At 40.0% G+C, this 144179-nt stretch overlaps 1 protein-coding gene across 1 annotated transcript; it reads right to left on the bottom strand.

The window, feature by feature from the left end:
- Window positions 1–23773: 23773 nt before the first annotated feature.
- Window positions 23774–117467, bottom strand: LOC126184949 (protein ERGIC-53). The gene is made up of 11 exons (XM_049927623.1): window positions 117263–117467; window positions 114638–114694; window positions 114466–114563; window positions 114125–114297; window positions 113530–113629; window positions 111755–111878; window positions 90216–90372; window positions 60577–60782; window positions 60239–60353; window positions 40802–41062; window positions 23774–26593 (listed from the first exon to the last, which is right to left on the bottom strand). The coding sequence occupies exons 1-11, from the start codon at window positions 117426–117428 to the stop codon at window positions 26557–26559; spliced, it is 1494 nt and encodes a 497-aa protein (XP_049783580.1). The 5' UTR covers window positions 117429–117467; the 3' UTR covers window positions 23774–26556.
- Window positions 117468–144179: the final 26712 nt, after the last annotated feature.

Here is a 144179-nt window from a genome sequence, read left to right as displayed (position 1 = left end):
TTTTGATAATTAATCTACAGAAAAAGAAGCAATCAGAATCATTGAAATTAAATGCACTTCAAAGTTCACTTTTTAGCTGCAGCAACCAAAAGACACCGGTTAAAGGTCAGTTTATGACAGATAAGTAATTTACAATTCATTTTCAAAACACGCAAGATTAATGATTGTTGATTCCCAGAAAGCAACAAATTTGCTGAGACTTCATCTCTTCAATACACTGGGCTTCACTATTAATGAAGGAGTGAATCAAATTCATTTTGATATACCAACTGAAAAGTTGCAAATGCTGTTGCAAAAATATGATAGTATTTTTTTTTTTTTGAAGCAATAAGTAGCATTCACAGATACAAGGGAAACATCACACTAAAGCTGAATGCTGTACCAAAATTTTGCAAAGCACACAAAATTCACTTTGCTTTAAAGGATAAAGTCAAACTGGAACTTGACTGCCTCCACCGCAATGGTATTATAGAATCCATAACCCATAGTCAGTAGGCAATGCCAGTCGTGGTTGTAAAGAAACCCAATGGCACATTATGGATTTGTGGAGATTTAAAAGCAACAGTAAATGCACAATCTGTCATTGGTTCTTATCCAATTATGAAACCAGAAGGATTGATGGCTAAATTAACTGGTTGTGACAGTGTCTACCTCTACAAAACTTGATGTCAAGTAGACCCATAACAAATAACTTTGTATGCTGACAGACAAAGGCTGACAGTCATAAATACTCCATCCAGTCAATACCAATAGCAGAGGCTATCATTTGGGATTGTCAGTGCTACAGGATTGTTCCATGGTTATTTACAACAATAAAGATCACTGCAAACCAGCCGGATGACATCATTGTCTCAGGAAAAACTTCAGATGAACTGTTGCATAATTTTGAGGCTGTTTTCAAGATTTTGCTTGTGGTAAATCTTAAACATAATAAAAATGAGTGCATATTCTTCCAGAGCAAAGTACAATATTTAGGACACACCCTGTCTGAAAATGGCATCAGACCAATGTTACAACAAATTGAAGCAATTAAAAACCTTCCAACTCCAAAAGACTACAAGTGATTACACATTTTATTAGGACAAATAAATTACTATAGCAAGTTTATCCTACATGCTACATCTGTAAGACAACTGCTTCACAAATTATTATACAAAAGCACAAAATGGAATTCAAATAATGAACGCTAATGTACATTCAACAAATTAAAACAAAATTTGTTAGATGCCAAAAGTCTAATGGCACATGACCAACATAAAATGTTGACAACTGCAGCTGATGTGTCAGAATATGGTATCAGCACCATATTATCACATGAATGGTCTATTGATACAATGGAACACAAGGAGGCGACTAGCGCGAGTTTTGGTGTTCTCGTAAAGATAAGTCATTTTAGATTATAAAACATATAGTTTAGCACTGATTACATGTTAAATAGGTGTATTAGTGTGCCTTTTAAGTGTACCATCAAAGTTTTCATTTTTATTTACGTAATATAGCAGAAAATGCGAAAAGATCGTACAGTCATATTTTCTGTTTACGTTTTGCCGTAACAAATCTATAGAATTTCGTTTAGTTGTTCTTTGCTCTCTCCAGCAATTTAACTTAGCGTACCTCTTCATTATTTAACTAGCATTTCCGGAAAGTAGTGTAAAGTTTAAGTTGTTGTTTCAGAAACTTTGCACTGTTGCTTTTGTTTACACACAGTTGCATGTAGGCCAAATTTGTGGAACCATATTTTCATGTTTATCTGTAATTTAACTGACTTATTCTTAATAAACTAGTACGTTTATCATGAGTGAAAAGTGCTTGACTTGCCATAGGATTGTTAGGTCGGGGCTTTGGTGTGATGGGTGCTGTAGTTTTTTCCATGTGGGTGACTGTAGTGGCATGGGAATAGGGGAAGTAAATGAGACGTATCAGTGGTTTTGTAGGATTTGTAGTAGAGATTGGAAGATACTAGAACAGGAGGGGAAAATTGCCGCCCTTCAGGCTGAGTCAGACAAGGCCAGGGGAGATCTTGACAGGTTAAGGAGGGAGAAGGGTAAAGAGAGGTGGGCAGTGGCTACAGGCAACAGGAGGAACAGGCCTAGAACTTCGTCTGACAGCTTCATGGTGAATGTGGAAAATAGATTTGGCCTGTTGCTTCAGTTACAAGCTGGTGAGCCTCAAGCAGTTGAAGGTGTAGACAGGGCACAACAAACTTTCAGCAGCAAATTGAAAAGTAAGAATGTAGGGAAATCAGTAAAGAGAAAGAAAGTGTTGTTTTTAGGTAGTTCCCATGGAAGAGGTGTTGGTCAACTTTTGCACGATGAACTAGGATCAGAATACCAGGTCACCAATTTTTTTAAACCTAGTGCTGGTCTGGAGCAGGTGACAGAGGATTTAGGATTACTTTGCAAATATTTCACTAAGGAAGACACTTTGGTTATAGTGGGTGGGGCAGGTAACAGTATTGACAGAGATCCCGGGTACAGTATAGTGTGTGACCTGGCAAATATTCCATTAGCATCGAAGCATACTAGTGTTGAGTTTGTATCTGTTCTTGGGCACCATGACTGATCTCATTTGAGCTCTTCTGTCAAGAGAGTTAATTTGGAGCTGGAACGGCTGCTTATGTCGGGTGCAGGGTCACACATTGGTGTGGTTCCTGTTGATTCTCTCAATAGGTGGGATTATACTAGGCATGGCCTTCACCTCAACAGGAAGGGGAAAGGTAAACTGGCTGGGAAAATAGCAGGAAAGTTAAAGGGGGTTGGCACTGTCATGATTGGTAAAATACCAGTGGTTATAGGGTTCAGAAAAGACCCTTTTTTAAGGTAGGGAGGACAGAAAGAAACCAAATTTTAAGAGAGGTTAGAACTAACCTTCAGTTTGAGAAAGGAACCAAAAAACATAATTCTAGCTTATTACATCAGCATAAACAGCTATTGGTTAAGAATTTTCAACAGTCAGCAGATATTTTAACTCTACCCACTTTTAACTTAGTCAATGTGAAATGTCAGCTATCTTTATTGCATCAAAATATTCGAGGACTGAGAAATAAAATTAATGAATTAACTATCTGCATAGATGAATTAGAGTCTTCAAACCCAGCTGACATAATCTGCCTCTCTGAACATCATATGACCACTGGTTCAGAACTTTTAAGTGTTACAGGGTTTAGGTTAGCATCTCACTTTAGTAGATCAGAAATGGAGAAAGGAGGAGGCCACATTCATCAAGAACTGTCATAAATTTAAGAACATAGACATTCATAAATTTTGCCTAGAACAGCGTATGGAAGCTTGTGCAACAGAAGTAGAATTTCACAAAAAATCCTTCATAATATTAAGTGTATAACGGGCACCTGCAGGTAACTTTAATCTGTTCGTAAACCACCTTGAAGATGTACTGGCCCATTTAACAACCAAAAACAAAGAAATAGTGGTTGCTGGTGATTTCAATGTAGATTTCCTTAAAGACTCTCCCAATAAGAACTTATTTGAGTTAGTAACACTATCATTCAACTTAATTCACACAGTAAAGTTCCCCACTATGGTAGCCAATTGCTCACAAACAGCCATTGATAATATCTTTATAGAAAAGTCCAATGAACAAAATTATATTACAAAACCAATAGTCAATGGCCTCTCAGACCATGACATGCAGTTCCTTCTGTTAAATGTTAATACTGAACAGGATATAAAATCTGTTAAATCTGAGCTCAAGAGGGTAATCAATAAGCCAAAAATTGATTATTTTAGGACACTCCTCAGAGACATTCACTGGACTGATGTTTACAGTGCTCATGGCATGAATGAAAAATATAACACTTTTGCTAATGAAGTGCTTACCTTATTCAAACAATGTTTTCCTCCAAAACTTATCAAGGTTAGAGCAAAGTCTACAAAGAAGCCATGGATTACTCAAGGAATAGGGGTATCTTGTAAAACAAAAAGAAATCTGTATCTGTCAATCCGAAACAGTTCCGATGTTGATGCTATAGCACATTACAAGAAATACTGCAAAATATGAAAGACTGTAATACAGACATCAAAGCAAATATATTACAAGGAAAAGATAGTCATATCAGATAACAAAATAAAGACAATATGGGATATAGTGAAGGAGGAGACTGGTAGAACCAGACATGAAGAGGAACAAATAGCATTAAGAGTAAATGATACATTGGTGACAGATGTGTATTGTGTTGCAGAACTTTTTAACAAACATTTTATAACTGTTGCTGAAAAGATGGGATTGTCAGGCTTGGTAGATGCTGCTATGGAATACCTCAGACCAGACATTTCAAGTAGCTTCCATAATATGAATTTGACCCTCACTACCCCAGCAGAAATAATGTCCATCATAAAATCCTTAAAATCAAAAACATCTAGTGGGTATGATGAAATATCAACAAAGTTAATTAAAGAATGTGATTCTGACCTAAGTAACATATTAAGCTATCTGTGTAACTAGTCGTTTATCAGTGGAATATTTCCTGAATGGTTGAAATATGCTGAAGTTAAGCCACTGTTTAAGAAGGTAGATAAAGAAATAGCATCAAATTTCCATCCAATTTCAGTCGCCAGCATTCTCAAAAATATTAGAAAAAGTAATGTGCAATCGGCTTTATATCCATCTTATCTCAGATAACATACTGTCAAAGTCACAGTTTGTATTTCTAAAGGGTTCTGATACTGAGAAGGCTATCTACACTTACAGTGAAAATGTGCTTAATTCATTAGACAAAAAACTGCAGGCAACTGGTATATTTTGTGATCTGTCAAAGGCATTTGACTGTGTAAATAACAATATCCTTTTAAATAAATTAAAATATTATAGTGTAACAGGAAATTCTGCAAGATGGTTTAAATCTTATATCTCTGGCAGGAAACAAAGGGTGTTACTAGGAAAGAGACATGTATCAAGCTATCAGGCATCATCCAACTGGGAACTGGTTACATGTGGTGTCCCACAACGTTCCATTTTGGGGCCCTTACTTTTTCTAGTGTATATAAATGACCTTTCATCAGTAAAATTACCAGATGCCAAGTTCATTTTATTTGCCGATGATACAAACATTGCAATAAATAGCAAATCAAGTGTAGTCTTAGAAAGATCAGCTAATAAAATATTTGTGGACATTAATCACTGGTTCCTAGCCAATTCTTTGTCACTAAACTTTGAAAAAACACACTACATGCAGTTCAGAACTTGTAAGGGGTGTCCCAGGAGTATATGCCTAACATACGATGACAAACAGATAAAAGAAGTGGACAGTGTTAAGTTCTTGAGATTACAGCTTGATAATAAATTCAACTGGGAGGAGCACACCACAGAACTGCTGAAGCATCTTAACAACTCTCTATTTGTGATGCGAATTGTGTCAGACACAGGGGATATAAAAATGAAAAAGCTGGCATACTATGCTTACTTTCATTCCATAATGTCATATGGGATTATTTTTTGGGGTAATTCATCAAGCCAAGCTAAAGTTTTCCGGGCACAAAAACGTGCAGTAAAAGTTATATGTGGTGTGAACTCAAGAACATCCTGCAGAAGCCTGTTTAGGGAACTAAGGATACTAACTACTGCTTCCCAATATATTTATTCCATAGTGAAATTTGTCATTAAAATACAATCACTTTTTCAAACCAACAGCTCAATTCATGGAATCAATACTAGAAATAAGAATAATCTTCACAAGGATTTAAAGTCACTTAGTCTTGTACAAAAAGGTGTGCATTATGCAGGAACACACATTTTCAATAACTTGCCTTATATATCAAAAACGCTGTAACTTACCAAATGAAAGCGTTGGTATGTCGATAGATACAATAAACACACAAACACACACACACAAATTTCAAGCTTTCACAACCCAAGGTTGCTTCTCAGGAAAGAGGGAAGGAGAGGGAAAGATGAAAGGATGGGGGTTTTAAGGGAGAGGGTGTGTTCATTGTAAATGAGTATTATAATATAATAGAGGGAAACATTCCACGTGGAAAAAATATATCTAAAAAGAAAGATGATGAGACTTACCAAACAAAAGCGCTGGCAGGTCGATAGACCACAAACAAACACAAACATACACACAAAATTCTAGCTTTCGCAACCAACGGTTGCCTCGTCAAGAACTCTTTGCCTTTACAAATGTCTGCTTATGTCTGTATATGTGTGGATGGATGTGTGTGTGTGTGCGAGTGTATACCCGTCCTTTTTTCCCCCTAAGGTAAGTCTTTCCACTCCCGGGATTGGAATGACTCCTTACCCTCTCCCTTAAAACCCAAATCCTTTCGTTTTTCCCTTTCCTGATGAGACAACCGTTGGTTGCAAAAGCTAGAATTTTGTGTGTATGTTTGTGTTTGTTTGTCTATCGACCTGCCAGCGCTTTTGTTTAGTAAGTCTCATCATCTTTCTTTTGAGTATTATAATAGTTGTATTACACATTTATTAGCTTATAAATAAATAAAAAACTTTTTTATTTCAAATTCAGTGCATTAGTATTTGTAAAATATAATATTAATTAAAAAATGCCGATCATTCCACATGGGACCTGTGAAATGGTACATTAGCTTATTTGTTTTAGTTGTAAATATTTGTCACGTATTGTTGTTTTTCTGACATGTTCTACATCCTGGAGTACCTCCTCACTATGGATCAATTGGAATGAAAGTAAATCTAATCTAATCTAACAACAGGTTTTGAATGGTCAATAGCACTCACATAAAAACATTGACAGTTGCTCAGAGGGACAACAGTTAAATTGACAAAGAAGCACTTGCCATTATTTTTGCTGTTAAGAAAGTTTGTGAACATATTTATGGCCATAGATTCATCCTGCTTGTGAAACACAAGCCTTTGGTGGCTGTCTTTGGACAAAATAATACTGATCCTTCCAGGACAGCTCAACAATTGCATCACTTGATGCTGCTCTTGTCCGTTATGACTATGAAAAAATTTTCAGTTCCACAGCAAAACATATGAACCCAGATTTGTTTTCATGGCTGCCAACAGGGTAGAATAAATATTTTGAGTCTTCAGTAGATAGATGTTTTTCTTCAATGATGACACTGTGGAAAATTTCTCACTGATCTGTAATTTAACTTCAAAGCATGTGCCAAAGGAACCAGTTTTATCTAAGATTAAACACTACATTCAGATGGAGTAGTCTAGAGATAAGAAGTTAATTCAGCAACCAGAAATTAGTTCTTGCCATTCTGGTACATTAAAAATCAGGAAAGACATGAGCAGTTATTCCCAGGGTACTTCAAGCCAAAGTACTTCCAGTGCTAGATCAATGACACTGAGACATAGTGAGTACCAAAGCCACCACCAGAAAACATTGCTACTAAAAAAATTTGGATAAAGACATAGAAGTGATGCTGGCCAAATGCCAATTATGTCAAAAATACACAGGGATCACAATCTTGGTCACATTTGTAAATCAACTTTGCTGGACCATTTTTTGGAAGCTACTGGTTCATTGTCATCAATGCATTTTTAATATTTCCTTTTGCGATCCAAATGTCATCAATTACTTCTGTGAAAACAAATAGGTTTTGTCAAGGATCTTCTCCAATGAAGAACTGCCAAAAACAATAGTTACTGACAACAGTTCTCAATTTTCTTCTCATGAATTCAAACTTCTTTGTGAAAGGAATGGCATTTCACACTTTAAAACTGCACATTACATCCAGAAGCCTGTGGATTTGCAGAGCAATATGTGTGGCTGTCCAAGTCACATACCGATGCAGCCAGCAGCAGTCTCTGACTTTGGCTCTGGCAGTGGGGTCCACCTGCAGCCAACCAGCAATGATCAGATGGATATGAATGTTCCACGTCACCCGATAGATGAGCCTTTGGACCTGGACTTGGCCAACTTTTAACCAAAAACTCCCTCACTGTGGTTCTAACTGTGGTTTTCCATGGTGTCATGTGCAAATGACAGATGGAGCAACATGTGTGCACCCATGACATTCATACATTGGCAAGTTGCTTGGTTGGTTTAAAGGGGGGGGGGGGGGGGGGGGGGGGAAGGGACCAAACTGCTAGGTCATCAGTCCCTTCCTCCTATTAAAATAATTCCACAAGAGAAAGAATAATAATAATAAAAAAATAAAAAAATGACACTCACAGCACAAAACTGGGAGACAGGAAAAAAACCACAAGAACGGCAGAAGGGCAACAAACACTACAGTGAACAAAATAGGGCATGAAAACCAGAGAGAGGTGTAAGAAACAGGTATAAGGAATTAAAACAAGAGAGCAGATGACCATGGCTGGCTGATCATGAGAATAAGTGAGGCAAGTGAGGAAGCATGCAGGTAATGAAGCCAACTTCATTGGCTGTGACTGTCTGCAAACTTATTCAAATAAACAAGAAATAAAAATGAAATTATCTGTGCACTCCCAGTAACAGACCATACTGAGTTTTGTTATTTTACTGTTGAGGGAGAGTATGAATGGACTGAGATTCAGTACAAACTTCTCTTCATTTTCTGTACAGTTCTTTATAGGTGCTATTTACATTTTTAGAAAAAGTCCAAGTTTTTTTAAAATCCAGATTATCTGATGTTATCCTTTCTTTAAAGGAAGTTATGCCTTTTGCTTCCTTGAAAAATATGTATTTGGGTCAAAGCGTAAATCATACTGCATATACTTGCATCTGTAAGTTAACTGTAATTGAGAAGGAGACCACATTTTTGAAATGGATGTCTGAAGGGTTACAGAAGGGCAACCAGCATACAACAGCATCCAAAATATGAAATTGTAAAAATACTGGAACAGAAAACACACAATTAGAAAAAGTAATGAAACTGTATATTCTCCTCCAGAATGAAATATTGAATGGTGTATATGGTTACGGATTGAAGTGGGAATTAGTGAAGTCTGGTGGCAGAAGGAACAGGACTTCTAATCATGCAAACATAGGGTTATAAATACGAAGTCAAATAACGGTAATGCAAGAATGATTTTAATAATGAATAAGAATATAGGAATGTGGGTAAGCTACTATGAACAGCACAGTGAATGCATTATCATAGCCAAGATAGACACACCACAGTAGCACACGTTTATAAGCCAACTAGCTCTGCAGTTGATGAAGAGACTGAAGGAATGTATGATGAGCTGAAAGAAATTATTCAGATAGTTAAGGGAGATGAAAATTTAATTGTGATGGAGGACTGGAATTCAATAGCAGGAAAAGAAAGAGGAGGAAAAGTAGTAGATGAACATGCATTGCAGGAAAGGAATGAAAGACGAAGGAAGCCACCTCGTAGAATTTTGCACAGTGCATAATTTAATCATCACTAACACTTTTTGTAAGTCATGAAAGAAAAGAAAGTACATGGAGACACCATAAGGTTTCAGACTGATTACATAAAATTTTAAACTGTAAGACATTTCCAGAGGCAGATGTGGACTCTGACCACAATTTATTGGTTATGAACTGAAGGTTAAAGCTAAAGAAATTGCAAAAAGATAGGAAATTAAGAAGATGAGACCTGAATAAGTTGAAAGAAGCAGATATTGCTGAGAGTTTCAGAGGGAGCGTTAGGCACTGGATGACTAGCACAGGGGAAAGGAGTGCAGTATAAGATGAATGAACAGCTTTAAGAGATGAAATAATGATGGCAGGAGAGGATCAAATAGATAAACAAGACAAGGCCTAATTGAAATCCTTGGGTAACACAGGAGATACTTAATTTAACTGATGAAAGGAGAAAATATAAGAATGCAACAAATGAATCAGGCAAAAGGGAATATAAAGACCCAAAAAGTGAGACTGACAGAGAGAGCAAAATGGTTAAGCAGGAATGGCTAGAGGAAAAATGTAAGGATTTAGAAGCATAGTTCACTAGGGGAAAGATAGATACTGCCTACAGGAAAATTAAAAAGGCCTTAGCAGAAAAGGGAAGCAGCTTTATGAAAATCAAGAGTTCAGATTGAAAGCCAACCCTAAGCAAAGAAGGGAAAGCTGAAAGGTAGGAGGAGTATATAGAGAGTCTATGCAAGAGAGATGAACTTGAATGAAATTTTATAGAAATGGAAGAGGACATAGATGAACATGAGATTCTGTGAGAAGAATGTGATAGAGCACTAATGAGAAGAATGTGATAGAGCACTGAGAGACCTAAGTTGAAACAAGATCCTGGGAGCAGAAGACATTCTGTGAGAACTGCAGATAGCCTTGTGAGAGCCAGCCAAGACAAAACTCTTCCATCTGATGTGCAAGATTTATGAGACAAGCAAAATGCCCTCAGACTTCAAGAAGAATGTAGTAATTTCAATTTGAAAGAAAGCAGTTGCTGACAGAAGTGAAAATTAATGAGCTATCAGTTTAAAAGTCATGATTGCAAAATATTAACACAAATTCTTTACAGAAGAATGAAGAAACTGATAGAGGCTGACCTTGGGTAAGATCAGTTTGGATTCCAGAGGAATGTAGAAACTTGCAAGGCAATACTGACACTGTGATTTGTCTTAGAAGATAAGTTAAGGAAAGGCAAACATACGTTTATGGCATTTTTAAACTTAGAGAAAGCTTTTGACAATGCTGAATGGAACACTCTCTTTGAAATTCTGAAGATAGTAGGGGTAAAAACAGGGAGCAAAAAACTATTTACAACTTGTACAGAAACCAGACAGTGGATATAAGAATCAAGGGGCATGAAAAGGAAGCTGTGGTTGAGAAGGGGTAAGAGACGGGGTTGTAGCCTACCCCTGATGTTATTCAATCTCTACACTGAGCGAGCAGTAAAGGAAACCAAACAAAAATCTGGAGTATAATTCTCTCTGAGACAGCAAAGGACGTGGAAGAGCAGTTGAATGGAATGGACAGCTACTTGGAAGGAGGATATATGAGGAACATTAACAGAAGCAAAACAAGGATAATGGAATGTAGTGAAATGAAATGAGGTGATGCTGAGGGAACTAGAATAGGAAACAAGACATTTACAGTAGCAGATGAGTTGTCACCTCAGTGTAAATGTATGTATAAGCAGAATAATTTCACTGCTAACCAATCAGTTGTTATATTGGAGAACAATTGGCTTCTGTCAATTAGGCATGTCAGCCATTTTGTGACATTTTGACTTGCGATGGCTATAAAGCTGAAATCATGACTGTGTAAAATAAATGAATAGTAATTTAGAGTTTAATGATAGAAATTTCTATCAAAATGCTTGCATATGTAGCATGAATGCTGCAAGTCTGTTGTCGTACTTGTGAATTTGTGTACTCACTCCCCTTTCAAGTCCACTTGTACCCAGCAACATGGTGACAAGTGGGCTTTGGCAAAAACTCTCACGAGATGAGTCTACAGGTACATTGAGATGCTGAGATTCAAGACGACATCACAGGGGTCACTGGTGAGTTTAAAGTGAGTATACAGAGGTCATTTCTCATCTCTAGTATATGGTATCTCAGTGCCCTTCACAGTGCTCACTCAACATCTGACACTGTTCACATCCCTCATACAACCCATCAAGCCAAGTAACAGCACTAAACATAAGCAATATTAATGCACTCTGGCCATTCTACTTGTCACAGAGGATTGCTGCTGATAGAGTGTATGTGCACAAAATTACATTGACATCCGATCATGTCTACTGGCCACTTCACGTTTTTTGTCAGGTCACGTATGTAGATTATTTATTTATTGAGACTTTCTTCGATAGACATCTCTCTGCAGTACGTTGATCTTGCATATATTCTTCTTCTGCCAAACCATCATCTTGTCATCTGCAAATTTTGGAGCCAAGGCGTCGTCGTCATCATCATCATCATCATCATCATCATCTTCTTCTTCTTCTTCCTTCTTCTTCCCTCAATTTCCTTTCTCCCCCAGTACCAGTTTTGGTAATTTTGTTCCCACTGTTTTTCTTACATGTCTGTATCACTGTAATTTTCTTCAATCCATCAACATCACATATTCCTCGTTCCACTTCCATTATCCTTGTCACTTCAGTGTTCCTTAGGTTTCCTTTCCTTTGTATTCTTGCTGATCTAGAAATCCATCTCTAATACTTTCAGCTTTTTTATATGTCTTGTCCAGATTTCTGCTCCATACAGGACTGTACTTTCTAATATTGACTATAATAGGTGTCTTTTTCTTCTACCCATCATTCTCCTGTTCCATAAAATTGAACTGAAAATCAAAATGACCTTGCTGCCACCACTAAAAATTCTTTTTTTTAATTTCTAAATTTGTATTTCCCCCTTTGTTGACTTTTTGATCTCACCCTCATGTGCAGTTCAATAGTAAGATAATCTGCTTTTTGATAATTAATCTGCAAACTTCAGTTTTTATATTCCATTGCTAGCATATATAATTTGAATCCCCCCATCTTGCACTGTGATAACTTTTTCATCAGCTAATAGCAAATGGTGCAGATATATTCAATCTTCAGTCTCTGACCCCATTCTCTTACATTTACAAGCCCATTTCCCAAGACTAATATCAAGACACATTTTGAATGGCGCTGGTGATGTGGCTGTCTTATAACAGGCCCTGCTTGCTCTAAACTTTTGTAAAAGTATATTACCTGTTTTTATTTGGTGTAAATTATCTTTACACATTTCTTGTGTTATTTTAAGAGATCCTATGTCTGCCATACATAATGCTTTCCGAACCAATTTCTTTGGAATGGTTATAATATGCCAAAACTAATCCCACAATTTTGATTTTTCTGTATGTTTTTTCAAAAACGTAATCTAGACATGATCTACCAGATGTGAAACTGCATTGTTCTTCTCGGCCCCTAAAATTAGTTTCCACTCTGTTTTTTATTACTTCCCTTAAAATTCTTATTAATGAGTTTGTAACTCAAATTTCTCAATCGTTTGAACAAATTTTGTGGTCTAGTAATATAACAAAGCTTCATTTCCTAGTGTACGTAGATGTAGATTAATTTTCTGAAAGTATTTTCTGCACACAGCATGTTCAGTTGCTTTCAAATAATAGAAGTGCTTCAACTGTAATCTTTCTCTTACATCTGAGATATTCTGCAATGCTGTAAAGGCATCTTGTGATAAAAACTGCTCAAAAAATGTTTTGCACTGCAATTATGACTTGTACAGTTTTCCAATCTATTTCTCAGTACTCTTCTGACCACAGCAAGTTATTACATTTGGCACATCTAATAACCACAACCTAAAAATTACGGCTGAGATGTCTGTCTGGATGCAACTATGACGGCCAAGTTGACCGTGGTAGTAAAAAAATATGTCCATGTGGTCAATTTAACCTATACAAATCCATTAAGATTAAGAACAGTAGTACACATTTTCCAGCAGTGTGGTATGGGAAGAAGGCAAGGGAGTGAACACCTGGAATTAAATTTGGAGTAATGGGATCATACTTTCTTCACTGATGAGTGCAGGATTTTTCTGATGTCTGATCACAGGAGAATGTGGAGATGGCCAGACACCAATGCATGTCTCAGGCACACAGTCCCACAAGTTTAGCAGTGATGTGTGTCGCTCGCATTTTGGGCCAGTATTGCTTACATTCGTCAAAAGCCTCTCTTTACTACCAATGGTAATTTGAGGGTTGTAGAGTACTTAGGCAGAATCTTCCAACTTACTGTCTAGTCCTACAGTCAACAATTTGATTATGGGTCCATCTTTCAAGACAATAATGCACAAGTACATTGAACTTACCTCAGACACCAACCTCCAGGAGGAAAGAGTCAACCGAATGGAACGGTCTGTGGTGTCTGCTGATATGAACATGGCTGAGCATGTATGAGACCAGTTGAAAATTATAGGGGATCAGCACAGGAAACCTGCTCACCCACTGGATAATCTCTGGAGTGAAACAGTCAAAGTGTGACACAGGCTTCAGCAGCAAAATCTTGACACACTTGTGGACAGCATGCCTAGGAGGATATAATCAAGTTGCAATACACTAGACTGAGTAATGCAGAACTCATATGTTACCCAACAGCAGATTTTGCTTTCACAGATGAGCACTTTTTAACAAACTACCTTTGTTTTGGATGTTGCTTGTTTTTATTTCACATAAATCACTTTCATAATTTCACAAGGCTTCTTTTCTCTTTTCCTGTTCACCTTGAAACTAAGCTTATACATGTTCACAGGCATGCAGGTGGTGCAAAACTTCTTTTGATCAGTGTATTTGCTAATCCTGTTCAATAAATCTTCCCACATTATGTGGCGTTCAGTTTTTTTACTCACTCTCTGCTTACAACAACATTCACTGCAAGCCAGAGTACAGTATATGTTGGAGGGTACATTGTGTTTATAATCTACTTTGTGCTATTCCACTAACATATCAAACATGGGAAAATCTAACATCCTTCATGCTTCTGAATGCACCTTGAAACATAGCAAGTTGAAACTATTCCAAGTGCTATTGTTCTACTCCCTTTATCAGCATTTTTTTCCCCCTTGTCTTTCAGCTTTAAAAGTAGGATATATGCTAAATATATACTCAAACTGATTGGTTTTTTATTTATGTAGCATTTTCATAATTTGTTTCATGATGTACTAACTAACTTAATTTCATTGGCAACCTTGTTAATTCAGAGAAATTACTAATCAAAGTCATTGCAACTACTTGCTGTATGAATATCACTGGGAATGAGTCAGTAGTTGTAAGAGAATTGACACCAGTCATTAGAAAGTCCTCATGTCATTCTTTCCAGTAATCTGTTTTTTTCATAAAATTAATTAACTTAAAAGGTATTTGTAATTAAATATTGGTCACACACAAATTAACTTTTGCTAATTGAGCCATTATGCTTCCAGGATTTGACTTTATATTTTTGTTGCCCTGTAACACCATTATCGATTGTGAGTAATTGGTACGGTGTAATTTTATTATGATGTGTTTATTCTGTATGAGTTAAGATCTTTGAATTGTTGGAGGAAAGTGGAAATTTGTGATGTATACTTTGCAAATATTTAATGGTGCATTTAAATAATGGAATTTGATAAAAATATGGCTGTTTGTAAAACCAAAATTGTATGTAGAAAACTGGTTCATACTTAGGGATCTTGTATTGTGAAATAGAAAAGACATAGGGAAGCCCCTCCGCTATGGAAGGGGCTTGGCACACAAGAAAAGGTGAAAGTGGCAGTCAATATGGGCAGCAAGAGAGAGAGCACGTTAGGCAGTCAGTGGCCAGCAGTCACATAGTCAACACCGCAGGTGCCAAGTGAGGCATTCTGAAACCAAATCTATGATGGAATGGCCTCGGATGTGGTTCTGGTTGTAAAATGGTGCTCTCAAATTTGGAAAGGCTCTAAAGATGATGAATACTTTGTCAAAAAGAATTACATAGAGATTAAAACTACCAGGAGGAGACCTGATAGCTACCACGTGCTTGCCACCGCTATTGCACCACTGCTTCACCTAATTTGGAAAACAGATATGTATGCCAATATGAACCATTGCGCTTGTGTGTGCTTTTGCAATAATAAATGAAGCATTGAAAAATTTGTGTTTGAACTTTGAAACTGTTCTCTTCATGATACCAAGCAGGCTCCTATCCTAAAAGTGCTAAAGACCGAGTATCCTGTTTATGAAGAAATGCAAATTTGTTTCTATTTAAATGTGCCTAAGTTTCAGTTTTAAAGAATATAAAAGTTGCTAGTTAAATCATTTGTCTCACAGATAAAGAGAGAGGCACATTATTTTAAACTTGTTAAAAAGATTTTTTTTTCCTTGAATTGCCACTACTTTGATTGTGTCAAAGGTTAGTGCTAAAGGGCATAATGTTGTTAGTTAAGACTACTTGCTTCTCAAGTAGTAAAAGAGGCACATAATCTTGAACCTACTGAAAACTTAACTTGAACTTCAATTTATTTCCGAAACTAAATGAGAATATTGCTAGTGTAAATTGTTCTACAGCATTGTGGGCTAAATAATCTTAAGTGGGGTTGTAGTTCAGTATTTATGAGATACAATTTGTTTCTGAAAATGCATGCATAGTTGCTTATAAAGGAAGCGACAGTTTAAGGGCCACCACTTATCTCTTGGGGCCTTTGAGAACATTTGGTGTTGAATTAATTAATGGTTGAGGTAGTAATTATAGTTAACAGGAGTAAAGTCTCTTTTTACATTTCTGTGATTGTTAACCTATGCTATTAATAGCTACTGCTATCCAGTGTGCATTTAACCTGGTGTGTGTTCATTGCGCTTTACTAAGACAGAATTTATTGAAGTCCCTTTTGCAAAAGTATATTTAAATCCACTAAAAGTAATGTTTTCACATTATTATGCCTAATTAGGCTGGCAACTGTTTATTGTTTCATTTAAGGGAACTTTAATTTTGTAAGCAAATAAAGCAATAAAGTCCTCCTGCTTTCTACTAATTGCCATAGTACGAAATTCAGGTTCGATACCCTCTGTCCATTACATTAACACATGGTCAATTTCAAAATTGTTCCCAGAGGGTAACACTATACTGTAGGTTTATGTCATATTTGGCATTTAACAGTCCGCGATTATGTTACAGCCCTAATTTTTATCAACTGGATAACACTCTTCATTATTGAACATAGTCTTTAATTCATAATTTATGTAAATTAACAAAATTTCAAACATGGCAATTTTACTTTTAAGTAGATAATAAACAATGTAGGAATACAGTATGGCAGTCAAATAGAACTGTGAACTTTTATAGTTTTCTAACGAGCTACATTTTAGTTAAACCAAATCATTCCTGGAACCTATAGATCACCTACTCTATTTAATTTCCCCCTTGTAATTTCAGGAACTACAATGTGGTTATTAAGGTTAAAAAATATCATTATTTCAGTCTTTATATCCTACCACACCCCAAAAAAATTCATTCCACAGCCCAAGAGCAGATGAGTCAACACCTTTGTCAAAGTTCAGTTCACATCATGTCATAAAATGTAGTAAAGTCTGCCACCAGAAGTCATACAATCAACATATCCGAGTTAAAAAGGCCGCACCTAGATACTACCGTCACCATCTCACTGTGAAATCACTTGTACAAGTTGAGCTTGGTGAACATCTTCATAAACTCTCCTTTGGCACTACTCATGTATGTGAACTGTATCTGCCAATCTGCACCTTATATTTGTGTTTTTACAGTTGCCATATGGAAAATCTGATAGCTTATTCTAAGAACTATGCATTATTAGGTATTGTCTGATGAACTGTAATCTGTCAGATTGATGTTGACAAAATTTTTTGTCACTGAAATTATGAAGAAAACTGCAAGTGTGGTGTTAACAGAATATAAACAGAAGTGAAGATAAACTGGTCATCACTCATATGAAAAGGTCTAATTTGAATAACTCTGGCATCAAGAAAAATTTCAGTCAAATATGTTTTGTTCATCACTGAACTGTATGACTATCAAAAAAACGAATTTCTGATGATGAGACTTCATATCAGGGTGCACTGCTGAGGAAATTTAATCTACAACCAGGTTAATACACTTACAACTCGTATCTGTTATTTTATTATAATGATCTCTACACGAGAAATAGAATGGAGAGACCAAAACTATTAACCTGTATAGCTCAGGCACTAGGTGTTTAAATTTAGAATTATTTGTGAGAATGCCACATTTCTTCCAGATATCCCCATTTCAGTTTCCTGAGAATCTCCACGAAGCTTTAGTACTGCTTGTCTACTGCTAATTTCACACATCTGTACCGTTTCATATTGCTTATTATCATTAGAATTACATATTTAGACAATATTACAGGCTACAGAAGTTGAGCACTAACATTCTCGTCAGGTACCAACTGGTTATTTCTGTATACTATAAACATTATCTTCCATTTATCCATGTGAGCGAGCTGCATTCAGTCACACTCATTCTGCGTGTCCTAATCATCTCTCAGTACAGCCCTGAATACATTGTGATTACAAAAAAAAGTTGTCTTCCCCACAGGGATTCCCATTCAAGTTTACATACATTTTCTATAATACTTGCATGTTAGCTGAATCTACCATAAAAAAAATCTAACAAAACACCTCTGGATTGCTTTTATGTCTTCTTTTAATATGAGCTGTCGGGGATACCAAGTACTTGAGCACAAGAATGGTTCGACAAGTGTCCTGTACATTGTCTTCCATATAGATGAGCTGCACTTTGCTAAAATTCCCTCAATAAAATGAAGTTGATCATTTTTACAATGTTATCCCTATATATTTAATTGATGTGACTGGGTCAAGCAGCAAACCATTAATATTGTATTTGAACTTCATAGGATTATTTTAAATTTTCCCACATTTAGAGCACTCTGCCATTCATCATGATGCATAGAAATTCTGTCCACCCTGTATACTCTTACAGTCACTTAAAGATGACAGAATTCTGTATGCTACAGCATCATCCATTAACATGTGTATATTCCTGCGCATCCTATCCATCAGACCATTCATGAAAGCAGGGACCAAGGGTGGTCCTAGAACACTTCCCTGGGGCACTCCTGATTATCCCTTTGTCTCTGATAAACATTCGCCAATCACAACACTGTGCTGGGTTTGATTACTTAAAAAGTCTTCACGTCACATATCTGATAACCTATTCCATATGCCTGGACTTTTCTTAACAGTCTGCAGTGTGGCACAGTGTTAAACACTTTCCAGAAATCTAGGAATGTGGAATTTGTCTGTTGCCCTCCATCCGTGGTTCACAGGGTATTGTTCAATGAACAGGCAAGTCGAGTTTTGCACAAGTGATTTTTTTTTCCCCCTATATCTGCATTGATTTGTGGATAGAAAACTTTCTCCACCGCAGAAACTTATAAAAATTACATTCTCAAGAATTCTGCAGCAAACTGACATTAAGGATACTGGTCTGTAAATGTATTACTTGATTCATATTATTAAACTACACTGTGTCTTTTCCATCCCCAACCTCCTTACTTGGCACATACTTCTCCAGAGGGCAATTTATTCAGTTTATACTTTGCCCATAATTAGTCTACATCAATCTCACTGAAACTAAATGATGTCCATTCATTGTCTATGTAGAATACTAATAACCGCTTATCTGTTCTTTCATCTATGTGATTACTCTGCTATTCACAATAAAGTGCCTGGCAGAAGGTTCAGTGAACCACCTACATGCTGTCTCTCTACCATTCCACTCTCTAACGGCACGCGGGAAAAACGAGCACTTAAATTTTTCTATGCAAGCCTCAATTTCTCTTATTTTATCGTGATGATCATTTCTCCATAAGTAGGTGGGTGCCAACAGAAGGTTTTCGCAATCGGAGGAAAAACTGGTGATTGAAATTACATGAGAAGATCCCAGTGCGATGAAAAATGCCTTTGTTTTAATGATTGCCACTCCAATTCACGTATCATGTCTATGACACTCTCCCCCCTATTTTGCGTTAATAAAAAATGAGCTGCCCTTCTTTGTACTTTTTCGATGTCATCTGTCAGTCTCACCTGATACGGATCCCACACTGCACAGCAATACTCCAGAATAGGGCAGACGAGCGTGGTGTAAGCAGTCTCTTTGGTAGATCTGTTGCACCTTCTAAGTGTTCTGCCAATGAAACGCAGTCTTTAGTTTGCTCTACCCACAATATTATCTACGTGATCGCTTCAATTTAGGTTATTTGTAATTGTAATCCCTAAATATTTAACTAAATTTACAGCCCTCAGATTTGTGCGACTTATCGTGTAATCAAAATTTAGCCAATTTCTTTTAGTACTCATGTGAATAACTTCACACTTTTCTTTATTCAGGGTCAGTTGCCACTTTCTGCCGCATACAGATGTCGTATCTAAATCATTTTGCAAGTCATTTGGATCATCTGATGACTTTACAAGACAGTAAATGACAGCATCATCTGCAAACAATCTAAGACGGCTACTCAGATTGTCCGATATGTCACTAATATAGATCAGGAACAATAGAGGGCCTATAACACTTCCTTTGGGAATGCAGGATATTACTTCGATGACTTTCTATCTATTACTACGAACTGTGACCTTTCTGACAGGAAATCACGAATCCCGTCGTACAACTGAGGTAATACTCCGTAGGCACGCAGTTTGGTTAGAAGACGCTTGTGAGGAACGGTGTCCAAAGCCTTCTGGAAATCTAAAAACATGGAATCAATTTGACACCTCCTGTCGATAGCACTTATTACTTCATGAGTATGAAGAGCTAGTTGTGTTTCACAAGAACAATATTTTACAAATCTGTGCTGACTATACGTCAATAAATCTTTTTCTTCGAGGTACTTCATAATGTTCGAATACAGTATATGTTCTAAAACCCTACTGCAAATCGATGTTAGTGGTATAGGCCTGTAATTCAGTGCATTACTCCTACTTCCCTTTTTGGGTATTGGTGTGACTTCAGCAATTTTCCAGTCTTTAGGTACGGATCTTTCTGTAAGCGAGCAGTTATATATATAAAAGCTAAATATGGAGCTATTTTATCAGCATACTCAGAGGAACATGACTGGTGTACAATCTGGACTGGAGGCCTTGCCCTTCCTAAGTGATTAAAGCTGCTTTGATACACCGAGGATATCTACTTCTATGTTTCTCATCTTGGCAGTTGCTCTTCATTGGAATTCAGGAATATTTACTTCATCTTCAGGAGTTTCAGAAAACCGTGTTTAATAACTCTGCTTTAGTGGCACTGTCATCACTCTTAACCATCTTGAAAGATTTATTAACGTTCGTAACCATTGCAGCTATGGTAACATCATGATCACTGATTCCTGTCTCCATACTGACATTGTTAATAAGGTCAGGCCTGTCTGTAGCTTTGAGGTCTAAAATATTTCCATCAGATGTTGGTTGTCCCACTAGTTGTTGAAGACAGGTTTCAGATAAAGTGTTCAGAATTTCTTTGCAAGACTGTCCACAACCTCTGCAACAAATTGACAGACATCCCAGTCTATACTGGATAGGTTAAAAGTCATGTCCAACTGATAGTGTATGATCTGGGTACTTCTACTCTACAAAGTGTAGGCTGTTTCAATGATTCCTCAATTGATACAGTGGAATTGGCTGGGTGATAAAAATATTTGTTGTTTAATTTAAGTTTACTTATACTAGTTATATGTATCTGGTTAGTTCACATTCAGATTAAATTTTGGCCTTGATGGACATAATACTTTTGTAGATTGCAATTTTGACCCGTCTTTGTGATATAAATTTCATGCCTTGTTAAATATTCTGGAGCTTTCTAATTGGGGTTCAACCACCTCTCAGCTCAGGGTATAATTTAAGGTATCTGCTTTCCTGTAGGGCAGTAAATTAGATGAGTTTGTTACAAATGCTTTGGCAATTTACCATTAAAATCTTGGTGACTTGAGTGTGTCTACTTCCTACATGATCAGGTTTTACTCTTCATCAAAGAATCAGTATTACGTTGTATCACCTAAAAATTCTCAGAGAGAATCGTGTATTTATGAAGATACTTCACATAACAAAAGTCTTCCAGAAATACAAGAATACTGAATCTGCATGTTCATTCAGGTACTTTTTGCAATATGTTGAGTGTGAGAAAATCATGTGTGTTTCACACAGTTGGTTTTTCCTGAACCTGTACTGCTCCACGGCCTGTAGCTTGACAATATTAAGCACCTCTGTGATACTGTAAAGGAAAACCAAAGTAAAATGCTTAAACACTGTAGGAACCCAAAGTGAGAAAAAGAGGGTGTCAGGACTTAAGCATACACTAAGTTTAATATGGCCCAAGGCTTTTTTTTTAACCGCTAGATTTGATTCACCTTTTGTAACTGTGCACTCCTTTTCAAACTCAGTTAGCACAATCTGAGCTTTTTTCAAGAGTACCACAACCAGCGCACTTTGAATAATATTTATGTTTACAATGTTCAATTAAGTGGTAACACCATTTTCCTTCTCTCTTATGGTCCGTTTAGAGAGATGAATTCATATGCAGTCTCCAAAAATCATTGAAGTATAAGCCTGATTTACTCAACTTTCAAGAGGAAGGCCAGAGGAAACCTCTCTCTATATGCCCACAATAGTTTTGTTTAATGAAGCAACCACAGCCAGCAACATTACCTGAATTTCGTAAATGTGTTCACAAGTAGGGATATCATTGGTACATTGGTAGAGAACAGTGTAATGAGTTGGCAACAGACTACGATGGAGAGGTGCTCAATAGAATTAGTACCAGATGGTCAGCCACAGGACGTCCATTGAACATGCTATGAAGATTAAGTGAAACATGAGTGTGGAAAGTGTTATGGCAACAAAATCAATAGGGGACACCACCTCCATAATGTGCTAGTACTGTGGTTCAAAATCTTTTTACTTTATATTACACAATCAGACTCAGAGTGTACAGGCTGACTGAATCTCTACACTAATTTAAGCTACCATGTTCAGTGTTTTGACTCCTAAAACTGCGGGTACAAGTATGTGTGCTGCAAGCATCTGTATAATCTGTAACCCACACATTACTTACCAAATAGTCTGAGAAAAGTATTCCTGCATTACAAATTGGCTATCACTGGGAATATTTCATAAACCTGAAGTGTGAATATCTGTGTTTACACACAGTGAATATAGGTCTCAGGAAGAATTGAAGTTACAAGAAAATAGATGCTACATATTACAGTCTGAATGACTATCCAACTACTAGAGCTACTGTGTGGTGCTTCATGTTAGATTATTTATAAATATTCTATATTCTTTACTATTCCAGTATATGTGACAGTGGTGGCTACACAGAGATTACGACACTCAGGTTTACTGTGAGGAGCAATAGAAAAAAAGAGAAAAAGAAAGAATGGATAGCAAGAATGAGAAATCTGTCCCAAGGATGAAACATCCAAGAAGAGATGTGAAGCAAAACTGATCAGAAGTGGAAATATGTTAACTGCTCATCATCTAAATTTGACTGTGGGAATGTGGGCATCCAAAAAACTATTAAATTCCACAGTAGAAACATTCCAAAGATTTTTAAATGGCACACTCATAGCACCACATGTATGCAAAAACAATGGGTGCTTCAGCTAGTTATACTCACATGCCGAATGGATCATCATCCTGCTCAACACTTCATAACAAAAAGGATGTTGTTACAGATTATTACGTAACTCCAAGATGTGTAACAATGCAGACTGTTTGAATGAGAGGGAGAGAGGAGGGGGTGGGGGAGGGGGGGATTAGAGAGGTTTGCAGAATCTAGTGTCCCAAAGAACTGATTCATCCCGGACAACAAGACATTCATAAAGCTTATTTCGCATTGGGAAGGAAGCATCTGAAACTTGGTGATTTGTGTATACTCCTTGAAAGGTATCAGATAGAGGAAACTATTTTTCTAAGCAGTATACTACATTTACATATGTGTTTCCCAACATGTGGACTGCTGCCTAAGTGAGTAAATTTAAGACTACGAACCTGAAGCTTTGAATTAAAAATTGTCATCAACAATATTTGTTTTTGTTATTTATCACTTCTTTCACCTCTTGTAACGGTTTGTTATGCGAAGCATACCAAGTTGCACCAATGTTAAGAATTCCTGTTAAATGGTACTTTTTCAATAACTAGCTGGGTAAATCACTTCAATAGTCACATCAAAGTAAGAGCATACCACCTTTAATAGGACAATACCTAGTCAAGTACTGTGGTGTTCAAATTTATCTTCGGGTTGAAGGCGGCTTTATCTTTAGAAAATAAGTCTCAAATGTGGAAAGGTATGGCCTAAATATTATGAATTTTTACACTGACACATAATAAGCAGAGAAATTTATTAATTGGGAAGTATCTAAATGCAGAAGTCTTGGAATGGAAGAAGGTGAGTGTAAATAAAAAAAGTCCTTTAACAAATATTGCACGCCAATTTTATTTGACTGTTTGTTCACTTCTGTTTACAACAGTCTACCTGAGACTCAATGAACAAATGGTGAGGTTCCAATGCCTACAGCACTGTTTACATAACATCACTTAATTTTTACTTTCATCTGTCCGACAGAAAAACTGCATTTACTGGAAATTTCTCTTTGTGGAAAGTAGCTACCTACAATGTATTTTGCCATAAGTAAAAGAGATACAATAAATGAGATATAAAATGAATACCACAAAATGAATTTTGTTAGACATGGTACTACTAAAAAAATTAAGATGTAATAACCCACAACACATTCATTTACAAACCACATTTGCTAATTTTGTGCAATACACAGCAGTCTTCATCAAACAATAATAAACACACATTTTTGACTATGTGGCAGTGTATGAATAGGTATGCCAGATGCTACCATCTTAATTTTTCTTTGGGTTAAAATAGTGTTCAGAAAATATAGTAATTCTGAGTAAGTACAAAAATTTTAGATCCTTACACACCAAAGCCCAAAAGATCATCATTTACCCCATAACTTTGTGACAACTATTCTAACACCCTTTGAAAACAAATTCACACTGTAGTAGTAACTCTGAACAAGGGCTACATTATAGATACATAACAAGTTTCTAGAATTGCCATGCATGTTAGTGTGTGTAAATTTCATGTTTTATTCATTTTTAGCTGCAGGATGAATAAATGGTCTTCAATGTGACAAGTAAATTATAACTAACAAAAAATTAGTATGAAATAATTTTCTAGTAGGAACAATCTGGTCCATATGAGAGTAACACCCAAAGCATTGCACTTTATCTCCCACTGCACAATAACCTAATTAACAGTGTTTATATGTAACTCCTTACAAGGAAATAAGAAGGAACAGAGACAGCATTTTAAAGATTGCCAAACAGGAAAAATTCATGCACAACATAACAGGGTAGGAGAGGATAACAGGTTGGAAATTGTTAAAGACAAAAGCTTCACTACGATTGCTGTGTATGTCACAAATTTGAAACACAAATTTTTTTACATGTATTGCTGCTTTCACATTTTCACATGACTTGCTGTGGAAACAATGTTCAAAAACAAACTGCCACATATCACAATCATTAATTAAACTCAGAAAACATTAAAGTTTTGGAATATTATCATAGGACTTACATACAAGACAACTAAATATCAGAAACATGAAGAGACAACCACAAGAAAAATGCAAAGAAAATTGTCACAACAAACAAATTCTACAACAGAAAAAACTAAGAACAAACAGAAAACGCAAAATGGATGGAAACAAATTCAAATGCATGTAATGGCACAGGAAGCAAACAATTTTGGTCAGAGGAAAAGTCACTTTTGAACCACAGAACACAAACTTACAGTAATGACGAAAGTAAGTTTCAAAAATAAATTACTGACCATACAGTTGCTGCTACCACTAATACCAAGACAATGTTCAAATGGTAACACACTGTTACCTTAAATTCATTTAGCCCTAATTAAGTGAAAAACAGACCAACTGTGCTCCAGTGCTTCCTCACCAAATAATGAGAAAAACCAACAAATTATTTTATGAACACACACACACACACACACACACACACACACACACACACAAATTTTTCAAACTGGAGAACAATATCCACTAACATACAATTCTGTTACACCTTTTAATAATTAAATTTATGTACACCAGGCCCTATGAAATGCATCTGTTAAAATATAATCACTCAGTACTACAACAGCATTACAAAATTTGCCACAGCTCAGAAAAATGCAAAAATATATGCATTTATTTATGTTGGAATGTCTGCAAAAACTTAAGGACTGCCCAAAGCAATGAAAGAATCTTATGATTACTCCCACTGATTACCTCTTTCCAATTCCAAAGCTTCTCTCAGTGGGCTATTACATGTCAATCATAAACACACACTGGTTCTTGAATTAAAAGTTCACACTCATTTATAATTCTTTTCCAGAACAACTATGTCAGAAGAGCACAAGTTTTCTTTGAAACACTAGAGCATCACAACCACAGAACTTAAGAGAGGTATGTCTTCCTGAATGTGGAGACCATGCACAAATCTGCATATACTGCCTGAAAATTGGCACCTTTTCTTGAATGTCCACATACTTAAAACTAAAAACTGTGATAATTGTGTCTTTTTCAGAAGCTTCCTCTGAGTGAGAAACATGGCCTTGGATTCTGTACTGTAACACATTTATGTTTTACAGCTCAAAACATATCTTTACAATGTGAACTTCGAAGAGTGCGCGCGCACATACACGATTATCTGTGATGACTACAGTCAGCCAATAATGTAAGTTTAATTTTGTCATGTAGAAGGCCTAAAGTAAATTTTACACACATTTACAGGGCTCATTCCATATTGCTCTGAGCAGTCTCAGTAACAGGTACAGTGTTCAGAGAACAAAGAATTCTTTATTACCAATGGTGTTTGAAATATTGATCTTATTTTGCCTCTTACGATATGGGAATTAAGATGAATTTGGGTAAAAAAAACAGTGGAAACAGAACTGTCTATTGTCTGTCATGGGATGAATTACAATCATTTAAAAAAAAGCTTCTGTCAATAATGGAACAAATGTAATACCCTAGATACTATTTAGTGTTCAAACTTAACAGCCTTTTACTCTTTATTATCACAGGTCCCATCCTCAGTTACTTCATGAACACAACATTGCCATTACTACAGTTTCTCCACTTCTTTGGAAGCCTTCTGTCGAGCACAAATCACAGAAGTTAAAAGAACTTCTTTGCCTGTGCTTCTTTGTTGTCCCTGAAAATAAATTTACAGAATCAAGGCAGGGAAATACATCAATTTAAACAATAAAGTCTTAACAGCTCTGATCGTATGGACATTGTCATTTAACAGAAATACTTGGTTACCACAAGAAACAAGATGTATGGCAATTTAACTGACATGAGAAAGGGGCAGATGATACACGGCAGTATGGGAAATAAAAATATTCTAGCTGAGTACCTAGTGTTGCCCACGAATGTATTTATTCCAATCTTCTATTAGAGTATCTCCTCTTTGACCTCCTCCTCCTTCCTCTGTCCATCCCCTTCTCCTCCTGCTCCTCTCTGCCCATCTCCTCCTCTTTCCTTTCTCTATATTTTCTCCTCTCCCCATTTCCTCCTCGCCCTCTCTCTGTCTACCTACCCCCTACACCCATGTCGTCGTCCTCACTCCCTGTCTGTCCATCTCCTCCTCCCCTCTTCTTTCTCCATGTTATCACATTTACCCCAATAGGAGGTTTCACAAAGGTTTAGAATGGGTGTTTTACCTGTGGCTTCACCTGTGTATGCACATGAAAGGTACATTTCACATATATCTAACAAATTTCACCTGTATTTGTAGGAAAGTTCACCCTTCAGTTTTCATTTTCATGCTGTTCAATATTTATGACTTATCTCCTGAACTATGTGTTTTAGAGTGATTCAACTTTTCTAGTACATTCAATGTTATTTGTGAATACTGTCTGCAATGTGTATCATGAATACATTTAGTAGTAAAGAAGTAATAACAAATTAAAACATTGTGCTTTACGTGGCAGTTTTACTGCATGAACAGTGGAAATGCGGTATGTGATAACCATTTTTCCTTTCAGCATTTTGTTGGGGCTGACAGAGAGAAAAAGTTTCACAAAGGTTTGAAATTATGTGTAAAATTTGTTGCAAGTCACTAAGTGCTCTGATTCTCAAATACTGGGTGACTAAATTATGGATATTTGCAGGTTGTGGGCTACACTGCTCTATCACCACCTCCCTTTTGATACATAGGTGTTTCTTAACCCTACAGCGATCCTTTCCAAAGAGTAAATGATAGGAGAACTAAGTTCGGTTGAAATCGGTCAAGTGGTTTAGGAGGAGATGTAGAACATACATACATATTTATATGTACATCATTTTTGTAAGATGTATGGATTCTTATGAGAAACTGTTTACCATGACACTTTATACATGTTTGCTAAATATTACTGATGAACACCACAACAACATGGAAACAGGAAAAACGTTTATTCGCATGACAGTATCAGGTTGATACAATTTTGAAACTGAGTTCATCTGTCACCAAAATAAAGTTAACTGTTGCACGAAATGATTCTTTCTTAGGAAAGTAAAGAAAGCAGGAAACATTAAGATAAAAGTTGTAATGAAATGCCAACAGCAGATGAGAACTGCAGAAGCCGCAAATTACAGGTAGCAGAATGGACAATCAACAAATGGCTACCACATTCAATAAATAAAAGACAGGGTTTATTGAACATATACAATGACATTGCCTTCACAAGTCATAATTAAGAAGGAAAGTGGGAAGTTTTACTTCACAAGCCAGTAATAATCAAACAGCACTTGCACCACAAGCGAACCCTGCAATGCTTTGCAACTGTTAAAAATATATGGGAACTGAATATATGTCCTAAACTACACTTTCCTCCCAATGTTTATTCACCCCCCCCCCCCCCCCCCAATCTGTACGCAAGTATGTATGCGAGAGTTCCACACTCGCAAACATCCCTAGGTCCACTGTGATAGTGAAGTGGAAGAGTGAAGGGACACGTACAGTACAAAAGCATACAGGCCGACATCATCTGTTAACAGACAGACAGCAGAATGTTGAAGAGGGTCGTAATGTGTAATAGCCAGGCATCTATCCAGACCATCACACAGGAACTCCAAACTGCATCAGGATTCATTGCCAGTACTATGACAGTTAGGCGAGAGGTGAGAAAACTTGGATTTCATGGTCGAGCGGCTGCTCATAAGCCACACATCACACCAGTAAATGCCAAATGATGCCTCACTTGGTGTCAGGAGCATAAACATTGGATGATTGAACAGTGGAAAAATGTTACGCAATGTGGTGATCCGTTGGCAGGGTGTGGGTATGGCAAATGCCTAGTGAAAGTCATCTGTCAGCATGTGTAGTGCCAACAGTAAAATTCAGAGGCGGTGATGTTATGGTGTGGTTATGTTTTTCATGAAGGGGGCTTGCATCCCTTATTCTTTTGCATGGCACTGTCCCAGCACAGGCCTACATTGATGTTTTAAGCACCTTCTTGCTTCCCACTGTTTAAGAGCGATTCAGGGATGGTGACTGCATCTCTCAACATGATCGAGCACCAGTTCATAACGCACGGGCTTCGTCCGAGTGGTTACACGACAATAACATCCCTGTAATGGACTGGCCTGCAGAGTCCTAACCTGAATCCTACAGAACACCTCTGGAGTGTTTTCGAACACAGACTTCGTGCCAGGCCTCACTGACCGACATCAGTACCTCTCCTCAGTGCAGCACTCCATGAAGAAAGGGCTGACATTCCCCAAGAAACCTTCCAGCACCTGACTGAACGTATGCCTGTGAGAGAGGAAGCTGTCATCAAGGCTAAGGGTGGGCCAACACCATACCGAATTCCAGCATTACCGATGGAGGGCGCCACAAACTTCGTCATTTTCATTTTCAGCCAGGTGTCCAGATACTTTTGATCACATGGTGTAGTTGGAGACATTTGAAAACGGAAACGCTGAGATGCATTTGATGGGCTTGTGCTACAATTTAGCGAATCATACTCATTTTTATTAATCGCAGTATTCTAACTGGTTGGATGATACTGTGAAGCCGTACATTAACTCTGAAGTTTGTCAAGGTTAATCTGATTGACTACTACAGCCCACATATGGAGACTTATCAAGCATATTCTGGAACTAACACTAATAAATATCCAAAAGAATAGCTTATAATTGTCACAAAAATCAATATAAGGTACTTAAAAAACGTTTCTATTTGGTGAAATAAACAATGCTTTGCAATGATAAAAAGGAAACACAGGAGTATGTCTATAAATTGCTATATGCTAAAGAGAGAAGCCTGTAGATGACACAGAATGGACTCTCAAGACCCTACTAACACTTTCCTGAAACAGGTCCCACTACAGAAGAAACAGGGCCTCGTTTACACAAACACAGTACTTGTGATTTCTGAACCATGAGGGACTTCAAAGTGATCAACTGAGAAATATAAGGAAGGGAAAGTGATACTTAAACAATGGATTGTTCACATGCAAGAGAGTCATGGTAGAATGTGTGCATTAAATACTTGTGCAGAATTTAGAATGGAGGTGATGGTCATGTTACTCACTCATGGAGTTAATGTTATGGACTGGTGTCACAGTATACTTTTTGACAACTGGCAAGTGTAAATAGTTAACTGTATTCATTGCAGAAGCATTTGAATAGAGTAGTGTAGCGAAGGCAACTAGTGACAGATATTGTAAGAACAATTAAAGGCCATTAATGAAAAAAAAACTCACATATTGTATGAAAGTTGTGAAAGAGGGAGTTTAAGGCAAAGAGCTGTTCAGCAAAGCAGTTCCTTTTCCTTGTTACTCTTCATTACACTGAACATGCCTGGGATAGATTGAAAATGGCTGTTCATGGATGACGTGATCCACCGACCGCTCTGAGGGATATACACCGAATGGCTGTTGAGAAGTGGGACAATCTGGACCAGCAGTACCTTGATGAATTTGAGGATAGTATGCCATTATGAATACAGGCATGCATCAATGAAAGAGGATGTGTTACTATGTATTAGAGGTACCAGTGTGTACAGCAACCTGGAACACCATCTCTGAAGGTGTCACTGTATGGTGCTACAACATAATCCAGTCTCTCTGAACCTCCATTTCCGTCTCTCCCCAAATGATATCATCTGCAAAAGCGAAAGTGTTGAGATCTAAATTGATTACTTTCTCGATCGAGAAAGACATCAAGAAAGACGGTCATGTGAAACCCAGCTCGCGCTATTCGTCCACGAGACTCAGAGGGCCATAGACACGGGTTCACAGGTAGATGCCGTGTTTCTTGACTTCCGCAAGGCGTTCGATACAGTTCCCCACAGTCGTTTAATGAACAAAGTAAGAGCATATGGACTATCAGACCAATTGTGTGATTGGATTGAGGAGTTCCTAGATAACAGGACGCAGCATGTTATTCTCAATGGAGAGAAGTCTTCCGAAGTAAGAGTGATTTCAGGTGTGCCGAAGGGGAGTGTCATAGGACCGTTGCTATTCACAATATACATAAATGACCTGGTGGATGACATCGGAAGTTCACTGAGGCTTTTTGCAGATGATGCTGTGGTGTATCGAGAGGTTGTAACAATGGAAAATTGTACTGAAATGCAGGAGTATCTGCAGCGAATTGACTCATGGTGCAGGGAATGGCAATTGAATCTCAATGTAGACAAGTGTAATGTGCTGCGAATACACAGAAAAGTAGATCCTTTATCATTTAGCTACAAAATAGCAGGTCAGCAACTGGGAGTACGCATTAGGAGTGATTTAAAATGGAATGATCATATAATGTTGATCGTCGGTAAAGCAGATGCCATACTGAGATTCATTGGAAGAATCCTAAGGAAATGCAATCCGAAAACAAAGGAAGTAGGGTACAGTACGCTTGTTCGCCCACTGCTTGAATACTGCTCAGCAGTGTGGGATCCGTACCAGATAGGGTTGATACAAGACAGATAGAAGATCCAACGGAGAGCAGCGCGCTTCGTTACAGGATCATTTAGTAATCGCGAAAGCGTTACGGAGATGATAGATAAACTCCAGCGGAAGACTCTGCAGGAGAGACGCTCAGTAGCTCGATACGGGCTTTTGTCAAAGTTTCGAGAACATACCTTCACCGAAGAGTCGAGCAGTATATTGCTCCCTCCTACGTATATCTCGCGAAGAGACCATGAGGATAAAATCAGAGAGATTAGAGCCCACACAGAGGCATACCGACAATCCTTCTTTCCACGAACAATACGAGACTGGAATAGAAGGGAGAACCGATAGAGGTACTGAAGGTACCCTCCGCCACACACCGTCGGGTGGCTTGCGGAGTATGGATGTAGATGTAGATGTAGATGTAGAACTGGTCCGTTGTCCGACCTGCTCCGTCTAAAAGGTGCTGCTCATGCATAATTGTTCACATCTTTGGGCGGGTTTAGTGACATTTCTGAACAGTCAAAAGGACTGTGTCTGTGGTATAATATCCATAGTCAACGTCTATCTTCAGGAGTTCTGGGAACTGGGGTGATGCAAAACTTTTTTTAATATGTGTATGTAAGGAGATATCTATAGGTAACCTTAACCATGGAGGAAAGAATAAGTGCTGCAAGATTGAAGTGGTTAGGTCATGTGAAGCACATGCACCTGCCTAACTCCATGTCAGTATTTGGTGATGAAAGTACCAGGAGGAAGACTGGCTGGGTGGCCCAGGAAGGGATGGGCAGATGAGGTTAATATAGATCTTAGCAGGAGAGGAGTAACATGGAATGCAGCTGAGAGAGAAAAGCTGTACCAGGGCAGAAATCAATGATGATGACAACGACGACGACGACTACACCACAGAGTTGAGAGGGTATTCCTTGTTAGCCATGTCGTAGAAGAACTGTAAAACTAACTATAGAGAAAAATATGTTTCATGGCTTATCAAGTCACCCACTTCCACTTTCTGTTTCTCTTTATTCCTCCCTCTGGCATTGTCTTCTTCACTATTTTCCATTCACTGTTCTGTCACTGTCCAATAAGCTCCACTGCCAGTGTGTCCCTCTCTTCATCTCTACCACTGTGTTCCCCTCTTTCTCTCACACTGCCATTGTCTTCTTCATTCTTTCTATAACACAACCACTGTCTACCATCTTCCAGTACTTGCTGCTTTCTCATCTCTTTGCCACTGCCACTGTGTCTTCTCTCTCTGCATAAAAAAGTGTCAATATGTTGGCATGACAAAATCATTGGGAGAATTTTTGAAAGTGCTGAGGAAGGTAGAATGTGGTAGCTGGTACCGCAATTTTCACTCAGAGTATTTTAAATAAACAGGAACACATTCGCATTTCTTTGGCATGTAACTCATACGCAAAGACATGTATTTGTCAGTAAAATTTATATAGTTAACTGGGTGAAACTGAAATAATACAAAACTAATTTTACAGCTCAAACAAGATTTTATGTTCAAAGCAATATAGCATGTGCTTCAGTACAACAACATGGGGCCCCCAGAACTCCTCTTATGATAACAGTTACACTTAACAGCACATTTCTCTGTGCTATGTCACTTTACTTTATAAACTACATTTTTGCCTCACACTGGGTTTTATGTCCGTATTTTACAAGTACAGGTGGGGTAATTTTGAACCTCTGTATCCCAAAAAGGGATAAAGAAATCTTACAAGATAGTTCGAGATTGGGGTCTTTGGAACACATAATAAAACTTACAGCCATTTGCTATGCATAGCCATCTCAGAATCCAGGCTGGGTTTTGACCTGCTGGTAATGGTGAAAATATAGTAAAAAACTAATTTGTGGGGTTCTTCAAGGAACTTTCAATGAACTAATGGTGCCTCCGTAAGTCCCACCAAGTCCACCATGGACCATACCAAATGCAAAAAGAACCCTCTGCTTTGCTCCATTTTCCTAAGGAAGAGGAAGTGTGTAATATTCATACTTTGACCAAATATGTAGGATATTGACACTACAATGATCATTCTGTTGGGTATATGAATGATCCCTCAGCTAAGGGCTACCTTAAACACTTAACCCCTTCCTTTGTATCACAACGAACCTGTGGTATAACCACCAGGCAATCCTGTTTTTACACATGGTCTTTTGGAACATATTAAGTATGTAAGCTGTCGCAAGTATACCAATTTGTACACCAAGATACCATCACATTCATTTCAGTTACCAGCATTTCGATACTGCTGTGTGTGTGATATTGTCAGTAAACATAAAGCTGTATGTCTGACTCTTTGAACTCTCCATAAGGGACATTTAGCCACCACTTTGACAAGGTATTTGAATGGTTTACGGCAGGGATATTACGCAGCATAATTCCACTGCCTCCTGAAACAACATGTATACTTGAGGGCACAACAGCGCCGATCGTGAGGAAAGAAGACACTTTTTTCAATTGTTTGTGTACTTAAAAGAACAATACAGGTGTCAATAATTACTGTCAATTTCCCTTTACAAATCACATTCAAAATTGCAATAAGACTTTTTAGTGTGTTTCCTTCGAAAGGAACCATTTTGGCATCACCTTACAAAATTTGGGGAAACCTTGGAAAACCTAAACCTGGATGGCCAAATGGGAATTTGAACCCTCGTCATCCTATAGGAGTCTAGTGTGTTGCCACTGCCCATCACAATAAGTGTAGGCCTACAGAATGTACCCCACTGCATATTAAGTTTTTCTTAAACTATTCACTGAACAGTATGCACCTGCCAAAAGAATGTTCTTCACTTCGTTCACTTCTCTCTGGCCCCACCCTTCTCACTTAGCATGGCCATTGGGAAGAGCCACAGTATCACTACTCCTGAAAATGTTCCAAAGGGTATTTTTCACATGGGGAAACTTAAGCAGTACTTCTGAACCTTAAATTGAATGTATCATACCTGTGTATAAGGCAGGTAGGTGAACAAGAGCCCTCACACTCAGTCACTTGCTTACTTGGCAGTGAGCGCCTGTTGTAAAATGGGGTTGGCAGATGTCATTATGTAGCTCTGGGGGTGTGCAAACAATACACTGAACATAACTGTGGTCATTCTTACACAGCAGAGCCTTAGACACAAGTGTATACACACATGTTGCAGCTCTTTTAAAACTGATACAAAGTACAATGATGGCTGGGTTAAGAATTTTAAAGCAAAGGTCATATGCACCAACATCATTTTACAATATGTCAGTGCACAATGCCTGTGCGCTTATGGTACGTGTAGTGTCTTGGTATGCTTAGTGTAGGCCTATTTCAAAGTTCTGAAAACAAAAAAACAAAACAAAAAATTCAGTTTGTATTAACATGAAAATATCTTTCATGCAAAAGATTATGGACACTTGGAAGGCAAAGAGTGAGAATTGGGGGTGCAAAAATAAAACGAACTGTTAAAGGGATTTGACTGAAAAAGTATTCATCATATGGGAGGAGAGAAATAAATGCCTGAATAATTTTCCCCAGAACATTTTCAATATGAAAGTAAGTTTTTCGATTTCAGGAGGAAAACTCAGCAAATGCATCCACAATTTCTTACAAGTTACCATATTGTTTTTCAGACTGCCAAAGCATTATGCTGTTTCATTGAAGGAGAGTTTATGAAGCCATGTTTAATATCTGCAGCTGAGTATATAGCTCCTGAGAGAATAAGTGTTTCAGGCAGTCTGCCTCATTCTACAGTTCAGCACACAATAAAAAAAGCTAATAACATTTTTTTTCCACTTGGGAGTGAACAGATGTTTCCGATATTGCTCAGATGGTGATTTACATTAGATAGTAGGTCTCATGTTCATAGGAGGACTTGGTTCCATTGAAGGACACTGCAACAGGGACACAGATTTTATGTACGTGCACGAAAGTGTTGACAGTATGGTTCTGCAATGAGGCGTCTCACTTCTTTGTCTACAGATAGTGCAGTGGCTATGGCTGGTCAAAATCTCAGTTTTATGGCACTTTTATGAGAAATGCAAAAATCATTATCTGCTCCACATGAGATTTTTTTCAACACACTGTATTCTCACTGCATTGTCCACCACAAGAACTTATGTTCCAAGGAGCTTGAATGTGAAGGAAGTGCTGAATGAGGTGACTTATAACTAATTTCATCTGTCATTGCACTCTAAGACATCACTAGTTCAAAGCCTTTTTGGAAAACTTGGAAAGCAGTTATGATGAATCATATGTGACAGTGAAATATGGTGGTTGAGTCAAGGTAAAGCCCTTGAGAAATTTTTGAAATTCGCAATGAAATACATATATTGTTGGAAACCAGTCAAGCCTGTTGCAGAACTGAAAAATTAATGGCGGATAGCAGATTTAGCATTCCTCTGTGATATTACGCACCATATAAATACAGTACTGTGCGGTAAAAACATGTTAATTCCAGAGATGTATGACTGTATCGAGGGCTTTAAGATAAAACACACTGTGGTAAATACAGCTGGGAAATGGGAGCACAGCTCATTTCTCCAAGTTGTTATCTTTAAGTATGGGAGCACAGCCGAATTTTGAACACTATCAAAATATACTCACTGATCTCTTCCACAAATCTGAGATTTGTTACCAGGATTTTGGAAAGTCTGGTACTTAGCTGCCATACGTTATTTGTTTCATAGATAGATGTAAATTTCATTTCACTGGCGTTTTCATTAATGTAATAGTCTTAGAAAATACTGTGTCACAAAATGCATAAATGAGCCACTGTATGTAACACATCATAATCTACCATAGGGAAACTATGCATAAATGAGCCACTGTATGTAACACATCATAATCTACCATAGGGAAACTATTATGTTCCGATTTCTCACACCTACCCCCACCCCCTTTCCCCACAATCTGTCACCATGAGCCGGCTGGTGGCTCACTGCTGTAGCACGAGCGTGAGCCAGCCAAAATAAGGCGGCCTTGTTATACAAACATAGACATATATTGTGACAGCGAACTCTGTGTTTAAAATACTTCTTATATTCCAGTGCAACATAAGTGCACGAAGGAGGTAAAGTCCATAGTCCCCTCCTCCAGGAATATACTGTGCTTACCAAATTATGAAGTTTTTCCCAAAGTCTAAAAATAAGGGGTGATCTTGTATTCACTGATTAAATTAATATAGAGGTTGTCTTACATCTACAAAAGAAGCTTTGGCTATTGAGGTTCCGTATAAATTTACCTTTTAGAATTCTGAAGGGTAGGGATTAGCAGACAATAACTTTCGTTAGAATAGGCAGGAGATTTCCCAATACGCTAAAGCACTCAATACAGTATCAATCTTGCTTGAACAATCATGTGGTATTTGACTTGCACCACTAACGCAATAGATATGCGAGAAACTATGAACTAGCTGCTACAAAAACCTAATGCTCTGCTTAAAAAGACTGACAATTTTGTGAAACCCAAGAGGGAACAGCATCATATTTGATCAACTTACAGACATCTGTTGTCCTTGAACAGGTTTGCTATAAAAGTTCTCATACATGTATGGATACTGCATACATGGAGTTTATGCTGCTTTTTAAGTAAAGGTAACATTCAAAGGTTAAAATCTTGTCTTTCAAAAACCATTAATTGACTTTAAACCCAAGACAACATTTTATTTGGTTATGAGAAACTAAAGATTTGCAAAGTGGGTTGTATCTGAGAAATTTTGTCACTGTTCACATATTTGAATACCGGAGAAAGACTTTACCATCTCTTTATCAGCTTTAAAATTCGATGGTGACATTCAGATGAAACGCAAAAGAAAATAGATCCAGAATTAAATGTCTAACGAATGAAACAAATCACATTAAACTGACTGCAATTGTTGTTGCAAAAATAAATTACAGCAGGACGGTTGTGGAGATAGTACCAGCAGACATCACTAGATCATGGGACAAGCTAAAGTTCGAGAATTTGACCGATCGGTCAGTGTGATCATTTATTTCTGTATTAGTCGCTGTTGTTACATATGACCTCCACTTTAGAAGATATTGCAGTCCATGTTTCACAGTTGCTCCAGCACAGCACTAAAGAAGGCTTAGCGGGGACCTATGACAACAGCTTGGCTGAGAACTATATTGTGCGTGGGGGTGGGGAGTGGTGAGCGGGCAGCAAATTGAGTCTTGCTGCCAACCATGAGACTATATACTGCATACTTTGGCCTTTTACAAAAAACTACGATGTTTTAAGTGCAGTTTGTCTCAATCCATTTGTACTCTGAATCAAACTTACTATAAAATTGGGCAAATACTCAACATTACAAGTTTCTGCAGGAGATGCTGAAAGTCTACACTGGGGCCAGTAGCATACTTACATGTTTCATGCAGCAATGTTGCCGATGGAGGGTGAAGTCTCAACTTTTCAGATGAAAAAGAAAAATATTTGTGGCAACTAATATATTAGTTTCACAGCTGTCCTGTGAGGATGATGGTGATGATTCAAAATAGTGGTAACACAGATGACAGGCTAAACAAAGAAGGCAGTGAAGATAAAAATTAATGTAGACAATTTCTTATTGTGTACACTATTTCTTGTTGTACTATCAACGCAGGCAATCAATAAATGGCGTGAAGTTGAGAATAGGTGTAACGTTAACTTTTTAGGCAGATACCTTACATCAACAAAAGTTTGTAACTTTGATCAGTCAGCATATATTAAGTGGATATTACACTACGATCAGCCGAGAACGGTACTGGTCTAGTGCAATAGCCATCTAGTGGTAGAACGAGCGAAACTACAAAAATTAGAAGACACATTATCCGTGCGCCAGAATAGACAGCAGTTCTAAACTCCCATCAATCCCCGCATGCACACCAGGTACCAATAACTTGCGCATACGCAGAAGGGGGTACCTCAGTGCTTTCTGCTTGTTATTTGCTTATTGTTCGGTGGCTAGCAGCTAATTTCAGTTTTCGCATTAGGGATTTTCCACGTTTTTCTCAGTACATAGGTTTTCATAAATGCAGAAAAAAAAGTTTTTCTGCCAATTGACTTTCTTTTATACTAGGTGTTTGTGAAATCATTTTTTCTTTTGATTATTTCATATTACAGAAATAGAATGGAGCAGAGAGGCATTAAGTGAATTAATTCAAGCATACAGTGACGAAAGGTGTCTATATGACCCGCTGTATCATAATATTGTATGTCAGCAATTCTTTCTGAGTAAAATGTGTATAACATTACATGGAGACTTTTGATTTGTATCTTAATGCCTCAGCTTACGAAAGTTAATGTTTGATTTGACTGCATCTCTTGCTTTATTTCAGTATGTCAGAAAAGACAAAATGGCAGTGATGGCGAGAGAGTCCGTGCAGTTTCGCCTTGTGCGACAGACTATGACTGCAAAAGACTGAGTAGCACATAGCATTCCATTTTCCAAACTTTGAGAAACAACGCAAGTGCACCTTTAAGTATTGGTCCTTTAAAGTGTTGCAAATTGCAGTGCATGCACTCACAACAACTTTTGAAATGGTGGGCTGTGCTGATCTGTGGCTAAAAACCAGACTCTTAAAAGATTCCCCAGTTGCCAGGAAACGTAATGTTACAACCAGCCTGCAACATAACAGGGCATGTACTGGTATTTTATAAGTGATCTAGGTTGGTATGATCACAAAACACATAAACATATGATTTAATTCTTATTTTCGAGATGGTGAGATAGTGTCCCCTCGTGACTGTGTCACACATGCTAATTCCATCTTCTAACATAGATAGCAGCTTCTCTAAACAGGGTATGTCCACCCTCACGAAGTTCCAGATCTTCGGGCCTCAGTTCTTTCATAAGCAACATAATACCCTGCCTTTGTTCCTTCTTTCCAGCCAGGGTCGAACTCAACAATGTCTGGGTTTCCATTTTCGTCGTCATTCTGCCCTAATCCAAAGGTTTACTGTCAGTGCCAGGGCAATACCTCCAAAGACAAGTGGGTCCCCATGTGCAAAATTTAAATTTAAATATACATGTACCCGTGTAACCAAGTGTCATAATATAAAACTAACTGTTGAGTTCGTAATTCAGGGCAGTAGCAACCTACATAATAGAATAACAATTACTTAATACATGACAATAAAAAACAATTTCTTATTAAATAGAAACCTTGAGCTGACATAAATAATTTGAACGAATAACATTCCAATATGTTAGAATGAACGACTTTACAAGAGATCAGATGATTCTATCTGCATTTCGCGTGTTATCACTGTCTACTGCACATATGCACTGGGTATATGCCGCATGGATGGTGTAATAGGTCTATGTTCAAATGGCTCTGAGCACTATGGGACTTAACTGCTGAGGTCATTAGTCCCCTAGAACTTAGAACTAGTTAAACCTAACTAACCTAAGGACATCACAAACATCCATGCCCGAGGCAGGATTCGAACCTGCGACCGTAGCGGTCTTGCGGTTCCAGACTGCAGCGCCTTTAACCGCACGGCCACTTCGGCCGGCAATAGGTCTATGTGAACCAGCCTGTAGTTACAGATATGTATGCTCGGGGCGCTGATGCATAGGTGTACGGTTTACGCACATCGTGTAATAGGGGCTTTAAAAATAAATTTTTCTCCAGGAGCTTCTTAAAAAAATAGGGGTCGTTTTATACTGCTCTAAACATAGTATCCGTGGCAGTCTGATTCCAAGTTGAGAGGGTCTGGGACCATCCTACAGGGAATGGAATGAGGAAAATTCCCTGCTGCTCTGACCTGGGACTGAACCCAGGAACTCCAGGGCCGGAGTCTAGCACTTTACCCACAAGACCATCACAAAAATGAACTGCAGGAAGTTTAATATTACGTGTAACAGAGGTTTAACAGTGTTGTAGCAGAGGTTAAGAATGTTATTTCTATTTTCAATACATATGCTATTTAAACAAATAAAATAATTACTTTCAATAATATCAATAGTGCAAAATACTTTTGTGTGCAGGAAACTGTGTACTCACTGTTAATAAAAAATGTCCATCAACACAGGTTTGATATATCTGTCATGAAAGTCAATTTCTGAGAATTGAGGAAGGAATAAGTGATTACTGATTAAACTGTTATTAAGTGTCTGGATGTAGCAGTAACAAATTTAACATTTTGATTATAGAGTAAAAATTACCATTATTTTGTTAGCTTTAATTAACTGTTTGTGGACAGATTAATATTTAAGTGATTACAGCAGATAATGATGTAAGGAATACATAGTAGGACTTGTGTAATTTAAATTCCCAGTTTCATTGATAATGAAAAGTACTACTCCAATTCATCTAATGGGAGCACAAATGATTAGTAGAAATCAATACATGCACTTTGCCCCAAAAGAAATAGGCAAGAAAATATGACTTTTTGCAGTTGAATTATCCCGCTAAATTAAGAAGCATTACCAAACATTTAAAAAAAAAGTTGAGTTAATACTTATACACAATAAATTATGACTACCTATATGATAAAATGTATGAAAGTATTTACACTGCTTACCTGTAGTAAACATACAGGAGTAGGACAAGCATCTGCCCAGCAACAATGACCAGCACCATGGTCAATGAAACACATGATACACTCGGACAAGATGGCACAACTTTCTGTGCCATTTCACGCTTGAGTGAATTAAGTGCATCACGCACTTCATTCCCTAAGCCAACAGCCTCATAGCTGACAGATGCAACTTGTCCTGTTGACTGCTTTGATTGAGTTTGCAAAATAGTGTCTGCTCGTGAATGGACCTCGTGTAAAGTAGATCTGAAAAAAATTGTTGCATCAAAAACGTAGCAAAAATTATACTACAGCTTTAAGAATACGAACACAAAACATGTCTGAAAATAATATTTAAAAGTGGTGCAGCAGCCTCACGCTTTTATCTGTATCAATGCAATACTGAAAGTACACTCATGGTTTGTTGCTGAAAATCACAAGTATGTTCCCGTACATTAAGTCTTTCCTTCCAGGAAAGCTACGACAAACAGAATACTAACGGAACTGCAAGTATTACATCAGCCAATAAAGATAGAACTGCACACTTAACATTTGTTGATTCAAATGTTATCTGTAGACAGATGAGAGCAATAAAGTCACTAATTCTACAACTCACATGCAGTGGAAATAAGCTACAAGCATTAAAAAAGGTTTTCCATTAATACATGCTGAGCTTAACAGTATAACTATGATTCAGATCCTAGGCTCACAATCTGAAGTGTTATAAATAACCATGCATTAAATTGATGAGTTATACCAGCTCACAACGTGTGCTTATCATCCACATATCTCATACAGTATTCAATTCTAAAGCTGAGGAGCTTGTTATTTATGAATAACTGTTCAATGTTGTTTGTGACAATTACACATAGTAAGGAACTGAGAGCAAGTACTTCTTACGAGCCATATATAGCAGTATTTTCTGTAACTGATCCTGTGAGCCAGTCATGCTAAACACTCAGTTAACAGAGGGGGACTGATAACACTAGCCATTTTTCAATTGAGATGTATCAAATGTTTTTGTGAAATGTCATCTCTTAGTATGAAATACATTGAAAACTAAGCAGTACCAGCATACAACTGACAATAATGGCAATAGCTCCTAATGTTTCTGGACATTATATTTCCTCAAGAAGTATTACTGGATGAACAAAAGAAATTGGAAGTTCCATATTCCACATCAGTCATGACCAAACAAAGTACGTCACTTCTAAACTATTAGATTACTCATGATTAAGATGAGTATAAACACATAAAAGATTGGTTATCTTCTGCTCAAAAGGAAGACCTGTATTCAGTCTGTTTACAGAAACAAGGTAAAGATTTTGCCCCTTAGGATTTGAGTTCAATACACACCTACATAATCAGTGATGTCAATGAGATTCTGCAACCACAAAACATATTTGCATACACTGCCTTAGACAAAAATGAAAGAAAAAATGACACAGAACGACATAATTGATGAAGCTGCATACATATCATACAATAGGCAGTTTCAACTTCCACTTCATACAGTGAAACCTATTTGCACATGGGAACACCTGAATTCCTGTCAAACAAACAACTGCTATTAATGCCATTTACAAACTGTGCTCCGAACAATAACATCCCCTGTCACAAATAAATTCAAGTCATTCAACATCCTGTCTCTGATGAACACTTGCCATCGAAGACAATGTAATGAGATCTATTACTTAAGAAGTCTTCAAGCCACTAACATATCTGGGAATCTATTCTTATGTGCTTGTACCTTTGTTAACAATCTGCAGTGGGTCACTGTGTCAAATGCTTTTCATAAATCTAGAAATATGGAATCTGCCTATTTTATTTTATCTATAGTTTGCAGTGTATCATATGAGAAAACAGCACGCTGAGTTTCACGTGAGAGATGCATTCTATAACGGTGGTGATTTGCAGATGCAAGCTTCTCGGTCTCAAGAAAATTTATTATATTCGGACTGAGAATATGTTCGGACTGAGAATATGTTCCAGAACTCAGCAGCAAACCGATGTTAAGGATATTAGACTGTAATTTTGCAGATCCATTCCTTCACTCTTCTTATACACAGGAGTCACCTGCACTTTTTTTCCACTTGCTTGGGATTTTGCACTGGGCAAGAGTTTCGTGATAAATGCAAGCTAAGTAAGGGGGGCCAATGCCGTAGAGTACTCTTTATAAAACTGAATTGGGATTCCATCCAGACCTGGCAACTTATTTGTTTTCAACTCATCCAGTTGTTCCTCTACACCAAGGATGTTTGTCACTGTGTCATCCATATGGGAGTCAATTCGATGGACAAATGATGGAATACTACTGTGATTCTCCTGCATGAACATTATCTGAACTGCAAAATTTAAAATTTCAGCTTCCATTCTGCTGTCTTCAACGGTCACATTGGACAGGTCCACGAGTGACTGGATTAGCAATTTCACATAGGACCTTAATTTCCTCGGGTTCTTGGCCAGATCTTTTGCTGCAATATGACTGGTAACTGGTGTACGCTTTGCGCATCTTTTTGACACATGCACAAATCTCTACTAATGTTTGCCTATCGGCATTTGCATGTTCTCTTATGCACCGAGAGTGCAACAGCCTCTGTTTCCTCAGAATTTTCCCAGTTTTGTTGTTTAACCATGGTTGGTATTTTCTGAACTTAATCCACTTACTAGGCAGGTACTTCTCCAGACCACGATTTCAACTTTCCCCATAATTCTTCTACGTCAATCTTACTAAAACTATATGTCAATTTACTGTCTATGTTAGCATCTAACAACTATATTTGTTCTTCCTAGTTTTCTTGATCAATTTGTTAACTTTCATTATAGTAGTCGCTGTGATGATCTGATATCATAATCACTAATCCCTGGATCTATACCATTATTGTCTATAAACCTGGCCTGTTTGTACGTAAAAGGTCTACGACATTCCGATTGCATATGGGCTGCCGAACAAGATGCTGAAGACAGTTTTAGGATAACTGTGTTAAGAAGTACTTTACAAGACCTTATCTATACTCGACAGGTTAAAGACACCTCCATCTAATATAGTATGATCTGGATATTTACGGGCTACTGACTGTATACTTTCTTTGAATGACACTAGGACTGTCACAGCGAAATCAGGCAGCTGGTAAAATCATCCAAAAATTAAGAGGACCAGGAATCAAAAATCTGTTGAAATAATCATTTCTTTTTATTTTGTTAAGTTACACGACGGTCCTTTCTGAATCATAATATGTACAATTCGTGTATTAGATTAGATTAGTACTTGTTCCACAGATCATGAATACAAAACTTCATAATGATGTGGAACGTGTCAGGTCAATAAAAGGTGTCTATACAAGATATTACATTACACAAAATCTCTAGCTCTTTAAATAAGTGTCTGCAGGATGATCTTGGATGAGCGCCAGCAATTATTCTGATTACACGCTTTTGTGCAATGAACACTTTTACTCAATGATGAGTTACCCCCAGAATATGGTGCCATACCAAAGCAGAGAATGAAAATAAGCATGGTAAGCTAATTTAGTGAGATGCGTATCGCCAAAATTTGCAATGACCCTAATAGCATAAGTAGCTGAACTCAAACGCTTCAGCAGATCTTCAGTGTGTTTTTTCCAGTTCAACCCCTCATCAATGCATACACCTAGAAATTTTGAATATTCTACCTTAGCTACCAATTTCTGAACGAAGTCTATACTTATTAATGGTGTCATTCCCTTTACTGTGTGGAACTGTATATACTGTGTTTTGTCAAAGTTTAATGAGAGCTCATTTGCAGAGAACCATTTAATGATTTTCTGAAAAACATCATTTACAATTTCACCCATTAATTCTTGTCTGTTGGGTGTGATAGCTATACTTGTATGTCTGGCGCATTTCAATTGTGGGGAAAAAAAAAGCATTTTCTATACAATGACGCACACTCCCTACTGTCTGCTGTCAAATGAGCTGTTTCTTTAGCGGCAAAAGACTTTTTGTATTTATTCTTTGACCATTACTTTGCAAGTTTGTCAGCTTGGTGGTGAGTGAATGGAGTGTAGGCAACAGTTGGACATTAGTTCAAGTGTTCTGTTTTGATTTTACTCATAGTGATTTGAAACAATACTCTACTTTAGGAAGTAATTTTGTTGTGTTGATAGTTATATTCTATCCATGCAAATTGTAAATAAGGGCAGGATAAGCAATTTTAACAGTAGGAATAAGTTTGACAGTAATAGTGGACCCCTGTCATTCTCCCTGTCCAAAGGGTCCTGACTCGACATGGTGTAAGTATCAGAGAGCTAGTGTAACTGGTGATTAGTATAGACCTAACCATCCCTTAACAATGTCAACAGCAGATGTTAAAAACCTATTTGTAGAGACTTGGTTAACGGAAACTTACTTGCTAAATGCATCTGTCGGAGAACTCAAATTCTCAATGAAAGTTTCAGTAACTGTGTGTGGAAATGCCTTCCTAAAACAATATTTTCAGGCCTCGAAATCCTAAAAACTTGTCGTGAATGCAGTATTACGTTTCAATGATGGATCAGTCAGCAGGCTGAAAGTTTTCAGTGCAATGAGCAGAGAACCTAGTATGAACATGAAGAATGTGCTTCTGTCAACTGACCAGCTGAGGGTCCGAGATGCTGAAAAATGTGCCCTACAAATGGCAAGAGAGGCCAGAACTGAAAAGAGGGTCTCCAAACCCAAGGTGGGGATACAGGAACCCTCAACTATGACAGCTACAGAGCTGATGAGTTTCAGTTTCGAATGCTGGTTGAATAGGTTGTATCAAAAACTTCAAATGCATTTTCCTGAAAGTACTAAAGTTTTAGCTGTAGGTATAATTCTCTCTGAAACTGATAAATCTGAAACTTGGAACATAGATCAATTATTTCACTGTCATTACAATGTACTAGAATTATGGCAATTAAATAAAAGGTTTGACAAACATTTAGTTTTCTTTTTTCAAATGCCAATCTTTTAGGTCATATCTTTTCTAGAATTTTTAGAGTGATAACAATGCTACTGTTGTAAGTAACACATTTTCAAGAAAATATAACAAATTATACATGTTACAAATTTGGTTTGATATGAGCAAATAATTTTTGAGGGAAGTGTACAAACATTAGTTGGATCAACAATAGGAAATTCGCTCACAACTGTTTCCCTTAACTTGGTTTCACCTTGATCCCTTATATATGAGCAGATAACTTCACTGTCACACTTAACTTTGACCTCAATAGCGAGAATATTTTTGTCAACTTTAATAAACACTCCCCCCTACTATGGTATCTAATCTGTCTTTCAGATATATGCTCCATGACTTGCTAAATATCTCAGCACTTTCTACTTCAGGTTTCAGATAGCTCTTAGTTCCAAGAATAATTTGAGTGGAAAACTTTCCTGAAGTGCAGCAAATTCAGGAATTTTGTTACAAATACTTGGACAATTTACTGATAAAATTTTGAAAGTCAAAGTGCCTTTACTTTGAATGTGGTCTAATTTCACTATCTGTGTATCAACTGACGAGTCTTCATTAGAGTACTTCAAACTAATAATAATAATAATAATAATAATAATAATAATAATAATAATAATAATAGAGCATACGGCATTGGTGGTTGGGAGACGCCTCGCGTGGCGGTTCGGCCGCCGCTCCACAAGTTCTTTAACGTTACTTCGGCGACTTGCGAGTGAATGAGGATGAGGATGAGGATGAAATGATGATACACACACAACACCCAGTCATCTCGAGGCAGAGAAAATCCCTGACCCCGCCGGGAATCAAATCCGGGACCCTGTGCGCGGGAAGCGAGAACACTACTGCAGAAGACATGAGCCACGGACTACTTCAAACTGTCACCTTTAAAAAATATATATATAAAAAGTGCACTTCATATGTACTCCACTACCCTAGTAGCTGCTTCCTTTGTGTACTGCACACGTGGCCTATCAAGAGCACTCCTCCAATTCCCCACTTCATAACGCAGGTCCAGAAATCTGCTACCAAGACCCCCAAAGAGTTGATGAAGCCATTGGTTGAGACCCATCCACTTGGCTCCATATCACAGGACCCACATCAACTCCGGGAACAATGCTGCAAATTGCAATCCCTACTTGCGTCCCACATACGAGGCCAGATGTCTTCATCGCCTCTGCCAGCCACTTGTATGAACTGAGGGTGACCTCAGAACTCATGTGACAGGGGTCGTCTGTGATTACTTGAGCCCAACTTGCAGATGACTGCACTCTACACACTTTATACCCACAAGCAAGGCTGCCTCCACATCTCGGATGAGGATACCAGGCAGTGCACATTGGCTTTCTTTTCAGCCCTGAATGCTATCTCCCTAAGCAGCTCCATAACACCTAACTCTGGAGCTCTCAATAAATAAACTCTTGGCCACGTGTGCCTGCTCGGACCCTGCTAAAGGAATGGCCACCTGCTCACTCACAGGGTGCATAGGCGAAGCCAGACAGTCAGTCTCCACATTGGCCCTCCGCTTCGAGTGACACAAACACATTACCACCCACCATTCCCCTGGTATAAGGGCGGATCCACCGCTTTGATTACACTTTGAGGTGCCTCGGAAGCAGAGCCAATGAGTAAAACAAACAGCACCTGAGATGTCCCATGCACTGCACAAGATTCTCTGCTACACCCTGAGGCAGCAGGCTGAAGGTGGCTGACTAGCCAAAAGCACCTTCAGCTGTTTGCGAATTCATTCCTTTATTTTTTAACTTCATTTCGGCCGTTTTCTAAAGGTGTCAGTCTGACTGGAACACCAAAGATAATTTTCTTCACTTTCTAACTCACCAATAATAGCAAAACCTTCCGTGAAAGAGCTCATGGATGTGTCAGGATCAGAACAATACATGCTCGAGTGTTTCCTCACCCTGCAGCAATCACGGACAAACGGCTAACCACCACAGGCCCTCAAACAACCAGGTGAACGTGATGCATGTTGGGCTTGTTTCTGCTCTCACTCTGGTAAGCTTAAAATTATTTCTTATTGTAGTTTTATATTCCACATGAAATAACTTCAATAAACAAAGTGAACACTGTAGTTACTCAACATGTGTAGGTTACTATGAGTATATATTAGTTATTTTCTTATTCGATGTCTTAAGATTTGTCTTGCAGTTACAAACTGGATTTTGTATACTTGAATCCTGTGAACATTGTTTAAGGATTATACAATAGAGTTGCAAGTGAGAGAGATCTAACTTTTGTGATACTTTGATAATTTTCAGTTTGATTGAGTAGTAAATGCAATGGAGGCAACTTTAAACGTATGTGTTGTGTGTGGGATGTGTGCTATCAAGTAAGTCATACTAGAAAAGTAACTATATAATGAAAAGGATAGTTGCTACTCACCATATAGCAGAGATGCTGAGTTACAGATAAGCACAACAAAAGGCTCTCCCAAAATACACTTTCGGCCAACAAGGCCTCTGTCAAAAATAGACGACACACACACACACACACACACACACACACACACACACACACACACACACACACACAGAGCCTGTTCCACTCACAAATGGTGCGTACAAAGAAAAATTGAGACACTGCGTTGGCTCTGATTTCTCAAATTTTCTTGTCATGGGCATCATATGAAAAATATGTGGAAGGAAGTAATCTGTTGTCAAACTCTCCCCAGAAAGTGATCTCTCATAATTTCAACAGTAAATCTCTCTGTAGCGCACAACTCCTCTCATGTAATGTCTGCCAATAGAGTTTGTTTAGCACCTCAGTAACACTTTGGCATTGATTAAATGATCCTGTGATGAAATGCATCACTCTTCATTGGATCTTCCACATTTATTCTATCATTCTTACCTAGTAAGGATCCCATATTGATGAACAACACTCCAGATTCAGTCCAACAAGTGCCTTATAAGACACTTCCTTTATGGATGAGTTACATTTCCTCAAGACTCTTCCTCTGAATCTGTTTGGCATCTGCTTTTCCTACTATTTATTTTATGCGGTCTTCCCACTTACGATTGCTCTGGATAGCTACTCTCCGACATTTTACAGTAGGTACTGTTTCTCGCAGCTTCTCGTCAACACTGTACTTTTACAGTAGTGGCTTTCTTTTCTTGTGTATGGGCAATATGTTACATTTATTTACATCCAGCTGTAAGGGTACAGTACCCCTACATGGTATCGATCATACACTGTGCAGCGATCATAAAATAAAGCAGTCAACAATGTGCAAGTGGGTGAGCGGGAGTCTAGTGTTGGAGTCTGTGAGTGGAAGTTGGGTGTGCAAGAGGCTAGAGATGGTTGCTCGGTAATGAGGCTGGAGATTAGTGGCAAAATCTTGGCGTAATGGCACACAGCCTTTGATTTCTGTTGAGTGTTTATGAATTTTGGTTTATGAAAGGGTGTTTTAATTAATAAAATCCAGTATTTGTGAAAGGAGATGTTATTTAGTAGTTTCTCTTAGATTTCACAAGAACAGAAGGGCACGACAATGAGTTTCATGAAAAGGAGCTATTACCTAATTATGCTAAATTAGTTAAATATAATTTCATCTTCAGAGTACGCGAATAATAAAGTTCGGTGCAAAAGTGGAGGGAGGTTATACTGCCATAGCCTGCATATCATTCTGCAATTTTTGATACTGTCTTCCGACATTGCTACTTTATTACTGACAACCGTATCATCAGTGAACAGTCTTCAAAAGCATCTGACACTTTCTAGTAGATAATTTATATACATTGTGAACAGTAATGATAGTGTCCCATTTCCTTGGGGTACTCCAGTAATTACCTTCACACCTGTCAATTTTGTTCTGGTAAGAGCAAAGTTTTGAGTTCTATCTGCAAGGAAATATTGAATCCAGTTGCAAATCTAGTCCAATACTCAATGACCTCCTTTTTCCACCACACAACAATGTCAAATGGTGTCAAATGCCTTCCTGAAGTCAAGGAACATGGCATCAACTTTAGCACAATTAACTACAGCACTGTGGATCTCACGGAGGAACAGAGTGAGCTGAGTTTTGCACGATTTTCATTCTCCATAAAGTCCTAATTCTTGAGCATAAAACATGTTCCACAATTCTGCAACAGACTGACATCAAAAATATAGGTTTACAATTGTATGCATGTGTCAAACATTCCTTCTTGAAACCAGGAATGATGTGCATTATTTTCCCCAGTCACTAGATACCCTTCATTGCTCCAGCAATCTACGACGAACTGCTGCTAGAAGGGGAGCAAGTTCTTTCACAAAATCTCTGTAGAATCTTACAGGTATTTCATCTGGTGCCAATGCCTTCCACTACCAAGTGATTGTATTTGTTTTTCTACTTCACAACTGGCTACCTCACTATCTACCATTTTGAAATACATATTATGATTGAAAGGAGGGACTGTGTTATGATCTTTCATGGTGAAACAATTTCTGAAGACAAAATTCAGTATTTCGGTCTTTTATCAATTATCTTCCATTTTGGTGCCAGTACAGTCTCCAAGTGAATGAATAGACGATTTCTAACTGCTTACCGATTTTACAGAAGCTATCAAGTTCTTACTCAGATTGGTTGACCAAATTTTACCTTCCAAGTCATCCAAGTCATTGAACACTTCTCTCATTGTTATCCTTATGCTCATTTTCGTGCTGTCCAGCTTTTGTTTGTCAGCTAGGTTTTGACTTCTCTTTAATATGAGATGAAACTATCTGTGTTTACACAGCAGTTTCCTAACACAGCTATTAAATCTTGGTGGGTCTTTCCCATACCACAAGACCTTGCTTGGAACATACTTGTCAAAGGCATATTGGACAGCACTTTTGAATTTTTTCCATTTGTGCTCCACATTGTCATCCTTATCAATGAATGTTTGATGCTGACTACTCAGATACTCTGCAACTTCTATCTTGTCGTGCTTGCTAGGCAAAAATATCTTCCTACCATTCTTTAATATTCCTTGCAAAACCTGTAGTCATAATTGCTGTTAAGAGTCTTGTCATCACCTATCCGTTCCTCTACATTAACTGATTTGTTAAGTTCATGTCTGTTTGTTGATATGAGGTCTTAAGTGTTACCTTCCTGAGCTGGTTCTTTAACCATCTGCCGAGTTATTTTTGAACAAAACATTCAGAATAATGTCACATGAACCCCTGTCTCTGGCATCAGTTTTGATAGCACGACTCACTCAATCTATACCTGGCAAGTTGAACACACATCCCATTACAAAAGAATAATCAAGAAAATAATTAACGATATTCTGGAAGTTCTCTCCGATCTGTTCTATTACTACAGCCCCTGACCCACACCATCTATGAACACATCCAATTACCATTTTTGACTGACCTTTAATGCTCCACTTCAGCCAGATTAATTCACATTTGGGACCCATGATAATCTCACTGGATATTATCGAGTTCTTTACTGCAATAAATATGCTGCCACCACTGGCCACTAATTTATCCTTACAATAAATATTCCAATCTGAATTTAGAATTTCATTGCTATTCACTTCCTGTTACAACCAATTTCCTGTTCCTAATAATATCTGGGCATTATAACTTTCAATGAGAGATTCTGGGACCTTCCTTGGATGCTCCTGCAATTTACTATATCATACTAAACTTTCATCTACCCAATATATGAGGACAAGCATTCTTTGAGAACCTTGTGGTTGATGCGACTTTTTATTTTGGAAGGCCATTTGTCTCTGATCCCAAGGGAGGGGGGGGTTCTGTAACTTAAAAGACACCCATGTGCACACCACACGTGCTCTGCTACCCTAGTAGTTGCTTCTTGCATGTAGTGCATGCCTCATCTAGTAATGGGAACCCTACAATTCTCCACCCAGCCTGTGTGCAATGTTAGTTGGCCTTCACCAAGTCAGTCATCTGTCAAAGGAGCCGAGGATGGCCTCAAAACCCACGCGGCAGGTATCACTGATGCCAATAAGTGCTATTACTTGCAGCCAGTTGAACCTAGTACACTTGATAGCCACTGACAGGACCTTCTCCATGTCACAGACAAGACCCTTCCACCAAACACACCAAGTGCACACTGCCATTCTTTCACACCCTGCAAGCTATTTCCCTGGGGGCTCTATCACCTGTTTAATGTTGGAGCTCCCAATGACTAGCATACCCACCCTCTGCACTTTTCCAGACTGGGCAGGAAAATCTGCTGCTGCCACAACAGGAGAGGCGTACCATGCTGGTTCACAAGTATTATTAAGACTGGATAGCACCTTGTACTGGTTAATAATGTGTAATGAGCCAGCAGTATGTTCCCCCTTTCACCTTCATCCTAGTGACACAGGAACCCACCACCCACTCTCCAGAGACAACGGACTGGTCAAATGTTGCACATCAGATGACACAGTAACACCCATGTCACTAAAGGATCCCAATGGCACCAAAGGTGTTTCAGGTCTCCTCACTAGCACACTGATGTCACAACAGCTTTGAGCATTAGCCAGAAGCCTGTTGATCAGGGCCAACAGAGCTTCCAGCTGTTTACAGACAGCAGCAAATTCTCATTGCCCCCACTCATAACAAGTTAAAAAAAAGGGGGAGGGGGACAAAGCAGGCAAGATTAACTTAGAAAGTACTATCACACCGTGCAGCCACGAAAATTACTGGCAATACGAAGATTTGGACATATGCAAAGAAAGATCGTTTTGGCATGGGGTTTTTTTCACTTTCAGAAGTCTTAATAATTGACATATGTGATGAACGGTGACAATTTAACCTTCGTGCTACTTTTGCATTCTATAGGCACGGTTGAGAAGTTGGGTGTTTGAGTACTGCACACTGTAATTCCAAAAAGGGGGTTGACTATAATTGCATTTTTCTATGAATGTCATTATTTTGCTCATCGAACAGCTCTCTGAGCCCTATGCAATATTGTTACTGGTGACGAGTTGTGATTCCTCTCCATTACATTCTTAAGGAGAAATTAATAGCTGGGACCTAACAAAAGGCATATCCTTGAGCAAAGGAACACATTATATTTTTCATATGGTGGCGCAACAAGGGTCTTGTGCACAACGTACTGTTTCCCAAGAGTGTGTCCATCACAGCTGACATTTGTTGTCTACAACTAAGAAACCTTTTTGATGCAATATAAGAAAAACGACCAACAAAAGTGCATGAAATGTTGCTTGTTAAACGGCCATCAAGAAAATTCCTTTCTGGACGAAAATGCACTTCCAATCTGGCCTGAAGAGTAGGTTCCTATAGGCTTGATATCGGTAAACTACCCAAGCACTGTCAGATTGTTTTAGTCAATGTTAGAGAATATACTATAGAGACCTACTTGTTCAGAGTTAAAGGTGTCATCAGGCCAGGTTTGAAGTACCTTTCATCTGGAAGGAAATTTTCATGATGGGTGTTCAAGAAGGAGTGGGGGAAAAAACACACCTGAGGGCACAACATCATCAAAGGAATAAGTGTGCAAGTGAATGACTTCCCTGAACAATTAAGGGGTCTCAGATGTTGGCAACAAATGCTATCTGCGATGAACACACACCTGGGGAGGAATTTGTAGTGCATAACACTTTTCGTACCACCAGATGCAAAATATTATCTTTTCACACTGCCCTTTGGTCAAGATGTCTTGTTATTAACACCACTGGACTGGAAATAGAAACATGCAGTTTGTTTTAAAATACATGTGCACTTGTGAATGCATAATAAAAATGGTAGCAATGTCCAGGACACTGATAGAAACTTTTTGATACTTAAAATGGTGACATTTTCATTGCAAAAACAGCAAGTAATCTTTTGTTGTCTACATTTGCGTGGTGTGACAGCAATCTAAATTCATCATCTGTTGAATCACACAGGTGATGACTGTGTCATGGACATGTCTAATGTGCGTTCATGGGTGCGACAGTTCAAAGAAGGTAGAACACCATGTGACAAACTATGGCCATTTTGGCCTTGCAAAAGGCAGTCTGATGACACAATCAAGAGAGTGGAGAAAGTTGCTTTGGAGGATCACCGAATGAGTGTGGAACACATTGCCTCAAAAGTTGGTATTTCCATGGGATCTGTGCACAAATGCTTATGGACAACAACAAGACTGCACTTGGGGCATGTTGCCTGGCAATACTGACATGCAATGACAGCATGAATGTGACTTTTCATCAACTGCGACAATGCACGAGTCATAGATGCCATCTTTCAATCCTGAAACGGAATGTCAGTCAGCTAAACGGAAGCACACCTACTCAGCGCCACCAAAAATTTTCTGCTAAGTACCACTGCTGGAAAAATAATGGCGTAATGGTGGGCATGTTGTATGACAGAGAGAGTGTAATACTCCAATTATTGAAACTTCCTGCGTTGAAGTTGGTTTCCTTCAATCACAGTGCTTAACATCATACCCAAAATGTTCACCATTGCCTAACTGTCACAACAATTAGCTACTTCCAGTTCCTTGTCTGACTTTCTTCCTTGATGTGTTTGTATCCCAAATTCTGGTTCTGGGCCTTTTGTTTCATATTTCATCAAATGATAACTGCACGCGCACACATGTTTCATACATACTGAATACTACAGGATCCTCCAACAAGATATGTGATTCAGCACCTTTTATACAGTTTTGTAACTGCAGATACTGGTTTACTTTACATAAGCTTTGCACGACATTACGTGAAGCTAAGTTTTTGAAGACTGTCCATTGTTGCAGCTGGGACACCAGTATCATAGATATTCAAATGCAATGGCATAGCTTAGTGGTTAGTGGACAAGGGCAGTTCAAAAAGTAAGGCGACTTCAAATTACGCGGGCAACATACATTCGATTATTGATTTTTTTTTTTTGTTATGTTGGTAAACATGTCCTGAACATGTTCACAGTTTCAAGTGAACAGGATACTTCATTTGTTTTTGACAGATAGAAATGTTAGACATGTTTTCGTGCGCTCGGCGATTTTTGATTATAAAAAAAATTGAGCAAAGAATCTGCATCAAATTTTGTGTGAAAAATGGAACCAAGTGCTATAAAACACTTGAAATTTTGACAGTGGCATACAGTGAGTCTGCACTAAGTAAAAAAAATGTTTACAAATGGTACAAGCTTGTCTAAGATGGCTGAGAAGACGCCAACGACAAACCTCACTCTAGACGCCCCAGCACAACAACAGACGATAATATTTAAGCTGTGAAGAAAATTGTTGAATTACCACACGAGAAGTTGCTGAGGTTATCGGTTGGCTCATGTCATGTTTTGGGCACGAGACGTGTGTCAACGAAGTTTGTTCCAAAACTTCTCAATTTTGATCAGAAGAACTGTTGCATGAGCATCACTCAGGAGCTCTTGAATGATGTCAATGATGATCCTCATTTGCTCAAAAGGGTCATAACTGGTGATGAAACATGGGTTTACAGTTATGATGTCGAAATCAAAGCCCAATCATCTCAATGGAAGCATCGCGGAGAGCCAAGACTGAAATAAAGCACGCCAAGTTTGATCAAATGTCAAAGTCTTGCTCACTTTTTTTTCCCCCAGTTACTGTGGCATAGTGGAGCATGACTTTTTGTCGCAAGGTTGTACAGCCAATAAAGAGTATTAACTTGACATTACACTCTATTTGCAAGAAGTAGCATGCAAAAAAGTCCAGAATTGTGGAAAAACAGTTCATGGCTTTTGCATCATGACAATGCACCAGCTCATTCATCATTGCTTGTGAGAGACTTTTTGGCCAAAAACAACACAACAATCATGCCTCGGCCACCATATTCAGCAGATTTGTCCCCTACGATTTTTTCTTGTCCCCAAAACTGAAGAGACCTGCGAAAGGACAAAGATTTTCAACAATTGAGGAAATAAAACCTGCATTTCTGTAAGTACTCGAGGCTGTATCAAAAAGTGCTTATGAGAAGTGCTTCCAGGGTTGGAAGAAGAGTTGTCACAAGCGTATTTTATCTGAGGGGGATTACATTTAAGGGGACAGCATGAATATTGATGAATAAATAAATATTTTTTCGTAAAAATATAGAGTTACCTTACCTTTTGAACACACCTTGTATAAACTTGACACGTAGAAGATTGAAGGTTTGAATCTCATCACATGCAGTGAACTTGTTTATTTTACTTAATGTAAGCAGTCTTTGATCATTGTTTTTATTTAATTAACTGGTTTAAAAGTATTTTTTTTATTTGTAATATTTTGTCGCATCATTTTCATTATCATATTGATTTTTTTATTTGCTCTCATTTTTCTTCCTATGATTCTTCTTTCATTTAGAATTTGCTTGTGTTGCCTATAATCTGCAAACAAGTGTCAACCAAGACTGCTAATAGGTTGGTAACACAACATTCTGTGTAGTCAATGAGAATTCTACCTCTAAAACTTAAAATTTTTCTGCGGAAGAAGGCTATGAAAACAAACATATTACAAAATTTTTCTGTCTTGGTTTGCTTGTACAGGTTAGCTTTAAATGCTGTGGACAAAATGATTCTGATTTTAGTTCTGCAACAGACTGTAGATCACTCATCTCAGATGCCGTGCACATCACGAGATTGTGGTTAGTTAGGATACGAGTTTAAATTCTGGACTACAAATTCGTGTGTTGCAGTTCAGTCATTGGTCACTTAAAATTAGCTGTCTACAGATCAACTTCCATTTCTTTCATACCTTACAGGGGCCCCTTCCAACATTGCTCCACATTACACATTAACAACATTTGTTAGGAGACCTGCCATATTCATGTGTTGTCTATAAACGAGTGGTAGCGGGCAGCGGATGTGGTAACACTGTAGTGGCAAATGACAGATGTCAACTATCAAGTAATTTTAATCAGACTATACTCCTATTGTTCTGAAGGGCACTATGGTGGCAAGATGTTTTGAAGAACAAGCCCCTAACAGCACTGCATGAAGAACAGCCAGGAAAGACTGCATGTGTCGTCTTTCACCAGAACGATGCATCGGAGCATTGGGCGAACATGACAGTGCAGTTTCTTTGCAACAACAACTTTGAAATTATTTCTCATCCACCCTATGCACCTCACCTGGCTTTAAGCACTTTTGGCCATTTCCAATGATGAAAGACACATTGAGCTGTCCAGGAGGTATAGGCGGATAAGGCAAAAAAATTTCCAGATTTTTCCCCGCATTTGCTGGTTAAAAACACACTTTTTCCCTGGTGAAATTCCATTTTTCCCAAGTGAAAGTACATTTTTCCCAAGTTTTAAGTGAACATTTACACTGCATGTTTTTGTACTATGAAATTGTAAACACAAATTGTGCCAAATACAGCACGGCAGCATGCGAAGCACTTAAATAGGGACTGCAGCACGCTTTTGTCAGCCAATTACAGCTCATGTCATGTGATCTCACCAGCCACTGACAGCAGATACTCAGAGCACAAGTCATGTGATGTAGTTAGGTGATAGAAACATCATCAGTGTTAAGTAGTGCTAACATACAAACAAGGAAAGTTAATGGTTTAAAGTAATATACATACTGTATAGTTGTAACAAAAGCTACGCTTTCACATATACGTCAAAAAGTTATTGCAGTTTTTTCCAACAATGTGGTTAGGCAGAATCCTAAGAGCACAGCTTAAATTGCAGCAGCTGAATATTTCCGATAAGCACGATTATAAATTTCACTGCTGTGTATCTAACATTTTGTGGGTTACCTGGCTGAATACATGTTCCGTCAAGCACTTACTTTTCCATAGAACAGGAAAGTCAATCACGTGTGAAATTGCTCAAGAACTCACTTAGCCTTTTTTAAGGATAATTATACTTTTAGCATTATTAGTGTATAATTTGTAATCTGTTGAAGAATTAATATAAATATGAAGCACTAACCTTGAAACTTGCTCTTTTTGGCATGTGTTACCCTTTAAAATATATCAAATACAAACGTGCCAGTAAATTTTACGTAACGGCATAAATGGCTGGTCTTTTGGCACCAAAATTTTTCTAAGAAACTGATCCTCAGTGTTAAGTTTTGAATGAGAGTCTAAGGATGTGTGATTTGAGAAATTCATCACACATTCTCGCAAGTAACATAATTCATCTTGAGTAAAAAGAAATTTAGCTTTAAGTAACACTTCCCAAACCACCATTCGCAATATATTCCCATGACCTGTTAGAAATGTAAACAACTGTGATGTCACGCTCATTGAGAACAGTTTATTGTATTGCATAGTCTTCATCACAGTCATCGAAAAAAGGCTCACAAAAAAAAGCATCGAAAGCAGTTCTTTGCAACTGAAGTTTTATTTCGGTGTTATTCTCTCGTTTATGTTTTATTGCTGCAGAATTATTCTGAAGTAGTGGGCTAAAGCAAAATTCTTTGTTAGATTATCAGTTCTAATCACACACAATTTGAAAAATAACTGAAAACTAAAACAATGAAAAATTCCAGGAATTCTAAAAAATTCCCACATTTTTCCCGGGTTTCTCACAGATGAAAAAATCCCTAGATTTTTCCCGGATTTCCTGGGGGTATACACCCTATTTACCACACATTCTGTAGTTGTGAAACTACTGCATCAGTGATTTTTCAGTGGCCAAATTAGACTCCTAAAGAAGCATTTGCAACAGCCATGGAATCATGCTGTCAACATTGTGAAAAATAATGTAATGACTGCGGGAAGATTACGTTGAGAAGTGACCAGTTGAACAGGTCGGGCGTGATTAATTTGCAAGGGCAAAAAATTGGAGCTGTTATTGCGTGAATGCACCTCGTACGTCACAAATGTTGGGCCTTTTCCACTTGCGACTACTTTATAACACTTATAGATTGTTGACAGGATTATAAGAAAAAACTACAACTGATAAAACATACTCACAGTAACTTACCATTTTATATAACTTCACAGCATTCACTTCACCTATCGAAGTGATTTTATGCAGAAAATCTAACTACAATAACAAACAATTTTATGCTTGCCAGCGTGAGAGCATAAACGTGCCCAAGAAGCACCGTGACACATTTATGGGGTCAGATGGTGACATATGTCAAGTGGCTGGTGACAGCTAGTCAGTTGGCAGCTGCCGATAGCCGCTGTAGGGAGAGGAAGCACTAGCATAAACTGTTCTGAACTTGGCACAATCATGAGCTCTTTCACAAAGTTTTACTATTACCGGTGGGTTATAAAGTGAAGCAGATTATCTCCGAGGTTTCATCAGACTGATACCTTTAGCAGACAGTCAAAATGAAGTTAAAAAATAAAGGAATGAGTGGACTGGAACTCACGAAGTTGTGTCTACAATGTTTACCACTAGATGATGAGCAGATGCAGCATTGCAATAGAGCGAGTGGAGCACAACACTTCCCCCAGACACATCTGCACAGTTTTGCCATATCATGCAGATAATGGACTTTAATTCTAATGTGTGGCCAATTTTTGTGCTATCAAGAGCACCAATGTCACACAGTGTGGAGTTTTAACTTGGCAGTCCTTACCAGAGACTCATTTTGTCACATTTATCCCCTCATCATGCCCAACATCCCCAGGTAACTAGGACACATTAACTCAAATTATCCAGGCACGGCTGAGGATACCATAAACTGAAGTTTTAAAAGACATGCAACTCGCAGAACCCATCTACTCTTAAGGCACTTAGAATGTTTAGTCATGAATAATAATCCCCTCCTCAAGTAGAAATGTGCCAATATGATTGGGGCGTGGGTACAACTAGGTTTCTGAAATGTTCTTGAGGGACAGTTACCATTTTGAGAACTCTCCCACTAACAAATAATAGAGTTAGTTTGTGTACAGGCACAATTGTGAACTTTATGGGTCGCATACCATGCACCTCTGTACATAGAAGTAACCTCCAATGAAATTAGTGTGGAAACATCAGGTCAATATTCCGCATCCTGTTACATTATCAAGGCTTGCTGCAACCCAGATTCATTCTGTTATCTGTGCTGGTGATCCAAAAACAAAAAAGTGAGAACTGTCTTTCATTGCAGTTGTTTGTGGATGATGATGATCTTATCTTTGAATACATGCCATTCTTTGAAGGCCACCCTACAACCTCGAGAAGAACTGGAATACTTTGGTGCCATCAACCCCATGGCAGTCCTAAGGACTGCCTCTCTCTCATGTTTTGCCTACTTAAGTGACCCGTTACAGTAACTTTTTCTTGCACATCCTTCCAGTACAATATACTCCGGTTCAATCACTGGTTCAACACAGAATCAATTAGCAGGGAACCATGAGAATATGAAGGTGGTCTACTGGATAACAAAATATGGAGTTCCTAAGATATTTGGCATAGTGGGTACCACCAAAATTGACCACCTCAAATCATAGATTCTATAACTCTGATACTAGAGCATAAGTGTTTTAGGATATATCAAATCATCTGTTACTAATAAATTTCTTACATCAAATATCATTTTATAAAACTTTCCAATGCTGCCTATATCGTAGGTCAAAGAATGCCATATTATGCTCATGTCTTTTCTTTTTCTACAGATCCATATTTCACTCTTACCTTATTTCCCGAGCAGCATTGATGATAGTATTCTGATTGGACAGGACAGCATCCACCTCATGGCGGCGGATAGTGTCAGTTATTTGTAGTGGTTGTCCCCCTGCCACCTGTCCTCCTATGAACAAACATTTAAAAATTTAATATAACTAAGACACTGGAGTGTGCTTAAGTTACAATGTATTCTCCAATTTTACAGCATAATCATCAGCATCAACATGAAGTTAGAATGTTCCAGATAAGTGGAATGTTCACCCTAATTTGCTCACAAATGTAAAATATAAGTATCAATTGTACTGTTAATATATAGTATTACAGGGAATGGTATCAGTGTTACTTGCCTGTTGATATACCGGAGAGAAGGCTCATAACTCTTTCCTGTCTGCCGACCACCTCATCCAGTTTTCGACTCAGCTCATGAATCATTTCAGACATTTTGCTCTGTCCTGCAAATATCTGTCTCAATTCCCGTTGGCTATCAGATTCAAACCACTCATCAGAGAATGCATCACGGTCCTTGACTGCATCAGGGTGCTCACGGCGATACCTGGAAAACATTAATTTTAAAGTATACAGAGTAATGAAAGATTTATTGAAAAATTATTTCATTATTAATCTGGAACCAACAAATGCTTGTGTCCTTAATTCTTAAATCATATTATGGGTAATAACGAGGAAGTGTTATTACTAGTACATTTCCTTTATGAGAACTGTTTGTCTATGAAGTACGTTAAGGAAAAAGGATGAAAATGTAGAGTAGCTTATACACTTCACTTCACACAGAGTGATGTTACTTGACTTTTGCCATTCAGTAGAATTAATCCTACATTGTCGACTGCTGTTCATTGTTTGCATGTTCTGTGGATTAGTTTGCATGATAAATCATAATGATGTGGAATGAGTCATCTTACATTAACAGTGCAAATTAATTTGTATGCATGGTTCCATGCAGAATATTTCTAAAGGAGTTTTTAATGAAATGCAAATATACAGATGTGAGTCAGTAATTCCTATCCAGCAGAACAGAATGATAGAAATTCTTCTGCAGACTAGAGGGAGTTGTCATTACTGTGTCAGACATGTCACTGAGTAATTGATGAAAAATTTTTGTTGCAGCACTGTACACCCGTTTTTGTGCTACAGACAACCTTAATGTTGAGTAATGAATCTCATTTTTCCTTCTGGTATTTACGAAGGTCACTCCAAACGAAATGCACAATTTTTTTTTTTTTTTTTTTTTTTAAATTCATCTTTTATTCTACATGTTTGAAAGTTTTACAGTGTGTAGATGCATCCTTTAGGAACAATATTTTCATTTCTCCACATAATTTCCATCCCTCTCAACTGCCTTACACCACCTTGGAACCAGCACATGTATACCCGCATGGTAAAATTCTGCACCAACCTGTTGGAGCCACTGTTTGGCAGTGTACACAAGGGAGTCATCATCTTCAAACCTTGTTCCCAAAGAGAGTCCTTCAGTTTCCCCAAAGAGATGATAGTCACAGGGAGCCAGTTCATGACGGTAAGGTGGGTGTTTCAGTGTTGTCCATCTGAGTTTTGTCATCACTTCTATGGTTTTTTGACTGACGTGGCCGTAAATTGTCGTGCAACAGCAAAACATCCTGCTTTTGCAGATGTGGTCAAACAACTCAGTCAAGCTTGAAGTTTCTTCAGTGTCGTCACATATGCATCAGAATTTATGGTGGTTCCACTTGGCATCATGTCCACATGCAAGAGTCCTTCAGAATTGAAAAACACCACAGACAAAACTTTTCCAGAAGAAGGTGTGGTTTTGAATTTTTTTTCTTGGGTGAATTTGCATGATGTCACTACACTGATTGCCTCTTCGTCTCTGGTGAAAAATGATGGCCCCACGTTTCATCACCTGTTACAATTCCTCCAAGAAATTCATTTCCACCATTCTCATACCATTCCAAAAGTTCGCTGCCTACCATTTTTCTTGTTTCTTTGTGAGCCACTGTCAACATCCTGGGAACCCACCTGGTACAAACCTTTTTTAACACCAACACTTCCAGTATTCTGCAAACACTTCCTTCCCCTACCAAAACGTTGCATGACCATTCGTTCACTGTGATTCGTCTGTCAGCAGTCACCAATTCGTTAATTCTCTGTACATTGTCTGGAGTGTATGCAGTACGAGGCCTGCCGCTGCGAGGACAATCCTCAATATTGACGTGCCCGCTTTCATCACGTAACATGCTTGCCCACTGACTAACTGTACTGCGATCGACAGCAGCATCTCCATACACCTTTTTCAACCTCTTGTGGATGTTTACCACTGTCTCGTTTTCACAGCACAGGAATTCTATGACAGCATGTTGCTTCTGACAAACGTCAAGTGTAGCAGCCATTTTGAAGGCATGCTGTGACGGAGCCACTAATGGGAACAGGTTGAACTAAGTTTGAAAACAAGCGGGAAGTATGTATCTACACACTGTAAAACTTTCACACATGCAGAACGAAAACTGTACTTTTACAAAAATAGTGTGCATTTTGGAGTGACCGTCGTAATTATGTAAATCGGTGTTCCTTTTGAACTGCAGTGGATTATTTACAACAAACTTAATGATTGAGTAACTCTGAAGCAGTAGTCACAATGCCCAGCTCCTCAGATAGCACAAGATAATCGTGTGAGCACTAGAGATGGGGGATCCGCTCTTGAACTAATTCATAGAGTTGAATCTTTCAAAGGAGTGAACAATCAGTGATTCAGAAAAAAAGAGCAGTAGCTCCAAACGTTTCCCACGGCAGAGAGAGAGAGAGAGAGAGAGAGAGAGAGAGAGAGAGAGAGAGAGAGAGAGAGAGACGGAGCATATCAGCAGCGCCTCTGCTGGTCAGAGCACAGTGCACGCCACACAACACAGCCAGCGCCGGCCTCTGCCCTGCTTCTACCTTGGCTGCCTGCATTGTGCAGTGCCCCATTGGATTTTGTGTTTCACATATGCCGTGCCGTCTCTGTGCGTCGTCTGCCGCCTGCAGCGTCTGGCGCAGCTTAACTTCGCATCGCACTCTGTCGGCGATCGTTTCAGTCGCACGTCCTGCCCTCTGGGCAGTCGATGCGAGCAACAGGACAGAGCCACCTAGCGGATAACATAGGAACTACTTGCAACAACCTGCTCGCAAGGGAACGGACGATTTGTCTCTGAGCGGGTGAGTTCACCGCTTCCCCCACCCTCGGAACTCGCCCGCTCAACGCTCGCCCAACCGTCTCGACTCTAGCCAGAGCGTTGAGCAAAGCGACTCAGGTGTCACTCTGGTCTCTGCGGTCTCAGCTCACGCAGTAATACAGCTCGCGGCTCGACCTGCTCGACTCAGCGCCTCTGCATCGGAGTTCGTCTCTACTGGATATTGTTCTTCGTAGTAATATCGCTATGTATATTACATTATTATGTTATGTATACATCAATTGTTTTTATTTTATTTTTATTTGTTTAAAATGATTAGATTAGGTTCCTGATGACTCCTCTTACTATAGGATTTTTATTATGGACACTCGAATTTACGCTTTAATTACGAGCGAACCGATAAACGTATCGCAAAATGTGATACACCAATATTTTCCTTGTTTTATTCTGCATAAGGCTATATGCAGCACTTTCGTTTTACAGTCAAATTTATATTTTTTTTTCTTATTCTGGTACGGATTTTGCGATTTTAGGCGTCTTCGGAAGCAAACGTTCACTTTAAAAATATATGGCTTGCGATGTATTTGTATGAGGTTAATGAAATTTTAATACATTATAGCCAAATATATTGTTAATGTAAATCTCAAGTTACAACATTTTCCAATCACCCAAAAAACCACGATAGTGCAAAATAAATCAATAATCAAAAACTTTGTCATATCGTGGAAATTTAAATAAACAATACAAAATTCTTACTCATTATCTGTGTTACTTCAAAATAGGATCAAAATACAGGTATAGTACTGGAATAAACCAAGTTTAAAGGGCAATGTGCCTTCCATTTATTTTCTATTGTAAATGAGTGGTGAGTCATGAAAAAGAGCTAATTCATTTCAGGGAGTGAACAGTTCTGATCCAATCTCTGAAAAGAACAGTTTTGCCCATCTCTAGTGAGCACTACATATTATTCTTACAGTATTTTGTGAGCAATGAAGACTTTTTAAAGCTGAGGAACCCCAAAACATTATTCCCTATGATATTAATGAATAAAAATAAGCAACCTATGTCAAGTTGCTGATTTGTCTCTGACCAAGATTTGCAACATTCCTACATACAAAAATGGCTGAGCTAAGTTGTTTTCAGAATTATAAAATGTGTTTTTTCCAGTTTAAATTTTCGTTAATATGTACACCTAAGAATTTTGAAGTTTCTATATTATTTATTATTTCCTCACCCTGTGCTGGACTTAATGGTGTAGTACCCCTAGGTGGGCAGACCTGGGCATGTTGTTCCTTTAAAATTGAGGGCGAGACCATTCAATGATACTTTTACGAACATTGTTTACCATTTCTTGTGTTTCTGTACATATGGTCTGATTACACTACTAGTGTCCTCTGCAAAAAGAAATAAATCTGCTTGTTGTATATTAGAAGATCGTTTACACATATGAGAAACTATAGTGGACCTAAGATTGAGCCTTGGGGAACCTCGTATGTGATTTCTCCCGTCATACTTACGTCACCATACTATATTGTTTGAATTACTAAGTACAACTTTTTGCATTCTTTTGGTCAGATATGACATTATCCAATGGTTGGCTATACCGCCAATCCCACAGAACTTCAATTTCCTTAGGAAAATTCTGTGACACAATCAAATGCCTCAGATGAGTCACAGAAAATGCCAACTAGCACTGTTTTATTATTTAATGCTTGTAAAATTTGGTGAGTGAACATGTAAATGGCATTCTTAATATAGCACCTTTTCTGAAATCCCAACTATGATTCAATGAGGGTATTATTGTTGCTAAGGTGAAATACTAATCTACAATACATCTCTATCTTAAAAATTTTGGGAAATGGCGTCAGCAGCGAAACAAGTCTGCAGTTATTGACATATCTCCTATCACCTTTCTTCTAGAGGCCTCTATCAAATGGCATATTTCAGTCTCTAGAAAAATGCCTTGAGTTAGTGATGTATTACATATTTCAGATACGACTGGTCTTATAAGGTAACAGATCTTTAGTATTTTCTTGAAAACACCCATCAAAACCAAATGAACTTTTATTTTTGAGAGAATGTATAACGTACTAAATTTCAGAAGGAGAAGTTGACGATACATTCATGAGATTGAATTTTATGGGAGTTACATCGTCAACATACCGTTCTGATTTTTGTCTTTGAGTGTTTGTCCCTTTGTTTTCTACTACATTTATGAAATGATTATTAAATATGTTTGCTATCTGTGACTCATCATTTATAGCCCTTCCATTTAATCCAATTGTGATGTTACCCTGCTGTTCTGTGGCTGGTTGTCCTGTCGTTTCACTCCATTCCATATAGCCTGAAGTATGTTGTCAGAATTACTGATTTCTGGCGTGCATCTTCCTTGATTTTTAATAGTCTTGAGTAGTTTTTATAGTGTGCAACTACTGCAGTATCTCTACTTGTTCTTGCCAAAAGATACATTTCCCTTTTCCTTTCACAAGATAGTTTCATCCCCATAGTGGTCCATCTTTTTTACATGGCTAATTAATGTCCTTTTGATTAACTTATGCAGAAAGCTATTTCCAAATAATGATATGTGTTTAGAATAGATTAATCCTTTGGTGGGAGCGCCTGCAGCAGTTAGCCCGAGATTGATTTCTGTTAGTACCATATATAGCATTAAAGTTGTGTCCACATCCGGATACTTATTTGTTATTCTCAACAGATGTCACCACTTACTACATTTGCACGATTCATGCTTTCAGCAGTTTGTTTGCTATTGTTGCTTGAAACGCAAGTGTTGTGTTTGCAGTGTGTTTGCCACTACGTGCCTTGTGATGTAAGTATTTTCTACACATGTGTTTTCTTTCGCCTCAAGGCAATCTTTCTTTTATATTAGTATATAATGTACATTCGAATCTACTCAAAGTTCCTATATGCAATTTTCATTACTTTTTACAATCTTTGATATTGGCTTGCAAGAATATATTACTTTTATAAAAACATGTGTCTCATTAGGTCTCATAAAAGTGTGGAAATGGAGAAAAAGAAGGTATCTGACAGGCACCGTCTAATTGTATGGCCTGAAGACTATGAGAAAGTATTGCGAGAATTGTCAGAAGACTAATTACTAGATTGTCAGATTCATGTGAATCTGAGTGGGAAGAGGAAGTTACTGAAGAAAACCACAGCTGTGAATGAACAATCAACAGGGGAAACAGATGACTATCTGGTTGAAGAGGGGAGAAAAACATGTGATTATCGATTTTATGTAGGAAAAGATAAACAAACTATCTGGATAAGTGAACTGCTTCCTTCTTCTTCTAAAACCATGGCCGAGCGCAGGCCAGGTCCAAAAGCAAGTGCTGAAATTATAGAAAAAGCAATTGATGCATTTTACCTATTTATTACTGATGAGATGATTGACAACATTGTGGAAAATACAAACCAATACATCCAGAATAGTAAAAGAGCTTAAGTTCAATATTCAAGAGAATGAGACTGCAGAGACACCACAACACCAGAGATAAAGGCTCTTTTAGGTGCATTATATCTAATAGGTATAAAGAAAGGACACACAAATTACTGTGAACTGTGGGCTGCAGATGGTACAGGAATAATTATTTTACAAGCTGCACTTTTGCTTTCTGCTTCGAACTCTTAGGTTTGACGACCTGGGTACCCGGAATGAAAGAAAAAAGTGACTAACACCTATTCGGGACTTCCATCACGAGTTTGTCAAGAACTGCCTTGCTCACTACAATGCCAGCAAGTTTGTCACTATTGACAAGATGTTGCATCCTTACAGAGGATGCTGCGGATATGTACAGTATATCCCTAATAAGCCTGCAAAATATGGGCTCAAGATTTATGCCTTGTGTGATTTTACACCCTGAACTTTGAAATTTACTGTGGTAAGCAGATGCCAGGACCCTACCTGAAGTCTAACAAGCTTGATGACATTGTGCAAACATTAGTGACGCCAATTGAGAAAACAAACAGAAATCTTACGACTGATAATTACTGCAGTAGCTACCTTCTGGCTGAAAATCTCGGAAAAGGTTTGACTTTATTGGAAACCATGGAAAAAAGGAAATACCTCCTATATTCCAAGCAAATAATACTCGAGAAGTCCAGTCATGTCTCTTCAGTTTTCAAGACTGATTTTTGTATGGTCTCGACTGTTCCTAAAAAGAACAAAGCTGTGACTCTTTATCGACAATGTACAGCACAAATTAAATAGGTCAATAGTCTAAGAAATTGAGAGTGAATTTGGAGTACAATGCTACCAAAGGTGGAGTAGACACTGTAGATCAGATGTGCTCATCCTACAGTACTTCCAGAATAACGCGACTATGGCTACTTGCACTTTTCTACAAACAACTAGACATTGCTGGGATAAATGCAGACATTATTTTCTAATTCGACAATCCTGATAATAAAGAGAGAAGACCAACTTTTTTTAAACATCATGCTCTGGACTTAATGGACGAACATTTGAATCAACGAGCGTTACTTGAGACACTTCCCAACTATATTCACACTTTCTTGATCAAGTGTAGGCATGAAGAAGAGAAGATCAAGAAGCCAACAAAACCTGGAATTTGTTGCATATGTGGGAGGCATAAAAACAACAGAACCAAAACAGTATGTATGAAATGCAAGAAAAATGTAGGCAATAAACATAGTGTCATAGATACAAAATGTGTACAATGTGAAAGTGAGCTGCAGATGGAAGTTAATTTATTCACAATCAAACAGGAGTGGGAGTTTATGAATGCCCCATTTCATATGTGTTCCCTTGTTACTTTCTTTTCACGTGAATCGGTGCAATTAAGTGATATATACAACTGGCAATTATATAAAATATTATTTTTTCCTAGGTTAAAAATGTAATACTATTTGCGGTGTAAAAGGCACAACGCGATCACTTATGGAAGTATGAAAGGCGTGCCCACCAAAGGGTTACATTTTATGTTAGCATTTCATTCATTATAAATTTTGTCCCAGATGATCTTTTAATTATTCTGAACACATCTGTTCTGGTGTCAATGATTCTAACTGGTTTGCACTGATGAGTATCCACATTGTAAGGCACTATGCTTTTATCCTAGCTAACTACACATCACAATCAGAAACAGCATTTGTTAATGAGCAAACAGTCATTTTCTTGCTTTAAGCTTCATCACTAACATTACCAATTAGATATCCACTGTCTATTCACCTATGCTGGAAAGTAATTACCGAGATCAAATTGCAGGATCCAAATAAGGTTTCCACAGCATTTTTCCTATCACAATCCTTTAGAAAATCTACACTGAAGTCAACACAGACAACTGCTTGCTGCTGTCTGACAGGTAGCACAGTAAGGATTCCAGATTCCTCAAACAGTTCACAATTTCCCAGTGAGGATCTACAACAATTAAAAGTGATTTATTTTTCAGTATTAATTCACAAGCACACACTTCTGTGTGCTCATCAAAACAAAATCTACTTGTCTCAATGTTTTGTAACTTTTGTTCTGTCTAAATATAAATAATTCCTCCTTTTCCCATATATTTTCTGCATGAGTAAGCTGCTGGAGTGTAATGTTTCTTATGTAGCTTACCTAACTCTGCAGTTATGTGGTGCTCAGGCAGTCACACCATATATACCTTTTACAGAGCTCTCTCAATCCTCTAATATTTTGATGAAATAAGCAAATGTTACTTTTCTCTCAGTTCCTAAACATTTTGATGAACTACAGTAATCTTACTTTTCTGTGCATTCTCAAGCATTTTGTGGGGCTCTTCTGTTATCTTGACTTCTTTCAAAACAGGGTGCCTGACTCCTGATTCTAAGCTAAGAAAGGTGCCCCTCTGACACCAGTAACCACAGGGATCTTTTTTGTGATGGTGCGACCCCCCCCCCCCCCTATATTATCTGTCAAGCTATCTTTTCCTCTTCTATTCAGCTGTGGGCCATGTCTAATATATCCTCAACTCACAATTCTAGCAACAGGCACTACATTCACACGAGATTTCATTTCAGTCGGCAGCAGCAGCAGCAGTGGCCTGCTCAACTCAGTGTTCACGCAACTCACAGCAGTGTTAACCCAGGTCCCATCATGGTGCTGCAGGACCTCCACAAATCTCTTATTTCATCCACGTTACCCCAATTCTTCGATTACTGTCCTTAAGTGTGATGATGATGATGATGATGATGATGATGATGATGATGATGATGATAATAATAATAAACTCCGTGGAGGCCCGGGAAAAGAATAGGCCTCCGGTATGTTCGGCAAGTCGTAAAAGGCGACGAAAAGAACAAACCACTAATAGGGCTAACCCCCCTTTTAGTGTGATTAGTTGGTTCAGGACAGAACTAAAGAAGCCTAGGACAAGCGCCGTCATGGTCGGGGACGATGCTTGAACCCTATGCCCGCCCACAATGGTAACAACACTGCTAACCAACTGGAAAATGATTTAAATCCAAATAGAGGTGTTTTGCAGGATATGCTTCCTGCAACCACCCTAGAAGGAAAACAAAGACAGAGGACGAGATGGCCAGATGAAGTTAATCGACACCTCATGTTCTGTTATTACCAAGCAACAAACCTAGGAACCAACACAACTGGATACAGATCACAAGTATACACAACATTTATTACCAGATACCTAGAATTAAAATTTTTAACAGAACAACGACTAGCTGACCATATCAGTGTAATAATCAAAAATAACAGGATACCCCAGTCAGAATTAGAAAACATCAAACAACAAGTACAACAAATACTGGAACAAAATAATGTGCAATCAGAAGAAGAAGAAGAAAATACAGTAATGCAGGGCAAACAAACAAAGACCAACACGCATCAATTAAACAATCAGAGGAAAACGAAATCTTAAGACAGCCACCAGAACAAGCACAAATAGAACACGAAGTGACACACATGTTAGATATAGAAGAGAAATTTCAGCTGACATATATAGAATACAAAGACACAAATACAGACATTAGACCTTTCTTGCTAGACCGCCAAATAACCCACAAGTTGAAACAACAATAAAAACTATCAACACAATCATACACAACAAAATAAATGAAAACACAACTATGGAAGAGTTACAACTACTGGTTTATATAGGAGCACTCACTACACTAAATATACACACTAGGCAGAGATCAGAACCAACCAACACACAGAAGAAACCCACAAAACCAGCATGGCAACACAGGCTACAGATCAGAATAGAAAAAAACTGAGAAAAGACATCGGACAGCTAACAAAATAAATATATATATATAAAAAAAAAAAAGGAAAAATGTTAGGTAAAAGGTTGGTTGGTTGGTTTGGGGGGGGATTAAAGGGACCAGACTGTGACGGCCATCGGTCCCTTTTTCCAAAAAAAAGGGAAACCACCCAAAGAGAATAAAAAACGAACAACAGGAAAGACGTCAGACGACACAGGACAAGAAATACCCCTACAGAGATCAGACGAAACAAATTAAAATCACACAGAGTGTGACAGTGGTTGGCCGACCATAGAGATAAAAAGGAAAAGCCAACCACCGAGAACACATTAAAAACTCAGCGTAAAATCGTAGGCCAATGGCCAGAATCAACACAAAAGAACAGAACAAACACTCAGAGTAAATAATAAAAACCCCCTGCCCGAATAAAACGGAAAACTAAGTCAGCCATACCAGGGTCATCACATAAGAGGGCAGGGAGCGTATCAGGCAGCGCAAATGTCTGCCTGACCACAGCTAAAAGGGGGCAGGCCAACAAAATGTGGCCACTGTCAAAGCCGCCCCGCAGCGACATACAGGAGGGTCCTCCCGGCGCAGTAAATAACTGTGTGTCAGGTGGGAGTGGCCAATGCGGAGCCGACAAAGGACAACAGAGTCCCTGCGGTTGGGATGACCGCCACACAGTCGTCGTCTCCTTGATGGCACGGAGTTTATTGGGCATGATCCGATTGCGCCATTCAGCGTCCCAAAGCGCAAAAACTTTTCGGCGGAGGACTGCCCGCAAATCAGTCTCTGGGAGGCCAACGTCCAGAGACTGTTTACTCGTGGCCTCTTTCGCCAGGCGGTCAACATGTTCATTGCCCGGGATACCGACATGACCGGGGGTCCACACAAAGACCACAGAGCGACCGCAACGCGCAAGAGTATGCAGGGACTCATGGATAGCCATCACCAGACGAGAACGAGGAAAACACTGGTCGAGAGCTCGTAAACCGCTCAGGGAATCGCTACAGATAACGAAGGACTCACCTGAGCAGGAGCGGATATACTCTAGGGCACGAAAGATGGCGACTAGCTCAGCAGTGTAAACGCTGCAGCCAGCCGCCAAGGACCGTTGTTCGGAATGGTCCCCTAGAGTTAGCGCATACCCGACACGACCAGCAACCATCGAACCGTCGGTGTAAACAATTCCAGAGCCCTGATACGTGGCCAGGATGGAATAAAAGCGGCGGCGGAAGGCCTCTGGAGGGACCGCGTCCTTCGAGCCCTGTGCCAAGTCGAGCCGAAGGCAAGGGCGAGGAACACACCACGGGGGTGTACGCAGAGGCGCCCGGAAAGGAGGTGGAACTGGGAAAAACCCAAGCCCGCAGAGAAGCTCCTTGATGCGTACGGCGATCGGACAACCCGACCGGGGCCGACGGTCTGGCAGATGGACGACTGACTGCAGGAACAGGACACGATAATTTGGATGCCCGGGCAAGCTAAAAACATGGGCAGCATAAGCGGCCAGCAAACGTTGGCGTCGGAACCGCAGTGGAGGTACACCTGCCTCCACTAGGACGCTGTCCACAGGGCTGGTGCGGAAAGCACCAGTGGCAAGGCGTATCCCGCTGTGGAGAATTGGGTCCAGCACCCGCAACGCAGATGGGGATGCTGAGCCATAAGCTAGGCACCCATAATCCAGGCGAGACTGGATTAACGCCTGGTAGAGCCGCAACAGGGTAGATCGGTCGGCGCCCCAGCGGGTGTGGCTCAAACAACGCAGGGCGTTGAGATGCCGCCAACACGCTTGTTTAAGCTGCCGGATATGAGGCAGCCAAGTCAACCGGGCATCAAAAAGGACACCCAAAAACCTGTGGGTCTCCACCACAGCAAGAAGTTCGTCGGCAAGATAAAGCCGCGGCTCAGGATGGACCGTTCGGCGCCGGCAGAAATGCATAACGCGGGTCTTGACAGCCGAAAACTGAAAACCACGCGCTACGGCCCAAGACTGCGCCTTGCGGATTGCGCCCTGTAGCTGACGTTCAGCTGCTGCAATGCTAATAGAACTATAGTAAAGACAGAAGTCGTCAGCATACAGGGAAGCGGAGACAGAATTTCCTACTGCCGCAGCGAGACCGTTTATTGCAATTAAAAACAGGCAGACACTGAGGACAGAGCCCTGGGGTACCCCGTTCTCCTGGACGAGGGAGGAACTACACGAGGCCGCGACTTGCACGCGGAAGGTACGATACGACAGAAAATTTCTGATAAAGATCGGCAGAGGGCCCCGAAGACCCCATCCACGAAGCGTAGAAAGGATGTGATGACTCCATGTCGTATCGTACGCCTTCCGCATGTCGAAAAAGACAGCGACCAGGTGCTGACGGCGGGCAAAGGCTGTACGGATGGCCGACTCAAGGCTCACCAGATTGTCGGTGGCGGAGCGGCCTTTACGGAACCCACCCTGAGACGGAGCCAGAAGGCCCCGAGACTCCAGCACCCAATTTAAGCGCCGGCTCACCATCCGTTCAAGCAACTTGCAAAGAACGTTGGTGAGACTAATGGGACGGTAGCTGTCCACCTCCAGAGGGTTCTTTCCAGGTTTCAAAATGGGGATGACAATACTTTCCCGCCATTGCGACGGAAACTCACCCTCGACCCAGAGACGGTTGTAAAGGTCGAGGAGGCGTCGCTTGCAGTCCACTGAAAGGTGTTTCAGCATCTGACAGTGGATGCGATCTGGCCCGGGAGCGGTATCAGGGCAAGCGGCAAGGACACTCTGAAATTCCCACTCACTGAATGGAGCGTTGTAGGGTTCAGAAGCGTTGGTGCGAAAAGAAAGGCTCCGACGTTCCATCCGCTCTTTAATGGAGCGGAAGGCCTGGGGGTAATTCGCAGAAGCGGAACTCATAGCAAAATGCTCTGCTAAGCGGTTTGCAATGACGTCGGAGTCAGTACAAACTGCTCCATTCAGTGAGAGCGCAGGGACGCTGGCAGGGGTCCGATAGCCGAAGACCCGTCGAATCTTGGCCCAGACCTGCGATGGAGTGACATGGAGTCCAATGGTGGACACATACCGCTCCCAGCACTCCTTCTTGCCTTGGCGGATAAGGAGGCGGGCCCGCGCACGCAGCCGTTTGAAGGCGATAAGGTGGTCCATGGAGGGATGTCGCTTGTGACGCTGGAGCGCCCGCCGGCGATCCTTAATCGCTTCAGCGATCTCAGGCGACCACCAAGGCACAGCCCTCCGCCGAGGGGACCCAGAAGAACGGGGAATGGCAGACTCGGCGGCAGTGACGATGCCGGCGGTGACCGATGTAACCACCACATCAATGGCATCAGTTGAGAGAGGCTCAATAGCGGCAGTGGAGGAGAACAAGTCCCAGTCAGCCTTATTCATAGCCCATCTTCTAGGGCGCCCAGAAGAGTGACACTGTGGTAGTGACAGAAAAATCGGAAAGTGGTCACTACCACACAGGTCGTCATGCACACTCCAGTGGACAGATGGTAAGAGGCTAGGGCTACAGATTGAAAGGTCAATGGTGGAGTAGGTGCCATGCGCCACACTGAAGTGTGTGGAGGCACCATCATTCAAAATCGAGAGATCGAGCTGTGACAAATGCTCAACGGTGGCGCCTCGACCTGTTGCCACTGACCCACCCCACAGAGGGTTATGGGCGTTAAAGTCGCCCAGTAATAAGAAAGGTGGCGGCAATTGGGCTATCAGCGCAGCCAGGACATGCTGCGCGACATCACCCTCCGGTGGAAGGTAAAGACTGCAGACGGTAAGAGCCTGCGGCGTCCACACCCTAACAGCGACAGCCTCTAAAGCTGTTTGGAGAGGGACAGACTAGCTGTGAAGAGAGTTAAGGACATAGATGCAGACGCTACCAGACACCCTTTCATAAGCTGCTCGGTTCTTATAATAACCCCGATAGCCACGGAGGGCGGGGGTGCGCATTGCTGGAAACCAAGTTTCCTGCAGAGCAATGCAGAGGAAAGGGTGAAGGCTGATAAGTTGGCGGAGCTCAGCTAGATGGTGGAAGAAACCGCTGCAGTTCCACTGGAGGATGGTTTTGTCCATGGCTGAGAAAGGCGTGCCGGGACTGGGACGGCAGATTACGCCGCTGGGTCACCTGCTGCCTCCGATTGAGCACCCGTGTTAGTGCTATTGCTATTCACGGCGTCTGAGGGACCGGCGAGATCGAGGTCCTCAGCGGACGCCAGAATCTCCACCGCGTCCTCAGACGCAGAGCTAGAAGGTTGCGATGGGGTGGCTACCACCGCGCGTTCCTTGGGCTTAGAGCTGCTCTTCTTTGATTTCTCACGCTGCTCCTTGGGTTTAACTGGCTGGGAGGGCTTCACCGATTCAGTCTCCGGGACTGAGGAGGATCGGGAAGCCCTTCGACCTGCAGATTGTAGGCACTTACGCCACTGTCGATCGTCAGCCTTCCCGCCGGTGGAAACCTGGGAAGGGAGGGACCCAAGGGACCCCTTGCGAGCGTGAGAAGCCGAAGAAGTTGGACACTTCTCCGGCTTAGAAGCGGGGACCGACGTCCCCGATGGGGGGGATGATGTTGCTCCTGAGGTAGGTGGCACAGGAGCAATCGGGTGGGTAGAGCCCCCCACTGGCAAGGGGGCAGGAGGAGTTGTACCACTCGTCGATCCGGCCGAAAGGCGCGAAACTGATGGGGCTAGCACAGGTGTTGTAGCAGCGGCGTAGGAAGTTGTCATTCTCACTGGATGTAATCTGTCGTATTTCCGTTTGGCCTCAGTATAAGTCAGTCGGTCCAGGGTCTTATATTCCATGATTTTGCGCTCTTTCTGGAATATTCTGCAGTCTGGCGAGCAAGGTGAATGGTGCTCCCCGCAGTTGACGCAGATGGGAGGCGGGGCACATGGAGTATCGGGATGAGATGGGCGTCCGCAATCTCGACATGTGAGGCTGGAAGTGCAGCGGGAAGACATATGGCCGAACTTCCAGCACTTGAAGCACCGCATCGGGGGAGGGATATAGGGCTTGACGTCACATCGGTAGACCATCACCTTGACCTTTTCCGGTAACGTATCACCCTCGAAGGCCAAAATGAAGGCACCGGTAGCAACCTGATTGTCCCTCGGACCCCGATGAACGCGCCGGACGAAATGAACACCTCTACGTTCTAAGTTGGCGCGCAGCTCGTCATCAGACTGCAAAAGGAGGTCCCTATGGAAAATAACACCCTGGACCATATTTAAACTCTTATGTGGAGTAATAGTAACGTTAACATCCCCCAACTTGTCACAAGCAAGTAACCTGCGTGACTGGGCGGAGGATGCCGTTTGTATCAGTACTGAGCCAGAGCGCATTTTAGACAAGCCCTCCACCTCCCCAAACTTGTCCTCTAAATGCTCGACGAAGAACTGAGGCTTTGTGGAGAGAAAAGACTCCCCATCAGCTCTTGTGCAAACTAAGAATCGGGGCGAATAACTGTTACCTCCATCCTGGGACTTACGCTCTTCCCACGGCGTGGCCAGGGAGAGGAACGTTTTCGGATCGTACTTCTGAGCATTAAATTGAGCCCGAGAACGCTTAGAGACTGCTGGCGGCTGGCCGCCAGTGAGAGATGATGTACCACGCTTCATTGCGGGTCATCCGCCCTGATGCCACCTACTCCGACCAAGGGCCCTCCCCACGGGCGCCACCCAGCCACAGCAAAGGCCACCTGGCAGGATGGCCGTTGCCGGGAGTCCTGATACCCCAGGAGGATAGGCATCTACTCCTTGGCATACGTGGGGAGTTAACGGCGCAGGCATCAGTAGAGCGATCCCTGTGTTGTCAGGGGGCTACAACCAAGAGGGTACATGGCGGCCCCACCACAACGGACTGGCTACCGTGCTGGATCTTAGGTGCAAAACTGTCCAAGGTCGTCGTCGCAGTTAAAAGAAACACTGCAGAGGGCAGCGTGGTAATCGCACCCAGGGACGTATCCCCGCCCTAAAGATCGAAAACGAGCGGGACACCATTGCAACGACGTGAAAGCCGGCTAAAGGTCTAATTGCACGACGGATACAGTGCACCATGTAAGGCGCCCTTCCCCAATTGGCTCGCTCTTCGGAATAATTTAGAAAGATGGAGGTCAAACCCGAGAGGGGACCATCACATAAGGCCAAAACATGAGAGACCCCTTTTAGTCGCCTCTTACGACAGGCAGGAATACCGCGGGCCTATTCTAACCCCCGAACCCGCAGGGGGGAATGTTAGGTAAAATCTCGCAACAAGAAGCGATAGAGCAATTAGATGAAAATAAGCAGAAATTACAAGCATTGGCCAAACGACTTAGAAGATACAAAAAAGTGAAAAATAGAAGGAAACAAAACCAAACATTCAACACAAACCAAAAGAAATTTTACCAGACAATAGATAACACACACATTAAAATAGACAATCCACCAAGCATAACACACATGGAACACTTCTGGAGCAACATATGGTCAAACCCGGTACAACGTAACAGGCATGCACAGTGGATACAAGCAGAAACAGACACATACAAGATGATACCGCGGATGCCTGAAGTGATAATTTTGCAACATGAAGTCACCCACGCAATTAATTCTACTTACAATTGGAAAGCCCCTGGAAAAGATAGAATACCAAATTTCTGGCTAAAGAAGTTCACCTCAACACATTCACATTAACTAAATTATTTAACAGTTACATTGCAGACCCATACACATTCCCTGATACACTTACGCATGGAATAACTTATCTGAAACCTAAAGATCAAGCAGACACAGCAAACCCAGCTAAATATCGCCCCATAACATGCCTACCAACAATATACAAAATATTAACTTCAGTCATTACACAGAAATTAACGACATATACAACACAGAACAAAATTATAAATGAAGAACAAAAAGGCTGTTGCAAAGGAGCATGAGGATGTAAAGAGCAACTGATAATAGATGCAAAAATGACGTATCAAGCTAAAACTAAACAAAGGTCACTACACTACGCATACATTGATTACCAAAAAGCTTTTGATAGTGTACCCCACTCATGGTTACTACAAATATTGGAAATATACAAAGTAGATCCTAAATTGATACAGTTCCTAAACCTAGTAATGAAAAACTGGAAAACCACACTTAATATACAAACAAATTCAAATAATATCACATCACAGCCAATACAAATTAAGTGTGGAATATACCAAGGAGACTCATTAAGTCCTTTCCGATTCTGCCTTGCTCTGAACCCACTATCCAACATGCTAAATAATACAAATTATGGATACAATATTACTGGAACATACCAACACAAAATCACACATTTGCTATACATGGATGATCTAAAACTACTGGCAGCAACAAATCAACAACTCAACCAATTACTAAAGATAACCGAAGTATTCAGCAATGATATAAATATGGCTTTTGGAACAGACAAATGTAAGAAAAATAGCATAGTCAAGGGAAAACACTAAACAAGAAGATTACATATTGGATAACCACAGCGACTGCATAGAAGCGATGGAAAAAACCGATGCCTATAAATATCTAGGATACAGACAAAAAATAGGAATAGATAATACAAATATTAAAGAAGAACTAAAAGAAAAATACAGACAAAGACTAACAAAAATACTGAAAACAGGACTGACAGCAAGAAACAAGACAAAAGCTATAAATACTTATGCTATACCAATAGTGACCTACTCATTGGGAGTAGTGAAATGGAGTAACACAGACCTAGAAGCACTCAACACACTTACACGATCACAATGCCACAAATACAAATACATCACATACATTCAGCAACAGAAAGATTCACATTAAGCAGAAAGCAAAGAGGAAGGGAATTTATCGACATAAAAAACCTACATTATGGACAGGTGGACAATTTAAGAAAATTCTTTCTAGAACGAGCAGAAACTGGCAAAATACACACAGCAATCACTCATATAAATACATCGGCTACATCACTGCAATTTCATAACCACTTCTACAACCCTCTAGATCACATAACATCAACAGATACGAAGAAAGTAAATTGGAAAAAGAAAACACTACATGGCAAGCACCCGTATCATCTAACACAGCCACACATCGATCAAGACGAACAGAACCATTATAACAGATAAAACAACACCACATAACAAACCTGACATCATACTCACCAATAAAAAGAAGAAATTAACACAACTAATCGAAATATCCATACCCAATACAACAAATATAGAAAAGACGCATCCAACACATGGCTAAGAAAAGGCAATATATACAGTGAGACGGAAGGATTCATGATTGCAATACAGGATCAAACAATAAACACCAGATATTACAGCAAGCATATTATTAAAGATCCCAATACCACAACAGATAAATGCAGACTTTGCAAACAACAAATAGAAACAGTAGATCACATCACAAGTGGATGTACAATACTAGCAAATAGAGAATACCCCAGAAGACATGACAATGTAGCAAAATAATACATCAACAGTTTGCCTTACAACATAAACTTATAAAACAACACGTTCCCACATATAAGTATGCACCACAAAATGTACTTGAGAATGATGAATACAAATTATACTGGAACAGGAGTCATACCACACAATATCCACCAGTACATCAATGCAATACAGCTACATCCAAACTTATATATACAACTACAGAAATCCATAATTATTGATACATGTTCAATCACCCGAAAGTTCCTAAATGCAATATAACATATACCGTACAGTTAAAAGGAAGTCACCCTTGACCAAGGTCCGCATCAATTTCCATTTTTGACCAGACATAACGTCTGAGAAAAGAAAGAAAGAAAGAAAGAATAATAATAATAATAATAATAATAATAATAATAATTATTATTGATACATGTTCAATTACCCGAAAGTTCCTAAATGCAATACAACATATACCATACAGTTACAAGGAAGTCACGCTTGACCGAGGTCCGCGTCACGTTCCATTTTTAACCAGACTTAAGTCTGAGAAAAAAAAGTCGATAATAATAATAATCTTAAGGTACTGAAAGGTATCTTACTCTGTAATTATTGTGATGTATCTTTCTTGTCACTGAAAGATACACATACTCTGCTCTCAGAATGCTACTGCACAAATTCTTGAAATATTACTCAACAGTAAATAGTGAGCCTCGTAATTAAATATAAATATACATACTCTTCAGTGAATGTCAACATTTTTAGTCATAAAACCCAAGAAAGGGGTGGTGATTGCTGCATTGTCTGGAATGCCACAATGTTGGTTTCAAGTTGGATACGAGTTATTTGACTAAACAATGAGGTCATCAGCCCTCAGTCAAGAGGGAGTTAATCTGTAGTTAGTGACAAAGCCACAAATTTAATCGAATTATGGAAGTAGGTAGGAGTGGTAATATCAAGGCCTCGAAGGCAGGACTGATGACAGAGCTCAGAAAGAATTTACGAAGAAAAAGTATACTGGTGAGGCCAGTAGATAGATCAGAGTGGACAAGGGATCTTGCAGTGCTCACCTGTGGCAAGAGAAACCCCACCCGCAATTGACCCATCACCAACTACTATAGGTAAAGACGGTTACCAAGTACAGAATGGCTTCCAGTCAGGAAAGTCACGATAGTAAAAGTGTGAAGGCTAGAAACATAATGGACATCAGCTGTACCGTCAATTATAATATAAGGTGAGAGAAATCAGGTCAGAAAGTGGGTGAGTGTACCCTGCAGCTCTGCATGCAATGGGGGCCATCCCTCTCACAGCTACCCCAGTCCCGATCCATTGTAATAAAAACTGTTAAAGAAGCGAACAGCACCCAGTATTCATCCGAGTGCTACCCATAAAACAGAATGAGGAGCAGCAGACAAGAGCTATCCAAATCTAACAGGAATCAGAACAGAGTAAATGAAGGATGACCAAGGCAGGTAGCAAAGGAGGTAGGGTCAAGAATCCCCCAGACCCAACATGGGGTGGTGGGGTGGGAGATGCACCAATCCCAACCATCCTGCACCGCTTTCCGAAACTAGTTGAGAACGTTATATCTGAGAACAAAAACCACTTTCATCTAGAAAATGAAGAACCCGTCCAACTACCTCTGAGTCATTTGCTAATATTAGAGGTAAAGAATCCACAATACCATGCTTAGTAGTATGGAGAACCAGGAGGGGGCATTCCACCAGGATGCGAGCTACAGCCTGTAAGGCTCCACAACCACAGCCATGGGGTGGTTCATTACACAATATAAAACTAGTTTAATCTGATATGACAATGCAGAGGTGATACAAGAGGAATGTGCACCTGGCACTGTCAAAGCCAGGGTGTATATGTGGACAAGGAAAATAAATTCCCGGTTAAAAATACACTTTCTCCCGGGTGAAAACATACTTTTCCCTGTTAACTGACAGTATATTTTCTCTCAAAACTGTGCAAGTCCTTTGAATGATTATGGTTTTATACGCGGGAGTAGAATTTCCCGGCGCTTTACAAAACTAAACACAGGGGAAAAAAAACGCATTTTGGAAAGATCTTTGATGTGCAGCAACACATACGCTGCATATTTTCGTATTGCGAAAGTATAAATTCGAATTCCACCAAACACCGCACGTTACTTTCGGAAACAATGAAATCGAGATTGAGATGCGCTTGTCACATGATCTCGCCAGCCGATGACAGCAGGTATTCAGAACTTAGGACACATGATGTCAGCCAATAGCAACATCACTTAAGTAGTGCGAACGCACAAACAGAAAAAGTTAACGGTTTAAATTAACATACATTGTATTTCTACATGAAACGCAAAGCTTTCACATATAATATTGGTCTGTAAGATTAATACGCTGCAAGAGAAGCTAAGCTTTCACATACAATGTTGGTCTTTTATGCGAGTATTACAATTTAAGATATATCACACAAATGTGATCGTAAAATTTTTAATAATGACTTAAATGTCTGATCTTCTGGGCTCGAAATTCATCTAAATGGCTCATCATCAAAGAGTTGATTTTTAAATGACAGTCAAACGCTCTGTGATGTATGAAATTCATCGTACATTATCGCACATAGCTCTGTTGTAACTGCCAGAATGGTACTTTGATGGTAACGCTTTTCAAACCACCATTCCGAATATTTTCCCGTGACCTGTTAGAAATAGGTTCGTTTCCACAGCTGCCAGAGAGTGCCAGATGATAGGCGTCACCACGCTTGCGCAGCTACGATGTCGTAGGGAGCCCGTATGTTCGCACGTGTAAAACATTAAATGGTTCAAATGGCTCTGAGCACTATGGGACTTAACATCTGTGGTCACCAGTCCCATAGAACTTAGAACTACTTAAACCTAACTAGCCTAATGACATCACACACATCCATTTCCGAGGTAGGATTCGAACCTGCGACCGTAGCAGTCGCGCGGTTCCAGACTGAAGCGCCTAGAACCGCTTGGCCACTGCGGCCGGCTGTAAAACATTAAAAGATCGTACATTACATCATACAAGAAACAAGACATAAGTGGATACTCCAAGAGCATTAGAATTTCGAGACCCATATTAAAATGTGCACATTTAAAGTTCACATTTGTATGTCCATATTCCCAGTTAAACAGGCCGACGATCTTTTTTTGTAACAACAGAATATAATTCACAAAGTACCAGTATCAAATGCCTATTAGGCCTACTACAAGCTAAAAGCCTTACGTTAGGAAATAGTTTCACACTTCATTCATACGCTCCAGTTTCTCAAGTACGAGATCGAAAAGTAGTAGTACGAAATTTTTCTACAAATTTGGAATCGTCATATTGTTCCATAATTTATGTGATGTCCCCATTTCTTCTCCTTCCTCGTTCTAACAGACAGTCTTGTTATCATTAATTCTGTAACTATTCCTGACAATGTCCAAGCTTATTCGCTGGTTAACTCCACTAACTCTACCAGAATCACCGGTTTAGTTATCCCGCAATTATTCTCCGGTTAGGCGTTGCTACATATTCGTACAACGCGTTTTCCGCGCTTCTTCCAGAATAGAATTTAAAGCGGCTGCTAGCCGGGGACTGTACAACTGGCCCTTACTAGAATAGCGATCTGGCCAAAAAATTTCTGTCAAAATTTCATTTTCTTAGACACACCGAGAAGGTAATATGTAATCTTTCTTACCAGTTATTCGTTTATTTCCACTCCTGCAGTCTGAATCTATGGATTTAGCTAGTAATTATAACAACGCTCATCATTCGCAAACCCAATCAACCACACCATCAGACAGCGGTTGGCATTCATCCGTTCAGCCTTACTCCGCTCAGCTCGTATAGCCCCTTTTGTCTATACAAAAGTTTGTTTCTATATGCGACGAGGATTCCCCTGACAGAGACAACATGTACACTATGCATGCATTCACATATCAACTTACAATTCATTCAGAAATCAACTTGGAATGTGATCAAAAACAGACAGGGGTACGTTTCTAAGTCCTATGAATAATCGATAGACTAACGTGCGCTGGATGCTAGTCGCTTTGTGAAACAAGGTTTTTTTTCCTCAGTAGCATGAATTTGCCCCCTGGTAATCCTACTTGAGAGTGGGTGTCAGGGGGCCGATGCCCCTTGCATGCAACAAGAATTTCCTAAATTGGATGATTTGGATATTGCTGACTGATGACTGCATAGATGAGCAAGAATTGGTACCATCGGAACTGAAGGAGGATTCCCACTTCAGCAAGGAGCCTGTCTATGGGGCTAGTCTAGAAGGCACCATTATGATGGACAGGGTCCCACAATTTCAAAGCTGAAAGTGCCACTGAGCCATAAACATGGTAACCAAAGTCCAACTGAGGCGAGACCAGTGCACGGTAAATATGGAGGAGAGTAGCAAGATTCACACTACAAGTGTAGGCAAGGAAGCTTTAAGCTTTTGCATGCAACTAGTCTTTAGCTGGCGAATATGGGGGAGCCCTGTCATTATTTTATCCAAGAGAAGTCCCAACAATCAGGACTCTGCAACAACGTCCAAGTGCTGGGCACCCAATTACAGTTTTGGGTAAGGATGGGCCATGGTACAATGATAGAAATGCAAGACTCACATTTTCATGGGAAAGAATTGGAAACCCTGAGAAAGGGCCCAAGCAGAGACCCTTTGGATGGCATCTTTGAGCTGCCATTCAGTCAATGCTACAGATTAGGAGCTATATCGAATGTAAAAGTTGCTGACACACAGTGCAGGGGTGGCCAGTGGTCCGACAAGAGGTCACTACGTAATTGACAGCAATGAGGAAGAGTAACTCTAAGTATGGACCTCTGTAGAATGCCATTCTCTTGCAGTCATGGAAAGCTATGTGATTTACCAGCTCTAACCCAAAATGACTGGTGAGATAAAAAGCAATGAAGAAAAATCAATAGGTTGCCTCTGAAGTCCCAGTCATGAAAGGCAGGTTAAATGTGATGGCATCAAGTGGTTGTGTATGCCATATGTAGGTCAAGAAAGATTGCAGTGAGTTGTTGGTATTTTAAAAGAAGCATGTCAGACTTCGGTTTTCAACCTAACCAGGTGGTCAGTTGAGGATCATCCCTCTTGTAAGGCATGCTGATGGGGGCATACAAGGCTATGCAATTCAAGGTCCCAGCACAATCATTGGGCTACTATCCTTTCAAGAAGTTAGCTGAGCATGTTAGCGAGATTAATCTGTCAGCAAACATATGGGAATTGGATTTTTGCCTGGTTTAAGGATTGGGATAATGATACTGTCCTCATCTAGCTTCTAGTCAAATATAGCTAAAGACTGAGGCGATGGAGTCCGAGTAACATTAAGATGTTGGATCACATGATTATGAATTCAACCGGGGCCTGGGGCCATACCATGTGATGAGTCAGGAGCCTAAAACATTTCCCAGTCACAAAGTTTCATTACATAATTCAGCACGACTGGGGTAGAGGATAGATGTCTTCAATTAGTCATTTGTGCATTCAAAACATAGCCAAGTAAGAGGACGACGCTGATGCAGTTGCACAGTTGGTTGCAAGGTGGTCAGCAAGAACAGACTCATCAGTAGAAATACTACTATGAAGGAGACACAGGAGAGTTACTGATGTTTGGTGGCCCAAACCTGGAATAAAGAGGCATGTGTTTCAAAGGAAGGGATGCAGTGCATCCAGCATTTCTTCATGTTGTGTTTAATTAGACAGCAAGCCTCAGCATGAAACCAATTGAAGCTTACGAGTGTGATCTGTGAAGATGTTGCAGGGCCCTTCAACAATTCTGAATAGCTGTTGCAATGTCTTTGGTCCACCATAACACTGGCTGACAGCAGAATGGTCCTGTGGAAAGGGAATAGCAGTTCCAGTGGCATGGTTGACTGCGATAGACACATCCCCCACGACTAATCAAAGCAATCTACAGCAGGCAAAGGTCACAGCAGATGTATGCAACAGCCAGTAAGTCCTTTTCTTACAGCATAAAGTCAAGTGCAGGCGCACCAGTCAGGAACAAGAGAGAAGAGATGGCTGTGAGAAGAGGTCTGCCAACAGCATGCTAACTGACTTCTCCAGGACAACAACGTGACAGCAGTGACCCCTATGTGAAGAGGACATAAGTGCCGTGCCTGACTGCTCGTGGCCAGTTTAACAGCAGCATCAAGATTAGACACTTGTATAGCAGTGACTTAGGAATTGTATATACTGAAGAAGCTTGTTTATTTTGCATGTCGCCCTTTGCTTGTGACACATCTATGTAACACAAAGTTAAAGTATTGTAATTACTCATTTTGTAATAAAACTCATTAATACAATTTGCTTAAATTGTTGTCTAGTGATCCGAGAAAGTAGGTTCCCTAGACACCCCATATTCGACGACTAAGGATTTAACATTTGGTGAGACGAAATTGGACTGTTCCCATAGCAACAATATGTTAATGCTGCAGAGCCACCACAGCATTTTCGGTTTGTCGTGGGCTTGTGTGTTTTGCTGGTGCCTTAGTTCTACCTTGACTTTTCTTAGCAGGGGTGTGTCTACATATTTTAATAGTGTCTTTTCTACTTAGTGTTTTCAGGTGGGAATTGCAGAAATTTTCTTTGCTTGTGTGCTTATTTTTATTGCTTGCCTTGTCCATTTATTGCATTTGTCTCTTCCAAAATGAACAACCCACCTCTCTCACCCCATGCTCAGGTGCCTCAGCTGGAGGCGATAGATGCAACATAGCTAACACAAATGTTTCAGTTCCAGACACAACAAATTGCATCTCTGCTCAATACTGAACAGCAGCTATTGGTGAACTGATACTAATGCTGTGCGAGCTACAAAAACTGTAGTTCCAAGTGCCGTACTGCCTTTTCGCCAGTTTAACGAAAAAGATGAGGACTTACTCGAGTGGTTGTAACAGTATGAAGCACACACAATTGCTCACAACGTAACAAGTACTGTGAAACTACATTCCTTTTTGTCAACAGTAGACAGTGCACTGTTTCGCCTCATTCAGAAATTATTTCCTAACACCACTCCGAGTGAACATTCCTAAGATCAGGTTGCAGATTCACTAAATATTATGACCAGAAAGATAATGTGGTGGCAGCTATGTACCAATTCCTTCGTTGCAAGAAAAGGTCAGAGCTAACGTATTGCAAGTGGGTAACAGATTTGCAGGGTATGTAGAGGAAATGCAATTTTAAATGTGCATATGTGCTTTATTTTCAGATGTTCTGCTGTGTGATGCAATCGAGTACAATTTAAGTCATGTCAGACTTAGAGAACAGATTTAGAAACAGTCAGATCCATAATTTCAGCATGTAGTGCAAATACTAGATCAGTACGATTCAGGATGCCGTAGCAGCCGATAAATATAAGCAACCACCAATTTCTCGGGTTGAGAAAGAATTCACCCTTCACAACTGTCTCCTGTGATAGGGAGAGGTGGTGTGCTGGGAGATAAATTTAATCTCCCAGCTACCACCAGTTTCTTTTGTGGGGTGACAAAGCACATTACAGTTTATTGGGCAGCTCTAACTTAACTGTTGTAACAGAGTAGATGGTATACTGAATAATGGCTTCCCCACTCTCTTTAGTACAGCACGTGGATCTTCAGCTATTGACAGTGTGGTCTGTAACCTCAGTTTTTTACTCTTTTATTCAGTGGAAGATACACAGTGAACAATGTGATCACTAACCAGTCAAGGGTCAGCCACATGAAAAAGGGCAAATGGAAAAATGATCAACAGTTCTGTCTTGTGTGTGTGTGTGTGTGTGTGTGTGTGTGTGTGTGTGTGTGTGTGTGTGTGTGTGTGTGTGTGTGTGTGTGTTTTCCACCTTCAGTTTTAAATAAAAGCTTGTCTACATTTCAATCAATGCAATGTATGAGCTAAAATCAAACATACACACAGTTTTCACAATGTGTTTTTACCTAAGCATAATCTTTAAGATTTTGTGCAATATTTCATTTAGTCTAACAATGATAATAATCAATTATTGATAATAATATGTAAATGGACGCAGATGGGATGATAAGCAAAAACTTTCCTTCTCATCCCATTCAGTAAGTCTCCCCTGACCCGAGGTTCTGGGTGACCTCTAAACTGTACCCCTTTCCCTAACCTCTCCAGCGCTTTTCCTTCACCCCTTTTCCTTCCCCTTCAACGCTTCTGCTAGAAGAAGTGGCCACTGTTTGTAAAAGTTAAATCCTGTGTGTGTGTGTGTGTGTGTGTGTGTGTGTGTGTGTGTGTGTGTGTGCGCGCGCGCGCGCGCATATGAAGTATGATGGATAACTGAAAGAATATCAGTTCTTTATTAGGTAAGACATCAGACTGTAGAATGGGCAAAAAATTATTTTTCTCAGCTAATAGTTTTTGAAAAACTGGATGATAAGCATTTCATACTGGCCAGAATTCTCTATATCAGCACAGACACCGGCACTTGCCAATCAGTACAGCCATAACAAAAGCCACCTCAGAATGAATGCAAAGATAACATCTGTAGTAGTGACAGGGTTAATCCAAAAGTATTTACAATCTATCAAAAGTTTCCACCACATTTAAGGAAACACTATTATTTCAAATGTAACTGTCATAATTGTTAATACGTTTCTCCCACTGTGAGACATGACAGTCAATGCCTTTATGGAAAAATGTTAGTGGCTGCCTACGGGACCATGACTGTACCCAGGCATGCAACTCTTCATGTGAAGCAACTTCATGGCCACGAGTGTCTTCTCAGGGCTCCAAATTATGGAATTTTCATGGGAAGAGATCAGTACTGGGTGGAGCATGTGTAAGGGCTTACCAAAGAAACTTCTGCACTGTACTCTAAGCAACCGTGGCAACATACGAGCAGGCACTGTTTTTTTTTCCTCTTTCTTTCTTTTTTAATGCAATTTCCATAATTTTGGAGCCCTGAGGAAAGACATTTGTGGCCACTGATTTGTTTCAGATGAAAACAGTGTCTGTCTTGTATCTAAGTGGGATAAACATCACAGTTATGGTAATTACTGCTGAAATAATAAAAAGTTCTGTTACTTTTTTATCTTTTTCATTCTCATGTGACTGCCCTTTATATATTGTACCGCCACAGCTCCCATCATGGTATTTGGTCACTATAAATGGCTCAAAGACCAGTCTACACACCCCATCATGGGGTGAGCAATTGTTTCCATTCAACAGGGTAGCAACAATAACAATAAAATTTCCATTGGATTGTGTTTGCATGTATGTCAAATACCAATTTTTAATAATGACTCAGTTTGGGATAGTACCACCTGCCAGTTGATATCTGCTTCCACAATTTTGATACTACAGAAGGAAGGATCCAAGGCAATTGAGGCTGCTGGACTCACAATCACCTGTGGTTTCATGCCCTCCTCATAGTACTTGGTTTCGGTAGGAGTATCGAGGTAAGAGTCATGAACAGATGCAGAACAACCTGTCATGTGGCCCAATATCTGCACCATTTGAAGTCCCTGTCATTAGCATATGAGGTTGCAGCAATTAAGGCAGCAGGACAAGGAAGGAGCAAAACATCTGTTAAGGTTGGGATGGGCAGGGGGAGTAGGTTGCCCTTTATCATATGGGTTGAGGGGAACCTCAGTAAAGGAAAGGGGGAGAGTCCCCTCCCTCACATGAATGGATGAATTAAGATAGTCAAACAATCAAAGATCTTTAATTCTTTGACTTTACGTTCCCCTCCAGTGACAGGGCAGGTTGGTGATTGGTGGGAGTGATCCTCCCTGCAACTGATGCAATGAGATGGTTTTACATACAGGGTACCCTCATGTTGTGGTTGTCCGACATTCTGTCCACACTGGTTTATTCAATGAACATGTGGCCCAATTTCAAACACTTTAAGCACCTCGTTGTGGATGGTACAATGGGCTTTACATCACACTGCTAGACCATAATCTTAACTTTTTCCAGTAACAAAGTCACCCTCAAAACCCATGATAAATGCTTCATTGTCAACATTGTTATTTTCAGGCCCTTATCAGAGCAAACTGATAGAATGGACACTGACTTTCCGAATCTGCACATAATTTCTCATTAGTTTGAAATACAAGGTCCCTGGGAATATTATACCCTTAATCATTCAGTATTTCTGTTCTTGGGGGGGGGGGGGGGGGGGGATAACTGAAAGTAATATCGTGAATTTTGTTGCAGAGTAACAATGCCCGTGACTGGAAAGGAGAAGGGTGCTTTAATCAGCATGGATCCCTTCCACATTGAAGTGACCTCACCATATTTGACATCAATTTTCTCTACAAAAAATAAGGGTTTGGTATCTGAAGGACTGCCCACCAGTCTTGGGAGTTTAAGCACATGTGTCTTTGCTTGTTTGTCTGATCGATTTTCATCTCGATTCATAGCTAATGAGGGTAAACTTATCTGATGAAACTGCTGGTGCCATATGACCACTAGCATGGTTTAGCTTTATTCTCTTAATTATGACTATTCTGTCGTGGTGCCAACCACTACCTCACTTGGGGAGGGAAGGGAAGGGAAGGGAAGGGAAGGTCTGTCTCCCACTAGGTGTCACCCCTCTAAAGCTATGGTCACCTGGCATGGAGGTTGTCGAGAGTTGGTCCCATGTTCCATTTAAAATAGACCCCTGGGCATACATGGTGAAGGATGAGTAGATACACCAGCAGCATATTCCCTGTAATCAGGTGGCTACCATCATAGGGATAACCTGAGAACCCCCAACCCCCATCAACCATCTACTGTGTACTGGGTGACTTACAGAGAAATTTTAAAATTAATGTGGTGGTCAAGCTTGATAACAGGACATTTGTTAAGTGAACCAAAATGGTTGTGTCATTAGCAAAAGGCAAAATAGAGTTACGAAAGCAGAGACTGGGGGGCAAGGCTGAGTCAACATTGACTAGAGTATCCATTGGAGGTTTAAGTCTAAGTGATAAATATAGGATAGTTTTGCGGCACAGGAAGAGAAGAAAGGCTGCAATGCTCTGGGACTTACAACGTATGGACTCACAAAAGAATGGGGAGAGCTAGTACAATTATTTCAGCTTCTTCAGATATGGCAATTTCCACAACTGTCAAATGCTTTTATAATTTAACAAGAGTCATGTCAAATAATGAAAGTAATAAACATTGCTCTTATAACTACAACAGGAAATGCTGTAATGGACTTAAAACACTACTAGTCATTTTTTAGACACTTACTCTTCTTTCTGCTGTTCCAACTTCTTCTGATAATCTGCATATTCCTGACTGAGTTTCTTCTGCTCCTCGTCAGTGACCCGTGCTAGAGAGGGCGGTGGAGGTGCTTGCCCAGGAGGATGCAAGCTTGTGGTCAGGAAGTGGAGAACATCGTGATCATCTATATAAACATATTTCAGTGTTATTAGCAAACATTATAACATAATGTGTAGAATTTGTACTACTCAAATGCATCCAAGATCATTAACAAACTGCAAATTAAGTTCATATATTTCCACAATATTAAACTTTTGGGCACAGCACAATATGCACGATCTGTATATCAAAGGACATTAGATGAGCGAGTTACTTGCATAGAAACCACCGCACGATGAAAATTAATTCATGGCAGCCCTTTCAACTAGCCGCCTTATGATCAGAATGACACAGGCAGAGTGACTTTCTAAACCCATATGGAATGGTTGTAATAAAATAGCAAGATTTTTTGCTCTCAGAATCAAGCCTGGAATGCTTCATCCTCTCCTGTCTTTCGCATTCAGGTTGTAAGAACAAAATTATGGTAATACCTCCATGGCTGCAAGTCACTGCCAAAAGGCTAATATCGAAAGAACCTTCCAGAATGAGTTCGGATTGTTATACATCAAATGTTAAGTTCATCCTACTGAGGGTACATGTTAAAATCCCATGGAAAGCATATAGGGACGACCTCCTTCCAGAAGCTACCTTGTCCACAGTTGCTTCCAATGATACATGCAAAAGACCAGCACCTGCAGTTTCAGTTTGTGAATACTTTTGTAGATCATTATCTCTGAATGAATTATAGGATATCAAGAACGAAACTATTTGGAGATGATTAAGATGTTGAAATTAATTAGAAACAGATAAAGAATTGCAGGTGTGATTAAAGTTACTATTTGAACATTTTTGACAAGTTCTTTTACATAATTTAGAATATAATTGTACTGTGCTCTATGGACAGTATGAATTCATTGTTTTTAGACATCAAAATAAAGGTAGGAAAAATACAGGAGAACTCACACTGAGCATAAGTTGGGGTGTATCTTCTTACTGTGTCAGCACGTGGAACATGCCGCCATGTTAGAATTTTTACATGCTGCTCTCCAGTGACTGACTATGCAATCAGTGTTCTATTTAAAATTCTTTAGTTTATTAGTGGAAAATTTTAGGCTTTGAAGTTGAAACATGCAGTATCATACAAGTTTGTGTTTTGTAGGAGGCTCACTCTGTATCTTGAGTATCTTTGAATGAAGTGCTTAATTTTCACCTTGTTACTGCAAACAATGGGTGTAAAATGATATCCCAAATGGATTAATAGATGTCACTATGGATGAGTAGAGTTAATACCATGTTTACTCCCAACTGTTTCATACTGGAGGTGAGGGTATTAAATTCAGAACTTTGTCATTTGGCAGCAGTATTTTTGAAAGTTGAACATATTTTTGGCTGCCTATTTACAAAAACAACAAAATAGTGTCTAATGAGGTTGCACCATAATTAGTGATTACTATACATTTTGCTTTTGGGTAGAAAGTGCTCTCCATATGAATTCAAGCTCTGTAGTACATGAAGATTTCTATACATTAGGTTCCTGGAAAAGACTACGAACCCAACAATAAAACCTTTCAAGAACAGTTGTAAGCACATGTAACTATTAATCAAATATGAAAAAGTAAAAGCATTTATCTGTCTAAGACATCTGTTCAGGACCAGTTGTGTACAGTCAGTGACCAGAAAGCTTTGGTATCATTTCTGTCTTCAGTGTGATGAATCAATATTCTTACCTCCCAGTCTGTCACTTGAAATGATTAAAAAGCGGAAACAGGTCTCAAGTGAGTGTGAAGTTATTAATTTTCACAAAAAAGGTGACAGCCTTCGTGGAGTAATGGTTGTAACTTGCAACACAAGCACAAAAGGATGAAGAATTGATAGGATGAAGAACTGATCAAATAATACACTTTCCTACATGACAAAGAAACAACTATAAAGTTTTGTGATATGTAGGCTTAATATCTCAAGACAAGTTTTATTAGGGCAATGGATAAGAACCTGGAGAATAGAAAATTAACAGTTTTGAGACTGAGATGCATCATACGCAATTCTGAAAATGATTCAGTCAAAGACTGACACAGTAAAAAGCAAATACCTTGAGATTAAAGGAGACCACTCACTGAAAAACAAAAGCATTAGTTGTCCATAGACACACACAAAAGATGGAAAACTTGCTAGCTTTCAGTTATCCTTTAACGAGCTAGTGTAAGGACACACACTTGTGTGTGGAGGAGGGGAAGGGGGGAGGGAGGAGACTGGGTGGAGGGTACAGGGGCAATGGGTTACTTAAGATTGAGGCCAGGACAATCACAGGAACAGAGGTCGTGTTGTAAGGATAACTCCCCCATCTGCATATTCTGAGAAGCTGATGGAGGACAGAAGGATCCAGATGGCTCGTGTTGTAAAGCAGCCACTGAAACTGAGCATGTTCGTCAACTTTGTTCTTGGCAACAGTTTGGCAGTGGCCATTCCTAGTTGGTAGCCATAGCAACATAAAAGGCTGAGCAGTGTCTACAGCAGAGTTGGTATATGACATGACTGCTTTCACAAGTGATGGCATCTGATCGAGTAGGACAAGCCTGTGAAAGGGCTGGAGTACGAGGTGTTGGGTGAGTAGATTGGGCAGGTCTTGCACATTAGTCTGCTTCAGGGAGTGGGAGGGGTACAGGGATGAACTTGGAGACAGGTGGGCCACCTCTCGTCTGCGGGCCAGATCCAGCCCGCGATTGGTTTCAGTGTCGCCCACAGAAGAAACACATGGAAGAGAAACAAAAATGCTTACACTGTACTCCGCCCAGAACACAGAAATGTCACATGGAAGCCAACAAGGCTTCACACATTCAGTATTACTGTCAATATGTTAATATGACAGTCTCAGGGTGCGTATTCTCCTATGTCCATAGTGGAAACACTGACAAACAATATTGATGCCAACCAAAATAGTCTCACTAAGTGCATGAGGGCAAGCATTATCGGTCTGACAATCCATCCTTATGTTGATCACATTTTCTTAGTTTCACTTCTGTGTAATACAGGTGGTATGTGCTACGTTCAAACAATTTGAAATTTTAAACTTTTTAAAATTAACAAAAATGATACCTTCTTTTTTAAGAATTACAGAAATAACCCATGCCTATGTTATCAGTAGGGACTTGAAAATGTAGCATCTATTTTTGTTAAAATTTGTATCTATTTCTTGCAAAATTTGTGTCCATTTTCATCGAAATTGGCATCTATTTTCTTTGTTTGTAAATGATTAGAAGCACAAATTTAAAAGATTGTCACACTGCACGAGTGGAGACAAATTATTAGTTCTTTGAAAATGACTGTTAAAGTGCTGGTTTTTGACTGGAATGTTTGCTTTTGCAAAAATTTCAGTACCTTTTTTTTCCAAAATTGCTTTTACTTTCTTCGTTTGGCTGCATTTAAGCTTTCAAAAAGGATTGTTCTGTTGAAAAGCAGCAGCATTTTCCCACCAGTTGAGTCAATGTGTCTCCGATATGAGGTGTTTCTGGACATTGTCTTTTTCCACCCAATCTGAAGATTAAAAAGTCTGCAGACTATTAATTTTGACTTTTTGTGGGCATTCATAGCCCTACGACCCATGCTTGATAACGCTAGAGGTAGAACTGACAAGGCACTTAGCACAGAAGTAGAACCAAACGTACAGCAACTCAATTTTAACGTTAGAGGAAGAATTTTGGCGCCATTGAAAAATGTTACAGATTTGGTTTTCCAATCACTACAGAGCAGATGGAGGGCACTATAGGCAACCGCTGCAAATGGCCGCAAGCTTAAACAGACTACAATTTTAACCGCCACAGAGACAGGAGCGGTGCAGGGAAACAAACCCAACCCTGCCCCCATTTCACTGGGCAGCAGCCTACATCAGAACTAACACATTGTCATCAGAATTAACACATTGTCACAGGGATCACTGAACTCTTCTGATGTTGTAAGGGTTGTAATAGAAATCTGATGGACCAGGATTAGTAGCTTCACTTATTTCAAACAAAGAAAGAAGAAAAGGGCAATGCACAACACAAAGCATTATTCAGGGACAGCTAACACCCAATTGCTTGTTTAAGTTAGATTATTGTTAACAACTTAGTTCAGACTCTGCGTCTAACGCTATTAGATACAACTACAGTTCAAAACATCCATCACCTAATTTTCTATGTTAAAACTGTCTGCTTTATAACATCTTTTGAACTTTAGCTACCAAACAAAGGCATTTCTTTCTTATAAAATGCTAGGTCCCTTGGCTGAGTAGTACATTGCATTGTGCGACATGTACCTTAAACAGGCCATTCAACAATCTATACTGCAATGGCACCAGATCATTGAGCACAATGGTACATCGTTGCTTTCATACACTGTATTTTGCAAGTAAGTTCTTGCACACATTATCTTTCCAAATTGGGCTTTGCCAGATGATGTACAATGCCAGTAACTGTTTACATTTTTGATACTGTATGCAGAAAATACAGCTATTTCAAACTATCCCTGATAAATAGATCATCTGGATCAATTCACTATGAAACAGCGTCTATTAAGTAATTTCGCATTTTCAGGCAAAATTCGTATCTATTTCGTGTTTATCGCAAAATGCGAATTTGCCTGGTCCCAAGCGATCAGTTATCAAAACTATTCTTCAGATGTTTATATTTATTTACAGGTCGTGAAAATTGTTTCTTTACTAACAGCATTACAGAATTCTGGAAAAGAAATTTGTAAGACTACTATAGTAAAACAACCTAAGTTAAGAAAAGATGTTCTTGATGCATAAATAAAGGTAAACATCTGAAGATGGGCTAAACATAAAATGGAAATACCTTCAAAAATGCATAATTTGTTGCTGCGTCGGGAAATGGGTGCCATTCATATCAGTGCATTGCTCCATAAACATTAACTTCACCGTCACTATAGTTTTGACTTCCTGCACTAGCAATGCATTTGTCATGTGATGTGATGTGATGGCCCACGAACTTAGGTGAGCATGTCAATCAGGCCCACAGGTCACCAAAGGTTGCCCATCCCTGGACTAAGACGACATGTACGTTCATTGGGTGGGTAACAGAACACCACCGTAGGGGAGGTAGTAAGGATCTCGGGTAGACTGTCCCTCATTTCAGGGCAGGACGAGATATAATCAAAGCCGTGGTTAAATTGTTCCAGTCCAGGGTGATGAGGGGAGCACTCCTTTGTAGCTGATTATTGGGGGAGGTGAGAGGATTGGTGGTGTGAGAGTATGCGGCATGCGAAATTTGTTGTGGACTAGGTTGAGATGGTATTGGCTGTCTAACGGCCTTTGTGAAGCCTTCAGCATACTGGACAAGGGAGATCTTGTCACTGTAGATGTGTCGTCCATGGGTGGCTAGGTTGTACGAAAGGGATTTTTTGGTGTGGAATGGATGGCAGCTGTCGAAATGCAGGTACTGTTGGTGGTTAGTGGGTTTGATGTAAAGAGGTGTGGACTGAGTCATCAGAGAGGTGGAGGTCAGTGTTCAGGAAGGTGGCACGTTCAGTAGAGTAGAACCTGGCAAAACAGATGGGAGATAAAGTGTTGATGTTGTGAAGCAATGTAGATAGAGTGCCTTGGCCCTGAGTCCATATCACGAAGATATCATCAATGAACTTTAATCAAACAAGAGGTTGAGATTATTGGAAGACTAGGAAGATTTTCCCTAGATGGCCCAAAAACAGGTTGACATAGCAGTATGCCACGTGAGTAACCATGACTGTGCCACAGATTTGTTTGTAAACCTTCTCTTCAAAGGAAAAGTAGTAGTGGGTCAAGATATAGTTGGTAAGGTGTATAAGGAACGAGGGAACACCTTTAGAGACTGAAGGATGTTGGAAGAGGCAGTGTCCTGTAGTGGCAAGTCCATCGGTATAAAGGATGTTGGTATATAGATAGGTGGCATCAACAGTGACAAGTAAGGATCCAGAAGGTAAATGGGTGGGGATGGTGGAAAGTTGGTGAAGAAAGTGGCCATTATCTTTGACATGGGAGGCTAGGTTTCAGGCAATTGGGTGGAGGTGTTGGTAAACAGTGGAAATTCTTTCAGTGGGAGCACAATAGCCCAATACAATGGGGCATCCATGACTGATGAGTTTGAGGATTTTGGGGAGCATGTAGAAGGTGGGTGTGTGGGGTATTGTTGTGGTGAGGGGGGAGATGGACTCAGGTGAGAGCTTCTGGAAATGACCTGTGGATTTCAGTAATGATTGGAGATTATTTTGTTCAGGTAGTCAGGGATGACGATTAGGTCTGGATCTCTTTTCAGGCTGTGTATGTTTGTCTTTCCTTCTGCTGAAAGATCAGTGTTCTTCAAAAGGCATCTAGAGATGGTTGGTGAGGCCAAGTTGGAGGTAAGGAATTCCTGGGAGCTGGCTAGGGGGTGGTTAGGGGAGGGGTGGGTCACACTTGAATGGTGGTATGAACTGTGAGACAAGGTTCAATGTTGGGATTAGGTTTGCTTCGGTCAGAGACTGGTGAAAAAGAAGTGTTTCCACCTTAGAGATCGGGAGGAGGAGAGTTGCTACTTGTCAAATCCAACATGGTTAAATTTGAGGGTAGGGCTGAAGGTTACACCTTTGGATAGGACTGAAACTTCTGTGGGACTGAAGTTTTTGGTGGAGATGTTAGAAACAGTGTTTTGGGAGATGTGGTTAATTTGAACGAGTCTGCCGTGCAGGGTCTGGGTGCTTTGAAGGGCTAAAAAGGGAGCTCACAGTGAGACGGATGGGTGTTTATGGATAGTGATACCCCATAACAGGAGGAGGATGACAATGGATTGGACAATTTATGGAGTTGGTATCTGGAATGGTCCTCCAGGTTTCGGAGTGCAAGGGTTTCTATTTCGAAGCTGAGGTGTACGTAGTGAGGACTGTACAATAAAAGTATCTTGTGGAGCAAACAGAGGTGGTTCTAGGGTACCTGTGCCAAGGAGAGGTATTTTTGCAGTACCAGTTCCACAAGGGATAGCGACTGGTAGAACCTGAAAAGGCGAAGTTCATTACGAAAGGAGGGATTGCATCTAGAGTAGGGGATTTTTATGGTTAGGTCACTCGGGGATTGAAACACGTGTTGGGCTGGGTTTTAGCCAGGGAAAAAGATATTTTTCAGAAGTGGTGCAGGATGACGGATCAGGGATCCATTGTGGTATGGATGATACGAAATGGGAAATGACATGCGAAATGGGCAAGTGAAAGTGTAAGGTGGTTATAATGAGAACCGGATAATATAGCAAGAGTTCATCAAGTGGAAAGGACAGAAGAAGTAGTGCTGGGAGCAATAAGACTGTTTTGTGGCATGACAGTAGTTGAAAGTGTGTAAGATACTATCACACGCATATAGTTCTGACAGGGACTGGTGAGGAGGGATGAATGAATTCAGAGTTTAAATGTACTGGTTGGTTGCTGGAAGGTGGTGTAACTGTGATCTTGTTGACAGGCGTTACACAGAACATGGTGCACCGCAGCCGTAATGGTTGCAAATGGAGCTCCAGGGTGTCACAGAAGCCATGCATGACCATGTCACCTGTATTCGAAAACTGCCATCCCTCCCTCCCACACAACCCCAATCCTCCCACCACACAAGAATCAGCTACAAAGGAGCACCCCCCCCCCCCCCCAATCACCCAATATCTCTGAGGGACACTCTACCCAAGATCCTTCCCACCCCTCCTAAAGTGGTGTTCTGCCATCCAACAACATCCTAGTCCATCCCAGTGAAACAAGTTCCCAACTTCTTCTCACAAGGACCATATACCAAGGTGCAAGACATGCCCAAACCACCCACCCAGCACCACCTGTCACAGGCTTGTCCTACACTAGCAGAGCCCCGGTCACTTACGAAAGCAGCCACGTCATATACCAACTCTGCTGAAACACTGCACAGCCTTTTATGCTGGTTTGACTATCGACCAGCTATCCACCAGGATGAATGGTCACTATCGAACTGTTGTCACGAACAAAGTTTACCACCCAGTGTCTCAACAGGCAGTTGAGCACAACTTGCTTAATTTCAATGGCTGATTCACATCCCAAGCCAGATGGATCCTTCACCATCAGCTTCTCTGAACTATGCAGATGGGTTATCCTTACAACACATCATCTGCTCCTGTAATCAGCCTAGCCTCTGTATCAGATAGCCCACTGACTCTGCACCCTCCATCAAACAGTCCCCTTCTTCCATCCTGTCACCCCTCCTAACTCACATCGCCTTCAGCATGTGTTTCTTCTCACCGTCAGCTAAATCATGCCAGCCCATATATCTGCCCCCTCTCTACATCTACATCCATACTCTGCAAGCCACCTGGCGGTGTGTGGCGGAGGGTACCTCAAGTACCTCTATCGGTTCTCCCTTCTATTCCAGTCTCATATTATTTGTGGAAAGGAGGATTGTCGGTATGCTTATGTGTAGACTCTGATCTCTCTGATTTTATCCTCATGGACTCTTCGTGAGATATACGTAGGAGGGAGCAATATACTGCTTGACTCTTCAGTGGTGGTATGTTCTCGAAACTTTAACCAAAGCCCGTACTGAGCTACTGAGTGTCTCTCCTGCAGAGTCTTCCACTGGAGCTTATCTATCATCTCCGTAATGCTTTCGCGATTACTAAATGATCCTGTAACGAAGGGCGCTGCTCTCCGTTGGATCTTCTCTATCTCTTCTATCAACCCTATCTGGTACGAATCCCACACTGCTGAGCAGTATTCAAGCAGTGGGCGAACAAGCGTACTGTAACCTACTTCCTTTGTTTTCGGATAGCGTTTCCTTAGGATTCTTCCAATGAATCTCAGTCTGGCATCTGCTTTACCAACGATCAACTTTATATGATCATTCCATTTTAAACCACTCCTAACGCGTACTCCCAGATAATTTATGGTATTAACTGCTTCAAGTTGCTGACCTGCTATTTTGTAGCTAAATGATAAGGGATCTATCTTTCTATGTATTCGCAGCACATTGCACTTGTCCATATTCCTAGCCTGCAAACTGGGCACCTCCCTCCAAGCCGCTAGCCACACTCCCCCAGTCACTCTCACCTCCCTCTACCCAACCCACCCGACACTACCCTCACCACAACCAGTCGCACTCTGAAAAACAACAAACATGCAAGGGGGGAGGGGGGCACACAGGCACGAGTTTGAATCCCAATTTGTAAAATGGTTTTCTTGTGCTTTAACCACTGTGCCACTTCATTTGGTATAAAGCCTGGTACAAAACTGGAGATAACTACGATTATTCTACACATAAAGCTAATTAACTACTGCATCTGTACTGTTGGCTTGGCTCAGGATGTCATAGTCTTGTTAATGTGTTGTGTGCTCTTATATACGTACTATAAATTTAAATCTCCGCTGCACTTTTCTGTCTTTATGTTAAGGCTAATCTTAGGAACTACTGCACTGATTTTTACATGGTTTTCACTAATGCAGTGATTCAGGAGGAAGGTCTGTCTGTCTAATTTATTACTACTAAGCCAGACATGAGCCAGGGCACGTCACTAGTCTTGTAATAAAAGTGGCATAATGCACTTCTGCAGAAATAAAATTAATTAATATGAGAGTAAGAAATGTGTTACTGACTTGCATTAATTTTCCAAGGCTATATGTGGTTTTAAAAATGATAAAGACTGCAAGGCATTGTCGAAGGTTACTGGAGGATCAAGCTGAGGTTAGGACTATGTTTAATACCTCCTCAAATGTTACCACAGGGCATTGTAAAATATGGGGACAAGTTACCTAGTTAGTTACATGTTTCACTAATCAATCTCACAGTAACCATTATGACGTGGAACATTTTATTTCATCTGGTAATTTATCGAAAAGTTTCACAGCAGCATATTTTACCCCTTTCAGTGCCAAAGATAGGTTATGCAGAGGATAATGTTAAGTCATCATGAATGCCATTGTTGCTTTTAAACTGGTCCATGTTGTTGAGAATATATTTCATTACTGAGTAGATGCACTGTGAGGCTGTTGTAAGAATTCCTAATCTTTTAAACAGATGCCTACAAGATGTGCGACTATGAGCCCCACACATTATTCTAACCACTTTCTTTTGAGCAGTGGATACTTTTTGCCTAAGAGTTGAGTTACCCCAAAATAATATTCCGTACGATATAAGAGAGTGAAAGTATGCAGAGTATGCTAGCTTGCTAATTCCTATATCCTCAACATTAGCAATTATTCTGATTGCAAAAGTTGCTGAACCTAGTCAGTTTAGGAGATCCAAAATATGAATTTTCCACTTATGATTCTCATCTACATACACACACCCAAAAACATAATATGCTCTATCCTGGCTACTGACTTCTGTTGATGTGTTACATTTTTTGAAGGAACTGTACTCCTTGCAGTAGAAAATTGGATGTATTGTGTTTTTTCAAAGCTCAGAACAAACCCATAAGCAGAAAACTTTTCCAAAGACATTATTTCTATAATTTTTTTTTTGGAGCTTCTTGTACCGGATTAATAATGATGCTTGTATCATCAGCAAACAGTATCAGTTCAGCTTCTTGTTTCAGATAAGAAAGGAGGTCATTCATATACATCAAGAACACAACCGGACCCATGATCAACCCCTGTGGAACACCTAATGTAATTTCACCCCAGTTAGATAAAGTGGGAAACTTCCTTGCTTAAATCTTACTGAAACTTAAATCACTTAAACCATATAAAGAAATTTTTTACTTCGTGTTCTGTAGATGTGACTTAAACCACTCATATGCTGTTCCATTTATAGGTAGAATTGTAATTTCTGTACCATAATGTCATGGTTCACATGGTCAAATACTTTGGATAAGTCACAGAAAATTGGTGACATTTTACTATTTAGTTACTATTATGTGGGCAGCATAATTTTATATTGCTGTTTCAGTAGAACAGGATTTTTGAAATCCAAACTGTGATTTACTAAGTATCCCACTACTGTTGAGATGGCTAACCACTCTTTAGTAGATTACTTTCTCTGTGATTTTTGAAAATGCTGTAAGCAAATAAACTGGCTGGTAATTATCGACATCTGTGCTGTTCCCTTTTTTGTAGAGAGGTTTGGCAATGGCATATTTTAACTTGTCTGGAAAAATACCTTGAGTTAGTGATGCATTACAGACGTGACTCAGAACATCAGCTGTAACTGCTCCACATTGTTTTCGTATCTTGTCAGAGATGTCATGTACCCCAACATAACATTTATTTTTCAAAGATTTAATGATTTACCTTATTTCACAACAGGTTGTTAGATGTAAATCTGACAAGGAATTTTCAGAACTGACTTTTCCATGTATTGCTTGGCTTTTTCTTTTGAACTATTCTCACAATTTTTTTTTCACCTACACTTAAGAAATGGTTGTTAAATACATTAGCTATTTGTGTATTATTGGTTAAGTTAGTAGTAATACTACCTAACCCAGTGGTTACTTTTCCTGTCTTTCTTCTAACAACATTCCATATTAATTTGATTTTATTGCCCGCGTTGTTAATTTCACTTATTAATTTACATTTTTCATTTTTTAAAAATTTTCTGACAACTTTTCACAGGATGTTCAATAATTTTTATAGTGTAAAATTACTTCTGGGTCTTTAATCTTTGCTGTCTCATATAAATTTATTTTTCTTTCTAGAGACATTTTAAAACCTATATTAACCCAATGTTCTTCGAAAACTGTTTCGTGTTGCATTTAGTAATTTTTTGGGACAACAATGTTCAAAAAGAGATATAAATTTATCAAGAAATGCGTTTCATTTATCATTAGCATTTGGCTCATTTTATACATCTCCCCAATTAACATTCTCTCTCTCTCTCTCTCTCTCTGAAGTACACTATAGATACTGGGTTGACCAGTCTTACACTTTTACTTGATGTTTTCTGAACTGCACACTGTGGCAGGTTTTGTAAATGTCTAATTGCGGCTACAGCCAAGCGGTGCTTATTGCCCTCTTCACTGCCTGAGTATTTCAGTAATTAGTTGAGGATCACAGATAACAGATTACTTTAATGTAAAAGAACGCGAAAAGAACAAAGGATATGAGGACTGCTACATAGAAGAAGCATTGAGAGGCAGACAGATAAAATTTAGTAAAACCCTGAATTAATGAATCCACTTTTAAGGAAATTCTGCTTTTAAAGAATATTTCCATTGGTCCTGATAAAACTCCCATAAGAACAATGCTATTTCTCCCCACTTTCAGTGAACCCCATTTTCAGAAAATGTTCAATTATGAAGAATAAACATGAAATCTCTTGCAAATTCAAATTCAGTTTATGTGCAATTCCCAACATGTTCAAGTGAGTTTCTGATTTCCTTCCATTTCATTTCACACAAGTCATTTCTTGTCATGTGGCACAGTAAATGGTAATAAATTCAACCAGCCAACATGCATGTATATCATCATCTATAACTCTACTTGGCTTGTAGCTATACCGGCACATGTGCTTAATGACCCTGAAATCATGGCCTTTGTCGAAAAACAAACACACACACACACACACACACACACACACACACACACACACACACACACGACTGCAGCCTCTAGCAGGTGAAGCCACACTGCAAGCAACAGCAGCAGGCATGAGGGCGGGGAGGGGTAGTTTATTTGTTTACTCAAGTGCCAGAGTTTTCAATTTTACTTTTGTGGAGTTATAGACTGCAAATGTTGAAAGCTTACAGTTTAGCAGAAGATGACTATCATTCGCAATGTCAATGACAATCTTTAAGATAAATATTTGCATTATGTTGTGCTGCTCCTCCAAACTGTACAAGTCATCTGCAGCCTCTGGACCTGGGCATAATACACGCTAATAAAGCCAAATACAGAGTTAACAGTTGTTCAGAAGTCAATTAAATTCTTTGAGAGGAAGGAAGCCATGAGGCTCAGCCTTGTACAGACTGTGTGTAAGTTTGTCTCTATAACATAAACTATGTTAAACTGTTTCACAAAGGCTAGCTATGGTACATCAATTGCTGCAAGACTACATTGTTTCTGAAGGAAGTAAAAACAAACTGCTATTTTTGAAAATGCAGTATTCCAGAACATTGTTGTGGTGGTAGTGGTGTCCTGACTCGTGTACCTGAGACTGCTGCAAATGAAATGCTTATGATGGAACACAAGTAGCACCTGGAAATGAGGAGGAGGAGGAGGAGGCAGATGAGAGCACTGCGTCAAGTTTCATTCTTGCTGTGCAAGGAACTGATAGCATCAGGTACGTATTTTCCTCTTGCAATGTAAATTAATCAATTCTAACTTATCAACACACTGGAGCAACAACTTCTGTTACTACAGTGTGCTGGAATGACAAAACAAGGCTTCCTGCTTTTTTTTAAAATGAAAGTCCGCCCCCAGTAGCTGAGTGGTCAGCGCGACAGACTGTCAATCCTAAGGGCCGGCTGGGTCGGAGATTTCCTCCGCTCAGGGACTGGGTGTTGTGTTTTGTCCTAATCATCATCATTTCATCCCCATTGATGCGCAAGTAGCCGAAGTGGCGTCAAATAGAAAGACTTGCAGCAGGCGAGCGGTCTACCCGACGGGAGGCCCTCGTCACACGCCATATATTTAAAATGTGTTTTGTGAGAACTGTAATAATTGTGTATTTACTGCATTTAAATTAGTATCACATAATATTAGTAATTTTTGTAATTAAATAGCACTTATATCACTTAAACATGCTTGAATTATGACTTTGTCACTCTTTCTATGTACTCTCACAAAACCTCCAGTTAAGGAAAATCCCTATTTAAGGGAAAAAGTTTTGGATCCTCAGATATTCGTTAAAAAGGGATTTAACTGTACTGCTACATATTTAGCTATCAGGCTATACTGTTTGCATTACATTACTCAGTATACATTGCTTTCTTTCTCTGCTTTCCCATGTTTCCTTGTCACTTTCTGAATCTGACATGCTTCCAGCTGGTTGGTTTGTGGGACTGAAGGGACCAGACTACTAGGGTCATCAGTCCCTTTTTCCATGAACTTTAAACACCCACAAGGAATAAAAACAAACAATGGAGATGACAAGAGACAACACAGGACAAGAAAGACACAGACAGAGACCAGACAAAAGGAATTAAAAATCACACTGAGTGTGACAGTGGTTGGCTGACCATAGAAGAAAAATAAATAAATAAATAAATAAAACTCTAAATCTGCCATCGCAACGTCATCTGATAAAAGTGCAGGAAGTGTATCAGGCAGCGCAAATGTCTGCCTGGGCGGAGTTAAAGCGGGCAGTCCAACAAGATGTGGACCACTATCAAAGCTGACTCACTGCGACAAAGGTGGGTTCTCGCAGCGCAATAAATAGCTGTGTGTCATCCAGGTGTGGCCAATGCGCAGCTGGTAATGGACAACAGAGTCCTTGCGAGAGACCTGCAAGGAGGAGCGCCACGCACCGGTAGCCTCCTTGATGGCCCGAAGTTTGTTGGATGAAGGAAGGGTGCGCCATTCTTCACCCCAGGTGCAAAGTACATTCTGCCACAAAACTGACCTCAGGTCACTCTCGGAAATGCCTACCTCCAAGGTTGGTGCACCAACAGCCTATTTGGCCAGTGTATCAACACGTTCATTTCCCGGGATGCCTACATGACCCGGAGTCCACACAAAGATCACAGAGCGGCCACAACGGGCAAGAGTATGGAGGGACTCCTGGATAGCCATCACGACAAGAGAGCGAGGTAAACACTGGTTGATAGCTCTTAAACCACTCACGGAGTCACTAGAGACAACGAAGGACTCACCTCAGCAGGAGCAGATATACTCTAGGGCGCGAGAGATGGCGACCAGCTCGGCAGTGAAAACACTGCCAGCCAGCAATGAGTGTTGTTCATAATGATCCCCTAGAGTAAGAGCATAACCGACATGGCCAACAACCATCGAACCGTCAGTATAGACATCAGAACCTTGAAATGAGGCAAGGATTGAAATAAAGTGGCAGCGGAGGGCCTCAGAAGGGACTGAGTCCTTCGGGCCCTGTGCCAAATCGAGCCGAAGGCATGAGCGGGGCACACACCACGGGGATATACGCAGAGGCGCCTGGAAAAGAGGTGGAAGATGAAAAACTTCAAACCCAGAGAGAAGAGCCTAGACACGAACTGAGATCGTACACCCTGATCGGGGCCGCTACTCTGGTAGATGGACGACCAAGTTGGGGAACAGCAGACAGTAACTGGAATGCCCAGGCGAGCTACAAACATGAGCAGCGTAAGCGGCCAGTAATCGTTGGCACCGAATCCGCAGTGGAGGGACACAAGCCTCCACAAGTATGCTAGTGACAGGGCTTGTGTGGAAAGCTCCAGTGGAGAGAGTGATTCCGCTGTGAAGGATGGGGTCAAGCAACCGCAAAGCAGAAGGGGATGCCGAACCGTAAGCCAGGCTCTCATAATTTAGATGGGACTGGATTAACACCTGGTACAGCCGTAGAAGGGTAGACCAAACAGCACCTCAGTTGGTGTGACTCAAACAACGAAGAGCGTTAAGATGCCGCCAGCACGTTTGTTTAAGCTGCTGAATATGAGGCAGCCAAGTCAGCTGGGTATCGAAAACCAATCTCAAAAACCAATGCGTCTCCACCACATCAAGAGGTTCGCCGTCAAGATAAAGCCGTGGCTCAGGGTGAACAGTGCGTCACCGGCAGAAATGCATAGCGCAGGTCTTGGCAGCCAGAAACTGGAAGCCATGGGCTACAGCCCAAGACTGCGCCTTTCGGATAGCACCTTGCAGCTGCCATTCAGCAGCTGCAATGCCAGTGGAGCTATAGTATAGGCAGAAGTAGTCAGCATACAAGGAAGCAGAGACAGACATTCTCATTGCCGCAGCGAGCCCATTAATTGCAATCAAAAAGAGGCAGACACTTAAGACAGATCGTTGTGGTACCCCATTCTCCTGAACTTGTGAGGAGCTATTTGAGGCCGCAACTTGCACATGGAAGAATCGAAGCGACAGAAAATTTTGTATGAAAATCGGGAGCAGACCCTGAAGACCCCAACCATGAAGCGTAGAGAGGATCTGATGTCGCCATGTCGTATTGTATGCCTTCAGCATGTAAAAAAAGACGGCGACCAGATGCTGACAGTGGGCAAAGGCTGTACGGATGGCAGACTCCAGGCACAGCAGATAATCGGAGGCAGTGCGGCCCTTACGGAACCCACCCTGAGACGGAGCCAGAAGGCCCCGAGACTCGAGTAGCCAACTTAACCTCCGTCTCACCATGCATTCGAGCAACTTGCAAAGAACATTGGTGAGGCTAATGGGGTGGTAGCTGTTCAGCTCCAATGGGCTCTTGCCAGGTTTCAACACGGGGATTACGACACTTTCCCACGATTGTGACAGGAACTCGCCCTCAACCCAGATATGGTTGAAAAAGTCTAGGAGGCATCGATGGAAGTCAACCGAGAGGTGTTTGAGCATCTGACAGTGGATGCGATCTGGCTTGGGAGCCGTATCAGGGCAAGCAGCTAGGGCACTTTGGAATTCCCACTCACTGAACGGAGCATTGCACGATTCAGGATGGCACGTGTGAAATGAAAGGCTCTGACATTCCAACTGCTCTCTCAGGGAGCGGAAGGCCAGTGGGTAATTCGCAGAAGCGGAACTCTGAGCAAAATGCTCCACTAGGCAGTTTGCAATTGTGTCAGTCAGTACAGACTGCTCCATTCAGTGAAAGCGCAGGTACGCTGACAGGGGTCAGATAGCCATAGAGTTGTCTAATCTTGGCCCAAAGCTGCGATGGAGAGGTACAGAGGCCAATGGTGGAGACATACCTTTCCCAGCACTCCTGCTTGCATTGGCAAATGAGGCGGCGGGCTCACAAACGGAGCTGTTTAAAGGCAATGAGGTGTTCCAAAGAGGGATGCCACTTGTGACACTGGAGTGCCCGCCTGCGATCTTTAATCGCCTCAGCGATCTTGTGTGATCACTAAGGCACAGTCCCCCACCAAGGAAACCCAGAAGAACAGGGAATGGCAGAATCTGCAGCAGTAACGTGTGCACTTATGCCACTGCTGAGCGTAATCCTTCCCACTTGTGGAAACCTGGGAAGGGAGGGACCCAAGGGACTCCTTGTGAGGAAGAGGAGCTGAAGAAGTTGGACGCTTCTCCGGCTTAGAAGCTGGGATGGACACCCCGATGGGTGGGGTGGGGAGCGGTGTGGGGGGAGGGGTGGTTGCTCCCGAGGTATGTGGCGCAGGAGCAACAGGGTGGGTAGTGCCCCCCTTGGCCAAGGGGGCATGTGGAGTTGTACGGATCGGTGAGATGACTGGAATTCACTTAACTGATGGGGCTATCACGGTGGTTGTAGCAGCAGCATATGAGGAAGTCATTTGCAAAGGATGGAGTCTTTCATATTTCCTCTTAGCCTCAGTATAGGTCCATCGGTCCAGGGTCTTATATTCCATGATTTTCTGTTGTTTCTGTAAGATCCTGCAGTCTGGCGAGCAAGGTGAATGATGCTCTCCACAGTTGACACAGATGGGAGGCGGGGCACATGGAGTATTGGGATGTGATGGGCCTCCGCAATCTCTGCATGTGAGGCTGGAAGTACAGTGGGAAGACATACGTCCGAACTTCCAGCACTTTAAGCACTGCATCAGGGGAGGGATATAGTGCTTGACATCACAGTGGTAGACCATCACCTTGACCTTCTCCAGTAATGTATCACCCTTGGAGGCCAAGATGAAGGCACCGGTAGCAATCTGATTATCCTTCAGACCCCAATGAACAGGCCGGATGAAATGAACACCTCGACACTCTAAATTGGCGCACAGCTCATCATCAGACTGCAAAAGAAGGTCCCTATGGAAAATAATACTCTGGACCATATTTAAACTCTTGCGGGTGTGATGGTAACTGAAACACCCCCCAACTTGTCACAAGCAAGTAACCTGGGTAGAGGATGCCATCTTCATCAATACTGCCCCAGAGCGCATTTTGGACAAGCCCTCAACCGCCCCAAACTTGTCCTCCAAATACTCTATCAAGAATTGAGGCTTTGTTGACGTGAAAGACTCCCCATCAGCTCTCGTACAAACTAGGAACCACTGCCATCCTGAGCCTTACGTTCCTCCCACAGTGTGGCCAGGGAGGGGAACGATTTGGGATCGTATTTCTGAGCATTGAATTGAGCCCGAGAACACTTAGAGACTGCTGGTGGCTAGCCACCAGCAAGAGATGATATACCACACTTCACTTCATTGAAAGTCATCCATCCTGATGCCACCCACCCTGATCAAGGGCCCTCCCCACGAGGGCCACCCAGCCTCAGCAAGGGCCACCTGGCAGGATGGCCATTGCCAGGAGTCCCGATGCCCCAGGGAGATAGGCATCTACTCCTTGGCACACATGGGGAGTTAACGGTGCAGGCATCAGCAGAGCGATCCCTGTGTTGTCAGGGGGCTACAACAAACAGGGTACATGGCAGCCCCACCACAACAGACTGGCTACTGTGCTGGATATTAGGTGCAAGGAAGTCCATGGTTGTCATTTCCGCAAAAAGCAATACTGCACAGTGCATGGTGGAAATTGCACCCCGGAATGTATCCTCGCCCAAGAGATGGAGAATGAGCGGGACAGCAATGCGACGACGAGAAAGCTGGCTAAAGGTCGCTATGCACAATGAACACAAAGCACCATGTAAGGCACCCTTCCCTAATTGGCTCGCTCTTCGGAAGAATTTTGAAATATGGAGGTCAAACCCAAGAGAGGACCATCACATATAGGCTGAAACGTTTGAGACTCCTTTTAGTCGTCTCTTGTGACAGGCAGGAATACCGCCATGCTTCCAGTCCAACAGTTAATAACAGCCTCTATGGCGAGGGGCAATCTATTCTTCTCCCATTATTGTTATTCCATCCTATACCTTAGCTTGCTTTAAAGTGGAAAAAAAAAAAAAAAAAAAAAAAAAAAAAAAAAAAAAAAAAAAGCACAAAAGGAATAAATGAGAAGAGGCAAGAAAGAAACCATCTGGAGTTTGTAGCTACATAACATGCTGAGAGCAAAGTAGTGGTGGTGGTTGTTTTGTATTAGGCCAAGTACCTACGTGACCGTACCTACGTGATCAACACCATATGCAACATTCTCTATGTTGAGCTATATGATAAAATCACAAAGCACGATATACAAGAAAGTATCAAATAATACAGCAAACAAGTGTTTTTGGATAATTGCTTACTACAAAATAACTGTGTTAGTACCCATTAATAGTTTAGGGAGAAGTCTGCATAATATGCAAATTCTACAAATCCATGACCCATACTTCTTTTAAGCACCCAAATGGATGTAAAGTGAAGAACAAATGCAAGGAAACTTCATACTGTGCTATAGTTTGTTCCATACAGACAGCTTTCCCAGCTCAAACAATTCATTTATTTCCCAAAATATCTTGGTGGCTAACAAAGAATTCTCCACACCTTCACAGGAGAACTAGAATTTCCTTTATGTTCTCACAAGCTCCATCTTTCCTGGATACACCTAATCAATAGCCAATAGCAAACGAGCCACCCTCCACTTTTTCTGGATACACCTAATCAACAGCCACATTAACAAACTCAAGGCCATAGACTGAAAAAGCAAGAAGACAATACCTGAGATAACTACTAAGCAGGTGACAGATTCTTTCTTCTTGCTTTGACTAAGTGGAGTCTACTAATGTCAAATAACAGCGCTAGGTAAAAATATTGTGAAACCTGATCTTTGAAGGTATTTTGGTGTATCGGTGTTTCTGAAGTCCAAAAAGTATAAAAATAGACTGGATCAATTCAGTTCCTATGGTGATCTACAGCTCCAGCCCCCCACCCCACCCCTCCCAAGTAATGATACTTTGCTCCACACACACTTCAGATGGATGCAAAGTAGTACCTCTTCGGCAAATAGTGAGAATGGAAATTATTTAATTGGGCATATGACTTTCCATGCCATACACACATGATAACACTTGAGTATGAGTTGCTTGCTGCTCTATGCACAAGGCATGTTGCGTCTGATACCCAAGGTATTTTTCCCCATCTTAGGCACTTCAAAAGAATAAGTTACTTCATGCTCCCAGTCAAGCGCAGATTCCTAAGCTGAATATTTTCCTGCTACACCCAGTGTCATACACAATTATAATACGCAATACATGTCAAACCAATGACAACTCTAATATAAAAGCGTGAGGGTATACTGAGGTAAATCTATATGACAGTTGTCGTAAGTTTCACATGTACTGCGTATTAGAACAGTGTGACATTAGGTATACCAAGAGAAATTCAACTTATGGAAATAAACCTGATCTGGAATCTTATGACTGTTGAAACCAAATCTGATTTTTTTAGTGTACTTACAATAAAATTTTAGTTTTGTTAAGACATGTTTTGATAATACATTCGGCCAATGAAAATTTACTGCCATTGTACGAAAGAGTGCAATCTGGAGGAGGACTACCTTCACAAGGATGAAAAACCATTGTTTCTGTACTAGCATTATGATACATCACTGTCAAGAAAAATTGGAAAATTGCAGTAAGGGACTATGGGGCACTGCTGAGGTCATCGGTCCCTAGCCTTACACACTACTTAATCCAACTTAAACTAACATGCTAAGCATAACACACACACACACACACACACACACACACACACACACACACACACACACACACACAAGGGAGAACTAACCTCCGACAGGGGAGAGCTGCGCGAGCCAGATTCACGCATTATACATATACCTAATCAGCAGCATTGTTGCCTTGTGAGAGGATTTTCTCAAAAGCAAGCTACATAGTGAATGATTGTCATACTGTTGCCTGAGGCTTTCCCGACATACTAGTTGCTAATATGTTTCTCCGGTGAGACGCCTCATGTCATCGTGAAAACTCCACAATATTTCATCAGTGCAACTGACATACATCTTCAGGTGTGGTTCAGGTTCACTGCACATGGAGATGTCAGCCAGTTGCACCGACAAAATATTGTGGCGTGTTCACAATGACATCCAATGTCTCGTTCGAGAATCATACTTGCTCCAGTGTAAAGCACATTGAAAACATTCTGTTTTAAATGGGAATATACTGTTTCAAATGTTAAATAAATGTAAATTCAGTGTGATTTCCTTGAACACACAAAATACTTATGAAATGCTGCTACGGCAATATTGCCTATTTCACTGCTTTCTACGTGGTTCACAGCCTATGTGGAACCTATTACCTGGATGGAAACTGCAGCATTTTAATTTATTACAAGCAATAACAGTTTGGCTGATCTACACTTTTAAACCAACTCCACAATGAAGTTTACTTTTAGTTATGATTGACAGTGACTGGCAACACTTACTGTATTTCGCATCACCTTGCAAACTAACTTCCACACTTATTAGGTAAATCTTTAAGTCAGTACACTTTAATAAATCATTTCTTGCAAAGATTCAAGACTACATTTGTATTTAGTATTAAGTGCCACACCCGATAATAAAATAATGAACTAATGTACCTGCTAACCCTCCTGTTGCAGCAGACAGACCAAAGTAACCATTTTTGGGAAGGACTACATTATCGGCTCTGAAACAGATTTCCATTTCCTGTTCATTGTTTGTCATACCACTATGGATCAGGACCTGCAAAGAACATAACAGAATTTAAATATATAGAAAAGTAAAAAAAACCATGCTTGTGGAACTGTTATTTATATTCACAGAATTGTAATGTCATGCATATTGTAATCATAACTGTAAAAAATATATACATATAAAACTATGCACTATCCACAATAATAGTTTCCACAGAACAGTAGTGTTTCAGCATAGAAATTCTATTTCTAGCCACTTGCATTTTTTGTTTACAACACTGTTTAATCATTACTTCAACAGTTTTCTGGTTTAAAGACTGCTCAATCGTCTCAGCACAATGAAGATGAGCAGAGCAGGCTAGGATTCCACTATCTGCTACATTATGACAATCTGTCTATATAAAACCTTCAGGGCATCACATGTTTGCACTTATTTATTCATGACATGTTGTAAATGAAATTCAGACAAAACTAATTGGAGACTGATTAAAATATATAACTACTGTACTGAACAAAGTTAAGAATTTACACTTAAAATGTAATCTCACTTATCTGGAATCTTCACAATATTTAGTCTCTGGAGCCTTTCATAGAATTAATTCAGGTACTACTAATAGACAGTGAAATCCTACAGAACAATTGTGAACTTCTGCATTGTAGCACTGGTTCTCATACATGAACTTCCGAACAAAATGTTTTAGCCTTAGGTACAAATAGACCACTTTGCTACTTAATCCCATGGATTATAATCACATTAATGACATTATACAGCAACACACTAGCAAGTAAGGGTAATTCAGCCACGGTGTAGAACTGAAGTTTATGTTAAAAAGTTCTGCAGAGATCTCCTTTGTGCATTACATTCTAGATAAATTTCTGAACTGACCCAATACAACTTTACATCTTTTGTGAATTCTCCAAGTAGAAATTTACTTAAGAAATTGTTGCCACCTTCAAGTGTGAATGTAATGCTATTACCTTCATTTCACAACTCTGAAATGTTATCTCCGTTTCACAGATTGGTTTAAATTTTAAACCACAGCTTGTAAGTGTAGGAAAAAAGGCATACATTCCAGAACATACACTAACTACTTCATACCACCACTTACATAAAAAACTCAATCAACTAAGAGTAAACCTTGTATTGGCATACAAGTAGAAGTAAATAGACCAATATTTCATGAGAAGAGGGGTATGTGCCTGTTCAAATAATTGCAATGTACAGGCTACAACCCTGGCTTCTGGAACCAAGCAGATTACTTCCACAAAGCGTAAGGAAGATAAAATACACTCCAGCAAATGTCAAATGAAGTGCAAAGCAATATATTTAATTATCATTAAGCATATAGTTTGGCCGTAAAATTGAACAAAACTACTTTTACCACATGTACAGAGGTCCCCAATAACAGCAGTGCAGCCAAATAAATTCAAAATCCAAAGAGCAAAAGCTGAACTTAATAGATTGAGAGTATAAGAATGTCTAAGTTACAAGTCGGTGTCAAGTCTGAACCCTGAATAATAGCTTTGGAGAGTTCCAGCTTTTTATGTATATTTCTGTCTCTTACACCAGTTTTAACTGTAGCAATTCCATAAATTTACAAAATTTGTCTTGGAAGTATGTGCAATATTCTTCTCAAAATACGACAACTCTTGTTACCTGAAATGAAACAGCTTCTCTGTTTTCTGCATTAGAAACTTACAGTGAGTGAGTTGAGGTAATACTCTATCCTAGCTCTTGTCGGGTAAGGCTTGTTGCGGAAATCTCTCATACATCCATTCAACATCTGAGTTGCTCCATCACTGCAAATGAGGAAAAAATAAATGAACACTGCAATACATATAACTGTGCTTTCTTGTTATATGGATGCTCACTATTCTTGAAAGAATTTTTAGCAAATCTGACTTCCGGTCTATTTTGTACAAAATGACCTTAATACCTATAATGCTCTGTTTAAATGTTGAAGCCCTACAGCTATATGTAACACAAAATTCAAGTTAAGTTTCCATTTCTCAAACAAAGCAATTAACACATTCACTCATATAATTTCTTATTTTAGTCCAACTTCTCTGGTAATTTATATTGTGCACGCATTAACTAACAAAAGTTAAAGTAACTTCTTATCAGTGGTGAGGGAAGGGTGCTCTAAGTAGAAAAACCAATGGTTTGCATTATCATACTATTCTGGAGGTGCTACACAAATTGTTTCTTGTCACGTTTGTTATATAAACATTATTAGTTATTTAATCAATTTTATGAACCAGCATGTTTACAACATGCTGAAGTATAAAACTTACTGAGGATGATCAAATTCCTTTGTACCATCATTGAGTACACCCATAATGAAGGGGTTATTGTGTTTATTATCATTGTCAAATGAATCAAAGAACACACCAAGTCCAACCCATTTATCAGAACTGCCAAAAACTGGTCCATCATAGGCACCTTTTGACTCTGTGAACCAGAAAGCCTGCAAGGAAAGAAAAGAAAATGCATTATCTGTTTTATAAAAATAACCACACCATCAGTTTACATTTAATATGGTTTACAGTAAACGAACTTGCAGATTTTTCACTTCATTAAAGGTAACTTAACAAGTACTAAACAGCATGAGTATAAAAACAGTACAGCATCCTACCAGCCCATCAGCACCCAGTCTACCTCTTCCTGTGATGCGGAAAACAATATCTACTTCCCACCAATCAAAATTTGTTTTTGATTTAGTCCATATTGCTCCTGTGAAAACAAGGAAAAAATGAGTGTGTGTCTGACACTTTAATTATTAACAGATGTGCCTCAAACGGACTTACCTTTTTGACTTTTCATTGATGGAGCTATTCTGACATTTTCTGAACTGGCAATGGCATCTGCAAGAAATTTGTTTAGAAAATTAGTAAGAATGTAGTATTAGGTCATAGACCCCTTAACATAAAACCCCGACTTATCTAGTTGTTATTACTTCGGCAAAGAAAGTCCTTGATATACTAGGGAAACTTAAGAATAGGCCTTCAAAAATGTAAAACCCCACCTATTTACATTTCGGCACAGATAGTTAAGTTTTTGGCCACTAGAGACCAATTGGGGTTACATTTGTAGCCTGACTGCCATGTTTTGGTTGAGAGGGTTCCACCAGCTACCATCTTTACTGTATGCAACTTTGGATACAAGATGCGTACTTTTAGCCCCTCTCTTGTATTACTGTTTATGCAATGCTTTCAAAAAAAATGGTATAGTGACTGGGTACGACAATTTAGTGGCTAAGAAAGTGAAGAATGTTATTTCAGTAGAGATTGAAAGGACGAAAGGAGTGAAAATTGCTTGTCAGCGATACAAGATAAATACATCTACTGTGTTCCAGCCAGCTCCTTCAAGATTTATATTCATGGGAAACTTATGAAATACATGGTTGGACTTGATAGCTACATAGAAACTAAAAAATGACTTCCAGTTTCAAGATATTTTAGTCACAGACCAGTGCAATATATACTCAGGATTTGATTATTAGTGATTTTCAAAATTTTAAACCCATTATTTTGAGCTTTAAAAGCTAGCTTTATATGTCTATATGTAATGTCATTCTGTATGGGAGGCTTTTCATACAAATATTTTTTGGAACATAAATCAATGTGTTAAGGGGTTAAAATAGCTTAAAAGGCTAAAAATATTAACAAATAAGTTTTTGTTCACTCTTCTCTTTAATTTATTTGCTGCACAAATTGTGCTTCATAAAAGAACACATATCAACCAAGGTATAAATAGTGTAACCATCAGAGAGTAAGAAACTGGTAAACAATACTAAGGATCTGTTAAATGAAATCAAATGGACTGTCCAAGCATTTTCATCAGAAAGCAAGCAAAGAAAAGATGAAACCAATGAGAAAACAATCTTGAGAAATAATGTTGACAAACAACATATGGTGCAGTAAGGAAAGATCCCAATGAAGTCCAACAACTGCTCTCTTCAATTATTATCTAGACAGTCTGAATATGATGTTGGCATATCAATAGCATCATGATTACCATTCCCCTAGTATTTTTAAAAATACTGTTTATAGAACAGCACATGCACACCCCAACAGAAATTTAACGTGCAAAATCAGTTACCCCACAAATTTCACAAATGATGGTATCAAGCACCAAATGAATAAATGAAAACATTGTGGTTCTAAAAGAAGGATGGATGATTAATGTTTCATATCCCATTAACAACAAGGTTATCTGATAAGGAGGACAAACCCTGATGGGTCAAGGATGGAGAAGGAAATTGGCCTGCCCAGTGTTTTCATCCTAGTTCATAGGATAAACTTTCCCTAAAGAGCAATGTCTCAAATTACAGGGCAGTTCGTATGGTGATGTTTAAATACCAAAAGACCAGAAACAGCACTTTTCAAAATTATAGAATGAGAATTTCACACTTCCATACGTACTAAAGTGTCAAAGACCTACACTTGCTCTGACTTTGCTCACAGGTAAAAGATATGACTGTAATGTAACAGAACTAGAAAATTATATCGAAGTATAAAGCATATACTAGAAAATGTATTGTCGAATAGTTAATACAAACGCTATCATGTTCATGTATATTGACAAGACTTTACAACACAAGTAATAAATCAAGAGTATCAACATAGACAAGGAAAGATCCTTGTATCCACACAAGAAAAAATTATGAACTTTCGTCATTTACGTTAAACTAGAATGTTACCAAAACAATGTAACTGTAGACTTAATAGCATGTTGATAATGACAACTCTTTGTATAAGGTCTCAAGAGCACACGGATATCAACTTCTGTTATGCCCATCTAAGTTCAGAAACTTAATACATCTTGTGCCCACAATTATTGGCAAAAACACTTTTTCCCAAAGTTTTAATGAAACCTTTTTAACTGTAACTACATAAACGCACATTAACACGTAGGTACTATGGTCACGTGCATGTCACTTAATTCCGGCGTTGACACTCAAAATTTGTCATCTGTCACTTAGTTCTTAATCTTAATTCCATGTTTCAAAATAACTACGTAACAATACGATGAAAAGCCATTTTGAATAAAATTCAAATTAGTGAAATGACGTACAATGTTTACCCAACCGGTATAATGGTATACAGCTCCGAAAATTATTGTTACAAAGTAACGGAATAGAGCAGAAGTCAAAACAGGTAAATTCATATTAAAATAGTTAAAATGAAACCAGCCAAAATTAGAAAGTAACTAACTACAAAAACAATATACAACAATCGGCAACATCCCAGCTGTCATATGTTTTTCAACTACAGCAGAAAGACATTTCCATGGAAACCGGTTCTTTTACGTAGTAATGCAATCGCTGCACTGCACACAAGTATTATTTACGGCAAAATGAATTAGCCACCGAAAGTTTCAAAAAACCGAAGACACCGCACATTACAACCGAATTTAACCGATTGACTTACTTCCGCCGTACTCCCAAAACGGGACAGATCCATCCTTCTGAGCCAAATATGGAGGCTTGAAACTATATTTATATTCAAACCTCCTGAATCGATTATTCCCAAAAGTCTCAGACGTCAACAATAGGACAAACACCACGCACAGCCACCTCAACCCTGCCGCCACCATGTTTCACGACGGTCAGACTGTCTTTTCTTTCCTCTTCGGCTACGTGAACAACAACACAACCTGGTCGAATTTGATTGGACGTGGACAGCAGTCGCTTTCTTCAAAGATATAATCGCACAAGTAAACTACCAGCAGGCCAGGGACCAAGGAGTTTAGATACTAGCAAGGAGGTTAGAGTCGAACCTTCTTGGACCAAGTAGGTATTTTTACTCTTATCTGCTTGGAGGAGGTTATAATCTACAGTCTCTTTCTGTAGACAGCTTATTGGTACTGACATAGGTTGAATACTGACAAGATTTTTCCCTAAGAAACTACGTTGAATTGCAAATAGAAGCATTAATTACGTAGGTCTTGAGCTCACTATTAGCATACTCGTAACTCATAAAACACAGGAAATTCATTTTTAGGATTGTTGTATTCCATAATATACAATGACGTAGGATTTACCACACATGGAATTACTTAGAGAATAGTACATGAAGAAGTTTTACAATTAAGGCCAATTCATACTGGCCGTCACGTCAAGTTACGTCACGTCAAAACATTCTACAAAGAATTTCAAATGACAGAATTCAGACTACAGTCAACGGACCGTCAGACGTCAGTGTTTCTGGTGACAGAAATTTTTTACCTACGCGTCTTCTGCTAACATTGGAAGTTAACCAACTTTCGCGACACGTAAGCATGTTATAGTAGTGGACTTCGGGCTTTTGTATCTTTTTAATGCTGGAAGGCAGTGCAGCGACACTTTCAGTCTCTGCTAAAACGTAATTTCATAACAACTCAGCGTGTAAAAAATTCAAAAAAGTGTTATAAAAGGTATCCTTTGTGTGAAATATAAGTTCTGGCTACATGAAAATAGCTATAATGTGAATCTAAATCGTAAATGACGATATTAGGTGGTCATGTAACTGTGTTAGTGATGAACGCGAAGATCTTCTGAATATGATAAATTCGAAAGACGAAATTATCGAGTTTCTGTGTAGTGACATTGAGACTCCCAGAAAATAAATAATAATCTTGAAACAAGAAAACGCGAAACTATTAAATGAAAAAGTTTATGGATTCGTGAAAACAGTGAATCAGTGTTGGAAAATGGCCAAAAAACAGTCAAATTCGAAGTGTTAAAAGAGATAAGCAAACCGAAAAAAGTGTTAATAATGACGAAGATCGTGGAGAAAGAAATACAAAATATGTCAGACCTAGAAATAAATAGAAGTGGGTTGCAGTAACGTACAAAAAGAAAGGAAGAAAGCATCAAGAAAGTGACAAACAAAGTGCAGGAAATGACTTCTTAATAATTGATGACTCACTAACTATAGACGTTGCAGTAGTGTATAGTGTATAGTGTATGTCCGCCCAGGGATGAATAAACACTTCCAGAACAAGTAGGCAATGAAACATAATGCATTCGCGCAGATAAATCGGAATTAAAACTTTAAAGGTGTTTTCATCCACCTGGGACGAACTCGCTTCGAAACACCAGTGAAGAAGAGATCGTAAACGAAGCACTAAATCTAATCCAGACGGCGAAAAACGTGTACCCAGCATCAAAGTTAATTTTAAGTAGTATCCTACACAGAAAATCGGTTAGTGATAAATACATAGGCAGGATAAGCAATCGAATCGGAGAGCAATGCCACCGACCTGGTGCAGTTTTCATGATTTCGAATAAATTTATTAGTGATAAATTTTAATGACAATATGGGCTGCATCTAAAAAGGATAGGATCAGCTACATTCAGCAATATGTATTGCGATATTCGTAAGACCATACTTCTGGGTTGTTTGGGGAAGGAGACCAGACAGTGAGGTCATCGGTCTCATTGGATTATGGAAGGACGGGGAAGGAAGTCGGCCGTGCCCTTTCAAAGGAACCATCCCGGCATTTCCCTGGAACGATTTAGGGAAATCACGGGAAACCTAAATCAGGATGGCCGGACGCGGGATTGAACCGTCGTCCTCCCGAATGCGAGTCCAGTGTCTAAAGACCATACATAGTTCGGGAAACTAGTATGGAGAGATGTAGATGTCAAAATTGACAGCGAAGTTGAAACGAAAATACACAAATAGCGTTTCAAAACAGACCCTGTTAAGAATATTCAGAGAAGTAACAATATGTTCTTCATGCACTTGAACATAAATGGGTTAAATTCAAACTAAAAAATGGCAGAGAAATAAAACTTAACTATTTGCTAATCGTTTTGTCAGAGATATCAAACGTCAAGGTCATATAAATGAATGAACAATGCCTTACAAAGGATAGTATCAAAATCTTAAATAACCTTGGTAATTCTCTTGTTCTCCGAAGATTTTGTAAGAGTAATTTATCTCAAGGAGGATCATGCAAACTTGTGGAACGATCAGTTAGATATAAAGCAAGATTCAATTTCGATTCCCTTAATAAAGAATGTATATTTGAAAGCTGCTACATAGAATTAGGCCAAAATATTGAAATTTTATCTGTGCACATAACTCCAGGTGCAGAAATAACTAAATAATTTTTGTCGAAATTCCAGTACCTATTACATAAATTTCAAAAATAAACCAAGAACAGAGTCACAATAACTGCTGTTTTCATCATAGATTTAGCCAGTGGAGCCAGAAACTCAACAAAATTCAATGATATGATTGAAATACCGGGTTTCCGTGCTAATTTCACTGATTTTACTCAAGTAAACGAAATGTCAGCAACATGTGTAGATACTACTTTAACCAATTAAACTTATAATGAGGAAAATGAGTTTCGTTTACATTTAGGACTTTCTGATCATTGTGCTCTATTTATGGAATTACCAAAAACAATATAACTTTGCCCGTAAGGAACCTATACCAAACGAGAGTTCAGGACAGAAAATATGAACTTATTCAATCATAGATTAAATAAGGCAGAGTCGTTTGGTTTAAATGGGTTAAAATTAAACATGGAGAAGACTCAGTTAAGGTAGTTTAAAGCAAAACAAGTAAAATTAAATGATATGCAGATCAGGCACAGAAACCAGGATTTCCAGGGAGCTAGCTGGGTGAAATTCCTAGAAATGCAAATAGATAAAAATGGGCTCACATATCCAGTACTTTGAGAAAAAATTAATTAGCCTAATAATTGCAATTAGGATATCACACAATGTTACCAAGATGGATATAGAAAAGCAATATATCACAGCTACTTTGAGTCAGTAACAAGGTATGGAATTGAATTCTGGGGTAACTCAACAATATGTGTTGAACATTTAAACTTCATAAAACCATCATTAGAAATATGCACATGGTAGGACAAAGAAAATCATGTCACCTACTCCTAAAAAATCTAAGTCTGTTAAGTGTTCCCTCAATATACATCTATGAGCTAATCATCTTTTTGTAAAATATTCTTGACCTATTTGTAGCAACTCATTATCAGCATGATTACAATACCAGAAATCAAAATAATTTTATGCTGCCCAAACACCACTTAAAACTTTATGTTCAAACTCCACAGTATATGGGTCTGAAAATTTATAGTGAATTGAAAGGAAAAGAATTGCTCCTCATAAGTTTAGAAACACTGGAAAAACCTCATATGAGAAACTAGTGCAGAAATATTATTCAGCAGAAAAATTCAAGAAAGACAACCTGAAAATTTGAGCAGGAGAGAGAGCAAGTACTTGTTGTTGTTGTGGTCTACAGTCCTGAGACTGATTTGATGCAGCTCTCCATGCTACTCTATTCCATGCAAGCTTCTTTCATCTCCCAGTACTTACTGCAACCTACATCCTTCTGAATCTGCTTAGTGTATTCATCTCTTGGTCTCCCCCTACGATTTTTACCCTCCACGCTGCCCTCCAATGCCAAATTTGTGATCCCTTGATGCCTCAGAACATGTCCTACCAACCGGCCCCTCTTTCTTGTCAAGTTGTGCCACAAACTCCTCTTCTCCCCAATTCTATTCAATACCTCCTCATTAGTTATGTGATCTACACCTCTAATCTTCAGCATTCTTCTTTAGCACCACATTTCGAAAGCTTCTATTCTCTTCTTGTCCAAACTATTTATCGTCCATGTTTTACTTCCATACATGGCTACACTCCATACAAATACTTTCAGAAACGACTTCCTGACACTTAAATCTGTACTCGATGTTAACAAATTTCTCTTCTTCAGAAACACTTTCCTTGCCATTGCCAGTCTACATTTTATATCCTCTCTACTTCGACCATCATCAGTTATTTTGCTCCCCAAATAGCAAAACTCCTTTACTACTTGAAGTGTATCATTTCCTAATCTAATTCCATCAACTTCACCCGACTTATTTCGACTACATTCTATTATCCTCGTTTTGCTTTTGTTGATATTCATCTTATATCCTCCTTTCAAGACACTGTCCATTCTGTTCAACTGCTCTTCCAAGTCCTTTACTGTCTCTGACAGAATTACAATGTCACCGGCAAACCTCAAAGTTTTATTTCTTCTCCGTGGATTTTAATTCCTGCTCCGAATTTTTCTTTTGTTTCCTTTACTGCTTGCTCAATATACAGATTGAAAAACATTGGGGATAGGCTACAACCCTATCTCACTCCCTTCCAAACCACTGCTTCCCTTTCATGCCCCTCGACTCTTATAACTGCCATCTGGTTTCTGTACACATTGTAAATAGCCATTCGCTCCCTGTATTTTAACCCTGCCACCTTTAGAATTTGAAAGAGAGTATTCCAGTCAACATTGTCAAAAGCTTTCTCTATGTCTACAAATGCTAGAAACGTAGGTTTGCCTTTCCTTAATCTAGCTTCTAAGATAAGTCGTAAGGTCAGTATTGCCTCACGTGTTCCAATATTTCTACGGAATTCAAACTTATCTTCCCCGATGTCTGCTTCTACCAGTTTTTCCATTTGTGTGTAAATAATTCGCGTTAGTATTTTGCATCTGTGACATATTAAACTGATAGTTCGGTAATTTTCACATCTGTCAACACCTGCTTTCTTTGGGATTGGAATTATTATATTCTTCTTGAAGTCTGAGGGTATTCCACCTGTCTCATACATCTTGCTCACCAGATGGTAGAGTTTTGTAAGGACTGGCTCTCCCAAGGCCGTCAGTAGTTCTAATGGAATGTTGTCTACTCCCAGGGCCTTGTTTCGACTCAGGTCTTTCAGTGCTCTGTCAAACTCGTCACGCAGTATCGTATCTCCCATTTCATCTTCATCTACATCCTCTTCCATTTCCATAATATTGTACTCAAGAACATCGCTCTTGTATAGACCCTCTATATACTCCTTCAACCTTTCTACTTTCCCGTCTTTGCTTAGAACTGGGTTTCCATCTGAGCTCTTGATATTCATACAAGTGGCTCTCTTTTCTCAAAAGGTCTCTTTAATTTTCCTGTAGGCAGTATCTATCTTACACCTAGTGAGATATGCCTCATCAATTACATTCAATATTTCTTCTGTTACCCAAGGATTTCTACTAGCCCCCTTCTTTTTACATACTTGATCCTCTGCTGCCTTCACTACTTCATCCCTCAGAGCTACCATTCTTCCTCTACTGTATTTCTTTCCCCCATTCCTGTCAATTGTTCCCTTATGCTCTCCCTGAAAGTCTGTACAACCTCTGGTTTAGTCAGTTTATCCAGGTCCCATCTCCTTAAATTCCCGCCTTTTTGCAGTTTCTTCAGTTTTAATCTACAGTTCATAACCAATAGGTTGTGGTCAGAGTCCACATCTTCCCATGGAAATGCCTTACAATTTAAAACCTGGTTCCTAAATCTCTGTCTTAACATTATATAATCTATCTGATACCCTCTTGTAGCAAGTACTTAGGACTATTAATTTTTAAAAGTTTGTTATTTTCTAAGAACAATTACTAATTGCTTAATTAATTAATTGTATTGTACAGCAAATTATACACTGAAGAGCCAAAGAAACTGGTACACCTGCCTAAAATCGTATAGTGCTCCCACGAGCATCCAGAAGTGCCACAACACAATGTGGCATGGATTTGAATAATGTCTGAAGTAGTGTTGGAGGGAACTGACACCATGAATCTTGCAATTCTGTCCATAAATCTGTGAGAGTACGAGGGGCAGGAGATCTCTTATCAACAGCACGCCGCAAGGCATCTGAGATATCCTCAATAATGTTCATGAATTTGGTGGTCAGCAGATGTGTTTAAACTCAGAAGAGTGTTCCTGAAGCCACTCTGTAGCAATTCTGGATGTGTGGGGTGTTGCATTGTCCTGCTGGAAGTGCTCAAGTCTGTCGGGAATGCACAATGGACATGAATGGATGCAGATGATTGGACAGGATACTTACATACGTGTCAGCTGTCAGAGTCGTATCTAGACGTATAAAAGGTCCCATATCACTCCAATTGCACATGCCCCACACCATTACAGAGCCTCCAGCAGCTGAACAGTCTTCTGTTGACATGCAGGGTCCATGGATTCATGAGATTGTCTCCAAACCCGTACATGTCCATCTACTCGATGCAATTTGAAATGAGACTGTTCTGAACAGGCAACATGTTTCCAGTCATCAATCATCCAATTTTGGTGTTGACAGGCCCAGGCAAGGTGTTAAGCTTTGTGTCATGCAGTCATCAATAGTACACAATTGGGCTTTCAGCTCCAAAAGCACTTCTGTCATGTTTAATGATTCTCTTCAGTCGTCGTTGGGCCTGTTCTTGCAGGATCTTTTTCTGGCTGCAGCGATGTCAAAGATTTGATGTTTCATCGGATTCCTGATATTTGTGGTACACTAGTGAAATGGTTGTACAGGAAAATTCCCACTTCATTGCTACCTCGGAGATGCATTCTCCCATCACTCATGCGCCAACTATAACACCTTGTTCAAACTCACTTAAATCTTGATAACCTGCCATTGTAGCAGCAGTAACGAACCTATAACTGCACCAGACGCTTGTTGTCTTATATAAGCGTAGCTGGATGCAGCAGAGAGGAACAAGGAAGTGGTACCTCGGAAATCACGCTGGCTGGGTTATTTCCGAAGACTTTTACTCTGAGAAGCGTACCATTGTACATATTTCTAATTAATGAGGATAGGTATTTCTTCGCAAACTTTCTGCACTGGACGACAAAAGACTAAAATATGATTGGTCGGCTTTCGGAAGAATCTTTAGAGAAGGAGAATATTCTGTGGTTTCGAGAATATGATTCGTCTTCTGCATTTATGAGGGAGGGGAGCCAAGCTTTGCCGGGAAGCCAGTGGTGAAGAGAAAGAGGGCTTCTGTTTTGAGAGCCCGCGTTTGACAGTCGCTCAGTATCAGCATTTGTTGGTACAGATGGCCTTGCTGTCTTTACTCTCAGGAGATTTAATAGTTAGAACGGTTAGGCATTGTACTTTTGCTAACTTATAAGATTCTGGACTCCGCCTCCAGGTAGGGAGTCGTCATTGAGTATGCAATGTTCACTGATTGAGAGCACTTCTTCTGCCTATACTCAAGTTGAGACGTTATCTGAGCTCCGTACTTGTGGCTGGGAGTCATCGTTTCTCCTCTGTAGAACACAGAGAGGAGAAGATAGTATTAGATTATACTAGTAAGAGGACCACCTTCTGCCATCCTGGTGTTTGAATGAGTTTTTATTTTGTGGCTGGAGTTTTTTCATTGTCCCAGACATGTATGAGAACCATCACTCTGACGCACCAGATGCAGTACATACGGCGATACTGCTAATTGCTTCGGTTTATTAGGGCTATAAAGCTAAATAGTTGTGAACACATAAGTTTTATTTCCACTCAGGTTGCACACCACTGTAGATCATCTGTGAAGGTATTGTTTTCTAGTGTTTGGTACATAGAAGATGTCAGTCATCTTGTGTTTTTTATACTAGATCGCATAGCCATACAAAGGGGCAGATCTGGGCAATTGATCAGTAAGAATAGTTAGGAAATTCATTTATAACTCTTTATGCCCATTGGACATTGATATATAAACATTTGTAATATATAAAGCGGTTTTAAACTACCATGAAAGTATAAGTGGAAACAACATTTATCATTATTACTAGTTCCCTTAATCATTCATTTATGTTTGCGTTGTAATTTATATGTTAAAGAGCAAGAAGGGGGAAATAATATCACCACTAAGAGAGCCTAAAATCTGCCTCAGGGGGTAGTCAGACAGGGCCAAATCTTCATTTTTGCATTCAGTATTTTCCATTGTGCACATTCATTTTACACCCACCTGGTGTAGCATCTTGGAATCTCTGTATTTGAATACGCATGTCTATACCAGTTTCTTTCACGCGTCAGTGTATTAACGATATTATAAGAAAAATTGTAAACTAGTTTTTGTGTTTTGATGAGTCTCCTTTGCATTAAGTCAATGACTTGAAATTGTATGTGATGAGTCAATAACCCTCTATCCTATTCATTTTATTATTGTGCTTTGCTTTTGTGGCAAACTGCAAATCTTCTATGAGGATGTGGATATTTTTTCCATTGAGCGTTGTTTCACAAATGGGATCAGGTACAGAAAAGAGAAAAATTTTGTTTTACAATAACAGAACAGAGCTGACGCCTACACTAGATATTAATAACAACACATGTTGTTGAAACAATTTTCATTAAATAACATTTTGAGGAAAAAAGTCAGCTCTAATGAAGGAGAAAAATACAGTTATTTATAACACTATTAGTTATCTATAAAAAACACAATGAATAAGTTAAACAGGGTTTTTATTTCCTTATAAGTATTGTTTGATGTATTTGCATTTACATATTTTCGCTAGTAAATAAACATCGACGTTTTGAAATGTTGTGTCCCTTCCCATCATTTTACTGTGCGAAACTGATCAAGAACATACGTCGTGAAGTTTGCTTTGGATATCAATAAATTTTGTCCTTGTTAGCTCCTTAATGCTGGTACTATCCCCAGACCTTTTGTATCATGGATGGTAATTCATACCGTCACTTTCACTTGTACTTGATATTCATACTGTCACTTTCACATATACCTGATAACAGTGCAGTCAACACCATATTTATGACAAGAAGAGGTGTATCTATGTCCACTCAGGGCCACGACTATTGCAGAAGCCACTGTGAGCCTGCAGACAGTCCTGGGAATAATGATCAAACTTCAGCTGTGCAACACATCCACATACATGTGCCCATCAGTCATGGGGAAGTACCCTCTCATTGGCTCCAAGTAAGTGCTGGGAAAATCATATCCTGACAGAGAGGAGGGGGGAATTCCCGAGAAGTAACGATCCAGAATTCTTTTCCAACAGCTTTCGTCTGATAACTAGCGCCATCTTGGTCGCAGTTTGGCAGGTGAGAAATTATAGCTGAGAATAGTTCATGTGCTACCACAATCTCCAGAGGTGTTCTTGATAAAGCTATCCACCTACTGTTCGCCGAACACAAAACAGACAGTAGTGACTGTCAAAATAAAAATATTCTAAAATTAATTTATATTACCCATCTGTGAGCTGCTGTATACAGTCTTATAAACAAAAGATCACTATTTAGTAGCAAAAACAACTCGTACTGGTTACAATAATATCAGCAGAAGTTGGACATTAAGATTAAGATTATACCATGAATCTGCCTCGTACATATCGTTAGAGCTCCAACAGCACAACAGCGTTGATGATGAAGTATGAATCAGGTAATATTGGAGCCTAACATTTTTGAGAGGAATGTCAGCAGGCTCTAATAGCACAGCAAGATTTTATTAAGTCGACTCGCAAAATACGTTCTCAGACAAATATGGTGTAACTTTTGTCATGTTTGCCATCATGATGGGGACAATTAAAAATGCTTTCTGACAACATATGTAGTGGTAAATTACGATCGCTGTACCACAAGATAGGTGCACACACTGTTTACTATGACGAAGAAAAAAGAGCTATGATCAACCAATATGTTTTATATGGTTGCTAACCAACATTGTAGCAGTGGCTTTCTTGTCACTGTAACAAACTCCTTACTAAGAGGATGACTTCTCCTATATCTAATATTTCTTCGAAATTATAAATATGTAAGCACTGGACTCTCATAAAAAATAAACTTCTATGGAAGGAGCTCTTGCAGTGACTGTAGCTTACAGCCCTTAAACCAACCTGGTAAGAGTTTAAGTCTATTGATGAAATGTAGTATTTTGTCATAACACACTATGGTAATCTTAAACCTGATAAATAATTGTTCTTTCAAAGACCAATCGTAGCTACCGCTATATTGATATCAGCACTGTATGGAAGGACTGTGATATGTCTGGAAAGACGATGTTTCTATCAGCTGTAGCTGTGAGAGCATAAGAAAGCTAATTCCTCAGTCTTGATCCTATAGAAGGTAATGGATCAGAGGAAACGATTTTCAGTCATCTGGCAGAGTAACTCTGAATTAAACCATTAGTTCAGCTGCCAGTATAGCGGTTTTGTATAATCGATGCCCACATTAAAATTATAGGTATACAAAACTTTTTTATTAACTATTGTAGGTCCTGATTGTCTTTTTTTTTAAAGTAGAGTATCAATGTATTGCTTCCTATCATTAACAAATACTCAGTTAAACTACAGTCTTCCACAACATGTACACATCCAGCTAATAACGTCATCTGTGAGTGGTTATTGTATGTTGACGTCGAACATAGGAGGTGGTCACATTACTGAGTTAATCACTCAGTAGAAATGGATAAAAATGTGGGAGCATATTGCCACAGGTCTTCCAGATGTCCACAGAAATCAGGAAGTCATATGTGGGTCACAGTGACTATAGTGCCAAATGGAGCTGGCAACATGAGGCAGTTGAAGGAATGGGACAAGACAGTGTGTGTCAATCAGCGAGGTGTTATGGTATTTTCCATTACAACATGACCTAAGAAACCCCTGAAAGACTTCACATGGGGAAGAATCATATGGAAACTGGAAGGAGGACGAAGTGTGATGAGAGTATCTCAGGAGTTTGCTACTGCTCATAGCATTGCTTCACGCTCCTGGTGAGTGTTCTGAACCACAGCATTGCTGTCTGAAAGAGATGAGGTAGCTGACCACACAGCAGACGACCTCTACATCGTGCAACAGACACGAAGAGACCTATGTTAAACAATGCGTACAATTGGTGGGCCTAAAAGGGTCGAAATTTTGCCCTCGACAGTAGCAGATCGACTGCATAATGACATATCACTAGTGCATTGTATTCTGTTGGCACTAGTACATTGGAGGCATCGTTTGTGATGGTGTCAAAAGCATAGGGACTGGACCAACGAGCAGAGGGGGTCACATGAGTAGTGATTCTGAATGTATCCTCAGATGGCGAGAGGTGGGAATATTTAATGTTCCCAGCAATAGTATCGAAAATGATCGTTTCATGGTCCAAATGTTATGCTGTGGTGAGGCATAATGTTGCATGGGCATCCTGACATCCAAATCTTTGAACACGATACGCTCACCAGTCAAAATTAATGCGACACAGTACCTCTTTCCCAGTGAGTGCCTTTTCAGGGGTGCAGACTGACGTGACTTCATTTCTATGACTTACAATGTGCGACTGCATCGAACAGAGCAAGGGGAGCAGCTCACGGAATAAGATAATATTCAGGGAATGGATGGGATTTCCCGCCCTCCCCCTCCAGACTTAAATCCCATCGAGCACATGTAGCATGAGCTGGGGAGACATGCTTCAGCACACCCACATACACCAAATACCATACATCAGTTGTCAACGGTGCTGGTGGAGGAATGGATTTCTTATTAAACTGGTGTCCAATGTGGGAGCACATTGCAAAGCATGTATTCCCCTGTCAGTCTATGTTAGTATCTGTAAATGTGTAGTACGAACACTGGATTGCGTTATAGCATGTCAATATGACCACCAACAGCAAATGCTTTTTACTAACGATGTTTATTCACTGTAGCAGCAAAAAACCATCAAGTATAGGTCATGGAGACACTTCCAGTTAAGCGACCATCTAAAATGTGGACTGAACTGACACTATATTGTGTATGTAACTGAGCTCACACTATATTGTGTGTGCCACGATGTAGTTACCAAAGAGTCATGGGGTGGGAGCATGGAGTCCTACAACGCCGATCAACATGCGTAGTGTTACACTGCACATCAAAAACGCATACTTAGCGGTGTCTATTTTTTTAAAGCATTAGCCTAAATGTCTATAAAAAAATGAGGCGTACAACTCCCAAACCTGACAACAATGTAGAAGAATGTGATAATACTATCCTGGAGGGGGCTGTCGTGAAACATGGATGACTTTGATATCGTTTTAAGTAGAACTAAGGTGTGTATTTTGATAAAATTGTACACATAATCTGTACTTAGCGCTCAGTCATGCTTATGCAAAATCTGTAGTAGTAGTAGTAGTAGTAGTAGTAAATTACTCAGGACACATTTTATTTCATAGGAGCACACGCCAGCATCACAATTCTGAGTAATCGATTTCCACATTAAATAATTAAATGTTATAGACAAATGATGTTTTGCACATATCAAACACAACTCGTAGATTATTCACATAAAACATTTGGGTAAAGGCTTCAAACCCTTTGGTCATACCTTCTAAATATTGTTGTGGTTACACTTATTTACGAGTATTCACGATGGCCAGTGGGTAGGGTGGATGCGACTTTATTTTATGTATTTATAAAGGCATATTGATGGAGGAAATTCACTTTAAAGACAGCCAGGCCACTTTATACCAAGAGAGTAATTGTTTATTTAAATTATAATACCATATGATGGTATAATGCATAACAACGAACTGCTGTAGAAGATCACAGGCAGAAAAGCAGGCTGATATAGCTATCTAGTCACCATTGTTGATTCAGCTGCGTGATAGACATGACCTACTACACAGATTGTAGTCAGGGGAGGCACGCAATCGGGACTGGCAAATTCTCAGGAGCCCTCTCTCTTTCCGGTGATCATTAGTTCTCCTCAAAACACGCCATTGTATATGCATTGAAAGCAGTAAATCCCCCACAACTAATGCAACCAGAGAGAACAATCGAGAAAAGGTTAAATGTATGTATGATAAATTGGTGTAAAAATCAGACAAACTTCAGGCAAAAGCATAACTGCTTCCTCACACAAAATTAGTGGAGTACATCAATTTCATCATGTCTCTCTCTAGAGTGTGCCATCGTTCCACTAGCAATGCCAATGTGCTGTCAATCCCTTTCGTATATCTGCTCATTACAGCTTTTCTCAGCAGTGGTGTCAAGGGATTTCTGCCCTACTCTGCATTGTTTCCAAATTTATTTGAGGTGGTGGACCCTCCCCCATCCTTCTCCCTGTCCCTTTGTGTAGATGTGGCAATGTCATGCTGTTGACATCATAGGTTTTCCCTTCATCCCTCCCCATCTCCTCTCCCCCACTTCCCCTTGTCACTCCACTTCCCTCCTCTCCCTCACTTGGAAAATGGTGGGAAAAGTCTCTCAGTCTGGGCAGAGCTGTAGGAATGGAAGGATCTCATGACACGAAATTGAAATCAACCTCAATGACATTGCAGAGGATACATCGTTTATTTATAAAATTCAATTTGCATATTCTTCATTTATTCAGTTCGCAGGAGAGAGGGCTGTGGATCTGTTTATTTGGTGGGAAAAGTTCATCATTCTCTGCTGTAAATTATCGTAATTAAATACGCAAATAGATCGGTTATTTCAAATTGCGCGTGCAGTACCGTCACGAAATTGGCGCCACCATCAATATAAAACACTCACTGCATGTAACTGCATTGCTACAGATCGTACTATACATTTCTGACAAAGCATAGGTCTTTTTGATGGTAAATCATGCATACCGTAAAAAACTGTAGTTAAAAGCATCGTCACAAGTACACAAAATACCCACCACGCATAATCACACTACTACAGATGACAATCGTGTCGTGTTCTAATTACAAATCACAAAAAACTACATCTATGAAGATCCATAAACATCGCTAGTAGAAATCTAAATATATCACAGAGGTCACGAAAAATCTCGCAAGTAGAGTCTGTAATATTCCCACCCTCCGCTAGAAAACTCGGCGCCTGCTAACAGGTCCTCGCCAGCGGCCAGCGAATGTGTTTCTGCTGTAGACTTGGCCACTGTTTCTATGTTTCGATACAGTGTATCGATACGTGGAACTGTTTCAGTGTTTCGGAACGGTTGTGGTTCACTGTTTCGAAACAGTGGTGTTTCATTCTGCCCCTGTCTCGGACCAGATTCGATCTCGAGCCAGACACAGAAACTGTATCGTTGTTTCCAAATAAGGCTGTTTCAGTCCACCCGTGCCTGGAACGGACTAATTGTATCGAAACAGTGATGTTTCATTCCACTCTGTGTCGGACGAGATTCGGGCTCGGCACAGGTACTGAAACACAACATACCACTTCATGAAACTCTTTCAAGAGTGTCGAAATCTTTTTGACAAGCAATAGCATGAAGCTTAAGATATACGAAAATAAAGCTTCGTGTCTAGCTGACTGTCCTGTTTCGAAATGGCGTAACATCTGCTTTATAAACACTAACAAAACAATAAAACAACGCATACTATTCACATTCAAAATAATAAATATGTGAAAATCATTCAGTTAAATTACACTTTTTTTTATAACATACGCTTCTCTGTTCATGTACAGTAATCATATTAAGAAACGCAAGTAAGCCTACAACATTTCGAATAAAAAAAGGCGTAGAGTGACAGTTATTAGACATGTACATAAATTTGATGTAGGTATAATTGCAAGCAATCTGTTTGACAAATCACTGATAGTGTAATGGTGTACGGGAAGGGCTGGGAAGCATGGTGAATTTATAGTAACGGTTCGAAACACCTTGAAAGACAAAAAAATTTCTGTTATATTTTGTTATTTATTCGAATTATTTGAAGTTATTTGTTTGTCTATAGTCACTGTGCCTATTATCCACAATGATTCCCCTTGTGTAGATGAAAATTAGCAGGATGGGTATATTACCCATACTAACGGAATGTGTGTTTCTGCAGTTTGCTCCCACCTCCAGTTCCGTTCGTGGTGGTTCTTCTGTCTTCAGCTATGGCTGTCCTCAGCCAATTGAAAAGTATGAAAGTCACGCGACACGAAAGCAGCGCATTTGCTGCAGGAAATACGAAACTGCCAAGACGCCTAAGTGATAGTTTCATACTTTCTGCAACATGATTAGCGCTCTGGCACCTCATTTGTGTTTATATGGACATAGTTATACAGTAGACATTCAAGATTATAAAATGTGTAGGTTTATTAGAATACAAAACATAAACTGTTTCACTGTTTCGAAACAACGTATCGGAACATTACATTGTACTGTTTCATTTGTTTCGAAACAGTTACGTGTTTCAGTTTGTCCATCTCTATTCTGCTGGAATCAGGTGCGCTAATGACGTAATCCCGTTTGCTACCGTCAGAGGGCAGCCCACCAGTGCTGAGTATCTGCCTGCTATAACGGTACTTCGCGGGCAGGCGTGTCAATTAGCATCACATTAATTAAACTGGGAGATAAATAGACTTTATTTTGGAAGAATTAAAAAGGGGAAAGTAATACGAAACTTCAATTACTGCATAGTATTACTAAGAAGCAATATAACGAAAAGTAATAAAAAGCAAAGTAGCAAAGACCAAGCGGGACAGAAAGATATAGGGGCGCGTTTGTTTTTTAATACATATAAAAGAACATGTAACACATTATTGAGCTCTCTACCTTCAGTTATCGCGATCGGGCTAGTCGATGAAAAAGTGGTACGCGACTGCGAAATTCGTTAAGGAGATTATTTAAAGACTCTTCAGGAGCGTTTAAAATACATTATGTGTGACGAAGTGATCAGAGACGTTTATTGTCGGGTGAAGTGAAAATGATTCCGCCAACATAATTCGAACTTTGTGTTAGCTGGGAAAAATACACTTGGGAAAATATTATGGTTGTGGAACCCACGAAAGTTGTACGCAACGGAAAGCTATAGTTTACGTAATTCTGCATTTTATAAAATTGTGAAACGCGTGTGCGCGGAACATTAAGAGAATCTTATCTTGGGACGGTTGCGGGGGTAACTGATACAAACAACGCGCCAGCATAAAAATAGTTCGCTTATTAAATACCAGATATTAATTAACGGGGACCTAAAATACTAAAAACAGTGCATACACCGTTAAATTGAACCCTGCGTGTGAAAGACAATCACATCGAACATTTCGAGAGTGAAGAATAGACATTTAAGTGCCGAATTGAGAGCCTGGGTCGTGTCGATATTTGGACATTATATGACACGCGTTATTCAGAACACGATATCGACCATTTTAATACTGAAAAGGATAGGATCATCAGCTCCAATCCGGATTCGTATTTCATATTTAGTTAGTGTAAAGGAAAGTGTTAATAAACAAACTACAATTCAGTTTTATCCACGATTTTGGCTTCATTACGTAGTCTTGACTACATGATAAACAATATCTGTGGAAGTTGTATACAACGTATCGTCATAATATTTAGCCAACCAATATTGTGGGACACCAAAAAATGTAAATGCATGAAATTGTTCTTACAGCGGATGTATAATATGTGAGTGCGACGAACTATATTGAGAAACTGAACATCCATTACGTACTTGCATGTTTATCTGCGAAAATGGTCCTTGTCGGTACATCAGCATAGAGTTCGAATAGAATCGCTGGAACATTGCAAACCATTCAGATTAATCGAACATCTAAATAGGCATAATGCTGGTATCACCATGATGTGTTCTTTCTCCTCACCCCGTGGCAGTAATTGAATTAAGAGTCAGCCGGGAATAACATTTAAATCAACTAACGACCATTGAGCTAGCGTCACGAATTTTCAAACATCCACTGCCATGTATGAAAGCGAGTGACACCACGAGTGCTGACGTCGATCGAGGGGTGTCGTCGTGATCGTATTGAATGACATTGAGCGGTCACACTGCAACACCCGGTAATCCCACATAAGTCGCGGCGCCCTTTGTCCTGCGCCAGTCGAACGAATTAACCCTGGCGGCTTCTTTGATGTTTGAACTGGGGGGGGGGGGGGGGGGGGGACCGTGTGGTCAATACTGGTCCCAGTCATTATGCACCAGCTTTGGTATACGCTATATGATCAAAAGATTTCGGACACACACGAAAACATACGTTTTTCATATTAGGTGCATTGTGCTGCCACTTACTGCCACGTACTCCATATCAGCAAACCTCAGTAGTCATTAGAAATCGTGAGAGAGCAGAATGGGGCGCTCCGTGGAATTCACAGACTTCGAACGTGGTCAGGTGATTGGGTGTCACTTATGTCATACGTCTGTACGCGAGATTTCCACACTCCTAAACATCCCTAAGTCCACTGTTTCCGATGTGATAGTGAAGTGGAAAAGTGAAGGGATACGTACAGCAGGAAAGTGTACAGGCCGACCTCGTCTGTTGACTGACAGAGACTGCCGACGGTTGAAGAGGGTTGTAATGTGTAATAGGCAGACATCTATCCAGACCATCACACAGGAATTCCAAACTGCATCAGGGTCCACTGCAAGTACTATGATAATTAGGCGAGGTGAGAAAACTTGGATTTCATGGTCGAGCGACTACTCATAAGCTACACATCACGCTGGTAGATGCCAAACGACGCCTTGCTTGGTGTAAGGAGCTTAAACATGTGATGATTGAACCGTGGAAAAACGTTGTGTTGAGTGTCAAATCACTGTACGCAATGTTGCGATCCGATGGCAGGGTGTGGGTATGGCGAATGCCCAGTGAACGTCATCTGCCAGCGTGTGTACTGCCAACAGTTTAATTCCTAGGCGGTGGTGTTAAGGTGTGGTCGTGTCATACATGGAGGGGGCTTGCACCCGTTGTTGTTTTGTGAGACACTATCACAGCACAGGCCTACAATGATCTTTTAAGCGCCTCCTTGCTTCCCACTGTTGAAGAGCAATTCGGGGATGGCGATTGCATCTTTCAACGCGATCGAGCACCTGTTCATAATGCACGGCCTGTGGCGGAGTGGTTGCACGACAGTAACATCCCTGTAATGGACTGGCCTGCACAGAGTCCTGACCTCAATCCTATAGAACACCTTTGGGATGTTTTGGAACGCCGACTTAGTGCCAAGCCTCACCGACCGACGTCGATACCTCTCCTCAGTGCAGCACTCCGTGAAGAATGGGCTGCCATTCCCTCAAGAAACCTTCGAGCACCTGACTGAACGTATGCCTGCGATAATGGAAGCTGTCATCAGGTCTAAGGGTGGGCCAACACCGTATTGAATTCCAGCATCACCGATGAAGGTCGCCACAAGCTCGTAAGTCATTTTCAGCCAGGTGTCCGGATACTTTTGATCAGATAGTGTAGGAGTGACTGCCCGGTGCATTCTAATATGGAACGGCCACATAAAACTAGACCTAGGAAACCAGCTACTAGGATAAGATTCATTGGGAGAGTTTAAAGGAAATGTAATTAATTTACGAAAATGAAAGAAACATCCTACAAAACACTCGTTTGAACTATTCATGACTGTTGGCTATCAATCTGGAGCCCTGATAGATCGTATTGGAAGACATAGGAAGGTTCCAACAAAGAGCCGCCGTTGTAGGTTGGACTAATTGGAGAGGTAGAGGAGATCTGACGAAGAGTGATACACGTCCTGACGGGATTATCGAGCGACGTCGAGAGCTTAAAAGGCCGATTCAGACGCCAACGGCATAGAAAGAAATCGCATGTGACCTCACCATCAAATGCTGGTGTGTTTACACTAGTTGTAACGTTGACACGATGTCACTTTGCTTAGTCCAGCACCGAACGACGGACGTGATATTACGAGATGCCGCCGATGACACAAAAAGTCGGAAAATAGTGTCAAGATTTAGGGACGAGCAATGATAATATTTGCCTCGGAGGTGGAAGCAGTTTGGCTTACTATTGGTGGCATACATTAGATATCTATATACACTGCTGGCCACCGTAAATGCAACACCAAGAAAGACAAGACGTAGCACAACAAAATTTATTTTGTAGATAACATGTTGACCAAGTATCAAATGATTACGTTTACAGACGTCTGTGACATGTGGTTCCTGCCAGAATCAGTTGCCAGAGTAGCCGCCATTGTTGGAGATCACCGCTGCCACACGTCTCGGCATTGAGTCAAAGAGACGTTGGATGTGTTCCTGGGGTACAGCAGCCCAAGCAGCTTCCACACGTTGCCAAAGATCATCTGGTGTGGCAGCTGGGGATGTAATCTGGGTCACTCGTTGAGCAACCATGGACCACATGTTTTCTATCGGCGAAAGATCCGGAGAGCGAGCCGGCCAGGGAAGCAATTCAATCTGGTTATTGACGAAGAACCTTTGGACAATGCGTGCCACGTGTGGTCGCGCATTATCCTGTTGAAATATGGCTGTGGCCGAGCCCTGAAGGTAAGGAAGGACAACTGGCTCCAGCACCTCGGATATGTAGCGCCGGCTATTTAAAGTACCGGCAATGCGTACTAGAGGCGTGCGAGAGTAATATCCAATACCGCCCCATACCATAATACCCGGTGCAAGACCAGTATGGCGGTGCATAATGCAGCTGTCCAGCATCCTCTCTCCGCGGTGTCTCCACACTCGAATCCGACCATCGTGGTGCTGCAGACAGAAGCGTGCCTCGTTAGTAAAGACAACGTCATTCCATTCTGCCGTCCACATCCGTCTGTCATCACACCATTGGCGACGGAGACATCTGTGGTTCTGCGTCAATGGTAGACGAAGCAATGGACGTCTTGCGGACAGACCACTCTGCTGTAAACGGCGTCGAATGGTACGCCCAGACACTGGATGATGCGTTACAGACGCAATGTGCTGTGCTATGGTTCGGGATGTCACTGAGCGAACCGTCACTGCCATGCGCACAATTTGCCTATCAGCACGTGCAGTGGTGCACCGAGGTGAATGCGATCGACCACGTCGGTCCGTCGTACCCTCCTGCATCCAACGGTCACATATTCGCATTACAGTTGTTTGGTTTCGTCCAACACGACTAGCGGTTTCTCTGTATGATAATCCACAATCTCGGTAAGCCACTATCCTTCCTCTGTCGAACTCGGATACTTGATCAAAAGATGTTCGCTGTTGTCTGCGAGGCATAACTGATCGTCTTGTGAAACAACCACAAGGTAAACACACGTGCCGAACGTACAGTCGTCGAAATCGCCAAGCCTTAAATGGCGCTATGAGGTGGCGCCACAGGCGCGTGTGATGTGCGTCTGCGCTGAAATTCTAATCAGTTGCATATCTCATCGCTGCAAACTCATGGTGCATATTTCACTTGATTCGGATGCTTCCTTCAGGGTGTTGCATTTACGGTGGCCAGCAGTGTACTAATCAGATCCTACGCATAAGAAGAGAATTTTCAGAGCTTGTTACACGGCAAGAGTTATGGGTACTTTTGCGGCCTTTTTGAGTAGCCACAGGAAATCGTCACAGCCACCACCTTCGTCTCAAATTATCAGTTGAGTGCTGTATAACTGCATGGATCAGTTATTTGGTTCTTATCCCAAAAAAATGCTAATTTGTTTAAACTTTGTGTCGAAGACCTATATTTAATTCCTAGTCATTTACCGAGGCAGTATTCTTTCCAAGTGCTGCAATGTTCCCAAGCTGAAAAGAAATTACTTTTTTATAACAAAATTTAATACTCGTAACTTTGTGGAGTAGTAAATTTCATGATCATTCAGTGAGCCTTGTTTATGAAGTACTCCACGTGTTTTTTCATAAAAGGATGGTTAAAGTTTCACCAAAGTGTAATTGCAAAGAGATGATCTAAAGAATTTTGCTTAAAAGTTGTTATTATTGAAATCCCAGTACACTGTTAAAGTTACACGAATACAACTGGGATTATTCGTGATAATTACTGGCTAGTAAAACTAAATGATGGAGTGAGCATTGGCATGATTAAGAACGTTGTAGACACTATTATTCCAGTTATCACAGACATCTTCAACTTGTCTCTTGTCAGTAGTACATATCCTACTGAGCGGAAGCAAAGTTTAATTCAACCTATTGCCAAGACTGGCAACCCAAAGTCGCCAGGTGACTACAGGCCGATCAGCATATTACCTGCAATATCTAAAGCCCTTGGTTGGTTGGTTTGGGGAAGGAGACCAGACAGCGTGATCATCGGTCTCATCGGATTAGGGAAGGATGGGGAAGGAAGTCGGCCGTGCCCTTTCAGAGGAACCAGCCCGGCATTTGCCTGGAGTGATTTAGGGAAATCACGAAAAACCTAAATCAGGATGGCCGGACGCGGGATTGAACCGTCGTCCTTCCGAATGCGAGTCCAGTGTCTAACCACAGCGCCACCTCGCTCTCTAAAGCCCTTGAATACATCGTCCATGAACAGCTGACGGATTACCTCAAAACTCATAACAGCCATGATAAATATCAGTCAGGCTTCCGAAAGCATCATAGTACAGCAACTGCATTAATCAAAGTAACTGATGACATTAAACATGCTATGGACAGACGTGAAGCTACCATCCTAACACTGCTTGACTTTAGGAAGACTTTTGATACAGTTGACTTTGATATATTACTAACTTAAATGAAACAGCTGAATTTCTCAATCAGCGCAATACACTGGTTCGACAGCTACCTCAAAAACAGAAGTCAACTAGTCATTTGTGGGTCGGAGAATTCATCACGGAAAAACGTGCGCTCTGGAGTTCCCTAAGGCTCCGTCCTTGGTCTATTACTCTTCTCACTGTACATTAATGATATTTCTTCAGTGATTCACTCCTGCAACTACCATCTATATGCCGACGACATCCAACTGTACATAAGTGCGAGCCCCAAGAACATTGCTGACGCAGTAGCGAGTATGAACGCAGATCTTTGCTCTGTTTCTCGATGGGCACAGAACCTAGGTCTGAAGCTAAACCCCAAGAAATCCCAGGTCATTCTTATACCTCCTCCAAAGTTAATCAGCCGGGACTTTCTCGAAACAGTCCCTCAAATACTTCTCAATGGTACCCAACTACCATACCAAAAAACAGTAAAAGACCTTGGAATAATCTTAGATGAAGACGTAAACTGGGAAGAACAGTCACAGCTTGCCGGAAATCGCTCTCCTCCCCACATGCAATCCAAAAATTTAGAAAAATATTTCCAATCCATGTTAAACAAAAATTAGTCCAAACACTAGTCTTGCCTAATCTTTACTACTGTGATGTATTTCAACACGGCACAAAAAGTGAAAATTTGAGATGCCTCGAGCTAGTGATGAATGCTTGCGTTAGATACGTGTGCAATATACGGTTGTATGATCATATCAGTCCTTCATACTCCCAGCTAGTACGCCCACATAAGGTACGCGATCTCCATACGATGTGCTTACTTCATCGATTTCTTAGTCACTGGTGCCCCCAATACTTATCTTCCCACATTAAACACCTATCATCATTCCACAACCGCAATACCAGATCGGATACGTCTAGTATCTTGACTGTAACTTTACATAACACAAAATCTTTCTCCGTGTCATTCTCCATCTCAGCCACACGACTATGGAACGCGCTCCCCTGTAATCTGCGTCTTATCCAGAACCATTCAACATTCAAGAGGGAACTCAAAACTTACATATTAGGGACGGTATAGCCATTGTTGCGCCCCTCTCATCTCTTTCTTTTGCCTCTCCATCATAGCTTCGAATTTTTACCATTCTATTCCTCTTTCTCTAACCTAGCTACCTCTTCTATATCTCTTTCACCCCATTCTATCGTTTTATGTCTTTGCTCGATGTGAATAACTCACAAGCTGCAAGAACATAACGAGAAAATTCCAAAATAGCAATAGGACTGACATTCATAAAAGAAAAATATGTTTACTTTCATATACATAGTCATCATCATTATTATTATTATTATTCTTGAATGGTATAATTATTTTTTTAATTGTTATAATTATCCTTGTAATTCTGTTATAATCTTTATTTTTTTCTTTAACATTAATATTGTATAACACGTGGTATGTCCATAATATTCTGTACAAACTGAAATTCGTTCAATATGAGTATGCCTGGTTAGGTGTAAGAGAGGGCCTGAAGGCCCTAATCTTGCCAGGTAAAATAAATGCATAAATAAATAAATAAAGGGCCAGCATTACTAATATTTACTATACAAGTTTGCAATAGTGTTTATATTTTAATATGTATGTAGTTAAAAGATGTTTCTGACAATATTACAAAAAGGACAGATTGATACTCATCATATTGTGGAAATGTTGAGTCACAGACGTGTACACGTGTACCACAAAACGACCAGACTCTTTACCATATTGTGGTGTTTCTTTTATAGCGTATTAACTAAAATGTTCAGCTCTGATCTGAGTCAGCTTACAGAATGATTTCAGGGTCCCTACCCCAGTTTTTGATCCATTTTGCTGCATATATTACAATAACGGTGCTAAAGAAGTGCAACTTTCATTCTTATAACTTGCCTGTGCTATAATAAGTAACTGGCTACCACTGTTCAGACTGTAACAGTTCTAGGTACCACCTGTTCCATTTGAGTTATATAGAATAAAGAAGTCAGTGTTCTTCGAGAAAACAAATAGTAATCAGATTAGAGAATATAATTACCTGAAAACCATTTCAGTGACAGTATTTTCCAATAATTAAGCTGATAAAAGAATCTCTTGTCCAGGATGGTAGGGCTCCACCGTTAGTATTCATTTACTTGTAATGGTCATGAGTTTTTTTCTTGAATATACAGATAGTAAGTGTTACAGATAACCAGATGTTGCCAAAACACTTTAATACTCCTTCTGTGTTGTTCATGCCAAACCACTTGTACACACCTAGCTAACGTGTGCCGCTGTCTCGTATCTTATTTGCAAAACAGAATTTCAGTATCAAGTAAAGTCAGCCCCAATAGTTAACTTTCTTTATGATCAGTGCTAGTACTTGGTACAAATTTCGCTAACTATGCTGGCGACCGTTTCCTTTTCGATAATTGCAGTTTCTTTTGTTTCTAATAGAGCCTTGGTTTCAGTCACATTTGTTGTGCTGTTGCTTCCTTTCAGTAAAAATCTTTCGAGAAACGGAAAACAGTCCGATACCCTTCCGTTACACACGTTCACGGTCATTTCAAATCCTTTCTGAGGAGTGACATTATCGGCGAATTGCTAATTTAGTAGTAGACGGAAGTGTTATACTTGGCTTTTCCCATGACAGGACTAACAGTATTGTTAGCGGGAGAAGTGTTATACGGTTAGTGCTCCTTAACATACGCTGAGGTGAAGAAAGCCACCGAACAGCGATATGCACATATATCAATGGCTCTAGTATCGCCTACCCAAGATATTAGCGGAGCTGTCATTTGTACACAGGTGAGGCATGTGAGAAGGTTACCGACGTCATTATGGCAGCACGACGAGAATTAACACACTTCTGTCGCGGAAAGGTAGTTGGAGATACATGCATGGAATATTCTGTTTCGAAAATCGTTAGGTGATTCAATATTATGAGGGTGTGTCAACACTACCAAATTCCAAACATTACCTCCTACCACCGACAACGCAGTGGCCGACGGTCTTCACTTAACGACCGAGAGCAACGGCGATTGCGTAGTTTTGTCATTACTAACAGACAAGCAACACAGGAAGAAATAACGGCAAAAATCATTCTGGGACGTACGACGAACGTATCCGTTAGGACACTGCGGCGAAATCTGGCGTTAATAGGCTATGGCAGCAGACGACCGACGCGAGTAAATAGGAACATAAAAAAAAGGGAGGAAGGTTTATCTGTTTAGCAAGAGTAATAGGAAGCAGATTTCAGACTACCTAACAGATCAAAACGAAAATTTCTGTTCCGACACTGACAATGTTGAGTGTTCAAGCCAATCGTAAAATGCGTTTTAGACAGGTACGTGCCGGGGAAAACTGTGAAACAAAGTTAGGAAACTACTGCGAAAGCAAAGAGAGCTTCACTGCAAATTTAAACGCAGCCAAAACCTCTCAGACAAACAGAAGCTCAACGATGTCAAAGTTAGCGTAAGGAGGGCTATGCGTGAAGCGTTTTAGTGAATTCGAAAGTAAAATTCTATGTACCGACTTGACAGAAAATCCTAGGAAGTTGTGGTCTTACGTTAAATCAGTAAGTGGATCGAAACAGCATATCCAGACACTCTGGGATGATAATGGCATAGAAACAGAGGATGACACGCGTAAAGCTGAAATACTAAACACCTTTTTCCAAAGCTGTTTCACAGAGGAAGACCGCACTGCAGTTCCTTCTCTAAATCCTCGCACTAACGAAAAAATGGCTGGCATCGACATAAGTGTCCAAGGAATAGAGAAAAAACTGAAATCACTCAACAGAGGAAGGTCCACTGGACCTGACGGGATACCAGTTCGATTCTACACAGAGTACGCGGAAGAACTTGCACAGCCGTGTACCGTAAGTTTCTAGAGGAACGGAAGGTTCCAAATGATTGGAAAAGAGGACAGGTAGTTCGAGTTTTCAAGAAGGGTCGTCGAGAAAATGCGCAAAACTATAGGCCTGTATATCTGACATCGATCTGTTGTAGAATTTTAGAACATGTTTTTTGCTCGCGTATCATGTCATTTCTGGAAACCCAGAATCTACTCTGTAGGAATCAACATGGATTCCAGAAACAGCGATAGTGTGAGACCCATCTCGCTTTATTTGTTTATGAGACCCAGAAAATATAAGATACAGGCTCCCAAGTAGATGCATTTTCCTTGACTTCCAGAAGGCGTTCGATACAGTTCCACACTGTCGCCTGATAAACAAAGTAAGAGCCTACGGAACATCAGACGAGCTGTGTGGCTGGATTGAAGAGTTTTTAGCAAACAGAACATAACATGTTAATCTCAATGGAGAGACGTCTACAGACGTTAAAGTAACCTCTGGCGTGCCACAGGGGAGTGTTATGGTACCATTGCTTTTCACAATATATACAGTATATATGACCTAGTAGATAGTGTTGGAAGTTCCATGCGGCTTTTCGCCGATGATGCTGTAGTATACAGAGAAGTTGCAGCATTAGAAAATTGCAGCGAAATGCAGGAAGTTCTGCAGCGGATAGGCACTTGGTGCAGGGAGTGGCAACTGACCCTTAACATAGACAAATGTAATGTATTGCGAATACATAGAAAGAAGGATCCTTTATTATATGATTATATGATACCGGAACAGACACTGGTAGCAGTTACTTCTGTAAAATATCTGGGAGTACGCGTACGGAACGATTTGAAGTGAAATGATCATATAAAATTAATTGTTGGTAAGGCGGGTGCCAGGTTGATATTCATTGGGAGAGTCCTTAGAAAATGTAGTCCATCAACAAAGGAGGTGGCTTACAAAACACTCGTTCGACCTATACTTGAGTATTGCTCATCAGTGTGGGATCCGTACCAGGTCGGGTTGACAGAGGAGATAGAGAAGATCGAAAGAAGAGCGGCGCGTTTCGTAACAGGGTTATTTGGGAAGCCTGATAGCGTTACGGAGACTTTGCAAGAGAGGCGCTCTGCGTCGCGGTGTAGCTTTCTGTCCAGGTTTCGAGAGGGTGCGTTTCTGGATGAGGTATCGAATATATTGCTTCCCCCTACTTATACGCCCAGAGGAGATCACGAATGTAAAATTAGAGAGATTCGAGTGCGCACGGAGGCTTTCCGGCAGTCGTTCTTCCCGCGCACCATACGCGACTGGAACAGGAAAGGGAGGTAATGACAGTGGCACGTAAAGTGCCCTCCGCCACACACCGTTGGGTGGCTTGCGGAGTATAAATGTAGATGTAGATGT

This window comes from Schistocerca cancellata, chromosome 4 (genome assembly GCF_023864275.1).
Source record: "Schistocerca cancellata isolate TAMUIC-IGC-003103 chromosome 4, iqSchCanc2.1, whole genome shotgun sequence".
Classification (NCBI taxonomy): Eukaryota; Metazoa; Arthropoda; class Insecta; order Orthoptera; family Acrididae; genus Schistocerca; species Schistocerca cancellata.
This window is presented reverse-complemented; position numbering and strand designations above follow the sequence as displayed.

Bases quoted from the DNA above. Each gene is read 5' to 3' on its own strand.
- LOC126184949 (XM_049927623.1), bottom strand. From the start codon at position 117,428: ATGGTGGCGGCAGGGTTGAGGTGGCTGTGCGTGGTGTTTGTCCTATTG. The intron at 41,063-60,238 runs GTAAGAGTGAAA...AATTTTTTTCAG, and splicing joins AATGCTGCTCGGGAAATAAG to ATCTACTTTACACGAGGTCC. The intron at 26,594-40,801 runs GTAAGCAGTGTA...ATTTATTTTCAG, and splicing joins CTCCTGTATGTTTACTACAG to GGACAACAAAGAAGCACAGG.